Raw genomic sequence first — 136,962 nt, 5'->3', positions numbered from 1 at the left:
GGGTCACACCTGGCAATGCACAGCGGTTACTCCTGGCTCTGCACTCAGGAATTACTCCTGGCAGTGCTCAGGGGACCATATAGGATGCTGGGAACTGAACCCAGGTTGGTTGCATGCAAACGCCTTACCCGTTGTGCTATTGCTCCAGCCCCAGTTCTTTTACACTTTCAAAATCATCTGGATTCTTATATCTATTTCTGCATTTCGCTGCTTGAGATCTGGCATAAAGCCTCTGCAAAATTTTCAATGAAAATGGAAAAGCCGAAATCCAAGTAATATTAGGAAATTTATTTTGATCTCTCCCTGATAGACTTGTGAGGACCCCAAAGAAGTTCCTCTGTATACCTCACTAGTGAACATGATTTTATAAAATTTTAATGCTTAGTTGCCTTTTTTTTTTTTGGCTAGGATCAGCTTTTGAAATGAATTTTATTTCTTTAGTTTTGGGGCCACACCAGGTGGTGCTCAGGGCTTATTCCTGGCTCTGCACTCAGAGATCAGTCCTGGCATGCAAGTCAAGCACCGCCCTTGCTGTGCTATCACTCTGACCCTCCTGTGGCCAGAGAGCACTTTGCTTTGGACTGTTGAGTAATACCCATTGCCCCAACATTTGAGATGCAACACAGCTGTTTCTGGTTTGCACAGTTGTGTGTGGGAGCATCTGGTAAGATGCCTCCTGCTGGGTGCTGAAGGGAGGGTCCATCGGGGAGGGCACTGGCCTTGCATACACCTGCTCTAGTTCAATCCCTGGCATCCCATATGGGCTCCCTCCTGGCTTCTTTGCAGGCACCTGCGTGCACACTCTCCCTTTGTCCACGCCCCGATCACAGCGAGCCATGGACCAGTACAGTCTCGGCGACGAGGGGGCCCTTCCAGCAGAGCTGCACCTGCCCCCGTTCCCCGAAAGCCAGAACCTCAATTGCAGTGACCCTCTCAACCGTGACCTGGGCCCTGGTCCCCGCGACCTGCTCTACACGGGCCTGGGCGGTGTGGACCTGGACCCCAGCCTGCCGGCCCCTGAGGTGGCCAGTGAGGCTCTGGAGGACAACATGGACACCCTGTCCCTCTACTCAGGCAAGGACAGTGATCCTGCAAAGCTGCTGGAGGAGTGCACCGACCCCGAGTCTCAGGCAGCCTTGCAGGGTGAGGCGCTGGCGGGTGGCTGGGACTGGGGGTTCCCTGCCCGGGAGGCTGAACCCTGATCCTAGGGAACAGTGTTGAGAAGCCTGGGGGGATTTGAGGCTGACCCCAGCCTGCCGAGAGGCACTGTGAACATTTAGACCCATTTCTGGGCATTCCTCTGCTGAGAGTGTCCAGTTTTCCTCCCTAATTGTCATGTTCATGAGCATTTGAAAAAGGAGGCTGGTAGAGGTCAGAGTGATAGTCCAGCGGGGAGAGTGCTTATCTTGAGTGTAGCCCGCCCAGGTTCAAATTCTGGCATGCCATATGTGCATCCCATCTATAACCAGGCATGACCCTTGAGTGTAGAGACAGAAGTAACCCCTGAGCCAGGTGTGGCCCAAAAAACGAAAAAAGGAAAAGGAAAAGAATTAGGAGGATCGTGAGGGTGGGAACCCTGACCTGCACCTCCAGTCCCCAATCTCATTTTTCTTATTCAGAGCTGTCTGTTGGGATCACCTGGTCCCAGACATTCACTTATGTGAGGTGAAGTGAGGTGACAAGTGACTCCAGGTCCAAAACAGAGCTGGCGTGACATCCCCTCATTGCTTCTCTGTGTCCCATGTGGGTTTTCTGCCACCAAGAGGAGCCCAAAGAGCCCATGGAACCTCCTCTGCCAGTGTCCCCAGTCATCCGGGAAGTTCTGAGCTGTCTGTCTTGAGTCATGGCCCCCTTTCCCCTGGAGATACCATTAATGCTGGATCGACAGGAGAGCATGGTGGTAGGGCTCATGGCCTTACATGTGCCCTGCCTGGGTTCCATCCTCGGCACCTCATATGGTCCTCCCTGAGCACCCCCCATGTTTGGGGACACCACCCGCCCCAGGGCTTCCCAGCTCCCTCACCTGTTCTCAGATGGCATGGCTGGTGAAGATACCCGGACGGAACTGGGGTGTACAGACAGAGGGGTGCAGAGCTGGGTCTGCGGCGCAGGCTCCTCCTTACTGCTTTCCCACCTGACAGATTTACATGATCAGGCTGCTGCTTTCTTCTAGCACGGTGCTGCTGCAGGCCCCTCTCCTCTCGACAGTTCTTTTTTCTTTTTTCTTTTTTCTTTTCCTTTTTTTGGGGGAGCACTCATCAGTGCTCAGAGTTTACTCCCAGCTCTGTGCTCAGGAATCACTCCTGGAGCAGCCCAGGGGACCCTGTTTGGTGCTGGGGATCAACCCTGGGCCAGCTGCATGTAAGACGAGCGCCCTGCCAGATATACTATCACCACGGCTCTGTCTAGCCTCTTCTCTACAGTGTCATCACCTCCCTGTCCTGTTGTCCAGCATTTCCCCAGGAAACTCTAAGCTGCAACTACCCCCTGAGGGTGGGGGCGATTAGGGCCTTTGCCTAGGACTCCATGTCTGAGCCCCTTTTCCTGTAGGCTCTCTGCCCCTGCAGGGCACAGAGTGGGTTGGGGCCATCTGCCCAGCTCTCTTCTCTGCCATGCCAGAGCCCCAGGCGGCCCATTTTAGGATGGATGTGATGACCCAAGCTTCCTCCCTCCATCTAGACCTGGGGCTTGGCGTGCTGAAGGCCCCGAAGGAGGCTGAGGAAGGGGGCCGGGTGGCCTCGGGCAGTGCCCGGAAGGGCCGGCGGCAGCACAGCTCCCCACAGAACCCACTCCTGGACTGCAGCCTGTGTGGAAAGGTGTTCAGCAGTGCCAGCTCGCTCAGCAAACACTACCTGACGCACAGCCAGGAGAGGAAGCACGTCTGCAAGATCTGCAGCAAGGCGTTCAAGCGCCAGGACCACCTGTACGTGGGCTCACGCTGACCCGCAGCACTCCCACCCAGTGCCCCTTCTTACTGATCGCACCTCTTGCTGATCGGGCATGGCGCAGGGACATCCCGACATAGAAACTTTGGCCAAGCTTGAACCTGGTGGTGGAGACTTGGCTTTTTTATTTTCCTCCCCAACTCTTGAATTGTATTTCTCCTTTCTTTGGGGGGGGGGTCCTCCCAAGCAGTGCTCAGAAGACCTGAGGGCCCCCTGCTCTGGAAATTATTAACGCAGGGCAAGGCACTGAGGGTGCTCCAGGGATTCTCGGACAACTGGAGGCCCCGGACTGCACCCAGTGAGGCTCTGGGCCCTGTGGAGCCAGGTCGGGCGCAGCATCCCTTTCCCTCGGTACTGAGTGCCCAGGGGAACAATTGGCTTCACTTGCTCCTTCAGGAACAATGAGGCCCCTTCTGAGACCAAGAGGCTGGCAGGTGGGATTGGAGCCCCCAACCTGCACACAGTCCTTCCTAGCTGATTCCACCTGCTTCCGACTCTCCATCCAGCTGCGGGAGAGGGAACTGCCACCTATGGGCTGATGCTGAGGGCCAGCCTGAGGGGGAGGTCTGCGTCCCATCCCCCCAAAGAAGAGGGCCCAGGGGCATTGTGCACTTGTAGTTGTGTGGGTGGAAGTCGCTGGAACCAGCCCTGTGTGTCTTCATTCGTCAGAGTCACCTTTGGCTGCTTTCTAGAAACTGTTTATGTCTGCTAGGAAGTCTCTTTTGGAATTTTTTCTTTTATTTTGGTTTTGGGGTCACATCTGTCCATGTTCAGGGCTGACTCCTGACTCTGTGCTCAGGGATCACTCCTGGCAGGTTCAGGGGCCCATAAGGAGTGCTGGGGGTAGGATTCCAGTCAGCCATGTGCAAGTCAAGTGCTCTCTCACTGAACAACCTCTCTGGCAGGCCCCTCTTTTGGAATTTCTTAATTAATTTTTTGCTGTGGGGGTGCCGGACATTGACTCCTCTCTGAGTGAAAGGCCGCTCTCCCCACCCCCCACCTCTCCCCACCTTAGAATTTTCTTTTGTGCTTTCTACTTTGTTTGAGGGCCACACCCAGCAGTGCTCAGCGATAGCTCCTGGCTCTGCACTCAGGAGTTTCTCCTGATGGTGCTTGGGAGACCATATGGAATGCCAGGGATCAAATCTGAGTTAGCTGTGTGTAAGGCAAGCGCCTTACCCACTGTACTATGGGTCCAACCCCAGAATTCTTTTTTGTTCTTGGAGTTGCTGAAAGGGCATTTCTCCAGAGGCGTTTCTGAGACATTGAGAGCCCCACAAGCAGGTCTCCCCTGCTCCTTGGGGCCAGGTCCCCTGCCCGGGACCAGCCCTGCGGCCTGGTGCTCCGTGGGAACCCACTTTGGGGAGGGCCAGCCAGACTCCCTGGGGTGCCGTGTTTTGCATCCCATGGCCTGGATTGGGCTGCTAACCCCTGCCTGCTCCCCCAGGACCGGGCACATGCTCACCCATCAGAAGACCAAGCCCTTCGTGTGCATCGAGCAGGGCTGCGGCAAGAGCTACTGTGACTACCGCTCGCTGCGGCGGCACTACGAGGTCCAGCATGGCCTGTGCGTGCTCAAGGAAGCACCCCTGGATGAGGAGGCCCTGGTGGACTCCCCCCACACCCACGAGGCGGCTGGCCTGCGGCCCCTGGTGCCCCCCGAGGCCCGCTCACCCGGCTCGCTGCTGCCCAGCCGGGACCTGCTGCGCTGCATTGTCAGCAGCATTGTGCACCAGAAGATGCCATCCCCAGGCCCCGCACTGGCTGATGGTGAAGGAAGGCCAGCGGCCTGCCCCTGCCCACCCCCAACGGGGGCCCCCTGCACCCTGACAGGCACCCCCACAGCTCCCGAAGGACCCGACGAGCCCCGATCCCTGCGGAAGGAGCCTGCGGACACCCGAGCAGAGAACGGCGGCCCTGACCTGGCCGAGGCCGAGCCTGTGCCACTCCAGCTCCCATCCACCCTGGAGGCCTGGCCCGACAGCGGCCCCCTGCCCACCTGCCTGCCCCTGTTCCGAGGCCAGGCTGGCCCTTCAGGCGCACCCCCAGCTGGCCACAGCTTCCAGTGGCTACGGAACCTGCCCGGCTGCCCCAAAGGCAAAGGCAACAGCCTGTTTGTGGTGCACAAGCCACCTGCTGGGCTGGCCCGCGAGGGCCAGCAGGCTGGCCCCACGCCTTCTCCCGATGCGCCAGAGCCCCCGCCCAGCTCAGGGCCTGGCCTGGAGGAAGTAATGCCCTTCCCGCCCTCACTCCTAAAGGTGTCAGGGGAGGTGGTGGGCGACCCCCGTTACGCCGGAGGGGACGACGACAGCTGGGCAACCAAGAAGAGCAAGTTTGAGAGCGAGGCACTGGCATGGCCCAGCCCCGCGGAGCCTGGCGCGCTGCCCCCCGACGCCACCCCGCTCTTCCGCCAGCTCTTCCTCAAGTCACAGGAGCCGCTGGTGAGCCCTGAGCAGATGCAGGTGCTGCAGATGCTTGCCAAGTCCCAGCGCCTCTTCCCACATGCGCCGGGGACAGCTGGGTCCTGGCCACAGCAGTCCCCGCTCCTGCCACCTGCCGCCGCCGATGTTCTGCACACAGGGGCCGGGAACCCTGAGCCCGAGGGCTCCCCGGCCCGCCGGAAGAAAGGCCCAGCCACCTTCCCCAGGGAGGCCTCCCCGGGCAGCAGCAGACGCGATTCCAAGGGAGGTGCCAAGGCAGCTGCCACCCCGCTGCCCCTTGGGGCCGCACCTCTGGACACCCCCGGGAACCCCGACCTCTCCTCTCTGGCCAAGCAATTGCGATCCTCGAAAGGTGCCTTGGACCTGGGTGACATCTTCCCTGCTGGGGGCCCTCGGCAGGCTCCACTGAGTGGGGACGAGCCCCCCGGAGCCCAGCTGGGTGGGAAGCAGGCCCAGGCTGAGAACGGCGTAACTTCAGGGACCACCAAGGCTGAGAAGGTCCCGGCCTGCTCACGTGGTGGCTACCGGCTACTCCCGGGCAACCCCCGTGCCCAGCGCTTCTCCGGCTTCCGGAAGGAGAAGGTGAAGATGGACCTGTGCTGCGCTGCGTCCCCCAGCCAGGTGGCCATGGCCTCCTTCTCCTCGGCTGGGCCACCCGTGGATGCTCCCCGCGACTCCAAGTCCAAGCTGACCATATTCAACCGGATCCAGGTACCTGCCAGGGCCCCTGCTGGCCATGCCTGGGGTGCTCAGGTCCCTCTGCCCTCTTGTCCTCTGGCTCCTCCAGCTGCTCTGAGCCTCAGGGGCAGGTGACAGAGGTGAAGGTTCAGGGAGCCCCCCCCCCATACCCCCAGACACAGTTGCAGATCTGACCAGCCACTCTCCCAGGCCCTGTTCTCTGCTTTCTTCTCACCTCTGCTTCTTTTCGGACCAGCCCTGCTGCTGTTCTTTGGGGCACCCCCGTGTGGCGGTAGCACCTCCCTCACCCCTCTCGTGATGGTGGGGCTGCACGCCCGCGCCCAGAGTGCCTCCTGTCTCTGCACAACTCCCACTTCCTTGGTGGATTTTTGTTGGTTGGTACTTGGTGGGCCACAGTGTACCGGGGAGGGACCCTTCTCCACCCTGTGGAGCGCTTTCTGTTCTGAGTCAGTAGGGACACACACCCTCCATCCCAGGGGATATGGGCCATCCACTAGCTTCCAGCACAGTCTGTGGCTGTGCCTAAATCACCACTATTTGTGAAAATACTGTCATCACTCCAGAAAACACCCATCTCCCATAGTTGTCATCCCTCTGCTCCAGGGCCTCCTGCCCCAAGAAAAGGAACATCTGCTTGCCTGCCTAAGAGCCGCCGCCCACCTGGGCACTCCCTGACCACAGAGCCCTGTGCCATGGCCTGCTGGGCTCAGCCTATTTGTAGCTTCCAGGGCTGTCAGCCCTTTGAGGGCTGAATCCTGACACCTGTAGCAGCCCATTTTTGTATGTGTGTACATGTATGTGTTTGTGTTTGTGCATATGATGTACATGTGTGCATGTGTGTGTCTGTGCTGTATGTGTGTATGCATGTGTGTGCATGTATGCATATGTATGTGTACCTGTGTGTCTTTGTGTTTGCATGTGTGCATACAGTTTATGTGTGCATATGCATGTGTGTGCGTATATCTCTGCATGTGTGTCTGTGTGTACATGTGTTTCTATGCATGTGTGTCATTCTTTCACTATGGGCTGGCTATGATGGGCTTTGTCCCAGTCACACAGCATTGTATGTTCCATACTTTTCTGTTCCCAGTCCATCCCTTTCACATAGATTCCCAGCCCTCAGTCCCTGTCCTGTAGGTTGTGGGCATTCTTCTTTGCAGAGTCTGCCTGGAGCCCCATTTTTTCTGTCTCCTGTTTTGTATTTCGGGAGTCCTTCCAGGAAACTCTGTGTAGCAGGCATGACCTCAAGTTGTGTGCCATTGGAGGGTTTTCACCTTGGCACAATGGTCTGTTGGCTCAGGCGTGTTCTGCTCCTCAGGGCGGAAACATCTACAGGCTTCCTCACCCCATGAAAGAGGAGAACATAGCCAGTGGCTGGTGAGTGCAAAGCCCCACCTATGCCATCCGGGGTGGGGCTGAGTTTGGGGGGTGAGAGGGGTCCCTGCTTCTGGAGCCTTCCCATGCTGCTTCCACGAGCTCGAGACCCCAAGGCTTGCAGAGAGTGGCACAGATGAGCACAGGGCCTTCATGCCTTCATCGTTTCATGGGTCAGGCTAAAGCACAGGCCCGTGGTGTGGTTGGTGCTGAAGCCCTTGGGTGCAGACCCAGCTCAGTCTGTGCTTGCATCTCCCCCCAGGGGGGACGGAGCCCCCTCTTCCCCTCTTTCCTGTCACATCTCCCCGCAGTAGCCAGCAGAATGGGGCCCCTCCTGACCGGGTGGAGTCCCGGAGCACCTATGTCTGCAAGAACTGCGGCCAGATGTTTTACACTGAGAAGGGGCTGGGCAGCCACATGTGTTTCCACAGTGACCAGTGGCCATCCCCTCGGGGCAAGCAGGAGCCACAGGTAAAGGGACACAGGTGGTGGGCACTGCACTTGCAGGCTTCCAACAGGCCCAGTGTCAGTCTGAGGTGCTGGGCTATGCATCACCATTTTGGACTGGGGCAGCTGTTCTGTGTACTCCCTTAACATTGTTTCTCTTAGCTCCACCTGTTCCCTGTGTCCAGGTGTTTGGCTCAGAGTCTTGCAAGCCTCCAAGACAGGTGCTGAGACCTGAGGGAGACAGGCAGAGCCCCCCAGGAGCAAAGAAGACCTTGGATGGCCTGACGGCAGCCCCAGTGGTAACCTCTGTGTCCGTCCCTGTGGCTTCCATGAACCGGCCCCCCGGGAGCACAGCCAAGGTGGGCGCCTGTCCAACATTTGCTCCTTTCCCCCTCTTCTCACATAGACATGGTGGGCACAACCAAACTAGAGTCAGGGGAGATCCTGACTAGGGAAGCCCCCCGCCCTCCGTGATACTGCTCCCCCAGCTCAGTTTCACCCCTGGCAGGGACCACGAGGGGTAGGCAGGGCTAGCAGTGGCAGAGCAGGATGTGGGTACCCCAAGAGGGTGCCTGAAGCCCAGCCTGCAGTGATCAGGGAGGACTTCCTGGAGGACAAGGTTTGAACTGGACCATGATATTGTGGAGGAGCAAGACTCAGAGAAGAGGGAGTCAGAGTGTTCTCGCACCAAATGGCCAGTGTCTCTGCCCGTACAGGAGGCTCCCACCCAGAGGAGCCCATGCTGACCCAGGGGCAGGGAGCCAAAGGGTGGACTCCGGGTGTCCTGTTGCAGGACCTGATGTCACTGTGAGTGGAGTGTGCTTCACTCCGCACCTGTGTCCCACTCTTGGGGTGCCCCTCTGTCTCCTGCAGCTGCCCCCTCACAGTCCCCAAATCCTGCTCCTGCATCTCTCACCAGGCGTGAGGCCCCAGCTCGGAACATGGGATAGTGCACTGGACGGGCCCCCACTCCTCACCCTTTTCCCTTCTTGGGCCACCTCGACTTGACTTGACAAACTTGACTACATGGGCCACCCCCCCCCCCATGCTGCTTAACTCTCCCCTCCAGGGACAGGACAGGGAGCGGGAGGACAGAGATGGCAAGGAGAGCCCACACCGGAAGCGGAAGAAGCGCCCCCAGCCCAAGACCCTGATCATCCCCCCACCGCCCGCCCCGACGTTTGGGGAGCTGGGCACCGGGGGCTGCCACCAGAGCTGCTTGCGGTCCCCGGTGTTTCTGGTGGACCGCCTACTGAAGGGGCTGTTCCAGTGCTCCCCCTACACTCCGCCACCCATGCTCAGCCCCATCCGTGAGGGCTCAGGACTCTATTTCAACACGCTGTGCTCCATGTCCACCCAGGCCGGTCCTGACAGGCTCATCAGTGGCACGTTTGGTGAGTGGGTACTGCAGCTGCGTGGGAGTGGCCTTGCATGACCAGCCTACTCCCGTGGTTCTCCAGGACTGTGGCAGTGCAGGAGCCGCAGATTCCTGCTGCTGTCCAGTGGGATCCTGGGGCCCTTGGGGCCTGCAGCTAGTTTGGACTCTGTGCATGGGCTCCTCTGCTGTTTGGGCCTTGCCATGCTCTTCTCCCACTGAACATAAGGTGTTTCCTATGTGGTCCACAGCCCAGTAGAGACCGGTGGCTTGTTCTCTTTTGTTGCCAAGCTCCAGCTCCACCTTCCACGGAAGCCAGGTTGTCCAGCAGCCACTGGTCCCTGACTCTCTTTAAGTGGGAATGAGTTGGCCTTCATTTTAGTAAGATCCCTGCTGGAGGTCAGAGTCATGGCGGCCATTTCTGGAGTGGCCCAACTGTCGCCCAGTGTCGCCCCTAGTTTGGGATGAGAAGTGCCACCCCCACGGGTCCTCATGTGCAGTGGGTGGCTCTTCTGTCTGCTTTCCCGGCTGGTCCTGCCACGTAGCTGCCAGCGAGTTGTGTCTTATGTGTTGGAGCAGAGAGCTGTTTGTGTTTGTTCTGCTTGCTCAGAGAGCTGCCATGAGCGTTTCACTTTATTTTTTTTAAATCAAACTGGGATACTGCAAACATGATAGAACACTGCCTTCCCCTCCTGCTCCTGCTGTTTGCAGTGTCCTGGTGAAAGCCCCACCATTCTCTGAGATGCTCCGGATTTTCCTTCACCCTTTTCTCTCTAGTTTTTGAACTCCATCATTTCCACTGACAGGGCCGTGGGTTGGCTGTCCCTTTTTCTGGCCAGCTCGAACCTGCCCTTGATCCTCACCTTGATTATTGTACATTTATTTATTTATTTAGTTAGTTAGTTAGTTAGTTTTTGCACCACACCCAGCGGTGCTCAGGGAATACTCTTGGCACTGTGAATTATTCCTGGCGGTGCTCAGGGGACCATATGGGATGTTGGGGATCAAACCCAGCTGCAAGGCAAGTGCCCACCTTGCTGTACAACATTTCCACCACCACCCATTTGTTACCTTTCAATAATTAGTTGAGGGGGCACACCTGGTAGTTTCTAGGGGATTCTTTCAAATCAGTGCTCAGGGGACCCTGTGGGGGCCAAGGAATGGATCCAGGTTTCTGGTAGGCAGAGTATATAGACCAGCACTTGGCACTGTATCGCCAACCCTAAGGACTGTTACTGACCTTGTTTCTTTGATGAGAAATATTTATTATGCATTTGGTTGTTGGCATGCTGGGGGAGTGGGGTCCCTAGCTCCTTGTCGGTGCAAACATGTAGAACTTCCCTTTGACAGAGCCAGGGCCTGGGCAGGGAAAGTCACGCAGACTGTCACTGTTCTTAACACACGCCAGTCAATGTCTGTGAGTGTGGATGCTCCTGAAGATCCTGTTAACCAGGCTGGAGAGAGAACACAGTGGGGAGGGCACCTGCCTTGCATGTGGCTGTCCTGGGTTTAGTCCCCAGCACTGCAGAAGGTCTCAGGAGCCCACCAGAAGGGATCCCTGAGCACAGAGCCAGGAGGAAGCCCTGAGCATCACCAGGTGTGACCCAAACAAGGTCCTGACAAACGCTTTTCACCCACTCCACTTGTCCATCTTCCTCCACCCTTTCCAAAGTCCTGTGGCCCTCTCTGCAACAGAGCTTTTTGGGGTGACATGGTCACCCTCTCAACCATGTCTGCTCTGTGGCCTCAGGCTCCGTGTTGAACCCCGAATCCCAAAGGCTGATTCACGGACCCCACCCAGGATCCCGGGATCCCGCCTCTCTCTGGTCATGTTGACAAGCTTTTTCGGGTAATTGGTGTAAGTGCATCACACACTGTGTCTCTATGACTTCAGTCACTCAGACAAGTGTCTTCAAGGCTTCTCACCTTGAGGTGACAAGAACTTCCTGTCCCCGTGTCATGGACACATGCTCCATTCTCTCCTCTGGCTTTTAGGCTACATCATCCCTGCCTCAACCCCAGTAGCTGGTGCTGTGAGGCCATGACATGTGACCTCCGAGGAGTCCCTCTCTCCATCCCTGGGTTCCACATTTGGAAGTGGGTGTAGTGGGCTGTTGGGGGGGTTTTGCTGTGATGATTTGAGGTGCCCTCAGAGCCTGCTCTGGGCCTTGCTGGACAATGGGCAGGAGGCAGCCTCCCCTGGGCATTCTTTGTGTTTCCTAGATCAAGGGGATGGCAGCATCAGCGTCTCCGTGCTGAAGGATGATACCAAGATCAGCATTGAGCCGTGAGTGCAGCTGGCTGAGCCACCTGGGGGCCTCCACAAGCCATCTGCCTCCTTGAGACTCGGGGCAGACACAGCCTTCCAGGGAGATGTGGGGGCTGGGGCCCCCATGCTTCTAGCTGGGCCAACTCTAGTGGGGCCGTGGGGACTCAGTGCCCAGCACCCCAGGGTTCCAGGAGGAACCGGCAGCTCTCACGCACACACCCAATGTTCAAAGGCAGTGTCTGCATGGTGGGGGGCCACGTGCCAGGTACCCCATGTCCCCAACGCCAAGAAAGAAACCTGAGGCCAAAGGACATCTCATCCAGAGAGGGGCTAGTGCGAGGGTTGTGGGATGACCTGTCCCTAACTACCCCCCTGGGTATCCCCAAGGGCAGCCAGCTTTCCAGCCCCTGAACAGTGCTGTGTCCTCACGTCCTCACCTTGCACCCTGGACCAGTGCTGAGGACCCCGAGAGAGGGTCCCGAGAGAGGCCTTACAGGCCTGTGTTTGGGGGGGCCAGCAGGGTGCCAGCTGCACCTTCCTGCTGGGCCCCCTGACGTGGCTCGTGTGGTTCCCCCAGGCACATCAACATCGGCAGCCGGTTCCAGGCTGACGTACCGGAGTTGCAGGAGCGGCTGCTCGCCTGGGCAGATGAACGTGGCGCTTCTCTGGTCTGGAAGCCATGGGGAGACATGATGAACAACCCGGAGACACAGGACAGAGGTGGCTGAGCTGGGGCTCCTCCCTGCACCCTCAGGGGCCTGAGACCCAGACATGAGGGGGCAGGAAGGGCCCTGGCTGATGCCCACATCTTCTCTCTCCGACAGTGGCTGAGCTCTGCAACGTGGCCTGCTCAAGTGTGATGCCAGGAGGGGGCACCAACCTAGAGCTGGCACTGCACTGCCTACATGAGGCTCAGGGTGACGTGCAGGTGGGCCGGGCCCCAGGGGGCAGGCTGGGGGCAGGGTACAACTGACCCATAGAAGTAGCCGCGCATCCTCCGCCCCTGTGAGCTGGGAGGTCTGGGATGCTGGGGGGCAGATATCAGGACCCTCCACTGAACCAGCTCAGGGAAGGGGAGTCCAACCCAGCCCCGCACGGATCCGCTTTATTTCTCAATTTCATCCTTAACATAAAAACCCTATGTCTGGACCCAGGATATGCCACAAAGGCTGGGAGCCCAGGCTTGATCCTCAGTACTGCAAGGTCCCCTGAACTCCATCTGGGGTGACCCTGAGCCCTGATCCCAAGATGTAGTTGCCAGGCATGGCTCCCAAACCAGAAAAACCATTGGCTGCTGCCGAGTGCTGCATGACCCTCAAACGGGCTGTGACGGGCACAGACTGGGAAGCTGGTTGTGGCTCCCAGCACCCCCAGGAGATCCTGCACTGGGTGGGTGACTGCTTGGGGGCAGTGTCAGGCAGGGGCGCCAAGCACAGGGGCTGTTCCCTGCGCACCTCCTGCCAGGCCTCTTGTTGCAGGTTGCTCTGGAGACCCTCCTGCTCTCTGGCCCCCAGAAACCACGGACCCACCCCCTTGCCAACTACCGCTACACAGGTGCTTGGGGCCGGGACTTAGAGTCTCCCTGGGGAGTCCATGGCTGGGGGGACGCATATGGCTCTTGACCCAGAGCAGCCCCAAGTGCTGCATTCGGAGGGGACCATGCTGTGTGGGGGTTCAGGAAGGGGCACTGGTGAAGGACAGGGGTTCCCAGCTGGAGAGAGATCCCAGCCCTGCTTGCCCTCTTTGCTAGGTTCTGATATCTGGACCCCTGTGGAGAAGAGGCTCTTCAAGAAGGCCTTCTGTGCCCACAAGAAAGACTTTTACTTGATACACAAAACGGTAATGTGTGTGCAGGCAGGCTAGCCAGGGCAGAGCACCCCGCCTCATCGCACCCCCAGCCACACCAGTACAGAGGCCCTTCTCAGTGGACTCTGCATGCAGATGCAGAATGGGTTTAGCTCTCACCCGTGCCAGAGTGGGCTGTGCAGGCCTGAGAGAAAGCACGGGGGGGGGGTGCGGGGAATGGCACTAACCTTGGACACAGCCAACCCAGGTTTGATCACCAGCACCCCTTAGACTCCCCACCCGAGCCCTGCCAGGAGCCATCCCTGAGGAACCATTCCTGAGCACAGAGCCAGGAAGAAGCCCTGAGCCCACCAAGTATGACCAAAGAAAATTCCAGAAATTAGTAACTCATCTGCTCTTAGCTGTGCATAGCCCTGAACAGTGGAGGACTTGGTCTGTCCACTCTGCACGGAAGTGAATCCTTCTTTGTCCTCTGTGCACAGGGACACACAGCCCCTGCCCGCAGTTTCTGTGCTTTCCTCCCGGGAGTTGAGAGTGGCTGTGTTGCCACCATCACTATCTCCCCCTGCGCCTCTCCTGCAAGTCAGGCTTCACTGAAGGAGCAAAAATGGCTCAGAGAGACCTTGATGGCTCCATGACTCGGGCATCCATCCAGGGATCTTGGGCCTGAGAAGGTCTCGGGTCAGCAAAGCCTCCTACTAGCCTGCATTCTTGCACTGAGCATTGGCATTGCCCTGTGTGCTAAGTCTTCATGCCTTTTTCCTTCCTTGGGCTACACTGGGTAGTACCCAGCGGCTCTTCCTGGCTCGGTGCTTGGGGTGATCCCTCATGTGCCGGGGGGATCACATGGTACTGTGAATGGAACTGGGATCTGCTGAGCTCACGGCTTGTTCACCCCTACCCTGGCTCTTTGGAACTTAATACGTCTCTGTGGGGACCTTATTTATCTATTTATTTTGCCTTTTGGGTCACACCCGGCGATGCACAGGGGTCACTCCTGGCTCATGCACTCAGGAATTACCCCTGGCGATGCTCAGGGGACCATATGGGATGCTGGGAATCGAACCCGGGTCGGCCGCGTGCAAGGCAAATGCCCTACCTGCTGTGCTATCACTCCAGCCCCTGTGGGGACCTTATTTTATGTACCTTCTGGACAGTGCTGGGCCAGTCTGTGGTTCAAGCCTATGTAGTTCTGATGGTCCAGCATTGTGAGAGCCTGTCAGCTGGGGCGGGGGCCGCCTCTGCAGAGAGACCACTGGGGTGATTGACCTTGCAGGGCTCCCTGGCCTCCTGCGGCTCCGCCCATCGCCAGTTTCCGTTTCTTTCTGCCAGATCCAGACCAAAACTGTAGCCCAGTGTGTGGAGTATTACTACATCTGGAAAAAGATGATCAAGTTTGACTGTGGCCGAGCGCCTGGGCTGGAAAAGAGGGTCAAGAGAGAGGCAGAGGAGGCCGAGAGGACGGAGGCCAAGGTGGCAGCCCTGGACCCTGGTTCCAGGGTAGGGGTGTCCGAGGGGAAGATTGTGGGAAGACCCTCCAGCCTGTGACCCAGAGCCTGCTTCTCCTGTAAAGGGGTGTGCTCAGGGGCACCCACATTCTGTGTCGCCACCTCTGCAGGTCACATGCAGCCCTCGGGAGCGGCCTAGCCACCGCCCAACTCCAGAGTTAAAGATGAAGACCAAGAGCTACCGGCGGGACTCGATCCTCAACTCTAGCCCCAACCCGGGCCCCAAGCGGACCCCCGAACCTCCGGGGAGTGTGGAGGCCCAGGGCGTGTTCCCCTGCAGAGAGTGTGAGAGGTGCCTGCCCTGTGTCCCACCCCTGTGCCCCCCTGCTGGCTTAGGTCCTTTGGGGACTCCTCAGGCCCTGCCTGTACCCCCTACCGCTGACCTGGGTCCTGTGGGGGCTCCTTAGGCCCTGACTGCACCCCGCCTCCACCACTGACCGGGGTCCTTTCGGGGCTTCTCAGGGTGTTTGACAAAATCAAGAGCCGAAATGCGCACATGAAGCGGCACCGCCTCCAGGACCACGTGGAGCCCGTGGTGCGTGTCAAGTGGCCAGTGAAGCCTTTCCAGCTCAAGGAGGAGGAGGAGGAGGAGGAGGAGCTGGGGGCGGGCATTGGACCCCTGCAGTGGTGACCAGCAGGAGCGGGAAGTCCCCCTACGTGTCCAGGACCTCCTCTGACCATGCTCCACTCAGCCTTCAGGGCCTCAGAGCACAGTCCAGGGAGCCGTGAGTCCCTGGGGCGCCAAAGGCTCCTCTCCCTGGGGTCCTGCGCAGGGCTGGGAAGGAGCCGGTTCCATCCCGGGAGTGTTTCCATCTGAGCACCAGGCTGGGGATTTGGCTCCGTTTGTTAGGTAAGCCCAGACAGAGAATCAGTGGGAAGATGCTCCGACCAGTGGGGCCCCCTCCCGGGGTGGGGGGGTCTCTCTCTGCAGTTTTGATTCAGTCCCTAGTCTTGCGATGACTTGTACATGTTGGGTGTTTTTTTTTTTGTACGTGTCCACTTGTAAATCGTATTAAATTGGGTTCTTGAGCTGCTGTCTGCTGGATCCCTTGGCTCATCCATCCACAAGAGACTCTGCCACTAGCTGGGGACATAGAGATGGGGGGGCCAAGTCCCTGCACTGGGGCCCGCCCCTCCCCAAACCCCATACTCCATGGGAGAGCAAGGAGGTCGTCCTTGCGGGGAAAATACGCCAAAGGTGCCCCTCAAGGCTTTGGGATTGGTCAGGGAATGAGGGGCTCTTCACAAGTGGTGACTCTGCCCAAGTATCAGCAGTCGGAGGGGGGATGCCAAGAATCCGGGGTCCGCAGGACACAGCAGCTCAGCCCCAAGACAAAGGGTACTTCCCTGGCCATCCTCACCATCACCCACCTTTTGGTGGTGCCTTTTCCTTGCAAGTTCCCATTTTTTTAAGAGGGAAGAAAATCAGCAGCCATGGGCCCCTGTCGTTTCTAGAAGGATTTCTGGGAAAAATGAGAAAGGGAAGAACCTGGCTCTCCCAGCCACTTGGGTTGTGTCCATGCAGCTGCCCTGGCCCCTACTCCAGACTGGACTTCTCTACCAGGAAGAGAAGAGGAAGTAGAAATGGCTGCTGGCCAGGCAAACCTTGTGTCCAACACAAAGAGGCCGGATTCACCGAGAGTGACTCGGGGTGGGGTGGACAGCCAGGGCCGGCCTCGCTGTGGGACTCCAGTGTGGGAAAGCAGTGATGATTGTCTAGAAACAAAGGGAAAAACAAGATCCAGAGAATAGGACAGCAGGTCTTATTTACCTTACACATGGTTGACCCAGGTTTGATCCTCAGCATCCCAAAGGATCCCTCAAGCATCACCAGGAGTAAATCTGGAGTGTAGAGCCAGGAATAACCCCTGAGCATCTCTGGGTGCAGCCCCAAATCAAAACAAAACAAAACAAAAGGGGGAAAACAAGTGAGAAGAGCCAGGATGGGCAGCACTCTTGGAAGCCTGGATGTGGCCAGAAACTGTGAGGTAGGTGTTGGGGGCTGGGGCTGGGGCCGCAGAGCAGAGAAACAAAGGCAGGATAAAGCATGCATTTTTGAAATTTTGTTTATTTGGAACACACCCAATGGTATTCAGCAGTTTCTCCTAGCTTTGCACTCAGGAATCAACCCCCGGTGGGTGCAGGGGACTATGTGGGGTACTCGTGTGCAAGGGAAGTACCGTCCCTCTGGCCCCTGAGGGATGTATCCCATAGGTCAGAAGGAGGATAAGGCTGGCATTAGAGTTTCAGGGCGTGAGCAGCGGAGCAGAAGCCATTGTCTGAGGAACTGAAGAGGTTCTAGTGCTCTCCCCACTGCCACCCCACTCTGGAAGTACCACCCAAGGTGGCCTAGCATCCTGCAGCGTCAAGAAGGTGGGGGTCGAAGGGTGGCTACATAGAGGAGGAAGTGGAGTTTGCAGGGTTTTGACACTGCGGTTAGGGGAAAGGGCTGGGGCGTCTAAGTCACAATGTTCAGCCTGACCGCCCTCTTCCTCTCCTGTGCCCTTGACCAATTCACTTTCCCTGTCGGAGCCTCGGTGTTCCCGTTCTATAAGGTGGGAAATGCCTGCCCCAGCCTGGCTCCTTCTGAAGAGTTAAGGACTGAGCAAGATGCAGCACCACAAACGAGCAGCTAATGTTGATCTGCAGCATGTTCTAGCCACAACTGTGACTGTATAGGTCTGCTATGAATAGCAAGGGATGCTCAACAACCCTGTAAATGGAAGACCTTTGTGGTGTGAAGAGTGGGTATGATGTTAACCACTGCTACATAACAAATTACTCGGAGATGAACAGCTGGAAGCAGACGGAAGCTTCTCTAACAGGGCCGCCTCCACAGCCCCCAGGAACCGAAACTGCTTGAGGCAATTCAGGCCCAACCGCACCTGCTCTTGGGTTAGAACACACTGGTGACCACAAGTGGGTTGTACTTGGGTGTCAGAATGTGGGAAGAGAGTTGGGGGGAAGGTTTCTTGTGCCTCCCACCTCTCAGTCACTCCTACCCTTCCATAATGGCACTTCTACCTACAGTTCATAGTCCCTGAAACATCTGTAGCCTAATCATCTGGGTAAGGTGTTTGCCTTGCATGTGTCCGACCCGGGTTTGATTCCTCTGCCCCTCTCGGAGAGCCCGGCAAGCTACTGAGAGTATCTCTCCTGCACAGCAGAGCCTGGCAAGCTCCCCGTAGTGTATTCGATATGCCAAAAACAGTAACAAGTCTCACAATGGAGATGTTACTGGTGCCCACTCGAGAAAATCGATGAGCAATGGGATGACAGTGATACAGTGAATCATCTGGGTGGATCCCATCCACCAGCACTTCCAATTTGTTTTCTGGTCTTTCACTACAGAATTTCATAATAGGAATCAGTGAGGCTCAGGTTCCCACCGGAACCTGGATCTTCAAAAAGTAGTTTTATTCAGTAAATAGTTTAGGGCGTTGGGGATAGAGTGATAGTACTGTGGGTAGGGTGTTTGCCTTGCACACAGCTGACCTGGGTTTGATACCCATTGTTCGATATGAGCTCACTAGGATAACTCCTGAATGCAGAGCCAGGAGTAACCCCTGAGTATTGCCTGGTGTGGCCCCAAAACAAAACCAAAAATAGTTTGGAAGTTTACAGAAAATGTGGAGAGGTGATGCAGAGTTCCCTAAACACACCCAGGTCCCCTGTAATCCACTTAGATTAGTATGGCACTTTCCTTACCACAAATGAACTATTAGTGATACATTATTAATAACTAGAGCCCATACTTTATTCAGGCTTCCTTGGTTTTAATGGCATGTATCTCTATTCCAGGACTTCCCACCAACACTTCTTCGCATTTGTCATTTTTCCTTAGGCTTTCCTTGGCTCACTGTTGACAGTTTTTCAGGCTTTCACTGTTGTTGATGACCTTAGCACTTTGGAGGAGGCATTTGGAGAAAGTCCCTCCCCTGGGATGTGTTTAGACTTGGAGGAAGCCCACATAGATGAAGTGCCATTTTCATCAAACGTTCCTGAAGATACCAACAGTGCCTGTGCCCTGCTGATGGGAACCACAGTGACTAGCTGGTAGCATTCTGTTTCTCTGCTGTGGACTTAGGCCCCTACCTCCTGCCCTCAGAAGGAAGTCACCAGTGCATAGTCCACATGGAGAAGTCATGCTCCACCCTGAGAGAGCAGTGCAGATTATTAGAGTTTTGTACAGAATACTCTACCCCACTTAACTGCCCGATCGTTTATATCATTGAGGCTCGTGGATTTCTTCCACACTCGATTATAAATCAATATTTTGTTGCTAAAAGCAGTGACAGTTTTGGTCACTGGGAGTTGTTTCTTTGACATCGCATCGTGTGTATGTTGGGGGCTGTGAGACAAGCGCACCAGCCTTTCTGGTATGAATCATGTTCCATAATTTCCTACCTAGTTTTAGAACTAGTCATATATCCAAGGAGACTGGCTTATTTCACTGGAGAGTGTTGTTCAAAACCAAGATCTGGCCACTAGGCATGCCTAAGCCTAAAATAAAAGGTTTAAAGTGTGTATGGCTGGGACCAGAGCAATAGCACAGCGGGGAGGGCGTTTGCCTTGCACGCGACCGACCCGGGTTCGATCCCCGGCATCCCATATGGTCCCCCAAGCACTGCCAGGAGTAATTCCTGAGTGCAAAGCCAGGAGTAACCCCTGAGCATCGCTGAGTGTGACCCAAAAAGCAAAAATAAATAAATAAAAATAAAGTGTGTATGGCAGGGGAGGACTGAACTACACCTGGCTATGTTCTGGGGACCCCATGTGGCACCAGGAGCAAGAAGGGGTCGGCTGCGTGCAAATCAAGGGTCTTAACCTTGGCTATCTCTCTTGCCCCCTAAAACCCTGAATTTTTAACACGCCCCAGCTCCAATTATTATTTTAATGAAATCGAAGTTTGAAAACGTCTTAGTTCAGTATTCTCTCCAGTTTCAAGTACTTCACTGGTTTTCCGGAACCAATTTCACCGTGGTCGGCAGAGGGCGCAAGAAAAAGCAGCTCGGTTTCCTTTCCATTTCCTAAGCCAACCGAAGGAGCGTCACCAGCTCTGAAGGGGCGTGGAGGCGGGAACCAGACTGCGCAAGAACTGTCAAACCCAGGCGTGGGTGGGGAACCTCTTCCGGCAGAGGCGTCTGGGATGTCACGTGACGATCCGCGGTCAGCTGACTAGTGCCCAATTTTCGCAGGAGGGACGGGCTAACCGGTGGTCATCGATAATAGGTGGAAGCTGCTCTAGCCGCAGAGCCCTCTGGGGCGGGTCCTTTGACAGAAAGGGCGATGATAGGCTTAGCCACATCACGTGGTGGCCGCAGGGTTCACCCGGAAGAGAGCAAGGAGGTCATCGAGGAAGAATGCGCTTGCGCAGAGGCTTCGAGTCGGGGATTGGCAGCCGTGCGTCACGGGATGACGCGCCCGCGGCCGAAGGGGCTGGGCCCAGCGGGCCGCGGGCCGGGAGATGAGGTCGCTGGTTGGCTGGCGTGAGTCACGTGGTACTGCCGACAGGCGACGCGCGCCGGGGCGACGTCAACGCAGCTCGCTGAGCTCCACCGACCTGTGTACCGCGGCGGTGCCGCGGCTGAGTCTCCGAGGGCCGGGCGGGCGGTTTGCCAGGGGTTTTAGCGACACCATGGACAACTCCGGGAAGGAGGCGGAGGCGGTGGCGCTGCTGGCCGAGGCCGAGCGCAAGGTGAAGAACTCGCAGTCCTTTTTCTCGGGCCTCTTCGGGTAAGGACGGCGGCCGGGGGTCGTCGGGGGCCGGGGCCGAGAGAACGAAGGAGTCGCGGCGTGAGGCGGCCGGGCCGGGACGTGAGGGGGCGGCTCCGGGCTGATGTGACGGGGCCTCAGGCGGCGGGCGCCCGAGCTGAAGCGGGCTGAAGAACGAAGAAGCTGGGCCGGGCCAGCGACCGGCTCGAGAGGCCGTTGGGAACCGGGTCCTGGCCCCGAGGGCACTGCTCAGGGCGCCCACCTTTGAGAGCGAGGTGCGGGGAGAAGGGCTGCTGGGGGACGTGAGAAGAACCGGCGGGCGGCGGGGAAGGCAGGGGCGGGGCGGGAGGAGCGGGGAGCTGGGGTGCAGGGAAGGGGGCTCGAGCTGCCGCGCGCCTCGGAGGAATGTGCCCGCATCGACATGGATCGAGGGATGTGCCTGGACTGAGGCTGGAGCCGAGAGGTCCTCAGCGGGAAGGGCTGGTGGGGCCTGGGGGCTTTGCAGGGCGGGGGGATAGTGCTGGGAGGGTGGGTCCAGGTGGGGAGACGCACGGGAGGTGTGCGCGGGCTTAGGAGAGCCGCGGGGCTTGGACCCCAGAGACCGGGCAGTAGAGAACCTGGAGCCAGCCCCCGGCCAGCTCCCACTCGATGGGAGCCCCGCAGAGACGGCGGGGGCCGAGGGCGAAGGCAGATGCCTCCGGTGCGAGCGGGCGTGGCCCCGGTGTTTGTTGAGGTTGGGTAATGTTTACTGAAGAGCTTGAACTGCCCTGCGGCACGGGATGATAGTGGTCCTGGGTGTGCTGGAGGGATGGGGGGTCGTGTTTCAGTCTCCAAGGAGAACTGCAAGCGCAGGGGCCTGGGGATGGGCAGGAAGCCCCCTTCCCCACTGTCGCCTTCCCGAGTAGCTTTGGGCGTCTGGTCTGGTGGAACCCGGGCTCGGCGGGAGTTGCCTAGTCAGCCCTGGTTTGGGGGGAAGCTGGATTCTTGCCAGACAGCAGCAGAGCAGAGCAGGGGAATGTTCTGTGGCCTTTCTGAGCTCTTGTGAGTGGGGCGACAGGCCCAAGGCCCTTAGGTTGCCAGGTAAAGGGGGAGTGGTGGGGCTGGTGTCACACAGCGGGGGGTATTGCACCAGGATGAGGGTCCTGAGACTTGGAGCCGGCAGCTTCCTACAGGGAGTTAGAACATAAAGTTAGGACAAGCCAAAATGGGAGGCAAAGCCCAGCCCAGAGCACCTATGAGAAGAGATTTGGATTTGAGAGGGTATGTTGGAGGGTGTCAGAAATTTGGGAGCCCTGATTTGGTCACATGGGCTGCTGTATGAGCAGACTGTAGACCAGGTGACTTTTAAATGACCAACGTTTTCTTCTTGTAGTTTGGATGTGAACCCCTAGATCACAATGCTGTGGGGCCTGTTTCTGCCGAGACCCTGTTCCTTGTGCCCTTGGGTCTTCTTGCTGTGTTGTCACCTGAGCAGTACTCTCCTGCCTACCCACTGCGCCCTGGCCTGACCTGACACCTTCCCCCTTGGAATTTATGGTTTCAGTCTGCATTGGGGGTGCTGGGGAGACTTAACTCCGGCAGGGCCTGTCCTGCAGGGTTCTCTGGGTTTCTGTTTGCCTTTATTTCACAATGGCTTGCTTTTGATGTTTGCTTTTTGAGGCAGCATTTTGGGCCACAACTGGAGATACTCCCTGGCTGTTCCTGACTCAGTGCTCAGGGGTGACCCCTGGTGGTGCTTGGGGGACCACATGTGGAACTGGGGTTTGAACTGGGGTTTGTGGAGCGCATGGGAAGTACCTCAGCCCCCTTACTGTCTGTTAAATGCCATTTTGTGTCTGTTTAAATCATCCTTTTTGCCCTTCTGCACTGTGATGGTGGTGGCTTGTCACGGTGTTCTTGCACACATGCACTTACACACACACAGGCATGAGGTTTGCACTTCTTCCTCTCTCCATTTTTTTTTTTTTTTTTGCTTCTTGGGTCACACCCAGCTATGCTCAGGGGTTACTCCTGGCTTTTGCACTCAGGAATTACTACTGGCAGTGCTCGGGGGATCATATGGGATGCTGGGAATCGAACCCGGGACAGCCGCTTGCAAGGTAAACACCCTACCCGCTGTGCTACAACTCCAGCCCCATCTCTCTCCATTTTTTATTGGAGGGGGCAGACCTGATGGTGCTCAGGGCTTACTCCTGCCGGACTCAGGGAACCCTATTGGGTGCCAGGGATCAAACCAAGGTTGGCCATGTGTAAGGCATATCCCCAGGTTCTGGTTGGACACTCTTGGAGGTTGCACTTTCTGTCTGCGGTGCTCAAAGTTTTATTTCATTTCACTGTGACCAGAAGTCATGGATCACAGGCCCTCACTGCTGCCTGAGGCACTGGAAACTTGAACTTGGGACCATGTATTTGCAAGGAGGGGCTCTGAACCTCTGCACTTGTCCCCCATTTGGAAAGGGCTGTCACAGCTCTGATGGAGAGGAACAACAGTGCTCTCACCCACGTCTTACAAGACCCCAGGCCGTGAGCAGCCTATGGGGCGAAGGGAGATTCAGACCCTGACCTCTCTGACCTCACAGCACTTTTATTGCCCCAAGAGGTTCTCCTGGGGGCCAGGGAAGTGGCTCAATGGGAAAGCACATGCCATGCAACCAGGAGACCCAGGTTCAAACCCTGGTTATCGGTGGGGATAGTTTCTCCTCGAAGTATGGGCCTGTTTCTGGCCTTTTAAGAAGGATATTGGCAAACTTGGGGCACCCCACTTGGTCCCTCTCCCGGGCAGGCTCTGAAAACAGTGGAAAGAAAGAGCAGGCCCTGGGCCTCAGTCCTGTCCTAGAGTTGTGCGAGAGGTGCGGGCTGGGGAGAGTGGGGCAGGCCAGGATGGACGGGCCAGGAAGGGGGTGGCGCTGGCATCCCCTTGACCTGCAGGGGACTGACCACAGGGAGTAGTGCCCTAGGTTTTTCCCTCTAAGCTGTCCCCCTCTGGGACTGCCACCTCCCTCTCTGTGGCTCCCAGTTTCTGGCACTTGATGCTAGAGGGAGACCAGCTGGCTGCAGCTGCAAGATGCAGCTTCCCACTCCTCAACTCCCCAACCTGTGCTCAGCACCTGATGGGTGCTGCCCGGTAAGGCTGAGAGGGGAGACCAGTGCGGGGAAGAGAAGCCAGAGCATTTCTTCCTTTCTGCCCAATTCCCAAACGAAAAGTGCTTTCCTCTAACCCTTGGCCTGTAACAGGACTTTCTTCCTCCCCAGTGCTCCTCTAGGGAAGCGTAAAGACAGATGAAAGCCACATGAGAAGTGGGAGAACTACGAGCGTGCATGTGGGCTCAGCCTCCCCGCAGGCACCCATGGCTGGAGTTGAGGGCAGCCCAGCACATACCTCAGTGGCTTGGACCTGAGCACCCCTCAGAGGTGGGAAGGATATGACCCCGGGTACGCCTCCTGACTTTGCTGCTGGACACAACCCCCTTCCTCCTCCCTCAAAGTTCCAACATCCTTGGGCCCAGGGGTGGAATAGGGTGTTCACTGGGGAGCCCCTCTCTGAGCAGTCTGAAGGGCTCAGGCCCGGAAATGTCACAGCTGGAGTGCTAGGTGGGGGAACAGGGCCCTGGTGGCACTTCACTCCTCCAGAATGCCCAGACCTGAAAGCAGATGAACATGCCTGGAACCCACCCTGCTCCAGGCTGGGTGTCATTGTCATCATCACCGTCACAGCTCCCAGGTGGCACTCACTGCCCCTGGCCGAGAAGGAAACAAGCCTCCGGGCTATGGGCCAGGCCAAAGCAGGCCTCTCAGGGTGCAGGGAGCAGGGGTGTAGGCTGTGCTGCTTCCTGCCAGGGTGAGTTTGGGGGAGCTTCCTCCTCTCTGAGCAGGCTTGAAATTCCAGGGACAGGTGGATGGAGCCTTAGAGCCATCAGAGGGGACATGGTCCACCCACTTTCCCCCACAGACTCACATGTTCTTTCACTCTAACAATGTACCGTCACACACAGTCTTCTTACTCTCATACACATAATTCCACTTGCACAGCCACACACACACTCACACACACTTTCACACTCATGTCTCTGCACAGCCAGGGCAGGGCCTCTGGTCAGGAAAATCCCGTGGGTGATGGGGGGACCCAGACGGACAGGAAAGTACCTACAGTGGTGTCATTCTACCCCCCCCACCCCCCCGCTGCCCTTTGATGTCCCTGGGGGCTGTAGGTGGGGTGGGGAGACGGGAAGGAAGCAGGGCCCGGGCCTGGAGGGCATCTGGTGGTCCTGGCACCTCGTGCATTATTCCATCTGGCTGTTGTTGGAGGTTTGGTGGCAGCGCCTGCAGACCTGACCCTGCTGCCTGAATTACCAGCAGCTCTGAGCCAGCCCCAGCCCAGCTGCCTCTGCCCAGCATGGGATGGCCCAGCAGCTGTCACCACACTGCCACCCTTTCACTTCCCAAGAGACCCACCTGGCCAGCTTTTCTGGATTTGGGGCGGGGGGAGAATAGGGGTGGGAGGGTGCTGCTTTTGGATGGGGGCTGGCAGCTGGCCTGACGGGATGATGCTCCTGAGTGGAGGTGGAGAGCATCTCTCCATGCTTTGCCCACTGCCCATTGCTCCCCCCATCCTCTACGTTCTCCTTGGTCATCCCTCATCAAACTGAGCTCAGCTTACACCTGAGAGCAACTTCCCTGACCCTTCAGAGAACCTTTCTTTCCCCAAGCCCCAGGGCTGAATCTCCTCACAAGATTTCTGTAGCTAGGGCCTGGCAGCCTCTGATGGTCGCTGTGTTCACCTGGTGTGTCACCTGCATTGGTGTTTGTGTGATGCTCCAGGGGCTGCCCTGTACCCTGCAGGCAGGAAGTAAGGGCAGGCCCAGATTGCTGAGCAGCTGCTCAGTGGATTTCCCCTCACTGTTGGTATCACACCTGGGCTTTGCCCAGGGTCCCAGCATGTCCACCTGGGCCTCTCGACACCCCAACCCAGGGGTGCCCCTCTGCCTATGGGCACTGAGGGCCTTTTCCAGCAGTAGCAGGAATGTCTCTGCTGTGGGGAGAGTGGGCGCACCTGTGATTGCCATCTGAAAGCACCAGCCCCCTACCCTCATGTCTGAATATTCGGGAGATCTCCCTGCAGCCAGCCCACTGCCAACTCACTTGGTAGTGCAAACCCTTCCATCCTCAAGGCGGTAGGGACCTGGCAATTGAGTACAGGAGGGGCTCATTCCTCTCTCGGGGGACAGCAGAATCGGGAGGTAGGTTTGAACTTTGTATGGAAGAACCTCCCCAGATGCGCCCCAGCACCACATATGGTCCCCAAGCACCACCAGGAGCCAGCTGTGGTTCCCAAATCCTCAACAAATCAAATGGAGCATTTCCTGTCTTACTCGGGACCCTTGACTAAGAACCCTGGATCCCACCTGCACCCCAAGCAGTCCCGGAGGTAAGGGTTTGGGGAGAACATGACTCTACCTAGGGAGGTTCAGGATGACACGTCAGGCCAAGGCAGGCTCCAGAACAGCCCTAGATGCCTCACTGCATTCCTGGGGATACACTCAACCAGGAGACGCTGGGGTGAGTGTAGAGGGTGATGGTCTGTGGGGCATCTGCTGAGGAAGGTGAGACACTGTGTGGACGCCTGAGAGGGGCCTGTTCTCCTGGTTATAGGGCCCCTGGAGGTGGGGTAGGCTACAGGGGCTCAGCAGGTGGAGCCAGCCTGGCTTAATGGAAATGGAAGGACAGGCTGTGGTGGGGCCACACTGACCAGCATCTCCTGACTCTAAGCGCAATGGAAGCAGTGCTCTTCCCCCCACCCCCAGGGCGGGGCAGCTCAGGGGCCACACCTGGGGCTTCTCTGGTGGTGCTTTGGAAGATCATGTGGTGCAAGGGGCCGAGCCTAGGCCAAAGTGCACACGCCACTTTACCGGCCTCTTCCTGCTCTTTACTGTTTCACTGTTTGTTTTTTGAACTCTATCCAGTAGTGCTCAGGGATAACTCCTGGTTCTGCACTCGGGGATCTTTCCTGGTGGGGTTCAGGACCATCTGGGGTTCCAGGTCAGCTGCATGCAAGGCAGGTGCCCGCCCCGCTGCACTAGCTCTCCAGCCCATCCCTGGCCCTGCTTTCTGGAGCTTCACCTGAAGGGGTGCTCAGGGGCTACTTCTGGCATCTGCTCAGGGCCGTGCATGGGGAATCACTCCATGGTGCTCAGGAGACCATGGGCTCAAAACCGGGCTCCTCCATGCATAGCCTGTGCTCTGCCATGCTCTCCTATTGAGATGATGCTCTCACAGGCACCCTCCAGCTGCATCATTGTGTTTGAGGAGGTGGCTGTCTTCGAATGATGCTGTGCTGAGTAGCCTTGTGCAGCATCCCTGAGTTTTGCTGGGAGGTAGGCGGAGACCGCCGTAGCCGTGCCCACAGCACTGGGGCCACACACAGCAGTATTTAGTCCCAGGGTGTGCCCAGGGCTTGCGGGGTCAGGACACAGCCCTGCAATGCCTGCTATGTATACTGACCCCTCAGGCCCCCTAATGGCATTTTCAGGATTCAGTTGCTAGAAGAATAATTCATTGCTGGAACACAGTCCAAGCATAGATCATTTTTTTTAATAGTTTATTTTTAATTAGTGAGTCAACGTGAGGGTACAGTTACAGATTTATACATTTTTGTGCTCATGTTTCCCCCATGCAAAGTTTGATAACCCATCCCTTCACCAGTGCCCATTCTCCACCACCAGTAAACACAACATCCGTCCCACCCTCCCCAGTCCCGTCTCCCCCCACCCCACACTGCCACTATGGCAGGGTATTCCCTTTTGTTCTCTCTCTCTGATTAGGTGTTGTGGTTTGCAATAAAGGTGTTGAGTGGCCATTGTGTTCAATCTCTAGTCTACATTCAGCCCGCATCACCCTTCCCCCACCTGACCTCCGACCACATTTTACTTGGTGTTCCCTCCCCTGAGTTGTCCAGAATGAGAGACCAGCCTCCAAGCCATGGAGACAACCTCCTGGTACTTATTTCTACTATTCTTGGGTGTTAGTCTTATAGTCTATTATTCTATATTCCACAGATGAGTGCAATCTTTCTATGTCTGTCTCTCTCTTTCTGACTCATTTCACTTAGCATGATACTTTCCATGCTGATCCACTTATATGCAAACGTCATGACCTCATTTTTTCTAACAGCTGCATAGTATTCCATTGTATAGATGTACCAGAGTTTCTTCAACCAGTCATCTGTTCTAGGGCACTCGGGTTTTTTCCAGATTCTGGCTATTGTAAACAGTGCTGCGATGAACATATAAGCGCAGATGTCATTTCGACTATACTTTTTGGCTTTTCTGGGATATATTCCCAGCAGTGGTATTGCTGGGTCAAATGGGAGCTCAACCTCTAGTTTTTTGAGAATCGTCCATATTGTTTTCCAAAAGGGCTGAACCAGTCGGCATTCCCACCAGCAGTGTAGAAGGGTCCCTTTCTCCCCACATCCTCTCCAACAGCAGTTGCTTTTGTTCTTTTGGATGTGTGCTAGTCTCTGTGGTGTGAGGTGGTATCTCGTGGTTGTTTTGATCTGCATCTCTCTGATGATTAGTGATGTAGAGCACTTTTTCATGTGCCTTTTGGCCATTCGTATCTCTTCCTTGGTAAAGTTTCTGTTCATTTCTTTGCCCCATTTTTTGATGGGGTTGGATGTTTTCTTTTTGTAGAGTTCAACCAGTGCTTTATATACCATTGATATCAACCCCTTAAAGCGTAGATCATTTACTTGTGATCTACATACATGCTCATCTTTGATAAAATCCACAGGTGAAGAATACCAAGACAGGGCCAGAGTGCTGACCCACCAGGCTAAGCGCAAGCAGGAGGGCAGGGCTGGGCGCCAGAACTGCTTATTCCCCCCAAGTACCCCAGGATAGTCACCGAGCACTGCCAAATCGTGGTCTAGAAGCAGCAAATGAATTCAGATGGGCCCGAAGTGATAGTACAGCATCCCATATGGTTCCCCAAGCCCCAGCATGAGTGACCCCTGAGCACCGCTAATGTGACCCCCCCAAATTAATATAGCTGGAATGAAGAGCCCCCATATCTTTATATGAAAATTACACACACACACACACACACTTGCTTTGGAGGTAATGGTAATGATTTTTGGGTGTATTCCCCAGAAATATTCTCTTTTTGTTAATCTGTACATTTCTGTCTTTCCCAAGCATCTTTTTTCTTTTCCCTTATTTTAGAAACAAATGGAAGCTTTTTTTTTTTTTTTTTTTTTGCTTTTTGGGTCACACCCAGCAATGCTCAGGGGTTACTCCTGGCTTTGCACTCAGGAATTACTCCTGGCGGTGCTTGGGGGACCATATGGGATGCCGGGGATCAAACCCGGGTCGGCCGCGTGCAAGGCAAATGCCCTACCCGCTGTGCTATCGCTCCGGCCCCACAAATGGAAGCATTTTTATTTTAGAGGCCATCACACTCAGCAATACTCAGGTGCTGCTCGTGGTGCCATTCTTGGGGATGCACATGGTGCCAAGAATCAAACCGGGGACTCTCAAATGCAAAGCCTGTGCCCCTGACCTTTCAGTGCTTACCAGCCTGAAAATAGGGACACTTCAAATCTGCCTTTAAAAATAGCTGCTCTGGGGCCAGAACAATGGCTCAGCAGGTGGCACACTTGCCTTACATGTGGCTGACCCAGGTGACCTGGATTCAATCTACAGCATCCCATGTGGTCCCCTAAGGACTGCCAGGAGTGATCCCTGAGTGCAGAGCCAGGAGTAATCTCTGAGCATTTCCAGATGTGACCTCACAAAAAAAAAAATAAATAAAAATAGTCACTCTTGGGATTGGAGCAATAGTACAAGGGTCCTTGCCTTGCATGTGGCTGACCTGGGTTCAGTTTCCAGCACCACATATAGTTCCCTGAACCCTGATAAGTGAGTGTGATCTCTGTGTGCAAAGTCCAGATTAATCCTTGAACACCGCCAGGTGTGGATCCCCCCAAAAAAGTGATTTCTTGAGTATGGAGATATTGTGTTGGGTGGAGGAGACTTGCCTTGCATGCAACTGACCCTGCAAGGCACAAAAGGCCCACTGCCAGGAATCAGTCCCAAACACTGAGCCAGGAATCCCCTGAGCACCGCTGGGTGTGGCCCCCAACACTCCTCCCCCCCCAATAATAAGAATCATTTGCGGACACTGTGCGAGGTGGGTGCGCATGGAGACACTATGGCTTCCAGTGCTGGGGGAAGCTTGGCTGGCCCCTGCGCCAGAGCAGGAATGGAGTTTAGTGGATGCCAGAGGAGGACAAGAACTATGGCTTCTGCTGAAGCCCTGGAGTCTTGGCAGACAAGCCACGGGGGCTTCAACTGCGGGAGCCCTGGGTCTGCCCAGTCCCTGTGGGGTTGGGAGGTGCAACATGCAGGGCACAGAGGCATTAGGACACGGAGGCACCGGCATCTCTGCTGTCTCTGGGGAAGCCAGGGTCAGTGAACCTGATGGGAAGTGCAGGAGGTGTGAGAGGCAGGCCATCTTGGAGGGGCCCCTTCCCCAGTGCCCAGCCAAGGCTCCAGTGGCCTCCTATCTTGTTGTAGATAGGTGCCACCAGCCTCCAGGATGTGGGCTTCCCAGGGGACCTTGGGGCAGGGATGTAGCAGCTCTCTCTTGGACCCAGGCTGTCTGGCCTTATCTTCTTTCCTTTCCCCCCACCAGGGGCTCATCCAAAATAGAGGAAGCATGCGAGATCTATGCCCGTGCAGCCAACATGTTCAAGATGGCCAAGAACTGGAGTGGTACGTGTGCACCCCTGCCACCCAGGCCCCACTGCCCTCTCCTGTGTCTACTCCCACTGTGCCCAGGCCGTGCTGTCTTCTCCTACATCCACTTCCTCCACCCAATCCCTGCTGCCCTCTCCTGCGTGCACTCCCACCATGCCTCGTCCCTGCTGCCCTCTCCTGTCCCATGACACAAGGTGGTAGGTAGGTCTTGGGCCAGTGGGTTGAAGGCCCTTGTGTGCTATTCCCGTTGCCACCACACTATAGATCTCCCCATGACTGTCCCCAAGATTTAGAGGCTGCCACTCAGTGTGCCCCTTCTCAGAGACACAGTTACTCTGTGCTGGACCAGAGCAGTAGAATGGTGGGGAGGGTTTTTGCTTTGCATGCAGTCAGCTCAGGTTAGTCCCCAGCACTCCCTCTGGTCCCCTGAGTTCTGCCAGGGTGATCCCCGCCAAGTGTGACCCAAAAGGTGGATAAAAAGGAAAAAAGAACAATCTGTCACTTGTTTCAGAGCCACGGGTGGCTGTCTTGGGTCTCCCCTTGGGAGGAAAGGGGAATAGAATGGGGGGATGGGTGGGGTATGTGTGCGAGGAGACAGTGCTCAGTGGGGTGCAGGACACAGTGCCTTCAGACTGCCCCTGCTGCCCTCCCCCACACTACCTGTGCCCACCATCTGCACCTGTGCCTTTGACCTGTGCACCTGTGCCCCCTCCTCCATATCTGTGCCCACCATCTGTTCACTTGTGCACCCCCGCCCATGTGTCTGTTATCCCTGTCCCCTCTTCTTCCTGGGTGGGAAGCTGGGTGGGGGGAGCACAGCGAATACCCCATGGTGAGCAGCAGTCACATCACTAACGAGTGATGAGAGAATATGGACAGAGGTGAGATGGGACACTGAGGAGGCGCTTCGAGAGTTCAGGAAGAAAGAAACCAGAGCGAGGGGAGGGGTAGGGAGAGTGTTGCTAAGGAGGCGGCTCCAGCACCTTTACTGCCCTCCCTATGATTCCTCGGTCATAGGGAGGGAGGGTAGGTGGGTGGGGGCTGCTAGGAGCTGTTGGCATGAGGCCTTGGCTCCGTGCACTCTTCCTGCACCTTGGGCTTTCCATGGAGACCACCAGTAGCCTCAACATGACTCCCTGGGACAGTGACTTCCCCTCGGGGACAGTGGGCACCCCCCACCCTACCTCCTGGCGCAGGAGGGCTCTGCCTCTGCCGCCTGGAGTCTCTCTGAGCTGGGCCTGTTTTCCTGTTGCAGCCGCTGGCAACGCTTTCTGCCAGGCAGCCCAGCTGCACCTGCAGCTGCAGAGCAAGCATGACGCGGCCACCTGCTTCGTGGATGCAGGCAACGCCTTCAAGAAAGCAGACCCCCAAGGTGAGTGCCACCCTCCCCACGTCGTGTCCTCAGGTGACCTCCGGTCCGCCTGGCACTGCTTCCCTGTGGCAGACACGTGAAGGCCCAGAGGGGGCGCCAAGGAGCGGAGCTGATTGCCACAGCCCAGGCTCGCCTCCCCTGCTCCCTGGCGCCTGCCTGCAGCGGATCCCCCCCCCCTCCAGAGCCCGAGCATTTGGGAGTGGGTGAGTGGGTGTCATTTCAGACCCCGACATGCATCGGGGAGAGGAAAATCTGTTCTGTTGTCAGAATTAACCCATGGGGGGGCGGGGAGGGCTCCCAGCGTCGGCAGGTGGGAGCTGCTGCCGACAGAACAGCGGAAGTACCCTAACCTGGCTCCCCTGTTGCCCCCCGACCCCATGGCAGGTTAGGGGGCTGGGGTGCAGCTGCTGGAGAACCAGTTCTTGAGTGAGAGCAGGCTCGGCCTAATTCATGGTCCAGGTCCCAGCCTGTGGCATTCCTGCAGCCGTGTCTGACCGAGGCATTTGCATCTTGGCGCCAGACAGGCTGCTCACTGGTCCTCTAGCCAGCCGAGGCATTTTCTAAAAACGACCCTTTCTGCCCACCCGCTCGCCTCAGAAGCGAGCAGACGGGAAGAGATGTGGCTGGAGGAAGTCACGGTGCGCCAACCTGCCCACGTACTCGCGGGAAGAATGAGCCCCAGCCCTGGTCTAGATGAGGGTCTCTGGACTGGGTGGCCAGTCTCTGTCCCCAGACCTACCCAGCTGCTGGTGCTACAGACACTGGCCCAGGGGGCTTCTTCCACCTCAGCTTCCCCCAGGGATGGTGTGTGTCCCTCACGACACCCCTTCCCTCCCTGGGAAACCTATTAGCCAGAGACCTGCCCAGGCAGTTATGGGGTTCAATGTCTTCTCATTTCCGAAGCAGAGGCAATGCCACGCTGGGCCCTGGGTCCCTGCACTGGCTCTAACTAAACCAGCCCACATGTCCTCTGACTCACCCCACATGGCCTGGGGTATGGTCACGGCCTGGCCTTGCCTGCAGTAGAGGCCCAGGGCAGTGGGGGCAGAGATTGGAGGTAGGGGTCCCCTGGTGTAGAGGAGAGCTCCCTTTAGGCAGACCCAAGTAGGGAGGTGCGGAGAGGCTCCTGGGCACGATGCTGCTGTGGGGCGGGCGGGCTGTACCCCTGTGACCTCAGGCAGCCTGTCCGTCCTCTTTAAGGCTCCCAATTCTGGTCCCGTGGGACCATCTGCAGGTAACACAAAGCACAGCTGTGCCTAGTGGGGCTCCTGGCATTGGGAACACAATTCTGGGCAGCCCAGGGCTCCCCCGCCATGCCCCTTGGCCATCTGCCCAATCTTCTCTGGGGCCTCTCTGGTCACCTCACCTGCCTCAAAGGCTCCATCTGCATCAGCGCCATCTGTGGAAGTCCTGGTGGGGGAAGAGGGGCAGTGCTCTCCCCTCAACTGACCGGCAGAACTGCCAGTGCCAGCAGGGGCGGAAGGAAAGGATTTGCTTCTTGTCATCACCTGCCCGTGAGGGATCACCCCAGCTGGAGGGGGCTGCCCAGAGCTGCCAGCCTGGCCCTGCTCTCAGGCCCTTCCTGCTTGCGCCTGTAGGCAGTGGCACCTCTCCTGGCTACCCTCACCTCTGTGGTGTCATTCCACTCAGACAGGAGGTGTCTCCTCACCCTTTCACCTTCTTTGTGGGTTTCTCAGATCAGCCATGGGGGAGGCAGGTGTCCTGGGGGAGGGCACGCTAGGGAGGTGACTGGACCCCAAGTTGGGGCAGCACCCTCTGCCCAGCACCCCTCTGGGATGAATCATCCCAGGCATGCCAGCTCTGCTCTGCCCAGCCCAGCCAGGTCCTAATGGCCAGAGAGAAGCCGTGGCAAACAGCTGGTAGCTTGTTTTCAGGCAACTGGCAGCCTTCCACTTCCCTGGCCCGCTGCCCTGTAGAGCAGGTGTGAGGGCACTGTACCCCCACTTGGAGGTGTGGGGGCTACCTGGCTGGCAACCCTCCAGCTCAGACATGGAGCTGCTGCCTCCCCCCCGCCCCCGCCCCCAATATTCTCAGAGCAGAGGAGCTCTAACAGGAGGGCCGGGATGGACTCCTGTTTGCCCCTCATGCCTGTTCTAGGTGACCAGGCCCAGCTGGCACCTGACTTCCAGAATGTTCCATTCCAAGTGTGTGACCCTTGCTCCCCCGCAGGCTGACAGTGACTCACCTGGGTGTTCTCCCCACTCCTCCCCTACTGCTTCTCATGCCTCCTGGCAGCCTTCACACCCAGACTGAGTTTAGGGAGCCCTCTGAGCATTTGGGGGGGTAACCAGAGGCCTTTCAGAATCAGACAAGCTATAGACTTTATACAGGTTTTGCACTTACATTAGTTCGGGGACTTGTGGACTCCCTGACTTTTTGTTCACTGTCTCTGGAGCAATACTGACAAGAGTGGACACTAGGCCCTGTGCCCACTGACAGACCTGGGCTAGGCCAGGAGCCTTGGGGCGCCCTGAGCTGGGAGTGAGCCTCGCCTCTGCCCAGGCCCTGTGCTTTTCTTCTCCAACGTTCCTCCACCACCCCCCACCCCCCCTTAGGCAGCATTAAAATTATTCCGCCCCACAGCTCATCTCTGGCTGCTGGAAAGTGCCTCCCACTCATGTTTCTCTCTTCTCCAAATAACTTGTCAAAAAAAAAAAAAAAAAGCCATCCCCAAATTTAAAATCTTGCAAGAGATAGTACAACAAAGTCAGCCCAGCTCTGCTCAGGTCCCATCCATTGAGCTTGGGTGCTGGGGTCCCTATGCCGGGTCGGGGGGGGTTGCTCTGCCTTCTGTAGAGATGGTGCAGGGGAGACAGGACATCCTGGAGGGCAAACCCATGGCCAGTTGAGGGGCCCTCAGCTCCCCCCTTCCTCTGAGCTGGGCAGGTGCAGTTGGAAGAAAACAAGGGGCTCTCGTGAAGTTCCACAGTTCTGGGGAGGCCAAGGCCTCGTGGCGCACCTTAAGGACAGGCAGGTGTCCCCACACTACGTTCCTGCAGTACCGTGCCACCACCCCACTCCCTTCTCTCCCCAGAGGCCATTAATTGCCTGATGCGCGCCATCGAGATCTACACGGACATGGTGAGGGTCTGCCCCGGCCTCCCCTCCAGGTCTGTCTGATGAGGGCTGTGTGGGCACCCAGGGTGGTGGTGACTCACCAGACGCCACCCTATTCGTCCCCGCTCCTCTGTGTGGTCAGGGAGTGGAGGCATGCAGGGTGGTCCCAGGGAACAGGCTCCCCTTCATGGATGCAGATGTAGCATGGAGGTTTGCTCTTGCAGCATGTGGGAAGATCCCTGAGGTCACCACGCTCCCAGCAGCAGTGACGACGTGACTTGTCGGTCACTTGGGCCCAGCGGCATTGCTGAAGCCACGCTCAGCTGGGCTGGCCTTGCCTGCAGGCCTGACCAGGCCCTGACTGTGGGGGGGGGGGGTGTCTGTCCCTCATCCTGGTGTCCCTGAGAGGGGCTGATTGTAGCTGGGATCCAGAACCTCAGCCAAAAACACCCCGGCTCTCCTCGCCTTCAGCTCCCTTCCTAGCCCTGGTTACACCTCCCCTAGGAGTTCACCAGCCCAGGGGGTCGGGTGGGCCACCTGGGATGCCACTGGTGACAGGCAGCCCTGTGCCCCGACCCCACCCCCAGGGTCGGTTCACCATCGCGGCCAAGCACCACATCTCCATCGCTGAGATCTATGAGACGGAGCTGGTGGACATCGAGAAGGTGAGTCCAGGCAGATAGGGGCTGTGGCACCAGAGGACGGGCAGAGGAGTGGCCAGCAACTGACCAATAACCCCTTTGTCCACACAGGCCATAGCCCACTATGAACAGTCAGCAGATTACTACAAAGGCGAGGAGTCCAACAGGTACCATGCCTGTCCCCTCACCCATCCCCTGCCCACCCCAACCCCCCACCTCCGCCCACCTCCCTGCCTTCTGCACCCCCCTCAGCTCAGCCAACAAGTGTCTACTGAAGGTGGCAGGGTATGCGGCCCAGCTGGAGCAGTACCAGAAGGCCATCGACATCTACGAGCAGGTGGGTGTGGGGCTCCTCCCCTCCCACCCCTCCCCTGCCTCTCCACTCTCTCACCCTGGGCTCTGCAGCCCTCCACACCCCAGCATCACAGCTGCCAAGTCGGGGTGGGATGAATCGCTGGAGCGTGAGGTGGCAGAGGCAGCTTGGGGACCTGCTTGAAGGGTCCCAGAAAGCGGGCCCCTCCCTAACAGGCTGGAGTGTGGGAGCAGGGTTCGGGCCCCCACGCTGTGGGGAGGGAGGCCCAGGACCTCCTGGTGGGCTCCGCCTGGCCCGGAGTGAGGCAGCAGCTGGCCTGGGGGAGAGTGGGGCGGTGCCGCCTCTTGTGTTCCCGCTGCGTCCGCCCTCTGCCCGCCAGCCTGGCAGAGGGGGGGCTCTCCTGCCTCACTCATCCTCTGCTCACTTCTCTGGGTCTCCTCCCTGGCCTCTGTGCCTGGGGGGTTCCTGGCCACATGCCTTCATAGCCCAGCCCTCTTCCCGCCAGCCCTGCGCTCACGTGCCTTTTCCATGTGTCCAGGTGGGGACCAACGCCATGGATAGCCCCCTGCTCAAGTATAGCGCCAAGGACTACTTCTTCAAGGCTGCCCTCTGCCACTTCTGCATTGACATGCTCAACGCCAAGGTGCGCTCTGCAAGGGCTGGGACGCCCTGCACTGTCCCCCCACCCCAGCTCACTCTGCCCTTGGGGCCTGCCATCCTCCCATCTCAGGGAGTCCCTGGATCTTTATGAGGGATGGTCTGGTATCCCCTGAAGACCCAGCTGTCACTGTTCCTCTGTCTCCTTCAGAAGGGGGAACCCCGACATAGAAACCCCCAGCCCTCCACCCCAGTTGTCCATTTTTGTAGCCAGCATAGCACAGGCCTTGCCCAGCTCCGGGGAGATGCTCCCTGGAGTGGCCACTGGAGGGGTCTGAGTGTGACCCTGCTTCTTCCCCTCCCTGCTCAGCTGGCAGTGCAGAAGTATGAGGAGCTGTTCCCTGCCTTCTCCGACTCCCGGGAGTGCAAGCTGACCAAGGTGAGTGGCCGTGGAGCCTGTCCCCAAGATTTGGACATGCTCACTGGTAGCTTCCCCTCTGCGCCTGGGTCCATGTTTTTAGAAGTGACAAGGAGGGCACAGCAGTGAGGGGGATCCAGGTGGGTGGGGAGACTGAAAGATGGCATGCTCTCCACGTGGGGTCCCCCTCCCCCATCTGCCCAAACCCACAGGTGTGTGCCTGGCACCCCCAGAGCCCCCTGGATCCCACTTCCCATTTCTTTGCAGAAACTGTTGGAAGCCCACGAGGAGCAAAATGTGGATAGCTACACCGAGGCAGTGAGTGCACCTCCTTGGGATACTCTCCACCCAGCCCTGAATTTCTTTCCCCAGCATCCCAGATTCTCCAGGGTGCCCAGAGAAGCACAGAGGGTCTGTCCTGGCATCCACACAGAGCAGCACTCACCTCACCTTTGTACACATGTCCTGGGGCACACTTGAGGACCTTGCTTGGGTGTAGAAGGGGTATAGCACATGGGGAGAGTCCTGGTGGCCCCTCAGTGATAATACCCCAGAGCCCTTATTCGTCCTTCCCTGGGCAGCGCCTGCCCCAGGCTTTCTGGCCTCCCCCTACCCTCACCACACAAGGACCAGTTTGCCCACACCCTCGGGGCCTTTTTGCCGGGCCTCAGGGAGGCCTGCTTGGGCAGCTTGCGGGCTGCCATCGGCATCAGGTCAGCATTCCCGTGCACGTGCAGGTGAAGGAGTATGATTCCATCTCACGACTGGACCAGTGGCTTACCACCATGCTGCTGCGCATCAAGAAGACCATCCAGGGTGACGATGAGGACCTGCGCTAGCCGCCTCTGCCTACGGGCCGGACATGCGCCTCCCTTCCTGCTGTGCCCTCTGCCCCACCGACTTATTTAAGCCCCCAGAGGTGCCCTTGTCCACCGGAAAGCCAGAATCCATGGCACAGACCTGTTTGCTGGGGGCACTGCCAGGTGCTGGAGTCCGCAGCTGGCCCCACGCCTGGACCGCTGAGGCACTGCTTGACCTTCCCTGGCCCCAGCTCAGCCTAGCACATGTAGCTGAGACCTGCCCTCACAGCAGGGGGTGGACTCCTGCTCCCTGAGGCCGCACCTTTTCCAGGAAACCTCAGGCCGCAAGGCCCAGGCTTGCCCCTACCCCTGCCCCTCCATCTGCTTTCCCTGTGCTTCAGGGTTTGAGGTGGGAGCTGCAGCTGGCCCAGGAAAGGAAATAAACATCACCACTTCAGCATGAGTCTCTTTGTCTTTACCTCTGCAACCTCTGTCCCCCAGCCCTTTACACTGGCCTTCCAAACCCCCTTGGGCTGTGGCCACACTCTGGAAATGGCAGGCAGGCAGCATCTGGCCAGGAGACTTGGAGGGTACTGCAGGGCAGATGTGGGAGATGGAGAGATGGAGGGGGGTGGTAGTCCCAGGGCAGGTGTGAGGGAGCTGCAGTGTGGCATCGTCAGACCCAGGTATCAGACTTGCTCTGGGTCCTTGGGGACTGGCACTAGGCAAGAGGAAGTGCTCCTGGGAGGAGCCCCTACATCTCATGCTCGCCCCACGCCCATGGTGCCTGCAGGCAGGGCTATGTCACTGCATCTGCAGAGTGGACTGGGAAGGCACTAAGGTAGAAGAGACAACAGAGGTCATTGGCAAGAACCACTTGCCTCAAGGCTGGCAGCAGCCCCACATGACAAGAAGGGCACGGAGGGGCAGTAATACAGAGGGAGGGATTCCCTGGAGCCAAGGACAGGCTTCTCAGGAACTTACTGGACCGAGTTGGCCACACCCTGCCCTGCTCCTCTGTCCCCATCAACCTCTGCCACTGCACCCATTGATTGCTCGTGTCTGCTGCTTCTCATTCCCACTCCTGAGACCTGCCACTGGCCACCGATGTCTGCCTTGGCACAGAAAGGCAAAAAGTGTGTGATAAGCTGCCTCTACTGTTGTGATCTAAAAAATTTTAACCCCAGGTATCTTCCAAAATCTGGAGCCAGGTTTAAAAGTCCAGGCTGGAGGAGTACAGCGCTGCCTCAATTCATCTGTCTGTGAACTTGTCAGACATGGACATGGGGGAGTCGCAGGCTGAAAAGAACATTGAGAAGAGGCATTCTGTTCATCAAACAAGCATTTAAGCACCTACTGTGTACGTGCTGCTCCAGCCTTGGGGAATACAGCCTGGTTAGACCCTGCCCTTCAGTCGCTTACCCACCTTGAAACAGATTTTTAACACAGTTAATTCCTTCATCAGGCATCATCCAGAGATCCAGTGACATGTATGCACATAAACACACACCACCACTCTCCATTTACGACCTAAACCAGAAACACTGGTGTCTCCCCACATGCCAAGGGTTTTCCTAAGCCTTAATTTTAAACTGGGAGAAGGGGCTGGGGAGAGAGCACAGTGGGAGGGTGCTTACCTTGCACACAACCTAATCAGGTTCTATCTCCAGCACCCCATATGGTCCCCCAGTGCCACTAGGAGTGATCCCTGAGGGCAGTCAGACACTGCTGGCTGTGACAAACTTTTTTAAAATTGAAAAGCACACAAAGGCCTCACTGTACTAGGATAGATCTTTTCTACTTGAGTAAAAAGAGCGGATTTCACTCTTTCGACAGTGACCTTTAAAAGGTGAATTTGGGGGATGGAGCGATAGCACATCGAAGGTAGGGCGTTTGCCTTGCACGCGACCAACCCGAGATCGATTCCTAGTATCCCATATGGTCCCCTGAGCACCGCCAGGAGTAAATCCTGAGTGCATGAGCCAGAAGTAACCCCTGTGCATCTCCCGGTGAGACCCAAAAAGCCAAATATATATATATATATATATATATATATATATATATATATATATATATATATTAAGGCGAATTTGTTTGGACTTCAATATTAACCCGCTTCTTACTCCCCGTGTGTTGTTCACCCAGTCCTTTACCTCCTGGTGCCTCAATTTATCTATAAAAATTTCTCCAGTGGAGCACCAATCTCCACCTGCGCAGGAGTTAGGAATAAATGGAGAGTCGTGAAGGCTATGTAAAGTTTTGTGATTCTGATTATTCTACATTCCACACCACCTACCTAGGGGTAGGCACCAGGCACCTCCGATTTACTGCAGCAGCCACCTCCTGAGTCCTGGAAGACCCCAGAGGAGCGCACGGTGCGTTCGGGCAAAGTGGCCTCGGAAGCCCGCCCGGGTGCCATCTTGGAAAAGGGCAGAGGCGGCGGCCTTCCTGCGTCATCAATCCGCGCGGCCGACTGGCACTCCGGCGTCCAAAGTCGCTTCTGGAGCGACAGGGTGGGCCGTGGCCCACGCCTGTAGGGGTGAGCGGTGGCGGGGCATCATGGGGGAGGCCGTGGTGCCCTCTGAGCCCTGCCCGCTGCGCGAGGACAGCTTCACACGCTTCTCGTCGCAGAGCAACGTGTATGGACTGGCGGGCGGCGCGGGCGGGCGCGGGGAACTGCTGGCCGCCACCCTTAAAGGCAAGGTGCTGGGCTTCCGCTACCAAGACCTCCGACAGAAAATCCGGCCAGTGGCCAAGGAGCTGCAGTTCAACTACATTCCCGGTGCGTGGCGCCCTGGGGCCAGGGGGCCTGGAATGTGTTGAAAAGGCTTCTGAGGCTCGCTGAGTCTGCTCAGCCTTGATGGGAGCCTGGGTAATGGAAGAGGTGATCCGAGGTGGTCCGAGGACAGGGATCGTAGGGGCCAGGGAAGGGGTTGGTGTAAGGAGACTTCGGACAGGGAGGTCAGAATCCCTGTACTGTGATGGTCTTAATTTCGACTCCCGCGATCCCTGAGGTCATGTTAGAGGCTGGGGACCTTGATTAGTGTATTGATGAGTGGCCCTAAAACGTGGACTTGAACTGTCTCCTCCAGTGGATGCCGAGATTGTCTCCATCGACACCTTCAACAAGTCACCCCCAAAACGGGGTCTGGTTGTGGGGATCACCTTCATCAAGGTACCCACAACCTCTTCCACTTGCCCAGCCCTATCTGATACGTGCATGTGCGGTGCCTCCTGCAGACCTTGACCCCCTTGCTTTTTCTACTTGCTGCTGAGGCCACTTTCCTCCCTCAGGATTCAGGGGACAAGGGTAGTCCCTTCCTTAATATTTACTGTGACTACGAGCCTGGTTCCGAGTACAACCTGGATTCCATTGCCCGTAAGTGTGGCCTGGATGGGAAGAAGGGGGATCAGGAGGGCAAGTGTCTGGCCTGTGAGATCGCCAGGTCAATATGCCCATGTTTGCCCTTCAGAGAGCTGCCTGAACTTGGAGCTGCAGTTCACCCCTTTCCAGCTGTGCCATGCAGAGTAAGTAGGGGCAGGAGGGATGGGACAGGGAGTCAGATATGACCACAGACCTGCCCACCATCCAATTCTGTTTTGTCTTTTAGCTCTTTATAACTCTTTACAGTGGTCCAGTGGCCGCTGGCCAGGCTTGGCTGATGGGCTACCATCGTGTTATCCTTGAACATCTGGATTCCTAAGAGCTAGAACTCCTGGCTCTCATGGTCTAGATTTAGCTCTGCCAAAATCTAGAAACATTCCACTTTTTCAGGCTTGTGAAATCAGAGATTTCAAGGAAATAGGGTATAAGAGCTGAGATTCCATAAGGATAAAGTCCTCACATTCCTCTATCAAGGAGATCCAGTGCAGACCATCTAGATTCCCAAAGTATATAGATTCCATTCTAGAACACCTGCACAGGTCAGCTATTAGGGCAAGAACCCAGAGGATAGTCTACATGAATGGGTGTGGCTGTGTTCCAATAATACTTTATTTACAAAAGCAAGCAATGGGTTGCATTTGGCTGCTGCTTGTAGTTTGGCAATTGCCAGCTCTAGCAGCAAGAGTTCTAGAAGTTGATATCATATCTAGGACGTGACTGTTTGACCATTCCGAGTCTGAATAGCCAAGAGACCAACTTCTCAAAGTTCTAGTTCTTTCAGAGACCAAAAAAACCCACAAACTTTCAGAATACTGAAGTTCCAGAGTAAAGAGATTCTAGACTTCTGAGGCTTATGACATAACAACCAGAGTGAAGTTTCTGCAAACAAGAGCTCTGGAAGGTTCTCATATCAGCCGCTCTGAAATTGGAAAGTTCTACAAGGCTGCAATTCTAGAGTTCTCGGGGACTAATTTCTGCATTCTGGGTTTCCTGTCCTGGCCCCCATCACTTGGGTTTCTGGAGCCCAGATTCTTTAGGATTCTGATGGGCAAGTGTATCTGCAGGAGGAAGGTTTTATAGCATATGTACTCATAATGCCCCCACTCAGGTTCTAGATTTCTCTGCCTTCAGGGTCCAGGTCGGGGATCAGCTGGAGACCGTGTTTCTCCTGAGTGGGAATGACCCAGCCATTCATCTCTACAAGGAGGTAAAGTGGGGCGATGGGGAGGTGTTTAACTGGGCTCCCCACAAACTGCCTGCTAAGTGTAAGCCTGGGCGGGGTGCCGGGGTCTTGGTTCCTCCCAGAATGAGGGACTGCATCAGTTTGAGGAACAGCCAGTGGAAAACCTCTTCCCGGAACTCACGAACCTGACCAGTAGGTAAGCGAGCCCCTGAAAGAGGCAGGGTCCAGGGCAGCCAGCCTCTGTGGAAACCAAATGGCGGGAATGCCTTGAGAATGGGAGCAATGGAAGGGGGTGTCGAGAGAACCTTAGAAAAATGGAGTCGTGACAGGGATTTGAGGTCTCAGTGGTGGTCCCAGAGAACACAAGAAGTGGAGTCAGGACTTGGGAATTGATCCCCATAGAAATGGACAGAGGAGGGGCTGGAGCAATAGCACAGCGGGTAGGGCGTTTGCCTTGCACGCGGCCGACCCGGGTTCAATTCCCAGCATCCCATATGGTCCCCTGAGCACCGCCAGGAGTAATTCCTGAGTGCAGAGCCAGGAGTAACCCCTGTGCATCGCCAGGTGTGACCCAAAAAGCAAAAAAAAAAAAAAAAAAAAAAAAAAGAAATGGACAGAAGAGCACCTCAGAGAAATGAGGTCCCGGGGGCCCAAGCTAAAAAGAGGGGTCACCAGTGTCCCTTCGGAAGCAGAAGAGTGGGGCTCTAAGATTTTTCCTTGCCTCTTTGACCCCCTGCCTGTCTGCTCACCCACCAGCGTCCTCTGGCTTGATGTGCATAACCTACCCGGCACCTCGCGGAGGCTGTCAGCCCTCGGCTGCCAGAGCGGCTATGTCCGTGTGGCCCACGTGGACCAGCAGAGTCATGGTAGGGGCAGAGTCCTGGGGAGGGGGGCGGGATTGTGGCGAGGGCGGCGTTGTGGGGGCGGGGCCATGTGGACCAGCAGAGTTGGTGAGGAGTCGGTGAGAAGTGAGGGGTCTTGCCGGGGCTAGGCAGGCTGGGGCAGAGGACAGCATCCGGAATCCCTGCTCTCCACGCAGAGGTTTTGCACACCTGGACGGTCCAGCAGGACGGCCCCATCTCCCGTGTGATCATCTTCAGCCTCTCGGCCCCCAAGGGTGAGTGGGTGCAAGCTCCCCCACTACTGTGTGGGCCCCTTCCCAGAGCACTCGGCCTCCAGCATGCCCCTGCCCGCCCCTGCCTGCCACCCCTTGGCCCTGGAGCTAGACTTCTGCCTTTCTCTCAAGCACCAAGGCCACACGCCATCAGCCCTGCACCCTCATGCACTCTCAGTCCTCCTCGCTTTGTTTGGCCACGCTCCAAGGCCAGGCTTCTCCGCCCCTCGGGGTCCTGCCCCAGCCCCCCACCAGTTGGCCAGGGCTGTGCCATGACCCCTGACCCCCGAGCCTACTCTCCAGTCCCTCCCTTGACCTTAGACGTTTCTGCTGCCCCTCAACCTCTGTCTCTCCTACGCCTATCTAACCACCCTCTCCAGGGCCTCCTGTCATTCTCTGTCAAGCTTCCAACCCTCCTCCTGAACCACACAGCTCGGGCCTCTCCTCGCTTCCCCCAGCGTTCCACCCACTCTGGGGTGGGCCCCTCACCTCTGTCCACATGCCCTCCCTAGAGACTCAGGAAGAGCCACAGCAAGACGAGTACAGCGTGCTGGTGGCCAGCATGTTGGAACCGGCGGTGGTGTACCGGTGAGGGGCCCCGGGGGTCTCAGCAGAAAGCCCCTGGCACCAGGTGGTTCTGGGCTGGGCAGGCCCCAGATGTCAACGTTTGGCTGTAGGGGGTGGGGGGTGGCTGTGTACGAGGGTAGAAGAACCCGGAGCCTGTAGGGAACGGTTGGGGGCTGGAGGTCCACTCTCCCTGGTGGACAGGTGGACAGGCGGGCTGGCAGGTGGCAGAGCTAGTCGGAGGTGCTTGCTGATTGCCCCAGGGTAAAGACCCCCATCACCTGGGATCTCAAGCTGCCCACACAATGCCTACGGATTCAACAGCTCCCTGGGTCGGCCCTGGGAGCCGGCGCCAGCCAGCAGGAAGAAGTCCACGCTGGACCCACTTTCTTTCAGCCCATGGGGACAGTGTCTGGCAGAACTGTGGGGCTGGGGTCCAGACTAGGGAGGAAAGTTTGGCCCTGGGAAGTGGAGGATTTGCGTTCCTGGTGGAGAATGCTGATTGGAGGTGGGAGTGTGTGGGTGGGGGCGTGTCAAGGCCTGACCAGATGCGGGAGGCCAGAGTACAGATGTGCATTGGACCCTCACCCTGGCCCCCTGCTGCCTTCTGGACCCTCAGGGACCTATTGAACCGGGGCCTGGAGGACCAGCTGCTTCTGCCCGGCAGCGACCAGTTTGACAGTGTCCTCTGTGGCCTGGTCACTGACGTGGACCTGGACGGGCGCCCAGAAGTCCTGGTAGCCACCTATGGTCAGGTGAGTTGGGAGGGAGGAAGGGACAGGGGCTGACCCCTCCCCACCTTGGCAGGCCACGCCCACGGGACCCGTGAGTTGCCCCTTGCAGCCCTGCTCATCTCTGCAGGCCACGCCCCACGTGGCCACGCCTCCGCCTCGTGACTCCTCCCCTCCCCCTTCCGTTCCCCAGGAGCTGCTGTGTTACAAATACTGGGGTCCCGAGTCCGGGCTCCCCAAGGCCGAGCAGGGCTTCCGCCTACTGTGGCGACGTGGCTTTCCCAGCCCACTCCTCGCGCTGGCCCACACCGACCTGACGGGGGACGGGCTGCAGGAGCTGGCCGTGGTCTCCCTGAAGGGCCTGCACGTGCTGCAGGTAGGGGGCGCGTGGGGGTGGGCGGGTGATCTGGGACCCCGGACTGGACAGGCAGGGTCTCACCTGCTCTGCAGAGGCGCTTCCAGCCGCCCGGATACCTGTCTCAGGAGAAGGGGCAGAGGGCAGAGGGGCATCCCCGCTGGGGACGGGGACACTCTCCATGTGCCTCCCTTGTTGTTCCTGGATGCTAGTCCTTCAGGCCACCCTCAGTGAACCTGGACCTGGACCCCCTGCCGTCCTCCCCTATGAATGCGCTCTCTCTCTCTCTCTCTCTCTCTCTCTCTCTCTCTCTCTCTCTCTCTCTCTCTCTCTCTCTCTCTCTCTCTCTTCTCTCTCTCTCTCTCTCTCTCTCTCCCTCTCTCTCTCTCTCTCTCTCTCACACACACACACACACACACATTTAGCTGTTCTTAGAAGTTTCTTCTGGCTTTGTGTTCAGGGATCACTCCTGGCAGGGCTTGGGGACCAAGTGGGGTTCTAGGGATGGAACTTGGGAGGCGGTGTGTAAAGTCAGCACCCTCCCCACTGTACTATCTCTCCTGGCCCTCAGCTACTCCTTTTTATGAGGGCAATCTGAGCTATGGGGTACTCCAGCCTGGCCCTGCTTGGCGCCTCCAGGGGACTTTCCTTGGCTGCTTCTCCAGACTGCCAGCCTGTCCTCTGTCTCCCGCCACCCCCGTGTGGTCCACTCTTGGCCTCCCTCGGACCACCCTCACGTCACATCACCCGGCCCAGCCCTCCTGACGAGATCCTTTGCCTTCCACTCGGGGTCTCCTGTTCCACCCCTAAAGCGCTCCCCTGCCCTGCCCCATGGCCACTGCCCTCTGGGGGATCTCACCACACCCCTCTTGTCTCTTTCTCACCCCCACAGCACAGCTTGACCCAGGCCTCCGAGCTGGTCCTGCGTCGGCTCCGACAGGAAGTCGAGCAGCGGAGACGGCCACCACAGCAGCGGGGGGACCAGGAGGGCTCAGGGTCTGCAGGGAGCTCGGCCCCCTGAGCGGGGATCCTTCCTTGGAGGTTCTACGTCTGCCCCATGAAGGAGGAACATGTTTCCCAGACACCCTGCGCCCCACTCTGACACATGCCACTGAGCCTTCTGTGAAAATGTTGTGACCTCCTTGGCCGCCCCCCTTCCACTCCCAAGGAGAATAGTTTGGAGGAACTAAACTCAGCTCTCTGTCCCCTCTTTGTCCCGCCAGCTTTGGGGGTGGGTGATAATTCTGCTGCGTGCGTCCAGAACAGGCAGGAGAGGAGCCAGAGAGGGAGAATCGAAGGGTAAACCCAGAACCCCAAAGGGGTGGAAGATTGGTGTACGGCCTCGGAGAAACCCACAGCCTGTCCTGATTCCATAGGAGCACTTCCAGGAGGAAGCCCTGAGCACCACCAGTATGGCCCAACCCCCCTCCCCCATCTCCCTCCCAGAAAAAGGAAAAGGCAGAGGAAGCTATATCTCAAAGTCTAGAATGTGAGAGAAGGACTAAAGTTAGGCCCAGCAAACTGGGCCATTGGGCTGAACACTGGCGTTGCAGGCAGGAGGCCCCAGCTCCAGACCCTGTACTACAGAGCCAGTACCCTGAGCATCCTTGCAAGGGACACCCTCCCGTCCCCCAGCTCCCCAGCACCACTGGGTGTGTGGCCCCAAAACAACCAAACAGAAATAAGCAGAGAGATAGTACAGTAGGAGGGTGTCTGCCTAGCACATGACCGATTTGGGTTTGCTCCCCGGGCATCCCTTCTGGTCCCCTGAGCCCTGCCGGTGTGGCCCAGAGTCAAAAATAAAGGACCTATAGGAAGGACCAGAAAGCACTGGAGGAAAGGCCTGGCCGGGGGCACGGGGTTGTGGCCCAGAGACCAGAGGCAGGTTAGAGCCAGCTGTGTGGGGGATGCTGGCTCCTCTCCAGAGTGGCCCGTGAGAACAGGAAGTAACTAACTGGGTCCAGCCCCCGGCAAGGATTTGCTGGAGAGACCGCACTGGAGAGGACAGAGGTCAGCCAGAGTCCTAAAGCCCTGGTGGTTGGAGGTGAGGCTGGGGCCACCCACCCCTGGCTCTCAGGATTGCCCACTAGTGGCCCGTGGCCCAGTGGCCAGCAGGGGGAGGAGACAGCCCTATCTCTGAGCCACTTTTGGAGGCAGTTGGGGATGACGACAGACCTCCCCTCCCCCCAGGGCGGCCAGGAATAGAATCCAGGTCAGGAGGGGTGAGGAGTCAATTCCTGAACAGGATCCAGGCTGGCGGGAGGCTGTGACTGGCTTCCTGGGGGAGCAGGGTGGGCGACCTGATCCTGCCCCCGCACCTCGATCTGCCTTCCCGCTGGGAGATCTACCTGGAAGACGGACTTCCACGGACGAAGAGGCCAGCACCCACCCCTCCTGACCCTGGGCCGCCCCCAGACTGGGCCGCCTGATGGAGGGGAGCCCTCTGGTCTGTGGGGAGCTGGTTCCCCTGGTGCATTTCAGGGGGGCCACCGACTCCTTTTGGGGGCTGAGCCCACAGCCATCCTGCAGCCCGGGCCTCAGTCTCCCCATCTGTATAAGGGGAGGGTGACGGGTTGGTGAGGGGAGTAAACTGGCAACATGTGTCAGCAGCTGATGAAAAAGCTTCGCGGTGCCTGGCCCTTGGAAGTGGCAGCGTGAATGCAGCCCTTGTTATTATTATTAATGGGCGCCTCTGTGGTTGTTTCTGGCTGGTTTTCTGAGCTGAGGGCTGCAGGCACCAACTAGGGGTTTGGCTCTGATTCCCCACACTTTCCAGCGCGCACACATGCGCGCTCACACACACACACACACACACACACACACACACACACAGAGTGCCTGTCTGAGCCTGTGACTATTTGTGGCTGTTTTTTGTGTCTTTTGGCCCTTATAGGGACCAGCGCCCTGGCGGTGGGGGGGCGGGGGTGCCGGAGCGACGCACGTGCTTGCCCATGTGTGCAGAGGGTGCCTCTGTTGGAGCCCTGCAGCCCCCAGCCCCCCAAACACGCGTGCACACCGCACACGCGTGCAGCCGCTGTCCCGCGTCGGTGGTGCTGAAGCAGTGTGGGGGGAGCGCTGGAGACCTCCCCCCACCCACCTCCGCTGTCCCTCCTGGTCCAGGGCCCTCCCCTGCTGCTCCCGCCCCGCTGCCTCCCCTTGCTCCGCCTCCTCCTCCCCCCTCTCCCGACTCCTCCTCCTCCTCCTCCCTTGCGCCCTCCAGCCCCTCCTCTCCCCAACTCCCCCTCCCCTATGCCCTCCCCCCTCCTCCTCTCCTCTCCCTCTCCCTCCCCTCTTCTCCGACTCCCTCTCAGTCTCTGGTTTCTCTCTCTCTCTCTCTCTCTCTCTCTCTCTCTCTCTCTCTCTCTCTCTCTCTCTCTCTCTCTCTCTCTCTCTCTCTCTCTCTCTCTCTGTCGGGCGGAGTCGCCCACCACTGCCAGCCCTTACCGGGGAACCAGCTCCAGGCTGCAGCTGCAGGTAAGAGCCCCCCAATTTCCCCAGGTGAGCTGTGCTGGTGGGGGGCCAGGACCGGGCACCACTGCTCCCTTTGAGTTGGGTTATGGGAGGTGGGGGTAGGCCCCTCCCATGGGGGGCACCACCAGCTGCCAACATCCCCCGCTGCTCTCCCGCTTGGGGGCGAGGGGATGGGAAAGGGGGCTGCCCCCTCCCCTCTCTCCACCCCCGCCTTCCTGTCTGGGGATCTGGTCTGGCTTCCTGTCTGGGGGTCTCTGTGCTGACTATCTCTCCGGAGGTTTCTGGGGGCCCTCTCTGCCCTCCTCCCACACCTCCCCTGGGGCTTCATGTTCCTGGGGCTGCCTTTCGCTCCCTGTCATCTGTCTCGGAGATCTGGTCCCTTTCCTCTGCCTCTCCCTGGAAGCTGCCACTTAACTCTCCTCCTACACACCTTTGTCCCCGCCCCTGGCAGGGAGACCTGCCCCCCCTACACTGGACTCCCCCAAACTCCTCTCCCCTGCTCTGCCCCCTCCCCATGCTCTGGGCTGACCTCTCCACTGAGCTCTGACAGCACCTGCCCTGCACTCCCTCCCGGCCCTCCTGTTCCTTTGAGTCATTCATTCTGGCTCTTTAGGGGTACAGCCCTGCTCGGTCCCTGCACAGCCAGCCTGGACCTCTCTGGAGTAGGGTGCAGCATCCCAAGCTTCTCCATCTGCCTGGCAGGACCTCCTGGAGGTCCCTGCACAGGATACCTCCTTCCTTCCTGAGCACCCCCGGAAGCTGGTGGGAGTGACAGGGGAGTCAGGGTCCCTGGAGCCCAAGCAGGGTGGGGTCCCCAATACCCACATGGCCTCCCAGATGGGCTGGAGCATGCCCTCGCTGGAGTTGGCATCTTTGTTTCTGTCCACTGGAGCCAGGCCCTTCCCCTTCCTGGCCTCAGTTTCCCCACTGAGACTTGTGGCTGTGTGTGTGTGTGTGCGTGCGTGTGTGTGCACCTCCAGGGCCAGAATGCTGTGGTAGGGAAGGTCAGGCAGGAAGTCAGCCTTACCCTACCCGTCCCCAGAGTGCAAGCAGCACCTCACATGTGCACAAGGAGGGGGGCCCACCTAGCATGACATCAGGCTCCCCCTCAATCTTGTACTTTCTCCTTGTCCCCCAGACCAACATCTGAAAAGGGGGTTTCTCTGCCCTACCCAGCGAACTGCCTGCTGCCTCCTGGGGGACTCGCAGCAACGCCTCCACCAGGTCGCTCAGGCCCTGGACTGCTAGGCAGATTAGGTTTCGGGGCCCCAGCAGCAGCCGGCCGGCGGGAGTGCGCGGATGGAGCCAGCTGTCTGCAGTGACAGGGCTCAGAACTATGTGTGGAATAAAAAAAAAGAACTCCCGAGTGTTCCAGGAACAAATATTTACCCGGCGCTTCCTCTCCCCGACCCTCCTCCTGACCCGCCTCTGAGGCTGGGACCCAAATTTCTCCCAAGAACTGCCAGACATTGGCCCCAGCCCCTTCACCCCCCACCTCCCATTTTCCTGGTTGGGGACAGATGGCTGAACTGGACAGGAGACCTCCAAAGGGAGGGAGGGAGGTGAGGATGAATTCTGGAGCCACTAGTGGCCCCGACACACCCAGAATGCTGGGGAGATGGGAGAGTCGAGAGAGCAGGCTGGCATCCTGATGGGTTCGTAATTATGCCTAAGCCATTGATGATTAGGGGGCTTCTAATTAGACTATCATTAGGGATTCTGAAGGGACTAATTGTGCAGTGGCCCTTTAAGAATCACCCCTCTCCAAGTGCCCCCTACAACACAAACATACATGTATGCACACATATATGCATACATATAGGTACACACATATACAGACCCACACACTTCTCAGGAAAGTTCTGCCAAAATTCTGCCAAGATCCCTCCCGCCATGAGCCAGTACCCAACACCCAGGCTATGACTCTGCTGGGTGTGTGGGAGGGGAGACCCCGGGTGAGATTGCCCCCCCACACACACACAGCTCCTGCTCCAGGGAAACGGAAGTTACAGGAGGAACCCTGCTGTGGCCCAGGAAGGTGGGCTCGGGGCGGGGGGTGCTGCATATGCCTCCAGCCTGTCTCTTTTCCTTTTTTTCCTTTTTATAGGTTTCAGGTTTTGTGCAAGGGGGAGGGTTCTGGGTCCCCCATGCACTGTGAAATGCAGGCAGGGACTTCCCAGAGAGGGAGGGTGGGTCTGAATCTGGTGGTTAGGGCCAGGGATGCCCCCAATGGGTGCTGGAAGGCGTGGATTGGTGGGGGAAGAATGTTCAGGAACAGCCAGGAAAGAATGTGGGGGAGGCCTCAGGGAGGAGGCCGGGAGGGTTCTGAGTCGGGTTGAAAGAATCCAAATTCCTGATGAGAGGCACTCAGGCAGGACAGAAATAGCCCCTCAGACCCAGGCCCAGAAGTGGCAGGGGAGGGTTGACTCCCCGCCCAACACGCACACACTGAACACATGCCCAGCAGAGCTCACCCACACAACACCCCCCTATAGGTGGGCGTGAGACCCCTCCACAGGCAGCCACTGGGTGAGGTGGGGGAACCAGTACAATGACCCAGTGGCCACGTTCCTTGATCTTTTGCACCCCCACCCACTCCCTGTCCATCTTGATGCCTTGACCCTGGTTTTCTGTGCAGCTGCAAACTTTAGTGCTGTATAGTATTCCACTGATCATTGCTGCCATCATCTGCTTTAAATTTTTTTTTTTATTAGTGAAACACCATGTGGTACAGTTGTAGACTTACAAACTTTCGTGCTTGCATTTCAGTTATAACAATGATCAAGTACTCATCCCTCCACCAGTGCCAATTCTCCACCACCACTAATCCCAGTATCCCTCCCACTACCCCCATCCCATCCACCACCACCCCACCCTGCCTCTGTGGCAGGGCATTCCCTTTTGCTCTCTCTCCTTTTGAGTGTTGTGGTTTGCAATTGAGGTTCCGAGTCTCTACAGCAAATCATCAGCCGAACGAGATTCCATGAAGTCATCACATATTGCCATCATCTGCTTCTGCAGCCACAGCGGGGTCTGTTGAGTGGGGAGAGTATCCTCCTGTGTGTATGACTGCTGGGATGCTCGAGCCACTTCTCCCAGTCACGACCTTGCAAAGCCAAATTGCTGAGTTGGTGGGATGGGGTGTAGGGAATCTTGGAAGTGTTGAGTTCCATTTCCCTTCCCAGGAGCACCACACCTGCCCCTGTGTCTGTCTCTCCGTGTCTCCCCAGTACCCCTTCCCTCATGCAGGTTTCCTCCCCCCTCCGCAGGCCCCCACCACCCTCCATGGCGCCCCTGGCCTTGGTGGGGTTTGGGCTTCTCCTGGGGACTCCCCTGTGCTGGGGGGCAGCCACCCCGACCCCCTCCCTGCTACCGCCCCCGACCAATGAGAGCGACACAAGCACGGAGGGGTGCCAGGGATCCAACCGCTGCCAGCCGGGAGTCCTGCTGCCCGTGTGGGAGCCAGATGACCCCTCACTGGGCGACAAGGCCGCGCGGGCCGTGGTCTACTTTGTGGCTATGGTCTATATGTTCCTGGGCGTGTCCATCATCGCCGACCGCTTCATGGCGTCCATCGAGGTCATCACGTCCAAGGAGAAGGAGATCACCATCACCAAGGCCAACGGGGAGACGAGCGTGGGCACGGTGCGCATCTGGAACGAGACGGTGTCCAACCTCACGCTCATGGCCCTGGGCTCATCAGCACCCGAGATCCTGCTGTCGGTCATCGAGGTCTGCGGCCACAACTTCCAGGCGGGCGAGCTGGGCCCCGGCACCATCGTGGGCAGCGCTGCCTTCAATATGTTCGTGGTCATCGCTGTGTGCATCTATGTCATCCCAGCCGGCGAGAGCCGCAAGATCAAGCACCTGCGTGTCTTCTTCGTCACGGCCTCCTGGAGCATCTTTGCCTACGTGTGGCTTTATCTCATCCTCGCCGTCTTCTCCCCAGGGGTGGTCCAGGTGAGCATGGACTGGGTGCCAATTTCCGCTGCCAAATCCGGAGGGGTGTTGGCGCCTCGGGGTTGGGAGTATGGATTCGTGCAGCCTCAGAGAGACCCTCCCCCAGGTTGGAGGGCTGCCTGGCGATTCGTGCAGCCTCAGAGAGGCCCTCCCCCAGGTTGGAGGGCTGCCTGGCGATTCGTGCAGCCTCAGAGAGGCCCGCCCCCAGGTTGGAGGGCTGCCTGGCGATTCGTGCAGCCTCAGAGAGGCCCGCCCCCAGGTTGGAGGGCTGCCTGGCGATTCGTGCAGCCTCAGAGAGGCCCGCCCCCAGGTTGGAGGGCTGCCTGGCGATTCGTGCAGCCTCAGAGAGGCCCGCCCCCAGGTTGGAGGGCTGCCTGGCGATTCGCGCAGCAGCAGAGAGGCCCGCCTCCAGGTTGGAGGGCTGCCTGGTGGAGGTTCCTGGCAGGCCTAGGGAGCCATGCTGGAGACCTGCGAGAGCCTCAACCATGTCTAATGGTGCTACTAGCCCTGGAAAATTCTCCCCTACCCGGAGAGCAGTGGGATTTTATTGCACGACCTATCCATCCAGAAAGGGTGTCCTGGAATGCCCTGAGTCCCTGTCACCTGAGGAACGAGTGCGTGCTGTGGTGGCACCCACTCGAATCAGGTGATGGGATGGTCCCAGGCCTCTCCTCCATCTCCCCTCCCTGCCTTCTGCATAATTTAGTCCCGCCTCTGCGGTGAGATCTCCCCATTTGAATAATTCACGCCACACTTGCCCAATCCCGCCTGTTTTCCGACAGTGCTAATTGGATTGGGGGACTCAGTGCCATTTGCCTAATTTCTCCTCCCTGCTCTGGCTGAAAGCCAGCTGTGTCCAAATCTCCATACTGTGGCTGCGAATTGTTCGCACACCTCCTCCCTTATTCATAACTGATTTCTGAGGTGAGGGTAATTTCTGCAATTTCAGAATAGCTTAGAGGCACGTTGCCCCCTGCCCAAGGCCAGTGCCCTGCAAAGCCAGCTTTGCAACAGTGGGAAAAATCCAGAGCCACAGCTGGATCCTGTATCCCCACACTCCCAGCCTCTGTGACCTCTTATCCACCCAATGTCTTCAAAAGGCTGTCTGGAAAACCTTTGCCAAACTTCTCTCCCACAGCTCCGGACTGCTGCCTCCACTGGCATAATTTATTTGTGGGCCTGGCCTAATTCGTTCACCAGCATGTGTAATTTGTTTGAAGCTGCCCAAGATTTATTTACACGTTTATGATGAAGTTGTACCTGTCAGATTTTACCAATGACAGTTTCTCTCCAGGAAGGATTGACAATCAAAGGTGGACAAATTCTCAGTCAATGATTTATTTCTTGGGCCGGGGTTGGGGACACAGCCGGCGGTGCTCAGGGCTTACCCCTGGCTCTGAATTCAGGAATCACTTCTGGTGGACTTGGGGGACCATATAGGGTGCCAGAGATCAAACTCAGATCGACCTGGTGCAAGGTAAGCATCCTGTGCTGCACTGTCACTCCAGCCCCTTAACATGACTCTTTTCCAGGTATACTGTCAGGTATTGGAGACAGTCTGCATCCAGGCTGTGAGCAAACTGGGCCTCTACTCTGTAGAATTTGCACTAGGAGTGATCATGCTTATTTCCGGTCTTGTGAATTTCCTCCGAGGAGGGAACCAACAATGCTTGGTACTTCAGCTGCTTACACTCATTCCTGAGAATATCCTTTTCTTTTGAGCCTCTGGGCTACACCCTACAGTGCTCTGGAGTGACTCCTAGGGTGCTCGAGGATCATGCAGTGCTAAAAGTCCAGCTTGAGGCTCCCTTGTGCTAAGCCTGTGCTCCAGTCCATTTGAGCCACAGCCCCTATTTTATGGGCAAAAAGTGGGGCCAGGGATTCTGCTTTAGGACCAAGACTGACCGGAGAGGTAGCATGGGACACAGACATTCATCAGGATGAGTCTAACCCTCCTTTCTGTGCTCTACCAGTGAGTCACATCTACAGTTCTCAAACTTGTACCTTTTTTTGTTTGTTTTTAAGATTCACCATCTTGTTCCCAAGGCCACAACAGCCTAAGGAAAGAGAGACGGGCTGGGCTGTACCCACTGAAGGTGGTGGGACGGGAGTTAGAAGTGGACAAGTAGACATCCCAGGTTTGGGGGATGGGTGGGGGAAAAGGGGGTGCAGGAGAAGTCTCTGCCCTGGGCCCGCAGGATGGATGTTTGCTTGGTACTGTTTGAAGGTGCCTGTGTTTCTGGGACTTGGGCAACATGACAAAAGTGGGTGGATGGAAAGCTGAACAAGGAGACCAGGAGAAAGGGTCGGAGGCAGAGAGCTGTGAAATATCCACAGAGAGAGATGGGGACTCACAAGAGAAACAAGAAGTTGGGGCTGCAGTAGAGCAGAGAGGGCTCTTGCCTTGCACACAGCCGACCTGGTTTCGATACCCGGCAGTATTTCCTTAGGAGTATTTCCTTAGCATCGCCGGATGTGACCTCAAAACTAAAAGAAAAAAAAAAGAAAGAAAGAAGGAGAGGGTCCGGAGAAATAGTACAGACGGTGGGGCACTTGCGGCTGACCCAGGTTCAATCCCTACCATCCCAGTGGTCAGTCCCATGAGCCTCACCCGAAGTGATCTCTGAATGCAGAGCCAAGAGTGGGATTAGGTACCGCCAGGTGTGACCCAAAACCCCCCAGAAAACAACCCACGGAGGCAGGGAGACTGAGGCAGCGAGGAGAGCAAAGAAGGCGGAAAGACAAAAAAAAACAACAAAACCTGTCACCGAGAGAGAGGAGACATAGGGAAAGGGGAAGGAGAGACGGGAGAGATGCAGGGGGAGGAGACGTAGAGACACCGACGGACTGGACAGACGGAGAGTGGGGCAGACCTGCGGGCGCGTCCGGGGGAGAGCGGGAAGGCGTGCGGGGACGGGGCGGGCTGGCGCGCCCCCTGGCGGCGCGGCGGTCCTGACGGCGCGGCCACCCCGCAGGTGTGGGAGGCGCTGCTGACGCTCGTCTTCTTCCCGGTGTGCGTGGTGTTCGCCTGGATGGCCGACAAGCGGCTGCTCTTCTACAAGTACGTGTACAAGCGCTACCGCACCGACCCGCGCAGCGGCATCATCATCGGCGCAGAGGGGGATCCGCCCAAGAGCATTGAGCTGGACGGCACGTTCGTGGGCGCCGAAGTGCCAGGCGACGTCGGGGCCCTGGGCCCGAGCCCCGCCGAGGCCCGCGAACTGGACGCCAGCCGTCGCGAGGTCATCCAGATCCTCAAGGACCTCAAGCAGAAGCACCCGGACAAGGACCTGGAGCAGCTGGTGGGCATCGCCAACTACTACGCCCTGCTGCACCAGCAAAAGAGCCGCGCCTTCTACCGCATCCAGGCCACGCGCCTCATGACGGGCGCTGGCAACGTGCTGCGCCGCCACGCGGCCGACGCCTCGCGCCGGGCCAGCCCCTCCGACGACGCAGGCGAAGACGAAGACGACGGCGCCAGCCACATCTACTTCGAGCCCAGCCTCTACCATTGCCTGGAGAACTGTGGCTCCGTGCTGCTGTCTGTGGCCTGCCATGGCGGCGAGGGCAACAGCACCTTCTACGTGGACTACCGCACCGAGGACGGGTCGGCCAAGGCTGGCTCGGACTATGAGTACAGGTGGGTGTCCTAGTGCTCCTCAGCCAGCGGACGCTGTGTGCAGGCTTTTTACAGCTCCTAGATTCTGCCACCCAGAGCTCACCCAGAGCTATGCTATTCATTCAGTCAAAATTCAGTCATTCATCCATTTATGCACCCATCCATCCATCCTTCCACCCACTTGTCTACCCGTCATCTACCCATCCATCCATTGGTCCATCTACTCACCCACTCATCCATTCATCCAATCACCTCACCTACTATCCATCTGCCTGCCCACCCATCCCTCCATCCATCCACCCACCCAACCATTCATCTACCCATCCATCCACCTGCCCGCCCACCCATCTATCCATTCACCTCCTATGCATTCACCCACCCACCAACTACTCACCCAGCCATCCATTCATACACCCACCCATCCGTCCATCCAACCACCCACCCCTCCATCCATCCACACATCTATCTACCCACTGACGCATCACTCCATTCACCCATCTATCCATCCATTCACCCACCCAACATCATCCATTCATTCACCCATCCACCCACCCGCCCATTCATCCATCCATCCATCCACCTACACATTCATCCGTCCATCCATCCACCCACACATTCATCCATCCATCTACCCATCCACCTATTCATCTATCCACCCATTCATCCATCTACTCATCTATCCATTATCTACCATCCATTTATCCATCATTACCCATCCCATCCCTTCCATCCACCAATGCATCCATCCACCCACTCACTCATTGATCCATTATACATCCACCCATTCATCCATCCTTCTATTTAAGCTTGCTTCATGTCAGTCACAATTCTTGACATCTGACACCAAGTGCCAATTAAGACAGGTGCCGACTGCCACTGCCCACATGTTCCTCACCTGCTTGTGAGTTCTTGTGCAGGATGCCACACCATTCTCCTAATTAGAGCCCCAGATTGTGTACTATTAACTAGACATAGGAAGTACCTAACCCACACGCACCATGTACCCTGCTTCAGTCATGCATCACTTACTGACATTTTGATCAGTATTGGAATGAATGCTCTATAGGACAGTGATCCCAATAGACTGCACCATCTAGTCTAGGTGTGCAGTTGGTTGTCGGGCTGTGATGCTCATACAACAAAAGCACCAACTGCTGGATTCCTCAGAGCAAATACATGTCTTTAGGCAATGCATAACTATATTAAGTAAAAATGGATTCTGAACCCCTACGAATGCCTGTTGTCTAGGGGTGAAGAGGAAAGCCATGGTCCCTATCCTCAAGTTGCCATGAAGTGAGAAACTGTTAAACATAGAGCAGCAAGCAATGGTTAAGTGCTATGTGGAAGAGTTAAGATGATAAGAGAAGTGACACTGCCCACAGCATCCTCAGGCCTCTGGTTTCACTATAAAGCAAACCACCTTCTGCTTCCTTGAACCTCATGTCCCCTGCACACACACCTGACCCTTCACTGAGAAGACCTGTGACCTCTCCTCTGGATGCAACAATTCCCACCTGCTGGGTCCCAGTTGCTTTTTTAGGAGTTTAGAAGAACATTTTTAAAAAGTAACTTCCAGGCCGGAATAAGTACAGTGGGTAGGGTATTTGCCTTTCACACAGCTGACCTGAATTTGATCCCCAGCCTTCCATATCAAGCACTGCCAAGAGTAATTTCCATGTGCAGAGCCAGGAGTAACCTCTGAGCATCACTGGGTGTGGCCTACAAACCAAAAAACAACAATGAAAAAGAAAAATAACTTGCTTGTCCTCATCTGGCCCATTTTTTAGGGGGCTAAGCATGGGTGGGGCTGGGAACGGGACCCCATTTAGCAGTGCTCAGGTACTATCTGTGGCACTGTGCTCAGAGGTGACCCCTGGTGGTACTCAGAAGACCATATGTAGTGCCAGAATAGAACAGAAACAGCAGCATACAAAGCAAAATGCCTTATCCTTCGTACTATCTCTCTAGCTTCTGGAATTTTCATTTTAATGACACTCCCCTCCCCCCAGAGGGCTAATACACATGTGAAGGTTGAGAAGGGTGACTGTGGTAGAACATTCTAGTTCTCTCTTAGTTCTGGGCTGTGAAAACCTTCTCCCAGTCCCCATGGTTCCCTCCAGTGAAAGGGGCCAGCTGTCTTGTTGTGCTTCTACCTCACTTTTCCCTGGAAGTCCCGTTTGACTCATGTTTAGAGGCATTTAACACCTCGTCATCCTCAAAATTGTGCGTTCTCCTGTGATGATACCCCTCTTCCTGGAAGCCCTCGGGGACTCGCCCATCCCATCATAATCTCTTCACTCTTCTTCCCCGGTTGCAGCGAAGGGACACTGGTGTTCAAGCCCGGAGAGACACAGAAGGAGCTGCGCATTGGTATCATCGACGATGACATCTTCGAGGAGGATGAGCACTTCTTCGTGCGGCTGCTGAACCTGCGCGTGGGCGACGCACAGGGCATGTTCGAGCCCGACGGCGGTGGGCGGCCCAAGGGCCGGCTGGTGTCGCCGCTGCTGGCCACCGTCACCATCCTGGACGACGACCACGCGGGCATCTTCTCCTTCCAGGACCGCCTGCTGCACGTGAGCGAGTGCATGGGCACCGTGGATGTGCGCGTCGTGCGCAGCTCGGGCGCGCGCGGCACCGTGCGCCTGCCCTACCGCACGGTGGACGGCACTGCGCGCGGCGGCGGCGTTCACTACGAGGACGCGTGCGGAGAGCTCGAGTTCGGCGACGACGAGACCATGTGAGCGAGCGCATGCGGGGCGGCTGGATGACTGATATCTGGAGCGTGTGGTTGGCGATGGGCGGGGCGTGAACAGGGGGCGGGGCGTGAAAGGCGGAAGGCGTGCCCTGACCCGGCGGGCGGGGCCCTGCGTCCTGGGCGGGGATTTGGGGCGTGGTCTCAGATAGTGGCGCCCGCTGTAGTGGGCGTGTTCTGGGGACTTTGTGGGCGGGGTCGGTGCTGTGGGCGGAGTCTCGGAAACTGGGCGGCAGTCTCAGAAACGGGGTGAGGTGGGGCCCAGAGTCATTGGAGGGTCTGGGAAACCGGGCGGAGCCTTCGTGGTGGGGCCCGGTGTTGTGGGTGGGGTCTGAAAACTGGGCGGAGCCTCTGTGGGTGGGGCCCGGTGTTATGGGCGGGGTCTGGAAACTGGGCGGAGCCACTGTGGGTGGGACCGACCCTGGTGTTTTGGGCGGGGTCCCAGGTGCTTGCTCCTGAGTGGGGGTGGAGTGGGGAGTCAGTTCTTGTATACCGGGTGCGGGGCTGGGTGGTATGGCGCCTCCCCGAGAAATGGAGAGAATTGGAGAGAGGGAACCTGGTTCAGAGACGGCCAGAAGGGGCAGGAGCGATAATACAGCGGGTAGGGTTCTTGCTTTGCATCCGGACGACCTAGTTTCGGTGCCCCCCTCACCTCATACGGTCCCTGAGCCCGCCAGAAGTGATCCTGGGGCACAGATCAGGTTTGTGGCGGGAAGATGAGCGGGGCTTACTTGGGGAAAGGCAGGTGGGGGGCCCCAGAAAAAAGGGCCAGATGAGGAGAGAGGGGAGAGGAGACAGACATGAGACTGGAGGGCTTCATTGAAAGATGATCTTGTGGCCTGCAGGGTTGCGGTGAAGATGCGAGGGCGTCTGTGGAGATGGAGGGATGCGGAAAGGCAGTGTCTACCGCAATGTGGGTGAGGGGGCCAGGAAACGAGGTCCGCGGGAGGAACCTTATAAGATGGGGTGTGAAGGGGGAAGCTGTCCGGGAGTGGGGAAGGGTCATGACCTAGGTTGCAGGGAAAATGGGGTGGGGGGATAGGCAAAGAATGAGGAACATAGGCGAGACTTTGGGAAAGAGCTTGCTGGGGCCAGGACCTGGGAGGCGGGGCACTGGGGTAACTGGGGGGTGGGGTCCGCTGAGCTGGATTTCCACAGATACACCTTTAAACTCAGACATAGCCAACACAAACACACTGGCACAGAAAGACACCCCGCCCCCCCCCGCCCGGTCCAGGAAGTGTGGAGTCAGCGCTGTTCCCGGCCACAGACGCCAGGCCACCCCCTCGCGCACCTGCCCGGTCCCCCTCACCAGCCCCCGCCCCTGGCACCAAGCGCGCCTGCAGCCTCACTGCCCCCAGCCGCCTGCCAAGGCCGCAGAAGGCGGCGCCCCCGCTCCGCCTGCTCCCGCCGCCCCCGCAGCCCCGTCTGTCTCCCTCCTCCCGCCGCCCACGGTGCTCCCGCCGTGCAGCGCCCCCGCCTGCCGCAGCCTCGGGCCAGCGTCTCCCCATGCGCCCCGGCTCTCCTCTCTGAGCTCGCTCGCTCCCTGCCCCCCTCCCCGCGCGCCGTCTCCCCACTCCGCACCCCACTTCCAAATTTCAAACCCTCCACCACCACCACCTGGCTCACATCCTGGATTATATAGCCCCCCTCCTTTTCTTTTCCCTCTCAGGGGTATTCTCGCATGCCTCAGAGGCAGGGGTCAATGAGAATGTGAGGTTCTTCTGCTTGTTCTTCTCTTCTGTAGTTTAGTCCACTTCCCGCCTTCTTACACACACACAGACACAGACACAGACACAGACACAGACACACACACACACACACACACACACACACCCCACTTCCTTTCCCCGGGTTTCCCCAATCCGGGACACCCTGTGGCCCCCGCCCCCGCCCCCGCCCAGTTTTCCAGCTGTGGCTTCAGAAAACAAAAAGAAAAAAACCAAGAGGCTAATTAGCGTTTAGGGAAACACATCCACTCCTCTGACAGACAGGTGATAATTAGAGGTGCAGCCTGGATGGAGGGGCGACCCCAGCAGGATCAACACAGATGGTGGGGAGCCATCCAGAGTTGGGGAGACAATGAGGTGCCGGGACGAGGGAGAGGAAAGGAAAAGGGAAGGAATGGGGGAAAGGAAGGAAAGAGAGAAGAGGGGCCAGAGAGAGGGTACAGGGGTTAAGGCAACTACCTTGCACCCAGGTTGGACCCCCCAGCACCACATAGAGTCCCCTCAAGCCTGCTGGGAGTGATACCTGAGCACAGAGCTAAATCCTAAGCACCGCTGAGTGTGGCCTCCCAAAAAAAGGAAAATAAAAGAATGTAGGAGTGGAAGGAAGAGAGTAAAGGAAGGAGAAAATGGAAAGAGGGAAGGAAGGGAAGGGGATGAGAGAGGGGGGCCTGGAAGATAGTACAGGGGGTAGGGCGAATGCCTGGCATGTGGCCAGCCTGGGTTCGATCCCCAGCATCCCATATGGTCCCCTGAGCAATGCCAGGAGTGGTCCCTGAACACAGAGTCAGAAGTAAACTCTGAGCACCACTTGGGTGTGGCTCAAAAACAAACAAAAAGGGAACTAAAACAGGAAGTGGGAAACTGAGGCAGAGGGTGTAGAGAGACAGGGGTGCATCACTCACTCTGAGAATCAAGGAAGGAGACATTCCCCCACACCCACCCCAGATGGGGGGGGCGGGGGGGGGATTGGGACAGCAAGTGATGGTGGGGTCAGAGAGCTAGGTCTGAAACCAGAAGACCCAGTGCTCTCAGCCGGACCTTCGGTTGTCCCCTGGTGCCATCTGTCCTGGGCCCCTGAGGGCATCAGTGCCCAGTGCCTGGGAGAGTGAGGGTGGGCAGAGGCTGCCCATGTCAGGGTGTGTGTGTGGAGGTGGGGGGGAAGGGACACTGTCTGAGCCCCCACCTTCCTGGTTTCAGCACCCTGGACAGATCCACGGGTGGGTTACTACTTTACCCACCCAGGAAAGATAGAAACACCCACACCCAGGGTGCTGAGGAAGAGCAGGGTGTTTTGGGGTGGGGTGGGGTGCCTGGCCTTGATGTTCAGACTCATCTGCTCAGAGACTCATCCACATTTTCTAGATAAGTGTTTGTTTTGGTCATTTCTTTCCCCCTTTTATTTGGGAGCAGGGGTGTGGTTCTTCCAAGCAGTGCCTAGGAAGCCCCTGCGGCCTCATATCAGGGGCGGGGGAGGGGGTGTCCTTGGCCTACCAGGCTGGTGACCTTCTGCAGGTCCTGAAGATTCATGTGGGTCCAGTTCTTTGGTATCAGGGACCCCTGGTTTACCCTGGCAATGGCTCTGGAGCTGCACCCAGTGATTCACGAGGAACATGTGGTGCCAGCTTGGATGCATGCCAGGCAACCACCTTAACCCCTGTACTATCCCCTGGCCCCCTGAGGGCTTACTCCTGCTCTGCACTCAGAGGCCACCCCTGGTGATACGCGGGGGACCCTACGGGATGCCAGTGATCAACCCTGGGTCAGCCATGTTCAAGGCAAATGCCCTCCACGTTGTCCTATCTCTCAGGCCCATTTTATTTTCTTCAAGTGGAGTTTTTATTCGGGGCACTACCACTGGTGCTCGGGGGTTACTCTCAGCTCAGTGCTCAGGGATTGCTCGGGGTGGTGCTGAGGGGACCATGCAATGCTAGGGATCCAACAGGATTCCCTGTGTGCAAAGTCTGTGCTCCAGCCCTTGGAGCGGTCCCTGGGGCCCCTCCGGGTTGTTTTATTTGATGGACACTTGAGAGAGATGAGGACAGGGTGGGAAGAACCCAAAGACAGGCGGGCGGGGTCCAGCCCCAGACAGGTGGAGTCCGAGAAGTGAAGACATGTGGGCTGGGGGTAAAGAGGGCAGAGAGGCCGCCGAGGCTGAAGAGAACAACGGCAACGTGGGCGGCTCTAAAACAGACGTCTGAAAAGAGCAAGATGCCATGCCCATGAAAGGCGGCTGGGTGGGCTGCCATGGGGCAGGGGCAGAGGGGCTGCAGGCTCTGGGTGAGGGGCCAGCGGGCTGCTGGCCAGCCCCCCCCACCCCCGCGCCCACACTCCTCCCAGTTGTCGGCTGCAGTGGGGAGCGACGGGGTGCTATGGCAGGTGGGCGCGGGTGCCATGCCTGGTGGTGCTTCCCGTGTCTGCTGAGTGTGGGCTGCGGGTTTGTGTTTCTGGGCGCTGGGGCCAGTGCCTCCCACAGCTGAAAGTGCTGCTGGTGGAGAGCCCAGCGCGCCTCCAGGCTCTGGGGCCTGTGCGATGCTGCGGGAAGCAGGAAGGTTCCAGTGTTCGGCCCTTCCTGCTCCACCCCCGCTGTTACCATGGCAGCAGAGTGGCTGGGAAAATCACTTAGCCCTGGTGCACGGCCCCAGTGGGGTCCTGACCCAGGGCAGGAAGCCGCGGAGGGTTCTCTGCCGCGGGCAGCTGAAAGATCCTAGTTAGCACGGTTGCTTGGCTGATGCAGGGCAGGATGGATTTCCGTATTTGGGGGTATTGAGCCACACCCCAGAGTGTCAGGAGCTGCTCCTGGCTCTGTGCTCAGGGATCACTCTTGGTAGTGTTTGGGAGCCATTTGTGGTGTGGGGATTGAACTGGGGTCGTCCGGGTGCATCGACAGCACCTTCCCCTTTGCACTTTATCTCCAGGGATTCCCATATTAAAGGTCATAGCTGCAAGGCCCTGGGGTCCATCCCCAGCCCTGCATGTCCTCCCGAGGTCTCCCCCAAAGATGGAGCTGGCCTCAATGAACTGGGGTCAACTAGGGGCAAAGCACTGGAGTGAGCTGGGAAGAGTGCCAGTGCAAAGGCCCTGAAGCAGGAGTGGGCCTGGTGTGATCAGGCAATGGCAGGGGCAGAGTAGATGGAGGAAGAGGGGGATGGAGTAGGGGACTGTGGGAGAATGAGGGTGAGGTGCAGGGATGGGGTTGTCTTGTAGACCAGTTCTGGGAAACTTGGGAGCAGAGACGGCTCCGTCTCAGCCATGTTTCATTGGGATCCCTTGGGTTGCAGTAGAGAGGAGGGTGTGTGGGTGCAGTAGCTGAAGCCTGGTTTGTGAGGCAGGCCTGGGCGTGGGAGATGATGGGGGGCGCAGGGAGGCAGCGAGGGGTGAAGTCAACTCCCCTCTCGTCCTTCCTGAGTCACATCGCTCCCCTTCACCCCCTGCTCCCTCTGCGGGGCAGCAGGGACTTGTTTGGGATGCGGGTCATGCTTCTCCTGAGGGGTCCTGGGGGGCCGTGGAGTATTACACTGCGGGGCTGGAAGGGGGCACTGTAGGCAGCCCACCACTGGCTCCATGAGGGGCCCTCATGCCAGGCTCCCCCCTCCCTCCCACCACAGGAAAACTCTGCAGGTGAAGATAGTTGATGATGAGGAGTATGAGAAGAAAGATAATTTCTTCATCGAGCTGGGCCAGCCACAGTGGCTTAAGCGAGGGATTTCAGGTGAGGTGTGATGGGAGGAGTGAGTGGTGGGGGTGGAAGTGGAGGAGATCCCTGGATTCCTTCCTTCAGACTTATGAAAATGAACGATGCAGGAAAATAAACTGACTCTTCTCTCTCTCTCTCTCTCTCTCTCTCTGCCCTTCTAGCCCTGCTCCTCAACCAAGGTGAGTGGTGGTAGCTACCTCCAGGCTCAGATGGCAGTGGGGTGGTACTCAGTAACTCAATAGGATGGATCTGAGGGACCAGAGATATAGTACAGTGAATGGGGAACTTGTTTCGCACACGGCCAACCCCGGTTTGATCCCTGGCATCCTAGATGGTTCCCAAGTTCTACCAGGAGTGATCCTTGAACACACCAGGGTATGGCCTAGAAAAAAAATATGGGGGTTGGAGGTTAGGGGATTGGTGGTAGGTTGGAGGTAAGGGGAAGGGTTGGTGGTAGGTTGGAGGTAAGAGGAAGACAGAGCAGGGATTGGTAAGGGCCAGAGTTCACATCAGAGTTATAGGCCAGTTCAGTTTGGGGTTACAGTTGGAGACTCAGAGCTTAAAGTTGTGTCTTGTTTGTAGATAGATTCAGGGGCTGGGGCTGGAAAGATAGGATTTAGGTGCTTATCTTGCATAGAGTCACCCCCAGCTTATTCCCAGCACCATATCTGGTCCCCTGAGCACAGAGCCAGGAGTCAGCCCTGAGCACCACTGAGTGTGGCCCAGAACAAAATTTAGAGGTCTGTGACGGGGCTAATGGGAATCAGATTTGGGCTGGCCTGGCAGGGAGTGAGGTTGAGGATCAGGATTAGGGCTGAGTCGAGGTCAGTGTGCTTCTGGGTGTGTGGTGAGGGAGATGAGATTTGAACACTAAGACTGAGGTTAGGGCTTGAGGTGAATTTGAGGGACTGTGGTTTAGTCAGGGTTGGGGGTTAAGATTGGGGTGAGGGGAGGATCAGGGCTCAGGGGCTTGGAGAGAGTGATGGAATGGTTTTGGGGTTCAGACCAGGACCGAATGGGGATGCCTAGGATTCAAGTCACACTATGGATTTTGGGTTTTTGGGAGGCCACACCCAGCAGTACTCAGGGTTCACTCCTGGCAGGCTTGGGGGTTTCTACAGGGTGCTGGGGGTTGATTCTGGGTCAGCTGCATGCAAGGCAAGCACCCTCCTGCAGTTCTGTCACTCCAGCCTCAGACTAAGGATTGTCTTAGGATAAGTAAGAGAAGGCACTGCAAGAAGGTGGCTAAGGGGCTGGAGCAATAGCACAGCGGGGAGGGTATTTGCCTTGCATGCGGCCAACCCAGGTTTGAATCCCAGCATCCCATATGGTCCCCCAAGCACCACAAGGAGTAATTCCTGAGGAATTCCTGAGTGCATGAGCCAGGAGTAACCCTGTGCAACACTGGGTGTGACCCAAAAAGAAAACAAAAAGAAGAAAAAAATAAAAAGAAGGCGGCTAAATCAAACATAATGAATTTCATGATGGGGCAGTTTTCCAGGGACTTTTCCTGGTTAGTGAATGGGGGTAACATGGGGCGTGTGTGTTGACTCACTTTAGGGAGGTAAAAAGGCTCAAAGCATACGTTGGTGGATCCAGACCCAAGAATTATTCCAAAGTTGAGGGTCACCATCTTTCCTGACTACCTCAAATACCCTCACTGATATTTTCAGAGCCCCAATGTAGAGGGGGGAGCCACCTCCAGCCCCCTCCACTCAGGCATAAGGATGAGGACCATGCTTGGATGCTTTACCCAGGGTTCAGGGACATCAGTTCAGTTTGTTGTTCATTTGTTTGAGTACCAGGGATATAGTTCAGGGATTCAGCACTTACCTTGCAGCCTCTGTTGCTAGTTCAAACTCCCATGGATTGCATAGAGTTCCCCAAGCACAAACAGTGGTTGCTTCTGAGCAACAAAGTGAGGAGTAGCTCCTGAACACCTACGGGTGTCTCTTCCCACCTCCTCCCCCAAAAAACAAACCTTGGTGGCTGGAGTGATAGCACAGCAGGTAGGGCGTTTGCCTTGCACCCGACTGACCCAGGTTCGATTCCCAGCATCCATTACCCCAGCATCCATTACCCCCAAGCACCACCAGGAGTAATTCCTGAGTGCATGAGCCAGGAGTAACCCCTGTGCATTGCCAGGTGTGACCCAAAAAGAAAAAAAAAACTCTTAAAACTTTCCTAGCCAGTGCGATAGTATAGCGGGGAGGGCATTTGCCTTGCATGCAGCTGAACCAGATTTGATCCCCAGCACCTATGTAGTCCCCTGAGCCAAGCAAGGAGTGATCCCTGACTACAGAGCCAGGAGTCATCCCTGAGCACCACTGGGTGTGATCCCAAACCAACAACAAAACACTCTCCTAGCTTTCCTATGAGGTGAGAACAGATAACAGTCCTGGGTTATACGGGAACGCAATGAGGTTATGAAGGGCTTCAGTCCAGGGGCCAGAGTCTGGGGGCAGGGATGGGGTAGAGCTAAGGTTGAGGAAAATGATGCTCAGTTTAGGGGAGATGGTGGGCACGGGAGCTTTGCTACAGGGGGCTGCCTCCAGGCGCTGTGTCTGGAAGCAGTAAGTAGGGACTGGGAACTCTAATCCGCTTCCCTCGAGTTTTGACACACTTCCCTCATGCTGCAGTGGACGGAGACCGGAAGCTGACGGCTGAGGAGGAGGAGGCCCGACGGATCGCTGAGATGGGCAAACCTGTCCTGGGAGAGAACAGCCGCCTGGAGGTCATCATCGAGGAGTCGTACGATTTCAAGGTGCTTTTTTGGTTCTGGGGCCCCAACTTTAAGGGGCATCTTAGCCCCTGAAATGTTTTCCTCGGGGGAGATAGAGTCCAGAAGTGGGGGGATCAGGAGGGTCCCGGGTTTGGGGGTCACTCGGTGCTGGGAATCCCTCAGCACCATGGACAGCGACCCTCCGCTCTAGAACCGAGCCTGTGCCCCCCTTTCCCGCCTAAGGAAGGGATCTGGGTCTGGAAGGTGCAACCCTCCCACCTGTTTGGATCTGCCCTGGTCACAGGCAATGGTGTCCTCACTTTCCTCTTGTCCCCAGAACACGGTAGACAAGCTCATCAAGAAAACTAACTTGGCATTGGTGATTGGGACCCATTCATGGCGGGAGCAGTTTTTGGAAGCGATTACGGTGAGCGCAGGTAAGTGGGGAGGGAAGAGGGGTTGGGGGGGCAGGGGACAACAATAGATGCAGAGAGATCCAGAGGGACTCAGAGGGGGACCTGGCAAAGGGAGAGACATGCCTGACTGGACAGAGGCAGAGAGGGAGAGGATGGAAAGAGGAAAGGGAAAGAGGGGGGCAGAGAAACAGAAAGAGACAGAGACACGTGGGTGCAGACAAGGGAGAGGAGACAGGCTCTTGGGAGAGAGGTTCAGAACAGAGAGAAAGCAGCAGGTTTAGATGTGAACACACAGGAAATTTGAGAGGGGCAGCGGGAGGGGGCAGGTGGACGGGCTGGGGGTAGGAACAGAGGGCTGAAAAGGACAGAGGATCTGGGTGCTCTCCTGGGGTGAGGGTGGACAGTGGGGACTGGTGGAATAATAGCACAGAGCTGGCTCCTCTGTTGCCATGGAGACTGCCACCAGGACACTCAGCCCTCCCCACCTGAGCCTCTTCCACCCTTTCGGGTCTCAGGCTGGTCAACGCTGCCCCCCTGTGGCGTGAAACACAATGACAACCAGGAGAATGTTAAGCAAGCAGCTGGGGGAAACAGGCTCAGAGCAAAGGCAAGTCTGGCCGGAAGTATCAAGAGTATCCAGAAAGGGCCAAGGTGGCACCTTTGTCCCTAACACAGCATCAGATTTTCCATGAGGAGCCTAGCCATCATTCTCTGACATTCCTCAAGGGGGTTGTGGTTGGAAAGCAAGGTGTGATCCACCAGAATGGGGGCGTGGGGGAGGGCGCAGCTCTGGAGAGGCCAGCCAGTGCAATGCGGACTAGAGATGAAGTGGCATTTCCATCTGAGACAGCATCTGCCCTGCATCTGTTGCTCCACACTTGGCCCCATAGAAGACACTGATGAGGACAGAGGTAAGAGCTTGACCAAAGTCACAGTTCCATGGAGGAGGTATTGCTGTTCCCCAAGAGTGACAGTCCTGGGGCTGGAGTGATTGCATAGCGAGTAGGGCGTTTGCCTTGTACGCAGCCAACTCGGGTTTGACTCCCAGCATCCCATCTGGTCCTCTGAGCACCGCCAGGAGTAATTCCTGAGTGCAGAGCTAGGAGTAACCCCTGTGCATCACCAGGTGTGATCCAAAAAGAAAAATAAAAGTGACAGTCCAGAGTGAGCAAGAAAGAGAGCCCAGGACAGGCTGCTAGAAACCAGGCATGGAGACTCACCCAGTCTGGAAGTCATGGAGGGCTTCCTGTAGGAAGGGGCTTCTCAGTGGAAGACACAGAGGAGGAAGCCAGGGGGAGGGAGAAGACAGGAGGCTTGGAAGGAGGTGGGGGGAGGCAGGGAACAGACCACACCTGGTTTCACATATGAGTTTGCTTTCTAAGCACCAGTGTAGCACTTGTTACCCCTTTCTCTTTTTTGTATTTAAAATTTTTATTTTGGTTTTGTAGGGGTCATACCCATTGGTGCTCAGGACTCACGCCTGAGCTCAGGGGACCATGAGGGTTGATTGGGATCAAACTCAGGTCAGCCACATGCAAGGCAGGCATCTTACCCACTACACTATTATCTCTCCTGCCCTCAAAAGTGAATATTTTTATTTCAAGGACAGAAACGGATTGCCTCCAGGGATTCGGAGACAGAGACTAATGTTAACAATCTATAGCTCGCCCCAGCTGCAAAGGATTCTGGGAAAGCAGGCATCTTCAATTTATTTATTCATTGGCTTTTGGGTCACACCCGGCGATGCTCTGGAGTTACTCCTGGCTCTACACTCAGGAATTATTCCTGCCCTATGGGATGCTATGGGTCGAACCTGGATCTCCCACATACAAGGCAAATGCCCTCCCCACTGAACTATCATTCTGGCCCCAAGCAGGCATCTTTTAGATGAGCCTCTGGCTACTGTTGGTGGCCATGTATCAGATGAAGTGAGTGTTTCTAGCGGCAGACAGCTGTCAGTTATTGTAAAGCCTTCTGGGAAAAGGAATTTTTTTAAACCTAGGAAATAGCAGCAAGGGATCCTGGGAGTTTGATATTTTTGTTTTTTTTGTTTTTTTTGTTTTTTGCTTTTTGGGTCACACCTGGCGATGCACAGGGGTTACTCCTGGTTCTACACTCAGGAATTACTCCTGGCAGTGCTCAGGGGACCATATGGGATGCTGGGATTCGAACCCGGGTCGGCCGCGTGCAAGGCAAACGCCCTACCCGCTGTGCTATCGCTCCAGCCCCAGGAGTTTGATAGATATTTTTGCTGGATGCCTCTGACTTCAAGGGGTTTTAGGAAGATGATACTTTTTAGTTCTTTCTTTTGTTTATTTATGTATTCATTGACTTCTGGGTCACACCCTGCAATGCTTAGATCCTGGCTCTGCACTCAGGGATCACTCCTAGTGGTGCTGGGAGGACCATATAGGATGCCAGACATTGAACCCATGTTGGGAATATACAAGGCAAACACCGTCCCCACTATACTATTGCTCCATCCGTATTTATTTTTGTTATCCCCCATCCCCCAAGATGTTTTGTTATTCCTGGCTCTGCACTCAGGAATTACTCAGGCATGGGTTACCATATGGGATGCCTCCAGGATATGCTGTTTGGGGGTCATCCTCCACAGTGCTCAGGGACTACTCTGGCTCACTGCCCAGCAATTGCTCCCAGCAGTGGCTAGTTGAGGGACCATGTGGTTCCAGGACCATGTGGTTCCAGGACCAGCCAGGACCCTCTGCATGCAAAGAATGCACTGTAGCACTGTAGCACTGTTGTCCCGTTGTTCATCGATTTGCTTGAGCAGACACCAGTAACGTCTCCATTGTGAGACTTGTTACTGTCTAGCATATCGAACACGCCGTGGGTAGCTTGCCAGACTCTGACGTGCAGGCAGGATACTCTCGGTAGCTTGCCAGGGTCTCTGAAAGGGACGGAGGAATCAAACCTGGGTCGGCCGCATGCAAGGAAAATTACCTACCCACTGTGCTATCGCTCCAGCAAAGCATGTGTGTTGTAATCCATTGTGGGCTCTCTAGCCCCAAAGGTGAACACTTCCAGTGGGGGCTGGCCACGCTCCGAGTTGCCAGGCCTTCTGGGAAAACAGGAGTTTGCAGGGGATGGGTCATCTGGGAGTGAAGGGAATAGGGGTGCTGCTGGCCAGTGAGCCCCAGCTGGGTCCTGTGCCCACAGGGGACGAGGAGGAGGAGGAGGACGGGACCCGGGAGGAGCGGCTGCCATCCTGCTTTGACTACGTCATGCACTTCCTGACGGTGTTCTGGAAGGTTCTGTTCGCCTGTGTGCCCCCCACTGAGTACTGCCACGGTTGGGCCTGCTTCGGCGTCTGCATTCTGGTCATCGGCCTGCTCACAGCCCTCATCGGGGACCTCGCATCCCACTTTGGCTGCACTGTGGGTCTCAAGGACTCTGTCAATGCTGTGGTCTTCGTGGCTCTGGGCACCTCTATCCCTGGTAAATTCCCTGGGAAGTTGGACTGGGGGTCCCTGCTCATAGAAGCCAGACAGATGTGCTGAGGGAAGGAAGATATCCAGTGGGGGCAGAAAGGGGCTAGAGCCATAGCACAGCAAGGAAGGCACTGGGCACTCACTTTGCACGTGGCTGCTCCAGTTTTGATCCCCGGCATCCCATAGGGCACCTTGAGCACCACCAGGCATGATTCCTGAGTGCAAAGCCAGGATTCATCCCTGAAGACTGCCTTGGTGTGAACACACGCGCGCACGCACACACACACACACACACACACACATAAGGTAGTGAAGGGTTGGAGATCTAATACAGCAGGTATGGCCTTTACCTTACATATGGCCAAACCAGGTTCAATTCCCGCAACACATTTTGCCTCCCTGAGCCCCACCAGGAGTGATCCCAGAGCGCAGAGCCAGGACTCAACCCTGAGCACCTCCCGTAAGCCTAATAATAACATCATCAGGGGCCAGAGTGATGGTACAGCAGGTAGGACACTTGCCTTACACATGGCTGAGCTGGTTTGATCCCTGGCATCCCATAGCATCCCCTAAGCACCTCCAGGAGTAATTCCTGAGTGCAAAGCCAGGAGTAAACCCTGAGCATCACATCACCCGGTGTGACCCAAAAACAAATAACAAAAAAGTCAAAAAAGTAAGGCAGTGTAGTCTGGTTAAGCCCATAGGGCGGGTCCCTGAGAGATGGGGAGGGTCATTATGGACACTAAGCAGGGTTGCGGGGGTGCTGGAGAGTCAAGGGCCAAAGACATAGTACAGGGTGGTTGTTTTTGGATTTGGGGGAAGGTTTTTGTTTGTTTGTTTTGCTTTTGGGCCACACTCGGAGATGCTCAGTGGGTACTCCCAGCTCTACACTCAGGAAAGAGTCCAGGTGGTTTTCAGGGGATCATATGGGATGTCAAGATTCGAACCCATAACATCCACGTGAAAGGCAAATGCCCTTCTCTACTGTCGCTTGGGCCCCATAGTACAAGGAATTCAGGTGCTTTCCTTACAAATAGCTGACCCGGTTCTGTCCCAGCACCACATAGTTCCAGGGTACTGCCAAGGGTCACTACTGAGCACCGGGAGCATGGTCCAGTCCTACCCTACGTCTGTCAGGCCGGGGCAGGTGGGCAATTGTGGTGTGGCTGCGCCCTCCCCCGCCGCAGAGCCCTGACACCTGGCCACCATCCCACTCCCCCCCCCCCGCCCCCATGTCTTGTCTCTGCAGACACGTTCGCCAGCAAGGTGGCTGCTCTGCAGGACCAGTGCGCAGACGCGTCCATCGGCAATGTGACGGGTTCCAACGCGGTGAACGTGTTCCTGGGCCTGGGCGTGGCCTGGTCGGTGGCCGCCGTGTACTGGGCAGTGCAGGGCCAGCCCTTCCAGGTGCGCACCGGCACACTGGCCTTCTCGGTCACGCTCTTCACCGTCTTCGCCTTCGTGGGCATTGCGGTGCTGCTGTACCGGCGTCGGCCGCACATCGGCGGTGAGCTGGGCGGCCCGCGCGGGCCCAAGCTGGCCACCACGGCGCTCTTCCTGGGCCTCTGGTTTCTCTACATCCTCTTCGCCAGCCTGGAGGCCTACTGCCACATCCGAGGCTTCTAGGGCGCCCCCCCCTCGCCATGGACTCGGCCTCAGAGGGGCCGCCTTTCGGGGACCTGGCCCCCCCACCCGCACCCCAGTCCTCTGCCCTCTCTTCCCAACAGCAACCGCCCGCGTTTTTCCCAAGCTTGACCCCTGACAATCTCCCGCTGACTTTTCTGGGGAAATCTATACCTCGAAGACCCCCCAGGAACCCTCGGAGGCTCTTCCAGCTTTTCTCCCTTGACACTTTTCTCCCATCCCACTCTCCACTCTCCTTTTTTAATTTTTTACTTTTAATTTATTTATCTATTTATTTTGCGGGTGTGGAGGATCACACATGCAAGGCATTGAGCTCTAACTGCTGAGCCACATCCCAGGCCCTCTTTTAAGACCCTTTCTGGGGAGAGGAACCCCCTCCTCCTCCTCCCCCTTTCAGAACTCAGCCATCTCTGAGGGCCAGAGGGGCACTTCCAGGAGGTTGATCTCCCCCCTCGGCTGTCCCAGATCTCTGCCTTTCCTCCCAGACTCAGGGACCTGGGATGGGGCTGGAGAAGGGGCCGGGGGCACACCTCCTGATTTCTCCGCTCAGGTCCTTGGGATGACTCATCTTGAGGCTTGGAGAAGGGAGGGGAGAAGTTTGGGGTTCCAGAGCTGGAGGAGGTACAATTCGAACCTGCGACTTCTCACATTCCAGCGCCCCCCACTTGCCCCCACTACCTCTGAGAGCCAGCCATGCCTTGGAGGAGGAGGGCCTCTGTGTGTGTATATAGTGTGTTTGGGGTGGGGGGAGTGGGGGAGGGTGCATGTCTTGGGGCAAAGGGGTGACCGACTTTCCTTTTAAGAGGGCAGCAGACTCCCCAAGCCATGAGAATCGACTCTGGGGAGGGGCCAGGGAGACCAGCCCATCTCCCGCGACAATCTAGAAGGTTCATTATGCCCTCAGTGCCAGCCAATCCGGCAGGACCCTCGAAGAGGAGACCGAGGGTCCCAGAGGACCAATGCTACAAGCCAGCAAATGCTGCCACATCTCTGCCTGATGGGGAGCAGGGGGGTGGGGTGGGAGGGAGGGACTGGGGGTCAGGGGGGTTTGGGTGGACATTTTTAACTTAGGCTGCCACCCGTCTGTCGGTCGGCAGCCCGTATTTTCTTACTGTTGTTGTTTCCCGCCCAAAGGACACGTGGGGTGTGGGAAGTGCCGTCCATTTCTGGGGACCCCGTGGATGCTCCTGCAACCCCCATAACACTCTGCTTCCCTCACATTTGTAGCGTCCTACCATCCTGTTGTACATTGGCCCCAACATCCTAGCCCTGTGACCCCCTTTCTCTACTCCTTTCTCCACTCCGAGCTCATCAGCTCCAGCCGTTGTCTCTCTCTTCTCTGTGATTTCTGTAAAAGTTGCCATAAAACTTGGAAATTCTGCCTGAAAAACAGCCTTCCCGCAGGAAGTTGGGATTCAAGGAGAATCATAAAGGGTGGGTCTCTTGGGGCTGAGCCACAGCATGGCGGGTAGGGCGTTTGCCTTGCATGCGGCCGACCCAGGTTCAATTCCCAGCATCCCATATGGTCCCCTGAGCACCGCCAGGGGTAATTCCTGAGTGCAGAGCCAGGAATAACCCCTGAGCATTGCCGGGGGTGACTCAAAAATCAAAAAAAAAAAAGAGGGTGTGTCTCTGAAAGCTTGGGCATCTGTGAAAATAGAGCCAGTCATTCTCAGGGCACACCCACAATCACGGATCACGGTGGCCTTCTTGGCCACCCCCCACATGCCACTGAGTCACTTTCCTGGCTACGTTCCCACCTGGAGCTACGCATGGCTGGGAAATACCCTTAGCCATGCCCCTGCTAGTCACGCGCAGTCTTTCCTGGCCTTGCCCAGCAATTTCAGAAGAAACGTTTGGCCACGCCCCTTGTATCTCCTGGTCACGCCCCCATTCCGTTCTTTTCGGGAAGGCCTGCAAGGGGCCAATGGCAGCGTGGGGGGGTGCAACGGGGGTGTGGGGGGGGGTGGAGAATTTCCTGCACGGACAGTGGGGTCTTTTGGGCGTGGGAATGACGTCTGCGGATAAGTGGGAAGAGCAGGGTCAGGGAATGGTCCGGATTCAGAGTCATTCAGAGGCTGCTGAGGATCTTGCCTTTCCCACCCGCGACCCGGAGATGCCCACCGGACACCGGGAACTCAGGGAAGGGAGGTTTGGGGAAAATCAGTATGTGGTGTCACCGTACTACAGGGGAGATGGCCTTGGTCTGGGACAGTGGGTCAGCAGGTGGGAGCTTGTGGCTGGAGGGGAGGTGGGCAACCAGGAGACTGGGGCATGTGGGCCAGAGAAATTTCCAGAATGAGAGCATGAGCCACAGGCCCAAGGCCGTGGAGAGAAGCGGGATCCCCCACTGGAATTAAGTGTTGAGGAGCGCTGCGTGACGGGGCAGAGAGGGAAAAAGGCGGGTGTGCTGGGAGGAGGCAGCCATGGACAAGCAAATTATCCCACTAGAGAAAAGAATGTTGGAGAACATGGATCTGAAGAGAGGGGGTGGTGGGAAGTCACTGGAAGTCACAGGAGGCTAAGGTATCAGGGCAACGGGACAAGCTCCAGAGGACAGTGAATGTGGTAGCTGCAGGGAGCACGCAGTAGGGCGCCCCCATGCCACCCACCAGCCCCTCAAACCCTTCCCCTTACTTCATGGTCAGGAAACAGTCTCAGGAGACCAGGCAACCTGCCTAAGACAGTGGAGAGGACAAGGTCCAGGGTACAGAGGGGGACCAGGACACCCCCATCTTACCAGGAATCACCACTGCCAGGGTGTGGAGGCAGAGAACTATGCGTGGGAGCAGGGAGATGAGGCCGGATCTTGAGGTACAAAGGGGTAAGCAGCAGGTGTCCCTGGATCCCTCCCCAGACCTGACCTTTGCTGTGTTCTGTCTGTTTGTGGGTTAGACCCAGCCATGCTTGAGGGCTCCTCCCAGCTCTGTGCTCACGGCTCATTCTCAGCAGTGCCCAGGGACCAGGTGGTGCAAGGGACAGGACCCAGTCTCCTCCATGCAAAGCCTGAACTCAGCCCAACATGCTCTCTCTGCTGTGAACCTCACCTGAAGTCTTACCCGGATGGGGAACGCCCCTCAGAGTCTGGTGGCAGAGATCAGAGTCCTTTGTCCAAGGGAGGAGGTCATTTACAGATGTGCATCCCAGTCTCACTCTCACCCTAGTATTGGGGGCGATCATAAGGGACAGAGCGGCCTTTTCCCGGAGAGTTTCATGAAAGAACACGTGTTAGAACAATTCCTGGATAATTCTAGAAACCAGAAAGAGCTCAGCCCAGGCTGGAGCAATAGCACAGGGGTAGGGCATTTGCCTTGCACGAGGCTGACCTGGGTTTAATTCCCAGCATCCCACATGGTCCCCTGAGCACCGCCAGGGGTAATTCCTGAGTGCAGAGCCAGGAGTAACTCCTGAGCATCCCGGGTGTGACCCAAAAAGAAGAGCTCAGCCCGAGGAAAGCAGCATATTTCCCCGCTTACTCCCAGGTGCGGGTTTCCAACTGCCCTACAGCCTTAGCCACATCCTCCTCTTTAGAGCAGCACCAGAGGACAGAGAAAAGCTCCCGGGAACCTGCTGAGTTGTGGCCAAATCACAAAAACCAGGGAGGAGTGGGAGTGGGGGGTGCAGCTGGGGACACAGAGCATTTGCTGCATATACTGGGGGGTCTTTCGGGTGTGGAATGACAGCTTTGGGTAAGTAGAAAGAGCTGGGTCAGCAAATGATCTGAATTGAGAGTGGATTCAGAGGCTGCTGAGGACCTGCCTTGCCCCACCCGATGAGATGATCCCTTTCCCCACCAATCCCTAGTGCTCTGGGACAAACCTGCTCCCGCTTGTATTCTCTACCTCCAGCCCCACCCACTTTTTTTTTCTTTTTGGGTCACACTCAGAAATGCTCAGGGGTTACTCCTGGCTCTGCACTCAGAAATTACTCCTGGTGGTGCTCAGGGGAGCATATGGGATTCCGAAGATCAAACTCAAGTTGGTTCCGTGCAAGGCAAAAGCCCTACCCACTGTACTATTTCTCCAACCCTAATTTTTGGGGGGAGGGGGTTATATCCTATGGTACTCAATTTAGCCCTGCCTCTGCACTCAGGTATTATTCCTGGCCGGACAGGTGGACCCTAGGGGGCGCCGGAATTGAACCAGGCTGGCTGTGTGCAAAACAAGCCCTAAGCGGTCTCCTGGTATACTAGCTCTCCAGTCCCTTGATTTGCTTTCTGTGTTTTTTGGGGTAGTCTCCCAAGTAATGCCCAGGAGGCTCCCAGGGCCCCTCCTGCCCAACAAGGCTGGTGGCTCAATGTGAGGGTATGAGAATCTGATGCCACTCAGACTCTGCCATGCCAGGAACCATCAGAATCACCCCAGAGTTTCTGGGGGGGGTGTCTCTGGGCTGCACCCCTCCAAACTCAGGTCACCCATACTGTACCGGGGATCACATACTTTGCTGTTATCCCGACCCCTTTACTATATCCCTGACCACTGTTACCTTGATTTTATTTCGTTATTTTATTTTTTGTTTTTTGAGCCACACCCCATCTCACGGCTGACTCCTGGCTTTGCGCTCTGGGATCAATCTTGGCTGACTCGGGGGACCATATGTGGTGCCAGAGATCCAACCCAGATCAGTCGTGTGCAAGGCAAGTGTACTCTACTATCATTCCAACCCCTCCCCTTGATTTAGACTTTTGGGCTCTACACTCACCATGAGAGAATACAAACAAGTGCGTGATCAGGGTGGTATTACGGGGGGGGGGGGGAAGGTGCTTGCCTTGAATGCCACCAGCCCTGCTTCAATTCCTGATGCTGTATAGTCTTGGAAGCACACCTGGGAGTGATCCCTGAGCACAGAGCCAGAAATAGCCTTTGAGCACTGCAGGATGTGGCCCAATCCCGTCCCCCCACCAGTGTGCTATTTTAAACTGAGGATTGATTCCAGCAACTTCACAAAAGATAATATGGAGAAGCTTCTGATTCCGACTGATATTTCCTTGGAGCTACTCCTCCTCCTCCTCCTCCTCCTCCTCCTCCTCCTCCTCTTCCTCCTCCTCCTCCTCCTCCTCCTCTTTCTCCTCCTTTCTCCTCCTCCTCCTCCTCCTCCTTTCTCCTCCTCCTCCTTCTCCTCTCCTGCTTCTACTTCTCCTCCTCCCCCTCCTCCTCCTCCTCCCTCTCTTCCTCCTTCTCCTCCTCCCCCTTCCTCTCTTCCTCCTATTTCTCCTCCTCTCCCTCCTCCTCCCCCTCCCTCTCTTTCTCCTCCTTCTCCTCCTCCCCCTCCTCTTCCTCCTCCTCCTCTTTCTCCTTCTCCTGCTCCTCCTCCTCCTCCTCATCTGGCTCTGTGCTCAGGGCTTAATCCTGATACTCCTGATTCTGTGCCCAGTAGGTCGAATGCAAGGCGATCTCCTTATCCCTTGTATTATCTCTTGCACCCAAAAGCTCAGCTTCTCAACTGTCAGGCAAACAGGCGGTAGACGGGTCTCTATTTCTGGCTATGCACTGCGTTCCCCTTGCGCCCAGGGCTGACATTCTAGCCTTGAGAGTCTCACATCCCCCAGGGAGAACCCAGGAGCCTCGCTTTCCCAGCGTCCTTTGCAATTTGATTGCACACGTGACACAGTTCCCACCAATCAGGTTCCCGTAACACCCCCCCATCCGGCAGCTTGAATTCCGAAGAGCCGCCAGCTGGGCCCAAGAGGGCTCCAGATGGGATCTGATTAGCTAGCCAGAATGGAGTGACAGCCACCTTCTGACCTGGGTAGACATCCGTGGGTGCAAGAAGGAGTGCAGCCTCAGAAGTGGTGGGGATGCTGGGAGGGTGGGGGCAGCTTTGTGGGTGGGTCCGGGCTGCAGGACCCGCGGACAGAGGCGGCGGGGGGTGGGGGGGCCCTAGAGCTCAGCTGGGAGATAATTTCAGTTGGGAGGGTGCTTTGGAGGGTTCTCTCTCTCTCTGGAAACTTGGATTAATGCCTGGTTTTCCGGGTGACCCAAGGCTTCCAGAAGGACCCCCCACATCCTTTCACAGTGAGGTCCATATGGCGGCAGTAGGACACGCACTTTGCACGCGCACAACCCTGCCTTTCACCCCCAGCACTGCAGCATCCGGGGTGATCCTAGAGGGTAGGGGACTGGCGCTGGCTTGCATTGGGCTTGGAACTAGATGAACAAATACATCTCCAGGTTCATTCAACTGAGTGTGGAGGGTGTTTGTTACAGTAGCAGTGCCCAGACCTGCAAAAGAGCTTGTTTCTGGCCCCACCAGAACCTGAAAATGTTCCTTCCTGTATGAGTAGGTTAAAGATCTTTCTTTCTTGGGCCCCACCCAAAGGTGCTTAGGGCTTACTCATGGCCCTGTGCTCAGGGATCCCTCCTGGTGTCTGGGCACCCTATGGGATCCTGGGGATCGAACCTGGGTCGGCTGCATGCAAGGCAAGTGCCCTTCCTGCAGTCGTATCTCTCCGGCCTCCAGGTTAAAGATCTTGAGATGGGCTATTACCTGCATGAATGCAGTCACATTCTATTTCCCAGAGAAACAGTATGTATGTGGGGAGAGAGAGGAAGGAGAAGAAGGAGAAGATGGGCAGAAAGATTGCAGATGCTGGCCAGGAAGCTTGTAGCAGCTCCTAGAGGTGGCGAGAGGCCAGAGGTGAGGAACAGAATTTGCCCAGAGCCTACAGCTGGGAGCCTACAGCCAACTCCTGCGTCAGGCCCAGTTTGAACTTTGGGTTTCCTGAGCTGTGAGAGTATCCAGGGTTCAGTGCAAGTTCTCGGTTTGTGTTGCGTAACCACAGCGCCCCTGCCGCCCTGGACAAGGCAACAGCTTGCAGGCTCACACACGGCTCCAGACTTCTGTGGCTGGCTGTGCTGTTAGTGCTTCTGTTACAAGTGTGACAAGAGGGCAGAGCCATAGCATAGTGGGGAGGACATTTTCCTTGCACACAGCTGGATCCAGATTTGATCCCTGGCATCCCATATGGCCCCTGTGCATCATAACTGCCTGAGTAGTCCCCAAGCACTGGCAGATGTGCTGTTCCCAAAAGTTTTCACTGTGACCACGTTTTCCGTGATCCCCACATTCAGAGATGTCACTAGCTAGGATTCAAGCAGTCTTTGCCCCAACCACACAGACGCTGGTGAGAGGCCTCAGCTCAGAGCTAGAAGGAAGGATAGAAGGAGGGGAGCAGGGCATCAAGGCTGGGGGGGACGGGATCAGAGGGACATGGAGACAGACTGAGAGACAGAACTTGAGCGACGGGCATCATCCCAGGAGACAAAGGTAGAGGGAGAAACGCAGGAGTCAGAGATGCACAGACACGATGTGAGGAGCAGAGAGCGAGAAAGAAAGTGGGGGAGAGGAGGAGGAGGAGGAGGAGGAGGAGGAGGAGGTGCAGAGAGCAGGTAAGGCGGTGAAGCAGAAGAGAAAGGCGGGGGCGTGGACACACTCTGACCCGCCCCTCCCGGGCCTAGCCCCGCCCCCGCCGGGCGCGGGCCAATGGTGCATCTGCGCGGCGGGGGCGGGCGGCGGGGACATAGGAGCGGCTGGTGTGGTGTCACCAGCTCGGGTGATGGATGGCCCCGGCCTGCGAGGCCCAGCAAGATAAATGTTTCCTGCTCCTGGAGCAGGGCCAGGCGGGTGGAGGTGGGGGTGGGAAGTGGGGGGATTCGGGGCGATGTCTCTGTGCGAGACATGAGGCCGTGGGGGTGGGGGAGCTAAGAGAAAAACCCGGAAACCCGGAGACCAGTGACTCGGACAGGGGAGCACAGAGAGGCAGCCAGCTGCAGAGGGGGAGAGGGGTGGGCACACAAAGGCAAGAGCTGGGGGTCCCCAGAGAGAGAGAGAGGGAGAGAGACAGAGAGAAAGAGAAAGAGACAGAGAGAGAAGAGAGCAGTGGAGGAAGGAGAGACCAAGAAGGAGAAATCTTGCAGAGAAAAACATCCCACCTCTAAACAGACACACACAGACCCCCCACCCCCACCCCGCTGAGAGAGAGACAAGGCGTCCTGGGTATAGACAAGGGACAGAGGCAAGATGGAACAGGAGAGAGAAGAGACAGAGCTGGAAGGAGGGGAAACTGAGGCAGAGTGCGTGGGACACCCACCCCTCCAGCGTGTGCACAGCCTGGGGGGTCACTGCCCGGGGTGTGGGCAGGGGAAAGCTGGTTTGTGGGGACTGGTGGCCAAGACAGGGAGCCTGGGCAGGCGGTTCTGAAGGCATGGCTAGGGGTCACACCCTGTGTGTGTGTGTGTGTGTGTGTGTGTGTGTGAGAGAGAGAGAGAGAGAGAGAGAGAGAGAGAGAGAGAGAGTGAGCAGAGGGAGACCCTCCCTTCACCCCCAATCCCTGCCTTCACTCTAATTTTTCTCCCACATATGCTTCCCCTCCCCAAACCTCTCTCTCTTTAGTTAAGATTGATGCCCAGGAGTCCAGGCCCCTCCTCCTTGATTGGGGGGGGGGGTCCTTCCTGGCTCTGAGCTCTAGAAGAAAATGCTCAGTCTCTGAGCACCACCCCCTCTCTCCCTCCCTCCTCCAACTCCACCCCCTTTCCTTCTCCCCATCTTTCTCCCAGTCACACCCCCTCATTACACTCCTGTACACCCCCCCACGGCCTGGCACCCTATTTTTTAGTATCAGCTTGGGTATGGGGGGGCTGAGCCTCCCACCCCCATAGGCCAGACAAAGCCATAACCTAGACCTTGGGTCCCCTGCTCTGAGCCTCTGAGGGGGGGTCCACAGAGGGTGGTGTGTGTGTGTGTTTGTATAGGGGTGTCCACAGAGGGCAGTGTGTATGGAGGGGGTCCACAGAGGGCCTGTGTGTCTGTGTAGGGGGGGGGTGTCCACAGAAGAGCTTGGCATCTTTAATTAAAAAGTGATTTAAATTAATTTTCTGCTCCAAAACCCCTATCTAGGGGGGTGGGGATCCTCTGGCAGTGATTAAAGTGGGGGGTGGTGGTGGCAGGGACGTCCCCTCCATCTTCCTTAAAGGGCCAGTGTTGCTGAGATCATTTGGTGGGGCAGTTAACTGGCCCCCAGAGCGCAGGCACCCTGGATCCAGATCTAGCTGCTTCCTCATCACCCCAAGCACACTGCCCACCGGAAGGTGGCGAGACAGGATCAGAGAGGGCAGAGGGTGGAGCGGGGTGATTTTGTTCAGTGTTCCAGGGCTGGCAGGTGATTAAGATTGATGCCCAGAAGTCCAAGCCCTTCCTCCATGAGTAGCAGGAGTTAGTGCTGATTATGGGGTGTTTATGGCTGTCTAAACTATGCCTTTAGGGAGCCCAGCAGATCCTTCCCCCCCCACCTCTCTCTCACTCTCTCTGTCTCCCCTCCCCCCTCCTCCTTCCTCTCTGCGATTCTGTCCGCTCAGCTCTCAGATCTGTCCCTCTGTCTCTGTCTCTGTCTCTGTCTCTGTCTCTGTCTCTCTCTCTCTCTCTCTCTCTCTCTCTCTCTCTCTCTGGGGGTCTCTGTCCCTCCATTCTCTGGATTTGAGGTTTTTATTTTTATTATTATTATTTTTGCTTTTTGGGTTACACCTGGCAATGCACAGGGGTTACTCCTGGTTCTGCACTCAGGAATCACCCCTGGCGGTGCTCAGAGGACCATATGGGATGCTGGGACTCAAACCTGGGTCGGCCTCATGCAAGGCAAGCGCCCTACCGGCTGTGCTATCACTCCAGCCCCACCTGGCTCTGAGGTTTTGGTGTCGTGCTTATGTGTGCACATGTGGTATATATGTGCACACAGGTGTATTGGTAATGATGCATATATGTGCATGTGTGTGGTATGTGCCTGTGTATGTGTGTGCATGCATGCCTGTGTGTCTGTGCCTATGTGAACATGTGGTGTATGTCTGTGTGTGCACAGAGTGTGTGCATGCATGTCTGCATGTCTGTGTGGGGGGGGAAATACATGTAAGGCTGCACTTTCCCCCTAACCCACCTGCCTGCCCTGTCCCCCAAGTCTCTGCCTCCTGTCTCAGATGTGCTTTCTCTTTGATGCCACCCTCTGTGGTCAAGGCTCATGACTTTGGAGAGTCAAGTAGCCAAGTGTGAGAGCAGAATGAAAATTCTGGCGTCTCTAGGGAAAATCACCCCAGCACCAAGCCCACTGAGCCCAGCAACTGACATTCCCAGGCCTCCTGCTAGCCACTCACTGACTCCGCCGCACCACACACACACACACACACACACACACACACACACACACACACTGCATATATGCAACTCTGAGAACACCAGCAGAGATCTCAGCAGTAGTGAGTGGATCCCAAACACCTCTCCTGTCCCCAGGCCCCTCCTGGGCCTACTGACTTCCTGCTTCTCCAGCACAGCTGCACGTTTCTTTCTGCCCCAGGGCCTTTGTATCTGCAGTCCCCTCCTCAAACGATCACCCCCATATCAACATGACTAGCTCCCTCATATTCAGGTACCTTCTGGGAAGTCACCTTCCCTGAGATATCCCTGCTCTGTCTCAGAGTTCATGTCATGTCATCTAGTCCAGGCCATAGCCCTGGACTCCTTGTCTCCTTGTTTTCTACTTAAACCTTCCTTCCTCCCTTCCACTCCCTCCCCCAACTTTCTTTTTTGGCCACACCTGGTGATGCTCAGGGTTACTCCTGGCTCTGCACCCTAGTCACTCCTAGAGGAGCTCAGAGCACTATGTGAGATGCTGGGGCTGGGACCAACCCCCGTCACCTCTTGCAAAGCAAGCGCCTTGCCTGCTGTACTGTCTCTCCGGCTGACATTTATTTCTTATCTCTCCTCCACCCCCTCCACCTAGCATGGTTGTCCCATAGGGTCCAGAAGTCTGTCCCTAGTCCCCTGCTGTATATCAGAACCCCAACTAGCACAGGGTATGCGCACACACACGCCTGCAAACAGTGCCCGAATCCGTGTGGAGTCTCATGTATAGGCGAGCATCGCCACACCCATCCCTGATCCCACTGTACATGTGCATTTGCATTGCCCATATCTTCGTCTCGGGAAGCCTGCTGTGAGTCCTGCACATGCCCTACATGCCAGTCTTCTGGAACACCCGTCGCCCCAAGTCAGCCCAACCTCCCTGAGAGCCGGGGAGGGGGGTCAGGGGAAGAATCTCTGGCGAGGCAGGAGGGACAGTGCTCCCTCCAGACAGACACACACCTGCATGCACGTGAAGACACCAGAGCCCTGAGGCCCAAAGACTATGCAAACTCAGACAGACAGACAGACAGAACCCTCACCATAGTCAGAGCCAGACCTGATAGCCACAGTCACACTCACAGCCATTCACAACCCACACAGACACACAGTGGCACACACAGATGTACAACACACAGACACACACAGACACACACGCACGCACGCACACACGCACTCACGCACAGGCCATAGCCCTGGACTCCTTGTCTCCCCAGGGGAGGACAGGGCGAGGGCCAGTGTGTGGGACCCCGGGCAGGGTGAGATGGGGGCGCGGGGGACCCGGAGCCCAGCGGCGGGCGGGGCGGGGAGCTGCGGGGCGGGGCGGGGTGCGGGGCGGGGCTCCCCGCCGTCCCCCGCTCCAGCATCTCCGCGGTGCAACTTCCGGATGTAAGAGCGGCGCCTGCCAGCCGGCAGCGGAGGGAGCGAGCAGAGAAGAGGCCGGGCCCCCCGCACCCCGCGCCTCCCGCGCCCCGCGCCCCGCGCTCCCCGCGCGCTCTTGGTTGGTCTCAGGCTGGTCCGACTTCCCCCGGACCCCCGGGAGGGGGCTCTGGTGACCCTCTCCGCCTCCTCTCACCCTCCCTGCAGGCATGCGCCCCTCGCCGTGACCCCCCCGCGGGGGGAGGAGGCTTGGGGGTCCATGCTCGGAGACCCCCGGCTGCCCGGCGCCTGCCACTGAGGGCGGTGGGGGTGGGGGGCCGGGCCCCCAGCCTCCTGCCCCACCCCCTCGGCACCGCGGGCCCTGGGGGGCCACTGCCCCCGGCTGCGCGCTCCCGGCGGGCCGGGCCCCGGAAGGACCCCGGAGCTGCGGCCGGCATCAGCCCATGGCCCGGAGGGTAGGTCTGGCGGGGACCCCGGCGCCCCAGCCGGTCTTCTCGGCCCGGTGCTCAGCTCCGCCTCTCGGCGCCCCGCGCCCTCTGCTCCAGCTTTCTGTGTCCGCGCCCTGTCCCTCCGCCTCTGTCCCCGGGTCCCCCCTCTCTGTCCCCATTTCTCTCCTCTGTCGCCAGGTCTCTCCCTTCTGTCCCCGGGTCCCCCCTCTCTGTCCCCGGGTCCCCCCTCTCTGTCCCGGGGTCTCCCCGCTCTGTCCCCGGGTCTCTCCCCTCTGTCCCCGGATCTCCCCTCTCTGTCCTCAGGTACCCTCTCTCTTTCTCTGGGTACCCCCTCTGTCCCTGTGTGCTCCCTCCGTATTCCCAGTCCCCCCCTCTCTGCCCCTGTGTCCCCCCTGTCTGTCCCCAAGCCCCCTTCTGTCCTGGCTTACCCCTCTCATTCCCCAGTCCCCCTCCGCCCCCTCCCCACTCTGTCCTGCCCCAGCCTTTCTCCCCAATCTATGATCTACTTTTGTTCCTTCTGAAGGGAGAGGTGGGGACCGAGGGACGGGAACCTTTGGAGAGAGGGTCTACCCAGGCTAGGGCTTCAGGGTCTATAGGCCTGTGGGGGAGAGATGGAGGTGAGGAGGTGCAGGCAAAGCGGCCCCTGCCGCAGGATGGGGTCCAGACTGTGTCCAGTGGGCAGCCGTGGGCTAAGTTGACAGAAGTGAGGGTGGCACAGGAGTCGCAGCCTCTGCGCCCCCCACCCCAGTTTTCTCATGTAGGGAGGGGGGTGTCATGGGGCCTTTGAAGGCCCCAGCACCCTGGTACGTGACTCCCGAGGCAAGAGCACCCACAAAACTGCACAGGGCCTCTGTCCCAAGGTCTGTGAGATGGTATAGGCGAGGCTTCCGTCTGTCCGTCTGTCCATCCCGTGGAGGTTCCCACTACTCCACCTGGGCTTCACCCATTCATTCATTTGTTCCTGCGCACCCTGTGTGCTCTCCTTCCCGTCTAGGCGGTGTTTGGTTCTGTGTGTGTGTGTGTGTGTGTGTGTGTGTGTGTGTGAGAGAGATGTGTGTATGTGTGTGAGTATGTGTGTGTGAGATGTGTGTATGTGTGTGTATGTGTGTGATGTGTGTGTGTGTGTACACATGGGGTGTATGAGTAGGAGGCCCTTGCCGAGTGGGGTATGACAGGTTGTAAAGACTCAGACACGTGTTTTTGACAGCTGTGAAATGAAGTCAAAGTTTTGGAGCTGAGATGTGAGCATTTGTGTACAGGCAATTCAGCTCTTCAGGGGATGAGCTCAGGAGTGAGAATCTCTCTCTCCCCCCTCCCTCTCTCTGCCTCTCCTCCCTCTTCCTCTCTCTCTCCTCTCGCTTGCTCTGCCTATTCTTTATTCCTTTGCCTTTCCTCCATCTACTCCCCAAACCTCCCTTCCTCCACCCCAAATCTCTCTTTATTGTTCCGATCCCCCACACACTCACTGTGACCGGCTAGTAACTCTGGACGCCCCCATTACCCCAACCCCCGAGATCTGAGACCACAGTGGGCCTCTCCTCTCTGGACCCTCCCCACAGAGATGGGAAACGCTGACAGATACAGGGGTGCAGGAGAAAATCACAGGACATGACCTTTGTCCCCCAGGCAGCCTGGACAGAGGGAACCTGGGGGTTTGGGAAGGTCCAGGTGCATTCCTGGGGAGCGGGTTTGGCATATCTGATCCTCAACCGAATGTCTGGGTCCCTCCCTCCCCAGTATGATGAACTGCCTCAATACCCAGGCATTGTGGACGGCACCTCAGCCCTGGCCAGCTTTTCGGAGGCTGCACTCTCGGCACCCAGGGGCCCCGGCCCCTACGGCCCCCGCCGGCCGCCCCCAGCCCCCAGCTTGGACACCGACAGCTTGAAGAGGGAGAAAGATGAGATTTATGGGTGAGTGAAGGCGCCCCCACCCCTGTGTCCAGTCTGGACTTCTTTCTCTCTGTGTCTCTTTCACCTCCTCTCTCTTGTCTCCATCACTTTTGTGGTTTTGTTTTGTTTTGTTTTTTTGGGTCACACCTGGCGATGCACCGGGATTACTCCTGGCTTTGCACTCAGGAATTACCCCTGGTGGTGCTCAGGGGACCATATGGGATGCTGGGAATCAAACCCGGGTCGGCCGCGTGCAAGGCAAACGCCCTACCCGCTGTGCTATCGCTCCGGCCCCTTGTCTCCATCACTTTTGGGGGATTCCCAAGCAGTGCTTTGGAGGGGCGGGGCTACAGGACCATGTGCTGGGATCCTTAGTTAATCGGGCCGGGCAGTTTGGTGCTCAGGTGAGGGTTGTGGTGTGACGTCAGCCCAGATGTGGCGTGTTCCCAGGGACCAAACTCCTGCATGCCGGGTCGGGTCAGCCACTGACACCCATGGCTGTCTCCAGCCCCCTCTATTTCCATTTCTTCTCTCTGGCTCCCCTATCTCCCTCCCAGCCTCACCCATGCCCCCATCCTTCCTTCGAGAGCTTGCTCTGCTCCTGTTCCCCACAGACACCCCCTCTTCCCGCTGCTGGCCCTGGTCTTTGAGAAGTGTGAACTGGCCACGTGCTCACCCCGTGATGGGGCCAGTGCTGGGCTGGGCACACCTCTGGGCAGCGATGTCTGCTCCTCCGACTCCTTCAACGAGGACATTGCAGCCTTTGCCAAGCAGGTATGTGCCACCCCCCACCCACCCTGCTGGGCCAAGGGAGGCCCCCGGCCAGGGCAGGCGGGAGCCTGCATGTGCCTTCCTGCCTGTGTCCCCCAGGTCCGCTCTGAGCGACCCCTCTTCTCCTCCAACCCGGAGCTGGACAATCTGGTGAGACCTAATTCCTCGAAACGCCCCCCACACACCCCTTGTTAGGGGCCTGAGCCAGACCACCTCCCCACAATAGGAATGTCGGTAAAGTGAGGGTCACCCTTGAGTGGAACGTGTGGTAGAGCCAGGCGCTGGAGTTGGCCACTTCCATAGCAGCCGGGCAGAGAAAAGTTACGTCTGCGCCCTCCTGGGGGGCTCCCAACTGTGCAAAAACATCACCCAGACCTGCAAGGACCTGGACCCCTAGCCCGTCTGCGGGGCTGCCCGGGGCCCTCCGTGCGTGGCCTTCCGTGTCTACACAGCACACACGGATGAAAGCGCTGCAGCATAGACCGAGTTTGAGAAGGAGGACTGGGGGCCTGGTTTTAGATCCCACTGGGCTTCATGTGACAGGGCAAAGGGTCACCCAGGACCCCTCAGTGAAGGGATAGTGGGGAGCACTTGAGCCCCAGAGAGTCAGGCACTTGGAACGATGATGTGGGCACAATCCTAACACTCACTCTCGAGCAGTGTGGGGACTGGGCGGCCATGGAGATGACCAAAGGACTGGTGGGAGAGGGAGAAGGGACTGGCCTCGCCTTTCCCTGGAGCTCCCGCCTCCCAGGCTTCCCCATTGGCCGAGCTCTGTTGCAAAGGCTTCTGGGAAATGTAGTTTTCAAGGCATGGGTGGGATAGTTTTTTGTTTTGTTTTGTTTTTTAAAACCCGATGAGGTTCCTTGCTGGGATTTGGCGCTTTTCTTTCTCTCCCGCTTCTTGTTTCTCCTTTGTCTCTCACTCCAACACGCTTGCTTCCCTTCTTTCTGCCTCTCTCCTCTCCGTTTCCGTCTTTGCGCTCCTCTTCTCCGGCCTCCCCTCCTGCTCAGATGATCCAGGCCATCCAGGTACTCCGGTTCCACCTGCTGGAGCTGGAGAAGGTGAGTGCTGCCCGCCCGCCCACCCTCCCCGCAGGCGCTCCCAGCTGCCCCCGCCCTGCGCACCCGGTCCTGGTCCCCCGGGTGGCCCCCCCAGTACCCCGGTGCCCCCCCAGGTCCACGACCTGTGCGACAACTTCTGTCACCGCTACATCACCTGCCTCAAGGGGAAGATGCCCATCGACCTGGCCATCGAGGACCGGGACGTCGGTGGCTGCAGGGAGGATCTGGAGGAGTACCCGGCCCCCTGCCCCAGCCTCCCAGAACAGGTGGGCTCCCAGTGGAGGCATCCTGGCGCCTGACCTAGGACACACACCAGTTCTACAACCGCCCCACCAGCCACCGTGGGAGACAGCACCCCTGCGTTTACCCACACAGACACACGCACACATACCCACATTTCCCCGCTCACACACACATCCACCTCTGCCTGGCTGTGCGCTCAGACCCGAGCCCTGCCCAGACACGAGGAATCTGGGGACTGCGGGTGTGGTGTCGTGGGCAGTACAGACAGGCCCCCGTGGGAGGGCCTGGGGTGGCTGGGAGGCTTAGCTGCCCATAGTGGCCGCAGGGTTTCCTTCTCCTTTGGTTTTGATTGCGGGGAGCCAGATGGGGGTGTAGGGCACAGACACTCTGGCTAGGCAAACCCCCGGTGCTCCCTTCTCGCCTGACTGATCAATCACCTGGGCTGCACGGGGCTGGGGTGTGAATGCATCTGGGCCCAAAGAGGAATGTGTCCAATCAGACCTGGCAACAAGTACCCACTACAGGGTCCTCAGGTGTCCCGGGTCTGTCCCCAGAGCGGTGGCTGCAGTGTGTGTTGGGGGGGTCACTCGAGGAAGGGCTCAGGGCACCATGTGGGGTGAGTTGGGGTTGTTGGGGTTGAGTTGGGGTTGACTACGTGCAAGACCTGACCCCGGCTATGCACTGTCACTTCTTCTGTGTGGGATTCAGACCGTGGCACCCGGACGCCACGGTCCTGTCTGTGGTCCTCAACCTGTGCTAATGGAAAGGTTTTCTTTGCCTGTCAAGTTTCTTGCAGTCTCACTTGGCAGTGAAATCTGACCTGAACTATGGAGGGAACTATTTATAGTCTTTACTTCTTTCACTTAGTTACATATTCATCCACTTGGCGGCAGAAATGTTAATGAGCCCAGTGCCAGGGCTGTACCCCCGCTGGGGATGTGTGGTGTGTGTACTGTGGGGTTCGCTCCGGGCAGAGCGAGGAAATTCTGAGACCTGGAACACCGCAGCCCTCTCCACAGTTCCCCTCGCCCCCCAACCCCCTGCTAAGGGTTTAGCTAAAAGGCGAGAGAGCTCAGCTTTTGTAAGCCATAGTTCTGTGACTTTATAGAAATAGACTCTGCCTGCCACATTCTTGGGAGCCAAAGCGGGGAGCAGGACTCTCTCATCCTTGATTTAAAAAAGGAGACATGGAGGCAAAGTGATTTTTTCGAGATCACAGAGCCAGGACGGAGCTCGAGATGGTCCATACAGGACCGTCCCCATCTTGGGAGTAGCTGATGCCCAACATTTGTTTTCCAGAATAACACATGGATCAGAGACCAGGAAGACAGCGGGTCTGCACATTTGGGGACCCCGGGCCCCTCCAGCGGGGGCCTGGCTTCTCAAAGTGGGGACAATTCCAGTGACCAAGGTGAGAAACAAGGCAGGTGGGAAGGGGAAGGCAAAGGAGGACAGGCAGGAGGGGTGCCCAGGGGGAAGGATGGAGTAGGATGGGGAATATCTTGCACATGCGACCTGGCCTCGCTGGTCCAGCCTGTTCTCACCCCCACCAGGAGATGGGCTGGATGCCAGCGTGGCCTCCCCCAGTTCTGGGGGTGAGGATGAGGACGCAGACCAGGAGCGGCGGCGGAACAAGAAAAGGGGGATCTTCCCCAAGGTGGCCACCAACATCATGAGGGCGTGGCTATTCCAGCATCTTTCGGTGAGAACCCGGGTCTGGCTGAGGCGTCTGCAGATGGGAGCCGCGGGGAGTCTAAGGGCAAATCTCCAGCAGGTGGCGCTGTTGAGAGCACCATGGCGGATACACCCCCTCACCCCACCCCCACCCCAGTGGCAGGTGCTGGTGAGGATTCTTTTGTTTTGTCTTCAGTTTTTTATTATTTTTTGGTCTTCTTTTGTTTGTTTTGGGGCCACACCCGGTGGTGATCAGGGGTTACTCCTGGCTCTGCCCTCAAGTATCACTCCTGGCAGTGCTTGGAGAACCCTATGGGATGCCGGGGATCAAATCCGGGTCGGCTGCGTGCAAGGCAAACACCCTCTCTGCTGTACTATTTCCCCAGCCCCTCAATTTTTTTTCTTATAACACCATGATTTACTAAATTTTTCATAATACAGTTGTTTCCGGCATTAAATGTGTCAGCCCCACTGGTTCTTTTCATTTGAAGGCCATATCCAGCCATGCTCAGGGCCTGCTCTCAATTCAGTGCTCAGGGGGCCATGCAGTGCTGGAGATGGAGCCCGGGAATCCTGCATGCAAAGCTGTGTTTGCCTCTTTGAGCCTTGCTGGCAGTTCTTGAGGCCTTTGTTCTTTTCCCCATCCACACCCTCCAGCCAGCCCAACACCCCTGGAATAAAAGGGATCTCTTTTGGGGAGGTCCACACACCAGCAATGCTCAGGGGATACTCAGTGCCTGGAAGCCATTAGGTGTTGGTGACAGAACCCTGCCAAAGCTTGTGTTCCAGCAGAAGGACTGTTAGTGTTTCCATGTCACGGGGGAGGAGACAGGCTAATAGTGTCCCAGCTAGACATGGGCTCAGATGGGTGGGCTGGCCTTGAGCACAGCGCCACACTACTGCACCCAGAGCTGGAGTCAGAGGCGGCAAAATGTGGAGAGGAATCAAGGACTGGCATAAGGGCAGGAGAGACAGCACAGCTGGTAGGGTGCTTGCTTTGCATGTGGCTGACCTGGATTCAACTCTTGGCATCTCATCTGGCCCCCGGACCCCCTGCCAGGAGTGATCTTTGAGCACCGGGCCAGGATTGATTGAGCTGTGAGCATCAATGCATGTGGCCCCACAACAACGATAATAATAATTAAGAGTGAGATAGATGAAGAGGAGGGAGGGAGAGAGAGCAGTAGATCACAGAGAGAAAAACGGAGCATGGGGAGACCAGGGCAAGGACACCCGGGAGGGGATGGAGCTGGGCTTGCCCCCTCCAAGCTGCCTTGCTAGTGGCGAACCCCCAGGGGGCCGGTCAATCAGCCTAGAAGTAGCCTGCATGGAGGTTCCCTAGGAGTGGAGAAGCTTCTGTCCACTGCCCGGCAGCCTGGGCTCTGCCTCCTGGGGCTGCGGGGTCAGGCCTTGGGGCTCCGGTGCCCCAGGAAGGCAAGGTGAGTCTTGCTGGTGGCCGCAGCACCCGTACCCGTCGGAGGAACAGAAGAAGCAGCTGGCCCAGGACACGGGACTCACCATCCTGCAAGTGAACAACTGGTGAGCGGCGGGCGGGGCGGGACGGGGCGGGCGCTGTCCGCGGTGCTGAAGGAGGCGGGGCGGGTGCCGTGGCCGCGCCCCCCCTTCTCCCCCGCGAGCTCTGCACCTCCGCGGATGCCCCGCCGCCTCTCTCCAGCCCCCCTCTCCCCTTTCCACATCCTCCTGCTTCCGCGACCCTTCCTCAGGTTCATCAACGCCCGGAGACGCATCGTGCAACCCATGATCGATCAGTCCAACCGCACAGGCAAGGACCGACGGTGGGGGGAAGAGAGGCGAGCCTAGGGTCCCCTGGATGCCCAGCCTGCACCCCTCAACCCTCCCTCCCCCTACCTCGCAGGGCAGGGTGCCGGCTTCAGCCCTGAGGGCCAGCCCATGGGGGGCTACACGGAGACTCAGCCCCACGTGCCGGTCAGGCAGCCTGGTAAGACTCCGCCCTGTGAAGCCACGTCCCCAGCCTGCCAGGCCACGCCCCCTGGGAGTGCATCTCACTTGGGCCAGGCCCTGCTCCCCCGACCAGAGGACCCCTCTTTCTCTTAAAGACTGGAACTTGGGGGGCTGGAGTGATAGCACGCGGGGAGGGCGTTTGCCTTGCATGCGGCTGACCCGGGTTCGATTCCCAGAATCCCATATGGTCCCCTGAGCACTGCTAGGGGTAGTTCCTGAGTGCAAAGCCAGGAGTAACCCCTGTGCATCGCCGGGTGTGACCCAAAAAGAATAAATAAATAAATAAATAAATACTGGAACTTGGGGCCCGAGCGATAGTACAGCAGGGAGGGCACCTGCCTTGCACGTGGCTGACCTGCGTTCCATATGGTCTCCTAAGCACCCCCGAAGTGATCCCTGACTGCAGGGCCAGGAATGAACTCTAAGCACCGCTGGGTGTTGTCTCCCGAAAAAGACACTTGAGTCTGTCCTGATATGGGGCCCCCAAGTGAAAAAAAAGGGGCCAACCAGACCTATGGGAATACGAGGTGTCTGGCAAGGACCCACTGATCTTCATCTTCCAGGATCCATGGGGATGAGTCTGAACTTGGAAGGGGAGTGGCATTACCTGTAGAGGCTGGATTCAGGACACGTGTGAGTGACCACGGCCTGGGGGTGCAGGTGGGGTGCTGTGACTCTCAAACCTTGCTCAGCCCAGAGTGGGCTCCCCAGAGCTGGGTCAGCCTTGGCCCCTGAACTGAGGGTTCCCCGAGGCTTGGTGGGGAGGTTGTCCATTCGCCTTTCCAGCCCTCACTGTCTCTCCATCCAGCCATTCGTCCATGTGTCATTCCTTTTGTGGATTGCCCGGCCCCCACCCCTGCCCTTCCTACCATGTCTCCACCCACTCGCATCTCCTGCACGGGCATTGTCCTCTGCCATATTGACCCATCCAGTCACATTCCCCTCCATGCACCACTTTTGCAGGTGGGGTTCCCCAGCATTGCTCAGGACAGCTGAAAACTGCAGGGTGACTCTTGGCCAGCCTGGTCAGAGGTTCCATGCCAGGGCCCCGGGATGCTGGGATGCTCGGGCCCTGCAGTGCTGGGGGCCCCTCGGCTGCCTTGGATGTGCTGAGGTTCTCCAGGACTGCACCTCGCAGTGCTCAGGGGGACCAGGTGGTGCCAGGAATTGAACCTCAGTTGGACTCAGCTTAGGCATGTACCCTGACCTCTGTACTATCTCCTGATCCCTCCAAAAAATAAGGAGGGATTTTTTGGGGGATTGCCACAGCCAACGAAGCTCAGGGCTTATCCTGGCTCTGCACTCAGGAATTACTCCTGGTGGTGTCCAGGGGACCCTATGGGATGCGGGGATCAAACTGGCAAGGCAAACGCCCTACCCACTCTACTATCCCTCTGACTGCCCTCATCTACTTATTTACCTGCCTACCTGTGTCTGCTTGCGTACATTTATCTTTTATCCTTCCCCTCATCATTCATCATCCTTCCTTTCATCCATCCACCCTTCCCGAGCACTTTTCTGCCCTTCTGTCTCCGGCTTGTATTTTTCTGACATGGCCTTTCTCAGCCTTCCCCTCACCGGTCTTGTCCTCTGTCCCATACCACCAGCCTCCTTCTTTTTCTCCATCCCTTTGTTTTGGGGGGTAGAGACTTCCCAGCCATGCTTAGGAGCCTGGGACCACTCCCGGAGATGCTCAGCCTGGGGCTCTGCACCTGCCAGTTGGATGCTTGGGGCTAACCAAGAGCCCCTTACAGAGATGCTCGCTCGGGCCAGCGGAGTTGAGGACCACGAGGGACAGCCACAGCCCATGGTGCTAAGGATCAGACTAGGGACCGGAGAGAGTCCAGCTGGGAGGGCGTTTGCCTTGCACGTGGCCAGCCTGAGTTCAATCCCTGGCATCCCATAGAGTTCCCCAAGCACCGCCAGGAATAATTCCTGAGCACAGAGCCAGGAGTAACCCCTGAGCATTGTCAGGTGTTACCCAAAAGGCAAACAAAAATAAAAACAGAAACAAACCCAAAAGACCCTCAGACTTTGCATGCAGCCCAGACAGGCGCTCCAGCCCTTTGAGCCACCTCCCCATCCTCCCATCCCTGTATGTCTCCATGGTCCCTTCCCTCCCCACCCGCTGACTGGCCTCTCCTGTTCTCCGCAGACCCCATCTTCTGGACTCTGACCACCATGCTTCTTCTTGGACCACATCCCCACCTGGCCTCTGGCCTCCAGGACCCGCCTCTGGAGGCTCCTGCTACTCAATGCCTACCTCCCTGGGGCCCTGCCTGGACCTGAGGGTACAGAGTGCCCACAGGGGCGGGCCTCTCAAGGACAAAAACCTGTGCCCCACTTCTGCCCTCACCCCTGAAGATGCCAGGAAAGATGCTGAGCCTGGGTCTCCAGGAAGTTGGTGATGGGACCCCCCTCCCCCCACTGCCTGAACAGAGATGGGATCAGGGCTGGACCAAGGCTGCCAGGAAGGAGGGTCCCGGCATTGGGAGAAAGGTCCTTCGTCCTTCCCGCCGCTTCCCTCCGCTCTCCCTACCTCCCGTCTTGGATGGCTTCTATCTTTTTTTTTTAAAGTGATAAAGTCTTAGAACTACCGTGTCTCCCCAGCCTGATCCATTCAAGCTCCAGCGTTGCTCATGGCCGTCAAAGCTGGTTTTCAGGGACTCCTGGCCACTCCCAACGTGTATCAGTCATCGGTCAACAGCTGCTGAGAGAGTCAGCCTGGAGACCGTGGCTGGACATGCCCAGGACCCTTTCACTCTCTCTGTTCTCACACTACTCTGTTTGTGGTTTGTTTGGAGGTCACACCTGTGGCGCTTGGGGGCCTCCCCCCAGCTCGGGGCTCGGGGAATCGTTCCCATTGGTCCTCAGGGAGATGCCAGGGTGCTGCGGATGGAGCCGAGGAGCCCCGCAGCTTGCAAAGCCCTCACTCGGCCTCCCGCGCCTGCTCTCTGGACTTGAGGCTGGTATTTTATTTTACTGTTTTGGGGCCACACCCAGGTATGTTTGGGGCTTACTCCTGGCTCTGCATTTCGGAATCACTCCTGGATTGTGCCTGGGGTAAGGCTCGGGGATGCCAGGATTGAACCCGGTTGGTTGCGCGAAAGGCAAACGCCGTACCCCGCTGGACTAGCGCTCTGGCCCTGCGCTGGTATTTTCAGCCCAGTTCAACTGGGCAGCGTGCACACTAAAATGGTTTTATCGGGGCTGGAGTGATAGCACAACGGGTAGGGAGTTTGCCTTGCACAGGGCCGACCCGGGTTCCATTCCCAGCATCCCATATGGTCCCCTGAGCACTGCAAGGAGTAATTCCTGAGTGCAAAGCCAAGAGTAACTCCTGTGCATTGCCAGGTGTGACCCAAAAAGCAAAAAATAAAAATAAATAAAAGGTTTATCCTGAGTGCCTGGGTCCTGGAAGACCGGATGAAGGGTTTGCATGCACAACGTCAGCTGCTCGTGAAGTCAGAGTGGATTGTCCAGTTGGAGCTGCTGGTTGTAGGTCCCTCCCTAATGTCTGGATCTCTCTTTTCTTGGGACGTCCCTCGTCCTGTCCTTTCACAGTCCTGGTCCAGAGTTTGACTCCTGTGCTGTCCACCTGGCCCTGTAACTCCCAGTGCCTGATGGCTTCTGGGCTTGAGGTCTGGGCTAGATTCTGGGAGCCCCTGGTCAGGGTTTGCTGCTCCTATAATGTCACTGGGGCTCTCAAGGCCTGTAGCCCAGCAACTCCCTTGGCCACTTGCCGTATGGGTGACAACATCACTTCCTGCCTTCTACCAGGACCAGTGAGGAATCGAGGAAGTTGCTTGGCTGGGGGCTCCCTTTTATTTCTCATTATCGCCTCCCCCCACACATCCTATTATCTGTTTGACTAGTAACCTTTTCTGCCGGTTACATTTATTTATTTATCTTGGAGAGGTGATTTGGGGGCCACACCTGGCAGTGCTCAGGGCTTGCTCCTGGCTCTGTGCTCAGGCATCACTCCCAGCAGTGCTCGGGGACCTAATGGCGGACTGGGATCAAACGTGATTGACTGGGGCTGGAACAGTAGTACAGCGGGTAAGGTGCTTGCCTTGCATGCAGCCAACCCGGATTGGATCCCCGGCATTTCATATGGTCCCCTAAGCACAGCCAGGAGTAAATCCTGAGTGCACAGCCAGGAGTAAGTCCTGAGCATTGCTGGGTGTGGCAAAAAAAACAAAAACAAAAACCACCAAAGATGGGGCTGACTGCTGGCAAGGCAAGGGCCTTACTGGGAGGTGAGAATTAAGGGACCATTTAAACTAACTTTCCTACCTGGTGCCCGTCGCTCCCCGCTCCCACTCTGTCAAGGCCACGCAGTGGCTTCTGCAGGGCTGTCTCTCGGGCTCTGTGGACCACACGGGCTCAGGGTTCCCCTTCTGAGGACCCACTGGAGCAGAGGACACAGAAGTGACCAGCTGGCCCCCTAGGAGGTTGTCCACCTCCCTGCAGCTGTCTGGCCCACCCTGGTCCCAGCACTGCCCAGATCCAGGGGAGGAGAGATCAGTTTCAGCCCTGAAGCAATAGGGGCAGACCCAGAGCCTTGCAGGGGACAAAGAGGGGGCCAGAGAGGGGACCCCCAACCTGAGGCTCTCCCGTCCTCTTTTTCCATCTGCCCAGGAGCAAAGCCTGCCCGCTCCTAGCACCTTCACCAAATATAGTCCCCACAGGAATGAAAAGAAGGGGCCGGAGGAACAGTACAGTTGGGAGGGTGTTTGTCTTGCAAGCAGCCAACCCAGCTTTGGTCCCTGGCACCCCTTCGGGTTCCCCTGAACACCACCAAAAGTAATTCCTGCGTGCAGAGCCAGGAGTAACCCCTGAACACACACATGTGACAGTCACACACACACACACACACACACACACACTGACAGTGTGTACTGACAGCCACACATGCTGACACACAGTTAACACACACACACTGAATCACACACATGCTGACACAGTCACACACATGCTGACAGTTACTCAGAAGCAAACCAAAAAAGAAAACACCAAAGATTTGCAGGCTGAGATTTGGTGCCAGCAGTGCTGGCCTGAGAGGCTGCAGGAGTCCAGGGCACCCTGCTGAGAAGCGAAGAGGACCAAGGGGAGGTGGGCTGGGAGTGCCTGGCACCTCTCTCCTCGCCCCCCCTCCACCCAATTCCTCTAATGAGACCTTTGGATGTGCCGCCCATTACTTTGGAGGAGGGGAGTGGGAGGAAGGGAGCAGGGGAGAGGTTGCTCAGAACTAAAATTTCCTCCCCACTCCTGGGGTGAGCAGTGAGTGAGCCCCAAGTTCAGGGTCACCTGCACAGTAGCTAGGTATTGCTGAGGGGGGTCATTGTCAGGGAGGGGTGGCTTGGGGGGTTCAGTGTGTGTGTTGGCATGGCTGTCAGTACACACTGTCAGTGTGTGTGTGACTGTCACATGTATGTCAGTGTGTGTCAGCATAAGTGTGTCAGCGTGACTATGTCAGTGTGTGTCTATATATGTCGGTGTGTCAGTGTGTGTGACTGTGTTTGTGTGTAACTGTCACATGTGTGTTACTGTCAACGTGTGTGACTGTGTCAGCACATGTGTGATTCAGTGTGTGTGTTGTGTGTCAGCATGTGTGACTGTGAATTCTGTGTCTGTGTATGTGACTGTCAGCGTGTGTGACTGTGTCAATGTGCATGTAACTTGTCAGTGTATGTGTGACTGTGTGTCAACATGTGATTGTCACGGTATGTGTGACTGTCAGCGTGTGTGACTATCAGCATGTGACTGTATCAGTGTGTGACTGTCAGCATGTGTATGACTACGTGTCAGCATGTGTATCTATATGTCAGTATGTTTGTGTGGCTGTGTCATTGTGTCAGTGTCAGTGCATGTGTGTGACCATGTGTCAGCATGTGTGTGACCATGTGTGCACACACCTGTATTGTGCCTGGGTGGCCCTGCATGTGCCCCTGAGTCCAGGGCCAAGGATGCCCCAAGCAGAGGCTGGTGTTCACTGTGCCCAGGCAGAGGTGGTGTGTCTGTACTTGCCTCACGGCGCTGTGTGGGCATTCTTGCAGGCGCTGGGCTCTTCAGTGTTGGCCAGTGAGTGGAGGCAGGCACAGTAGGGGACAGCATATTCTTTTTTTTTTCTTTTTGGGTCACTGTAGCATTGTTGTCCCGTTCATCGATTTGCTCGAGCGGGCACCAGTAACGTCTCCATTGTGAGACTTGTTGTTACTGTTTTTGGCATATTGAATACTCCACGGGTAGCTTGCCAGGCTCTGCTGTGCGGTTGGGATACTCTCAGTAGCTTTCCAGGCTCTCCGAGAGGGGCGGAGGAATCGAACCCGGGTTGGCCACGTGCAAGGCAAATGCCCTACCCGCTGTGCTATCGCTCCAGTCACTGTAAGTTTCAATAAAAGGACGGTGGGTCTGAAAGGCACAACTCCAGCGTTCCGTGCTGAGAGCCGCCTCCCAAGGCTGGATGATGGGCGAAGGATGGGCGGGGGAACTGGCGGAACAGGAACTGGGCCCCGGGCTGGTTGGCAGTGGGTTTATTCTTCTCTCCTCCCCAGCGCTGTCCAATCTCTCCCTCTGCCACACAGTCGTAGTTGTTTTGGTCGCAGTCCCAGTGAGAGTTCCATCATCCGAGTCTCACAGACCTCAAAGTCTCCAAAGTCTCAGCTCCCCTCCTCGTCCTCAACGTCCAGTCTTCACTCTCTCCTTCTCAGCATCTCCTTCCCAGAGTCCAGTCTACCTCCTATGAGCCCCTCTGCCAGCCACACGTTGTCTTCCAGTCACAAGTTTTTGTCACCAGTCTCACGTCTTTTTTCCTACCCCCACCAGCCCCTTACAGCATAGTTTATAGAAATCATGTCAGGTGGGGACACAAAGGTGGGGTGAACATTATCATAACAACAAAAAGAGGTAAAGGCCACTCCTTCAGGAGATTAACTCAAGGACAAAATCTCATCTCAGGAGATTACTCCAGATTACTAGGAGATGCGAGCACGGGCGGGATTCCAACCAGGGTGTGTTGCTTTCTTTTTTCCTCAGCTAGTAATTCATTTAAACAGTTATAGTAAACTTACTTTTTACAATATTTCTAGCAATATTGCAGAGAGTCTCTTGCTCGTGCACCTGGCTGTCTTCCTCAGAGTCCCTCGGAGGAGGTGGGCTCCAGCTTCCCTCCCCGCCCCGAGCAGAGCTCCCATGGCCGAAGACCTCTGGAGCCTAGCCAAGGTCATGCTCAAGGCCCCTCTCCACACGTTCGGACGAGCCTTACGCGTGAAGGTACTGGCAGAGGAACCCAGGTGTGTAGGACCCAGTGCTGAGACCTCCAAGCCTGCTCGGATCAGGACTGGGCCTCCTCCGCCCAGATTTCCCATTCTCCAGTAGCTAGGCCATCACACCCAGGGACTGCCCCTGGCGCAGTGTAATCCCACCAACGGCCAACATCCAGAGACTTAAAACTAAGCTCCCTCTGGGAGAAACTGGCAAGCTACCGAGGAGAGTGCCTCGCAAACTCCCCATGGTGTATTCATATGCCAAAACCAGTAACAATGCTGGGTCTCATTCCCCTGACCCTGAAAGAACCTCCAATGCGGCACCATTGGAAAGGACGAATAAAGAGAGGCTTCTAAAATCTCAGGGCTAGGACAAATGGAGACGTTACTGAGACTGCTCGAGAAATTCGACGATCAACGGGATGATGATGGATGAGCAATATCATTTTGCATGAGCATAGTAAGAGAAATATCAAGCTTAAAATTTGGGTCTTCCTGGGGACATCTCACTATATATTCCAGACCACAGTCCTCAGGCCAGGTTAGTCTTCCTAACCCCAGCAGGGTCCTTATTCAGTTACCTCTTTTGGGTCATGACAGAGTTTGTCCATGATTGTGCTCTTAACTTATAGTTAAGTATTATGGCGCTTGGCCTGGCCCATTTCCATGCCAGGGTAGCTCATAGCTTGTCCTGAGTCCATCCAGTCCCTTGTTGGGACCCTGCTCTTGGAGTGCTAGGAACTAAGTTGCTAAGGGCAGCTGAGACTTGTGTCGAGTAAATACGAATGCCCCGGAATAAATATTATTTTGGAGTCAATTAACTCTCATGTTACATAGGATCAACCGTCTTCCTGTCTCTATACAAAAGACATTGCTAAATAAACCATACAAATGACATAAAGGAAAGAGAAAAGCAGTTTAGGATTATCAGTGCCTGGTGGAATTGGGTGTGCCTCAGTTGCACTGTTGTGGGTAATAAACCTGAAGCTCCCTGTGGGAGCAGCATGAACAACCCAGTGTTATCCAACAGGTCACACCCAGTGAGGCTCAGGAACTGCTCCTGGCTCTGCACTCAGGAATTACTCCTGGTGGTGCCTGGGGATCACGAAATGCCGGGGATCGAGCCTGGCTCAGCCGTGTGCAAGGCAAACGCTCTCCCTGCTGTACTATGATGACTCTAGGCCCTTTCCCAGAACAAATTGCTGTTGCTTCCACTGTTCTCCCACAAGAGGGCGCCCCCTGATCCACCTGAAGCCAATCTGGGGAAAGCGGACGCTGCAGGTGGTGCGGCACGCAGGCAGTGGGGATGGGTGGAGGAGGCCAAGTGGGGCTTTCCTTGGCTGTGGGGAAGGGAAAGGAAGTTTCACACACAGAGAATTGTGCCACAGAGGTGGAGAGACTGTGGAAGGGGAGGGTGCTCACTTGCACGCAGGGATGAGGTTCGGTTCATGGCACTACATAGAGCCCTCCAACTCCCTCCAGGAGGAATCCCTGAGCACAAAATCAGGAGTAAATCCTGAGCACCTGTGGTGTGACCCAGTCCCCAACCGATCCAACCACCTCTCCCCTCAAAAAGAGAATTGTGGTTCAGAGCATGTGACTCAAAAGCTAGACTGCTGTGCAGCCTCAGACAAGGTTACTCAACCTCTCTGTGCCTCTACTGGAAGACTGCAGAGCATGTCAGTTTTGCTGGTTCGTTTTCAGAAGAGAGTGAGCCTGTGGAAGTCAAGCAGGCAGCCAGGCCCTGAGCAAGTTCGGTGTCGGGGCCTATGCACCAGAGTGTGCCCAGGGACTCTGGCCGCGAGGGGGAGGCGGGGATGGAGAGGGGAGGGGGCTGCAGCCCCCGCACCTGCTTTACTTCTTTCTCCGTGCCCTCCCTTTCCTCTTCCGGGCACCTCTGGATTCCTCATCCTCCCACAGGCAGAGAAATCGACTTTATTTTTAATTTGTTGTTGTTGTTGTTCTTTTTGTGCCACACCTTGTGATGGCCAGGGGTTACTCCTGGCTCTACACTCGGCTGACTCCTGGCAGTGCTCAGGGGACTCTAGGGGTTGCCAGGGATAGAATCCGGGTTGGGCACGTGCCAGGCAAGGGCCCCTGAGAAATACGACTTTAAATACAAACCACAGGCCCAGGGAAGTGGCTGGCGGGGCCCAAGTTCAGGCTCTGCAGCCGGAGGCCCAGACTTGAGCACTGTTGCTGTATATTCCCCTGAGCACTGCCAGGAGCTCCCCTGAGCACTGCTGGGGGTGGCCCCCAAACCAGAAAATGCTTTTCAGGGGTCCTATCGGCGATACTCAGGGTTTATCCACGGCTCTGTGCTCTGTGCGCTCCTGGTGGAGGCGCCTGTGGGATGCCGGGGAGTGAGCCCAGGTCAGCTGTGTGCGAGGCAGGCGCCCCACTGCCATGCTGCTTGGGCCCCTGCTCTGGGTCCTGGGTCCTTCCATGGAGAGGAAACGGGGGACCAAGAGGAGAGGAAGGGGCTGGCCCCTGGGGGCAGTCTTGAGGCAGGTCACCTCCTGTGTGTCCTTTATACATATCAACCGAGTGCTGGTCGCTGACGTTAGCCCCACGCCAAGGCTAAGTCAAACCAGGAGCAGCCTTGGGCCTCTTGCAAGTGGGGTGCAAGGGGGAGGGTCCGCCAGCGCCGAGGGCTGGCGCCGGGGGCTGGGGGGTGCGGGTGCTGAGCCCCAGGGCTGCTGGCAGCTGGGACATGTGTGCTGCCGCCGCCCTCGGAGCTTCCACATGGAAAGCCGACCAGAGACGAGTGGGAGGTGCCCACTCCCATCAGAGGTGGCCAGGGGGGCTCAGGGCAGTCTGGAGAGGGACCAAGGCTGAGGCGAGAGCGTGGACTCTAACCGGCCTCGGGGGGCAGTGGGCACGAACCTGTGTGGGCTGGAGAAACCTGGGTGTGGGGGCACGATTCCAGAGAGTCAAGCTGGGGCTTCTCGGCTGAAGGACCCCAGCAGACAGACAGAAGGACAACTGTGCAGTAGGGGCGCACAGGCGAGAAGAGGTTTATTGGGTTACTGGGAATGGGGAGGAGGCGCCTACCACGCACGCAGCCAACCCAAGCTTAACCCCTGGCACTGCAGAGGGTGCCCTGAGCCCTGCCAGAAGTGACCCTTGGGCACTGCTGGGTATGACCCCCAAAATAAAAATTACGGAAAAATTAAAAAAAAAACAAACAAACACAGGGCCAGAGTGACAGGACAGCGGGGAGAGTGTTTGCTTTGCGTGTTGCTGACCCAGGTTCAATCCCCGGCACCCCATAGGGTTCCCCAAACACCGCCAATGGTGATCCCTGAGTGCAGAGCCAGGAGTAACCCCTGGGCATTGCCAGGTACACAAAAAGGCAAAAAATCTCAGAATCACTGAGAAGTGGACTGTGGGTCTGGACTAGGGCCAGGGGGTAGGGCTCAGTCAAGTGGAGGGGTCGAGGGGTGCAGAGGGGGGAGGGTGTGGCTGGAGGTGGGGGTGCGGGGGTAGCAGGGCCCCAGTCAGGCTGTCGGGGAAGGGACCCCCTGGGCCACAGTGAGGTGTGGCGGGGCTGCCTCCGACTTGTGGCAGGGACTCTGTCAGGAGCGGCTGAGCAGGGCCACCAGGGGCCCACGGGGGTGGGGGCCCCCAGGAGTGGGAGCCCCCAGCCTGAACCCACACTGTGGCGCTGGGAGGGCGGGAGCAGCGGGTCCCGTGGCCTCAGTCCGGCCCCGGGCTCTGGCTCACAGATGCTGCCGGCGGTGCCGCAGGAGCTCGGTGGGCGTGAACATGAAGTGCTGCCCACACTGCGTGCAGTGGTAGGGCCTCTGCAGGGCAGACACCTTTGGTGGGGGCTCAGGGGCCACATCCTCATCCCCTAAGGGAGAGCAGAGGGAGACTGTGAGGGAAGCATTCCTGCGCCTGGCACCACCCACGCCCCGGCATAGTGGGACCCTGCAATTCTCCCCGGCTTAAAAGCCTTGCCTCCTCCAGGAAGCCTTCCTTCCTTCTCTCTCTCTCTCTCTCTCTCTCTCTCTCTCACACACACACACACACACACACACACACACACACACACCCCACACACCCCTTACCTCCTCCAGGAAGCCTTCCTTCTCACACACACACACACACACACACACACACACACACACCCCTCACCTCCTCCAGGAAGCCTTCCTTCTCACACACACACACACACACACACACACACACACACACACACACACACACACACACACACACACACAGAGCATGGCTTGACTCTGCCCTGGGGGATGAGTGAGAAAGACCGCAGAAGCCCATGGCCTTTGCATGGGGTCTGGGTGACCCGAAGGCCATCTCTCCCGTAAGCTGGGGTGCTGGGTGCTGCCGGCCGTGCCTCTCGTGATGAGGGACAGAGGCCGAGAGAGGTGAGAAGGGGACAGCGGGCCAGAGTGTGGGCTGGGACTCGTAGGGCTCTGCCGTGGCAGGGCCGGCTCCAGGCCCTGGGACAGAATGGCCTGGACGGGCAGAGGGATGCGGGGTCTGTGCGCAGACAGTGGGGGCGTTACCTGGGGCGCTGCCCGGGGCCGCAGGGCAGCTGTTCTCGTGGGCCATGCGCTCCAGGGGCGTGAAGGGCATGTGCAGGGCGCAGTGCGGGCAGGTCCAGAAGGTGCGGAGACAGTCGCTGTACAGGTCTCTGTCGCTCTGCAGCGGGCGGGGGGAGTCAGGCCGGCCCCGCCCCGCCCCGCGCCCACCCACAGCCCAGCACCCTCCCCAGGACCCTGCAGGGCGTGGGGGGATAGGCCAGCCCCTCTGAAGCTGCGGCCTGAGTGGGAGTGCGGCCGGTGGGAGGGGAGGGGACCCCCGAAAGCTCATCTGCAGGGGCCCTGCTCACCGCGAGGCAGTTGTAGGTGAGGAAATCAGTGACCGCGTAGCCCCCTTTGGTGGGGTGTGGAGATGAGGGGGAGCTGCCAAAGAGGCCAGGGAGACTCGGGGTGGCTGTGACAGTCTGGGGCCCCACGTAGAGGTTCTGGGTTTCCAGCCCTGTGAGCCGCCGGAGGCTGTAGGGAACCTGAGGGAGGAGACCGGAAGTGGGAGAAAGATGAGGGAGGAGTCTCAGAGCACCTGGAGCCAACTGGGCCTGAAGGCCACCCTGCAGTTCAGGGACACTGGTTGCTGGCGTCAGCCAAACCCAACCTGGTTTAGACTCTCAGGCCAGAGGCTGGTCTGACACCTGCCCTGACGCCCATCTGCCCTGCCAGGGGCCCTCCCAGGACCCAACCTCACCCATCTCCCCTGCCAGGGGCCCTCCTGGGACCCCGCCCTACCTTGGAGGCTGTGAACTGCAGCAGCTCCCTGCTCAGAGCCGCCACCTCCTTGCGGTTTTCCAGGGCTGCCGCCTCCTCCTCCTCGTCCTCCTCGTCCTCCTCCTCATGCCGCCGCCATCCCCGGGCCTGGCGGGCCAGCTGCCGGTCTAGTGCCCTCTCCCAGCGGGCCCGGATCCGCAGTGAGGCTGCCAGGAGCTGGACAGCACTGTCCGTGTCTGCGAGCTGTAGCTCCAGCCAGCCGTCAGCCACCAGGCGGGAGCAATCACCGTTGGTGTCCAGGGAGGAGCTGAACAGCAGGAGAGACTGGGACGAGGGGACAGTGGGCGTGAGCGACATGGAGCCCAGCTGAGACCCTACCCCATGTTCCTCCATCCAACTGTCCGTCTACCCACCTCCACCATCTGTCCACCCCCATCTGTCCATCCACTCACTTCCATCCCTCTGTCCACCCTATGTCTGTCCCTCCACCTGCCCATCCGCCCCTCTGTCCCCCACCAGCTCCCACAGACACCTGCCGCTTATCACCCTTGAACCAGACACTTCTGGGCCTGGAGCCTCAGGTGACAAGATGGGTCCTGCCATGAGGCTGATAAGGGTTAACGGAGATGCTCTAGATGGTTCTGAAGGCGGGAGCCTCCCCATAGCCCTGACGCACTGCTCCCTGCCCCCTGATTTGCTCCGTCCCTTCCTTTCAGCTTTTGGGACAGCTTCACTGTGGGGAGCGTAGAGGCCAGGCTGGTCCAGGCTGAGAAGCTGCCCCATCACCGTCTAGGGGGCTGGGGTCCGGCAGGGGAGCCCCAAGGGTTCCTCCCAAGCCTCCATGCCAAGGTCATAGCAGGGCTCCTGCCAGGGCACAGGGGCTTGGGCTCCGGCATGTGACCTGCCCCAACCCCAGCCAGCATTACCCCACAGCGAGCACCACAGGCTGAATCTGGGGTCTAGAAGCACGGGGGCACATGCCACACACATCACATATATGCACACATCACACACACACCATATGCACACACACGCATACACACAACACATGCACATATACACATACATGTCATATGCAAACACATGTACCCATGCACACACATATGCATACCACATTACATGCACATATACACATACATGCCACACGCAAACACATGTACCACATACACACATATACATATGCACCACATGCACATATACACACATACATGCTACACACAAACACATGTACCACATGCACACACATACACATATACACATGTACCACATGCACATATACACATACATGCTACACACAAACACATGTACCACATGCATACACACATGCATATACATGTGCCATATGCACACATATGCACATACATTCCACACATGCACATACACACATGTGCCACATGTACATACACCATATGCACACACACATATATATATGCACACTGGGATACATACTATACACACATGCATATACATACTACACATGCCTCACACATACACATATACACACTAATCTGAGCACTGAGCATACACACAAATCACACACACCGTACACACCCATACCACATAGCAGTCAGCCCTGCCAACTGTGCAAGGTCCCACTCCTGCCCACCAGCCCGGCCCACCTGTAGCGCGGGTACTCGGACACAGCTGACCAGGTACGGCTTGGTGGTCTCCAGCAGGGAGACGAAGGCGAGGAGCTGGTGGCGGCTGCTCATCCGGCCCCTGTCGTCTGCGGGTCAGGGAGAGGTGCAGCGGCTGAGGGAGGCCCGGACTCACCCTGCCAGCGCAGGGCCCCGAGCACAGCCTGAGTCACCCGACCCCCGAGCTGGGAGTGCTAATCCGCTGGCAGAAGAGATGTCTGTGGCCCCTGGGTGATGTTAGGGGGCCCGGGCCATCTGGGGGGTGGCTCCCACAGCCAGTCCGGCCGGGCTCACCCTACCTTGGCGCCCCTCGGCTGCAGCCTCTGGCTCCTGGGGATGCAGCACCTCGGGGCTGTTGGTGAAGACGCAGGTGGGGTGGAGCACGGTGCCTTGCTTGGCGCGTGTGTGGAAGATCTGGGGACAAAGGCGGCCATGACAGAGCGGCACCTCCCTCCCAGTCACAGCTCAGAGCCTCCTCCTCCAGGATGTTCTCCTGGGCCCCTCAGGCGGGGTCAAATTCCCTTCCAGAACCCTGAGCCAGTGGGCTCCATCATCCAGTCCAAATGGGGACGGTCTGTCCCCTCACCGGACACTGGGCCACACCAGGGCAGGGCCATCCCTGCTGGTAACTGAGAAGCCCAGAGGGCTTGACAGGGGATGGCGCACCTGGTCCGAGTCCTTCCGGCTGCTGTTGAGGGGGTCGGGGATGGCGAGCTGGGGGTAGAGGCCGCGGGCCAGCACCAGCTTCAGCAGGGCCAGCTGGTCCCGACTCAGGTCCTGTGCTGAGCGGGCGGCCGCCTGCAGCTGCTCCAGGCTGTGCCGGAGCTTGAACTTCACGTCCTGGGGAAGGGAGGAATAGCTGCTTCCTGGGGGCTCAGAGATCCCAGTGACTGGCCCTTAGGTGAGGACAGGTCCATCCCAGTCGCCCACCTGGATGTCCACGCTGTCACCGGTTTCCCCAGCAGCCTTGCGATCAGGTTCTTCATCGCTGGAGCCGCCGTCCAGACCCTCATCCAGCCGCAGGACCTTGCGCCGGCGTCCCCCACCCACGTCATGCTGCCGCTTCAGCTGGTACAGAGCCCGGCGTTCCCTGCGAGCCTGCAGCCGGCTGTAGCTGTCCCCCTGCTCTGGTGCCCTGGCCCCCGCCAGCAGCCCGTGGTCCTCCAATAGCTCCTGGGGGACAGGGGTGCAGATCAAGTGAGGGACAAGATCAAGTGAGGGACAAAGGGACAAAGGTGGCAGGGGGCGAGGAGGGGACTCTGGCTACCCACTAGCCTTAATTTCCCTTCTGAGCCAGTTTCCTCCTGTGGAAATCGGAGCCTGGGGGACCCCGATCGGGGCTGAGGGGCCTTGTGACCTCACTGGCCTCTGCAGGGGGTCCATCTGACAGGGCAAGGGTCCCATTCCCATGGGCTGCTGCATGGCTCTGGGTCTGCTCTGACCTGCACTGCCCTCAGGGATGCGGGGGACCTCGGACAGCACCAGGGGTAACGGGTAAACCAGTGAAAAGGGCCAGGTCGGCACAGAAGAGTGACCATAATCCCAGGAAGTGGGGAACAGGAGCTGGATAGACTCTCCAGGGCCCGCCCAGACCTCCCTATGGCCCCGCCCTCTCCCAATGCCCCGCCTCCTGTGACCCCGCCCCAGGTGGCCCCGCCCCCTCCTGCTGGCCATGCTTGTTCCGGATGATGCCACCCACTCCCCAAGGGCCACACTCAGTCCCACGTGGCCCCGCCCACGCCCCTCACCCTGAACTGACGCCGCAGATTGGCCATCTCGTACAGCCTGTGCTCCTCTATGCCCCGGCGGCGGCACCACTTGCGGGAGTTGCTGCCCTGTTCTGATTTCACCTGGACAGGGGGATGAATGCACACGAGCCAGAGTGATGAGGTCTTGTCACGTCGGAGCCCAGGGGAGGGCAGAGGCCCAGCAGAGGCCAAACGAGGGCCACTCAGAAGATACAAGGGAGCTGGGACATCTGCCCTCTTCCTCCTCCCAGGATCTGGCTCCACTGCCCCCTCCTACAGAAAGCCCTCCTAGACCCAGGAACTGAGTCAGGTATTTCCACTAAGTGCTTAGCCCCTTGCACTCCCATGGCTCCCATCTGTGTGATGTCCCATCTGTGTGATGTCCCGCAAGGGGCGAACCTCCTCCCCTGCCTGGGACAGGTACGGGGTCACTACTGGACCCCCAAGCCCTGTCTAGGGCAGGGCAGGCTGAATCAGGGAAGAGGGGATGGACACGGGGCCCAGGAGCCTGCCCTCTGCCTGTGCAAGGCCTCAAGCCCGCAGGAATGGGCGGAGGCACAGAGGCCCCGAGCCTGCAGAGGGCTAGTGTTCTGGTATGCGTGGGGAAGACAAAAAGGGGGCGGGGGCGGGGCCACGTGCGACAGGCTGTGGGCTGGCCCGCGCCCAGTACTCACCTGCACCCATGCGTTGAAGACATTGAAGAGCGTGAACGGGTCTCCCTGGTCACTCTCCAGGCTCCGCCGGGTCCCCGCACACTCGGGGTTGCTCTGGGCGTTGCGCGGGAAGGGCGACTGCACGCTGAGAGCAGCGGCGATGGTGAGCACGGGCTCCGCCAGGCTGAACAGCGAGCCCAGGATGAGCATCTTCCCTGCGGGCCGCGGACAATGAGTCAGACGCGCCCCCAGCCCTGGCCTCCAGCTTTCTTGCCCAAGGGGCCTTGGGAAACAGGTGGACAGAGGCCAGCCCTCTGTTGTGCTTCCAGGCAGCGGGGCACAAGCCCTGCTGAGGGAGTGGTCAGTTCTGTTTTGTCCGATGCTGACTCCCAAGTACAGAGAGCCCAGAGAAACAGAACCTGAGCAAGAGGAGGTGGGCCAGAGTGGAAAGGGGAGGGGCCATAACAGAAATGGACAAATGGACGGGGCAATGAGGGGTGGGCCAGAGTGGAAAGGGGAGGGGCCATAACGGAAATGGGTAGCACGATAAGGGGCGGAGCCAAAGCATAAATGGGCGGTGCTGGGGCAGGCCACACCGGGAGGGGAGGGGCCAGTGCAGGAAGAGGCGGTGTTGGGGCAGGAAGAAGAGGGGCCAGGAAGAAAGTGGTGGCCACTAGGTCAGTCGGGTTGCCTTCAGGGGGAACTTTACCAATGACAACATCCACAGGCAGCTGGGCCAGCAGGGACCCGATGGGGGTGAGGGCCTCTGAGCTGTCCAGGGCACCCTGGTCCCGGAGGTAGAGTATGGCTGTTTCCAGGCTAGCAGCTGGCGGGGGCTCAATGAAAGGGAAGGTCCGGGGGTCCCCCACACTCATGCTCTTCATCTGCAATGAGAAGCAACCCCCCAGCAATGGGGCATTCATGAGCCACTGTGGAACGAGCTGGGGTCGCCAGCTCATGCACTTCAAGCCCGCTGGTTAACAGGCAGAGATGGAGCCACTGCCTGTCCGTCCATCTGCCCATTAGTCTGTCTGCCTGCCCACCCCATTCCCCCCAGGCCCTGGTGGGATCACAGCGCACCCATCTCTTTCTCAGTGCCTGCTCTACCAACTGAAGGACGAGCAGCGCCCTGGGCTGGTCCCAAGACAATCCCGAGCACCCCAGGGTGCAGCCCTGGCAGCCCCCAAGCACTGCAGGGCCTGAGCCACTGCCACATCCGGTTCTTGGGATATTGCACAGAACTGTTGGTCCTGTTGGCCACCAATTGCCAGGAGGGGCCCCAGATCCCCTGATCACCACTTGGAAGGCCCCAAAAGAGGCACCCGAGATGGTCTGGGACAGTGGATAAAGGCCAGGCGCTCCGGGCAGCTTGGTGACCCTGAGAGCAGAGAAGACACAGGCAGTCCTGGGGCTCAGCCATTCTCACTGAGTAAGGCGACCAGTCGGCCTGGCCTGACCAGAAGTGTCCCTCTGACCATTAGCCCACCAAGCTGGGTTATGTCTGCAAGGCTTGTTCAGGACCTTTATGTTAAGGGCTGGGGGCAGGCATGCCACGCCCCTGATGCCTGGAGTCACAGTGCACATGTGACCTGGCTGAGCCTAGACAGAACAGGAGGTCAGGTGGGGGACTTCTGGGAAAGCGTCCCCAGGGCCTTAAAAACCAGAGTTACAGGTGGCTGGGAGACAGCTCGGGACAGGGTGGTGCCTTGCCCAGAGTCGCTGGGTTCAATCTCCAGCACTGACAGAAACAACAAAAGAGAAACCGGGGTAGGGCTAGAGCGACTGTAGAGCAGGTTGAGCTCTCGCCTTGCACATGGCCAGCCCAGGGTTTGATCCCCAGCATCCCATATGGTCCCCCAAGCCTTGCCAGGAGTAATTCCTGAGCGTTGAGCTGGGAGTAAGCCCTGAGCACTGCTGGGTGTGGCCTCAAAACAAACGAAGGAGAGGGTGAGGGCGAGAAAGAAAGTATCAGGCTAGGGATGATTTCGTGGTAGAGCAGAACCAGCACCCCATGATGTGCCAAGTGTGGTTCCCAGCCACACTGAGGTTAGGAATGTGGTATCTGGCCCTCCACAGCCGAGTGTGCCACCATGGTCACCAGCAAGCCACATAGGGAAGGGAAAGAGGAAATGCTGGCTCAAAAAAAGCCAGCGGGGACAGGGAGGCAGGACGGGGTTAGCATATGCCTGACCCCGTTCTATCCCCAACACGTGAGACCCTGCTGGGCACTGCCCAGGGGTGGCTGAGAACTGTCAGCCCCTAGCCCCTGTGACTACCGCTTGGGAACCCCCGCCCCCACCAGAAAGAATTTGCAAAACAGAACAATTGTACAGGGCCAGAGAGATGCCCCATGGGCTGGAGCACGCGCTTGGCATGCAGGAGCCACCACTGAGCACTGAGCTGGGAGCATTCCAAGCACCACTGGGGGTGGCCCCAAATAAAAACACTAAATACAATAAAACGCATGCTGGTCATTCTGTTAGTGGGTCATCTGTCGCAGCTGCCAAACCAAGGACACTGACTCTTGAGGTTCAAACCACTGCATCAAGTATATTGAGAATTTTGTTGTAGGAATTTCTTTTTTTTGGGGGGGGGTTGGGGCCTCACCCAGAGGTGTTCAGGAGTCACTCCCAGTGGCACGGGGGTCATGTGGCACTGGGGATTGAACCCAGAGCCTTACTCATGCAGAACCTGTGAGCTGGCCTTTGGCCAGTTCCCCAGTCCCAAGAAGCACCAGGTTTTGGGAGGTTTTTTTTGGGGGGGGGCTGGGACATACCTGGAGTGCTCAGGGGTCACTCCAGATAGTATTCCAGGGATTCATGTGGTGCCAGGACTGAAACCTGGGTCAGCGTGTGCAAGGTGAGTGCCTTACCCACTGCACCATCTCTCCAGCCCCTAGGAAACCCCAAGGGTTTTTTTGTTTGGGCCACACCCAGCAGTGCCTTAGAGGCTGCTCCTGGCTCAGTGCTCAGGGGTAACTCCCAGAAGTACTCAGGGGAGCATGTGGTAGCAGGGATCAAACCAGGATCTTGACCATCGCTGCACATGCCACGCATACACCATGCTATGTGCCTTCCCTCCTGCTCTCAGTTTTACTGTTTTTCTGTTATCTTTGTTTTTGGGCCACACCCAGCGATGCTCAGGGGTTTCTCCTGGCTCTGTTTTTAGCAATTACTCCTGGCAGTGCTCAGGGAGCCCTAAAGGATGCTGGGGGTCGAACCTGGGCTGGCTGTGTGCAAGGCAAAACTCGCTCCCTGCTGTCCTGTCGCTCTGGGCCGAGAAACCCCAGTTTCAAGTGTACATCTCAGCGGGTGGTCGACCGAGAGCATTCTGACTGAGGGTCCTGGGGAACATTCTCCAATCTGTGTGAGACCTGACCACAGGGGCCAGCCTGCTCTTGCCTTTCCTGGCCGTAACACATGGGGTGCAGCCGCCCGCACCCCCGGCCCTGTCCCCCAGGAGATACAATCCTCCCTGCCGTGTGTCACCTGTAGCACCAACGCGTCCAGGGCGACCCTCCGAATCTCCGGGACAGGGTAGGGGGCGAAGGCATCGTAGTCGGACTCGGCATAGAGCCGGAAGCAGACGCCGGGCCCGGTGCGGCCGGCTCGGCCCTTGCGCTGCTCGGCGCTGGCCTGGCTGATCCAGAACTCCTGCAGCCGCTGCAGCTTGGCTTGCGCGTCGTAGCTCATTTCCTTCACCTTCCCTGGGGGACAGAGGGCAGAGGGAAGGGGAGCGGGCTCGCCCGGAGGGCCCTGGGCCTGACCCCAACCGCACGCTCTCGCAGTCCCTCCTTTGTTTGGTGTGTTGCTAACATACACAGTTAAGTGGCTGCTCCAGGCCAGGCCTGCGACCAGGCACAGAGGGCACAGCAGCAAGACAAGGGTCCCTGGTCCCCAGCACCCATCACTGTATCCCCTGTACCCTAAGAGCCACCGGTTTGCCTGCTGCAGTGCTCTGAGATGGGCGGCACCCAGGACTCCACAGGACTCACTGGTCTGTGTGACACTGAGCACTTTACTCAGATTCCATTAGAGCACGTGAGTGGTGGAATGTTCCTGCACCGTGACCTGACAGTCAAGGGTATCTGGGCTGATGCCAATGTCTGAGCTCCAGGGGGCCTTGGCACTCAGAGAGGGGGGCCGAGGGAGGCCTCCCCAGAGAGGAGACTTTTCTTTTTCTCTTTTTTTTTTGGGGGGGACCCACACCCAGCAATGCTCAGGTGTTCTTGGTTTTGTTTTTTTTTTTTTTTTGCTTTTTGGGTCACACCCGGTGATACACAGGGGTTACTCCTGGCTCTGCACTCAGGAATTACCCCTGGCAGTGCTCAGGGGACCATATGGGATGCTGGGAATCAAACCTAGGTTGGCCGCGTGCAAGGCAAACACCCTACCCACTGTGCTATCGCTCCAGCCCATCAGGTGTTATTCTTGGCTCTGCACTCAGAAATCACTCCTCACAGTGCTCAGGGGAAGATATGGGATGCTGGGGATCGAACCTGGGTTGGCTGTGTGCAAAGCCAAGCCCCTCCCTGCTGTACTATTGCTCTGGCCCCTCAGTGGGGAGACTTTTATGCAAGGCCTGGATGGAGGAGAAGGAATAGGGTGCAGAGCTAGCTGGGGAAAGGCAGCCTCAGCAGAGACAAGTACGTGCAAAGGCCCTGCAGCAGGGCACCCTGGAGTGTCTGAGAAAGGCTGAGGTGTGGCCACAGCTTAGAGCTCTGAATGGAGCCCACAATCTGCTCCAGCCTGGGGGCTGGCGGGGGAGCCCTCACAACATGCATTCATCTCAAACCCCGTGCTATTGGCTGGGACCCGGGCTCTTACCAGAATCCACCACGAAGCGGATGCCGTCAATGGTAACGGAGGTCTCAGCAATGTTGGTGGACAAGATGCACTTCCGGACTCCAGGAGGCGCCACGTCAAATACCTGGGGGTAGGTGAGCAGGCACTGAGGACCCCTGCTTGCCTCTCTTCCTTTGAACTCTGCTTCTCCAGGAACGCGGAGGGCGGGGAGAAGGGTTTGGGCACCACCCGGCTGCTCAGGGATCACGGGACCCTACGTGGGTGTCTGGGGGCTAAGTACGTGCCTCCCAGACCATGTGACACCCACACGAGGGAAACTGCTGTGCCTCAGGGATCCTCTGGTGCCTGGGACACGAGCCCCCCAGATCCCCCCAGAGCACTGACAACCAGGCAGCCTGCTGCTGACCTGCCTCCCCCCAGGAGCTGCCCCTGGGGCACTGGGCAGCACAGCCTGCCTGCAGCCCCCATCCCCAGCCACCCCCCACGCTACCTTATCCTGGTCAGCAACAGACAGGGCACTGTGCAGGGGCAGCACCACCCAGCGCTGCGTGCTGGCCGCATACACCTGCGCAGCCTCCAGCACGGCGCTGATCTCGGCCATCCCGCTGAGGAACACCAGCAGGTCCCCGCGCTCCTCGGCCGGGTACTTGTGGTCGATGGCCTCCAGCACCCGCAGGAAGGGCCGCGGGTCCAGCTTCTCCGGCTTGGATGTGGCCCCGGCCGCCTCCGTCTCCGGTGGCTGGTATACGACCTGTGAGAGGACAGTGCCCTGTCGCTGCGGCCCAGTCCTGCACGGAAGGGACGGGCACCACGTGGATGGGGGCGGGATGTCACAGAAAGATGGCAGCGCGGCACCGGGGGGCTTCCAGGTGCTGGGATGAGGACTTTCTCTCTTTTGTGGGTGCACCCGGCTGGGCCTGGCACCTACTCCCAGCTCAGTGCTCGTGGGATCCTGTGCTACCAGGGATCAAGCCCACATGCCGAGTGTGTGAGAAACGAAGGGGCAGGGAGATGATTCAGTGACTAGGGAGATGCCTGGCATGTCTGGGGGGCGGGGGGCAGAGGTCAAATCTCAGTACCCTGAGCCCCCCACCACCCGCCATCACATCAGCACAAATGAGGCAATTACTGCTGACAGCAACTCCCGGATCCACTGAGCACTGCTGGGGAGAATGCTCCTGCACCCCTCTCCCCCCGACAAGGGGAAGAGCAGGCAGCCTTCATGGAAAAGACAAGAAACAGGGGCTGGGGGGCAGAAGAGAGGACAGAGGAAGGAAGGGCGCTGGCCTTGCACACAGCTGGCCGGGGTTTGATCTCCCACATGGCACAGGGTCCCCCGAGCCCCGCCAGGAGCAGCCTCGGCGCCAGCAGATATGACCTCCAAGTCCGAGGAGGGAGAAGAGACGAAAGCCCGCGAGGGGGCAGCACTGACCGTGATGGGAAAGAGCCGCCCGGGCACCTGCAGCACCGGGGCCCCGCCGAAGTACGTGGAGAAGAGAGCCGTGTTGATGGTGGCGGACATGAGCACCACCTTGAGGTCGGGTCGCCGAGGCAGCAGGCCCCGGAGCACCCCCAGCAGGAAGTCGCTGTGCAGCTGCCGCTCGTGCACCTCGTCCACAATCAGGACCTGGTACTGGGGCAGGCCTGGCTCGCGCTGGATCTGCCTCAGCAACAGCCCCACCGTCAGGAACACGATCTTGGTGGCAGCCGAGCGCGTGCTCTCGAAGCGAATCTGGTAGCCAACCTGCAGGGCCATGGGGAGGGGAGTGTGGGCCTGAGAGGGTGCCCCGGCAAGGCCCCGAGGCCCCGCGCGCGTGTGCGACTCCCATCAACGGTGGGAGGGAAGAAGGCACATTGGGTTCGGGCCGGACCACCGTGCACCAAGAGCCCATCCCTACCTGCTCTCCCAAGGACGAATCCCATGGGCTGGCGCTGAGCTGCAGAACCAGACCCACACCCAGCAGTGTTCAAGGCTGACTCCTGCAGGGCTCAGGGACCATACAGGGTGCGGGGGACTGCACTCAGGTCGGCCATATGCAAGGCAAGTGCCCTCCCCACTGTACTATCACTGAGCCCTTCGATAACTTTTTTTTGCTTTTGGAGTTATACTCAGCAATGTTCAGGGGTTATTACCCCTGGCTCTGCACTCAGAAATTACTCCTGGCAGATGCTTGGGGGTTCATAAGGGGTGCCAGGGATCAAACTTGGGCCCACTACATGCAAGGCAAATGCCCTCCCCACTGTACTATCACTCCAGCCCCCACTTCAGTAACTTTTAAGTGGGAGAGTAAGGATCAGCATCCTATAACCCCTTGTTTGACTGTTAATGAGTGCCCTCTTAAGAGAAAAAGTGAGCGGGGCTGGAGCGATAGCACAGCGGGGATGGCGTTTGCCTTGCACGCGGCCGACCCAGGTTCGATTCCCAGCATCCCATATGGTCCCCCGAGCACCGCCAGGAATAATTCCTGAGTGCAGAGCCAGGAGTAACCCCTGTGCACCGCCAAGTGTGATCCAAAAAAGCAAAAAAAAAAAAAAAAAAGAAGAAGAGTGAGGGACCAGAGCGATAGTACAGTGGGGAGGGTGTTTGCCTTGCATACAGCCAAGCCAGGCTCAATCCCCAGTATTCCATGTGGTCTTCCAAGCATGGTCAGGAGTGATTCCTGAGTGCAGAGCACTGCTGGGTATGGCCCAAAAAGAAAAAAGGATTGAGAGACTGGAGTGATGGTACAGTGGGTGGGGCGTCTGCCTGACACGTGGCCAGTCTAGGTTCAATCCCAGACACCCAAGGTGGTCCCCCAAGCAACATTAGAAGTGGTCCCCTGAGCACAGAGCCAAAAGAAAGCCCTGAGCACCACCAAGTGGGCCCCACTAACAAAATACAAAGAATTCAAGTCCAGAAAGACAGCTCACCGGGCTGAGTGCGATCCACGTTGGACCCCCGGGTTCCATCCCCAGCACCACAGGGTCCCGAGCTGGGAATAAACCCAAGCACAGAGCCACGAGCAGTCCCCTCCCCCAGCCAAAGAGAAGAGAGGGCTGATGAGCCTTTAGGACATTTGCAGTTATTTGCTGTGAGTGACGTTTGTCCCCTGAACCGCCTCTGAGCCAGCCTGTAGAGAAATTTCTATAACAGTGGTCGCTGGGTTGGAGGGCAAGCCTGGGTGACAGGGGCGAGCGGGGCGCTGTCCACTCACCTGGGCGCCGTACTGACTCAGGCTCTCAAAGCCAACGCGCTTGGCCAGTGAGATGCAGGCGATGCGCCGGGGCTGGGTGCAGGCCACGTGGCTGAAGCCTGCAGCCAGCAGGTACTGGGGCACCTGCGTGGACTTGCCACAGCCTGTGTCACCGGCCACCACCACCACCTGGTGCTCCTTCAGCATCTGCAGGAGGCGCTGCCCGTACTGGGCAATGGGCAGGGCCGCCCGTTCCCGCTGCAGTTTGGCCAGCCGCCCAAACGCCTGCTTCTGCCCGAAGTCCAGGTAGTGGGCGAGGGCGCGGCGAAACTCAGACACCCGCTCTGGGGGTAGCTGGCCGCCGGGCCCCCGAGAGCCCCGGGTGTCGGGACCCAGCACGGAGAGGTTGATGCGGTAGCGAGCGTCATAGGTGCGGGGCAGGTCCGCGAATGCCGGGGCCTTGGATGTGGCCCGTCCGTGGTCCTGCTCCTCCCGGCGGGCTGTCCGGAGACTGTGAAATCTCTGCAGGTGCTCAAAGAAGGTCCAGAACTTCTGGCACTCCTCGGAGCCCTGGCGGATATAGTCCCCCTCCCCGAAGAAGGCCTCCTCGAAGAGCCGGCGCGTCTCCGGGCAGGTCCAGTCCCAGCTCTGGCGGGCTGCCTCCTCCCGGGGGGCGCGGTGCCGGGCTCGGGGCTCCCCGCTCTCCCTGGCTCTGGGAGGAGGCATGCTGAGGGCAGCTCACCACGCCAGCCCCGTGCTCATCCTGGTCTGGGGGCTTTCACGCACCCCCCCACACCAGAGTCTGCACCAGGGACCAACCACCTTCTCCAAGAGCTGAGGGTCCTCGATGCCGAGGGCACAGGACCACCCCAGGGAACGGCAGAGTCAAGCAACTGGGCGGCAGAGGGGGCCAGAGCTGGTGACACGGAGGGATCTCACGACTCCTGGACTGGTGTCTGCGGGTCACACAGGCTCATTCTCAGTCGGCAGGCCCTGAGTGTTCAGAAGGGAAGCATGAAGGCATTCATGTGTCATGGTAAACACAGGCCACGTAATAGGCTGGGGGAGGTGCACGAGACCCCAGGCCCTCCCAAGCGGCCACCAGCTCAGGCGACAGGCATTTTATCGGGCTTTGACCCCCACTGCAGTCGGGTCATGAGGAGCTGAGGCACGTGAGAAGACAAGAGGCGTTAGGACACCAGGAAGCCGGGAATTACTTCCCCTGTGAAGCCGTTCTGTTCCCCCGGGAGGTATAGTCCTGCCTGCTTTATTTTTTTTTTTTTTTTTTTTTTTTTTTTGCTTTTTTGGGTCACACCCAGCGATGCTCAGGGGTTACTCCCGGCTTTGCACTCAGGAATTACTCCTGGCGGTGCTGGGGGGACCATATGGGATGCCGGGGATCGAACCCGGGTCGGCCGTGTGCAAGGCAAATGCCCTACCCGCTGTGCTATCGCTCCGGCCCCCCTGCCTGCTTTATTGTGGGGCCACACTCGGCTGTGTTCAGGGACCTCTCCTAGCTGGGCTCAGGGAACCACAGAGGGTGACAGGCAGAGCCGGCAACGCCTTCCCCACTGTCCTACTGCTCCAGCCTCTACCTCTTTTCTGGAAACAGTGCCCACCTTTGAGGGTGGTGCTTCCCAGTCCTCCACAGAGTTCTGCCCACCTTTGTCCCTCATGGCTCGAAAAAGGACAAAGGTCTAGCAAATCACCACTCTTCCTTGAACACATGTGACCAAGGCCAGACAGTGAGCAGCTGCCCCTGTAACTGCCCCATAGGGCCACTTTTGTCTTCTGGGTCACACCCAGCAGTGCTCAGGGCGGACTCCTGGCTCTGCACTCAGGGGTCACTCCTAGCGGGGCTTGGGGAACTATTTGGGGTGCCGGGGATCAAACCCGGGTCAGCTGTGCGCAAGGCAAGTGCCCTGCCCACTGTCCATGAGTTGAATCCTTATTATTTGAATTTAATCTTTAATTATTAATAATCTTTAATTATCTGGGGGACAGGAAGTGGGTCACACCTAGAGGTGCTCAGGGCTGACTCCTGGTTCTGTGCTCAGGGGGACCATAAGCAGTGCCAGGTTTTCCCACTGGGGCCAGCCACTTGCAAAGGCAGCACCTCCCCTCATCCTGTCCCTCTGATCTGTCAGTCCCCCTTCCTCTTCTACTCTGTATCTGACACTCCATTTCTCTTCTGTTTTCCCAAGTTGACCATTTTGGGGTTTTTTTTTTTTTTTTTTTGGCTTTTTGCATCACACCTGGCAATGCACAGGGGTTACTCCTGGCTCTGCACTCAGGAATTAACTCCTGGCGGTGCTCAGGGGACCATATGGGATGCTGGGGATCGAACCCAGGTCAGCTGCGTGCAAGGCAAACGCCCTACCCGCTATGCTGTCGCTCCAACCCCTCAACTTGACCATTTTCTCTTTGAATCTTTGCTCACTCTCCAACTCACTTCCCTCCCCGTCTCTTCCTCCATGCCGACTCTTCCTCTAGGTGAGATTCAGCAACCACGGACCACGGTCCCTGGCCGACTCACGCGGGGTCTGCGTGTTTGAGGCACAAGCTGGCTCTGCTGACACCCCAAGGTGCTGCTATTGTCAACATCTCCACCCCTTTTTTTAAGTAAAGCCATACCAACAGGGCTGGGGAGGTTCTGGAGGGGAGACAGTGGGTCCTGGCCCTGCTTTTTACTTTTTTTGCCATAGACCCACAGGTACTGGGGGACTAGGTGGCTTCCCCACTCCAGCAAAGTATAAGCCACAGCACAATGCAGGTGCTCCATGGTTTGGTGCTCCAGTTCCTCCTGACAGTGCTCAGCAAGCATCCAGGCCAATCCCTGGCAGTGTTCTGGGGGGCCATAGGGCACGGAGATGCTCATCTGCCTTCCCTGCCCGTCACACCCTCACCTTACTGAGTGCAGGTAAAGGGAGCAGCACAGGGCAGAACAATGCAAATATTGGGATTCAGGCTCCATTTAGTCCCTTTTTCCTTGTTTTTTTGAGGGCAACTGGAACCATACCTTGCAGTGCTTGGGGGGCCATGCAAGGTATGTGGGGGGTGGAGTGGGGGGCAAGTGAAGAATGTTTTCTATTCCCCTGTTCCTTCCTTTTAACGGCATCTAGTTTATTTTCGTTAATGTTTTTTGGAGGGGCACATTTTAGTTAATGTTTTTTTTTGCGGGGTACAACCAGCAGTGGTCAGGGGTTACTCCTGGCTCTGCTCTCCCTCATTTCCCTGTGTTTACGGGAGACTGGGACTGGGATGGGTTTGAGACTACACCCTCCTGGCAATGCTAAAGGGGCCAGGGAGTGCAGGGATCAAACCAGAATCACTGTGCGTGATGCAGGCGCCTCTATCCCCCCATCCTCCATCCTACTTCCCTGGCCCCCTTTTCCCATGCTTTGAAATATGCATTTTTAGCGATCAGGCTCCCCCCTTCCGTATTCAAAAGAGACCCTGGGCTTCTCAGCCGTTTGCTCTATTCGCGCAGCTCTGTCGCTGCCTCCGATCTCCCCCCAGCCCCCATTCAGGGCTGCTTGCTCCTGCCCCGTGCCCGGCCCGGCCTCGCCGACTCCCCGAACCCCGCTCTCTCTCCCGAGGGTCGTGTTCCGCCACTTCTCTCCTCTACGATGCGGCCCCCGGCCCCGAATTCAGCGGGGGGTCTCTGCACCCCTGCACCTCCCCAGTCCCAGCTGTGACCACGCGTCTCCCGCTCTCCGCGCGCCCGAACCCCATCAGCCTCCGGCTCTCGGACTCTTTAATAAAACTGTTTCCCTCCTCGCATTCCCTCGAAGTTTCTCGAAGCTCGGCCCCGGGAGGTCCCCGCACCCCGTCCCTCTCCGAGCAGGCAGCGGCCGCCACGGCGCCCCGCCTCCCCTCACCTCGCGAACTGCGGCCCACATCCACTTCCGGTCCGTGGCGCCCCTTCCTAGGCCTGAAGTGCCTCTGCGCCTGCGCACGCCAACGTCAGGCCCGCCTCCCCCCGCCGTTGAGCCAATAGACAGGCCCATAGTGCGCCTGCGCACTGATCACACTTGGGCATCTTTCTAGCTTTTGGAGGCGCTTTTGATGACGCTGCGCCCTCTGGGGGCCGGTGGAGGCGCTGCGAAGAAAACTTGGACTTCCTATCTCTTGCGAAGGGGACCATAGAGTCCCGAGTGCCACCAGGAATGATTCCTCAGTGTAGAGCCAGGAGTTAAACTGAGCATCACCGGATGTGGCCCCCAAATAAAGACAAAATGTTGGATCTGGAGCCATAGTACAGTGGGTAGGGCGTTTGCCTTGCACGCGGGCGACCTGGCTTAGATCCCCGGCATCCCATATGGTCCCGACTACTTCCAGGAGTAATTCCTGAGTGCAGAGCCAGTGGTAACTCTGAGCATTGTCGGGTGTGACCCAAAAAGTTTTTAACAAATTGTTATAGGAGGGGGCTGGAGCGATAGCACAGCGGGTAGGGCGTTTGCCTTGCACGTGGCCGACCCTGGTTCGAATCCCAGCATCCCATACGGTCCTCTGAGCACCGCCAGGGGTCATACCTGAGTGCAGAGCCAGGAGTAACCCCTGTGCATCGCCAGGTGTGGCCCAAAAAGCAAAAAAAAAAAAAAAAAAATTGTTATAGGAACTGGAGCTGGGGCACTTGCCTTGCACAAGGCCAACCCGACTTGATCCCCAGCACCATATAGGGGCCTCAGAAACCGCCGGGAACGATGGCTGAATACAGATCCAGGGGTAAACCCTGAGCACCGCCAAGTGTGGCCCAAAAATCAAACAGGAAAAAATAAAGAAAAGCTAGGTGTACCCATTTTTCAGATGAAGAAACACAAGTACAGGGTAAAAAAGGAACTTATGAAAGATTCAGCTAAGGAAGGAACAGCTGTCTCATGATCCACTAGAACCCCTTTCCGGAAGGCGGGGCCCTAGAAAATCATCAGAGGAGCTGAGATTTGACATCATGGAAAGATCACGCAATCTGCAATTGCCCAAGTAACCAAGTCTGCAGTTTGAGCCAAATGAATCTCTCCGTCTCCTCCTTCAGGAAATGGGAATCCCAGGGTGGAGAAGCAACAGGGGTGCTGGGTGGGGGCGTGCAGAACAAGGGCGGGTTTTCATGGGGGGGTCACAGCAGCCTGTCTCTGTGTTCTCTGCAGACTTCTTGCGGGTTTCTCAGAGCTCCTGCTGGTAGTGACGCAACAGGAAAAGCAGAGGGGAAGTTGGGTCGCGCCCCTTCCCAGCCTCCGTCACTCAGGCTCTCAGAAACCACATCATTTTCCTGGTGTTTGCGGGTACGCGTGTTCATCATGTCTTTGGTGTTCTGCTCTCAGATAATTTTCTTTTTCTTATTATGTAAATGCCTTTATTTAAACTAATTCACTGCTACCAGATTACATCACTTTTAAGAATTAGATTAACACGGGGGCTCGGCTCCGGCCGGCCGGGTTTTCGGACCGGGTGCCCATGTCTCTGCAGAGCCGGTGGATGTGGATGTGGAATGAGCGGGAACCAGAGACAGCTTTTGGAATTTCTGTATAAAGTCCAGAATTTTCCCTGGACTTTATACAGAAATCCAAAACCGCACGGACGCTGCTGCGTCCGCACGACTTAACATTTATAATTGTCAGCAATATGAAACGGTTCCTTTTGAACAGGTCTGACTTGGGGGGGGAAACTCCAAATAATAACAGTAAGTTTTTGTTGAAATATTGAAGGTTTTTAATGTAGCAGCCAGCTCTCTGGACTGTGAACTAAGCAAACTAATTATCAAATGTAGTAGGTCTGTCTCTCTTGCTTGGAAACTCTAACAACTATAGTGAGTTTTGTGTTGAATTATGGAATGTAATCAAGGTAAAGAAAAAATGAAGTGAAATTCATTAGTTATACAGTAGGGGGTAGGGGGTGGGGGCGGGGGTATACTGGGGTTTCTGGTGGTGGAATATGGGCACTGGTGAAGGGATGGGTGTTTGAATATTGTATAACTGACATATAAACCTGCGAACTTTGTAACTTTCCACATGGTGATTTAATAAAAAGTTTAAAAAAAAGAATTAGATTAACACTATGATCTTGAATACTACAGCAAACAGCGTGACAAAAGCGAGAGTACGTTAAGTTCTACATATGTATTTTTATACCTTAGTGACCACATCTCCTTGTTTCAGGTGTAAAATTAGAAAATGTATTGTACACTTAGCACACCTGTCCTACTGTATCCTAAGTTCTGAACCCACTCTCTCCTCAAAAGCATCGTACTCCAAAGCTTTTTAAATCTACAGAGAGAGTTTGATGGTACAGGCTTCAAAACAAATAAGCATATAATGACCGAGCATCTTTAAGACAAAATATGTCCATTGTTTACAGCTTGGGTGTGAGAGGGAAGATGCAACTTCACGGTTCATTTTTCCTCTACCTAGATGTGTTTTTTTCCTTACTTGATCGCCCCTTTAAAAAAGTAGCAAAATCAGCAGTCTTATTTAATGTAATCAAAATATTCTTAAATGTACAAAAAAGTATCATGTAGAAAGAATACTGTAAAAAGATACTGATTTTAAGAATAAAACAATATGAAAAGCTTCTATTACATTCTGCACAGCCAGTTACTTTCGCAAAAAGTTTCAGTAAAGTCTTGAACAAAGGATACTTATATCGAAATACCCTCTGGCCACAGTTTTCAATAAGACCTAGCCTATTGGAAAGCAAAATTATTGTCTAATAGTATTCATATCCAATCATCTAAGTAAGTCCTAAGAGGTGGATACTCTACGAGGGGGAGAGATAACATCAAAATAGCATACAGCAAGGGGAGGTGCCAAGGACAGCAATCTATGGAGGGGAGATACACAATTTATTTGGCTACGAGCACTTTTTAGGCAGGTGTGTATGACCAATGCAACTTGGACTATGGGAAAGAGATGCTTTTCTGAGAATTCTTCCCCTTCCCCAGGCTCTCATGATGAGCTAGTCTGCTTAATAAAACTCAAAGTCCTTTTACACGCTGTTGCCGGCACGTACCACTGTTGGGGCTCAAGCTTGTATGTGGTTTACTTAATACGAATCACAAGGCAGCATCAACGTGGGAAATGACCAAGAGTGCTGAAGACAGGAGCACGTCACCTGGCAATAGCTGACTTACTAACCATGCACCTGGGAGCAAGGCTGCTTTTATTCACTTGGGTTGTTTTACACTCTCTTCATCCCCCTGCCCATCAAGCATGCAAACACAGTCATGACCATCTTGGGCTTTACTTCCACCAGGTCTTCAGGGAGAGCATAGACCCTGGCTCCAATTCTTCTAGCCATTGACACGGCATACTTGGCGTTATTGTGCTTGTCATCTTCTGTTAGACTGCTGCTTTTAATAAGGTCATAGTTTATGCAACCTGGCTGGATGGCATCAATTAAATCCACAACTGCCAAACTGGAGCTGATTGTCTTGTCCTTAAAACTCTGAATGGAAGTTGACTTTCCAGCTTCATTCAACGTTCTGTTCACCCAATTTACAATGATGTCATCATTAGCTTTCTGACCATCTCCAAGGTCTTCCAGGACATTCCTCTCAGGTAATTTTCTTTGTAGATTTTTTTTTATTAAATCACCATGTGAAAATTATAAAGCTTTCAGGCTTAAGTCTCAGTCATACAATGATCAAACACCCATCCCTTCACCAGTGCACATGTTCCACCACCAAGAACCCCAGTATACCTCCCATCCTACTCCCAATCCCTGACCCCCTGCCTGTGTAGCTGATATTTTTCACTTTACTTTCTCTTTACCTTTCTTACATCAATATTTCAACAGAAAACTCACTATTATTATTTGGAACTTTTCCCCCAACAATCAGACCTGCCAAAAAGCATCATTTGAGAGTAAAGAAATAAAGGACAAGGATAGTGGGAGTCAAAGAAAGCTTTGTTTTAAAAAATGTCCACACGGGGCTGCAGCGATAGCACAGCGGGTAGGGCATTTGCCTTGCATGCGGCCGACCCGGGTTCGAATCCCAGAATCCCAAATGGTCCCCTGAGCACCACCAGGAGTGATTCCTGAGTGCAGAGCCAGGAGTGACCCCTGTGCATCGCCAGGTGTGACCCAAAAAGCAAAAAAAAAATGTCCACACTATATCTACTACTCACAATTTGTTTTGACATATTTTTCTTGATATTATATGAGCATCTTTCCATACGAATGGATATTTGCCTATGAATAAATGAATAAATGAAAAAAAGCATCATTTGATAATTTGTTTTGCATCGCTGAGAATGAAGAGCATGTGACGTTGTGCGCAGCCGCAACAGCAGCCGCACAGCTTTGAATTTCTGGTATTTTAGTAATTAAGTCCAGAGAGATTTCTGCCAGAAATCACATCATTGCAAGCTTGTACCTCTCTTTAGTGGGCCTTACAAGATGGTGGTCACCACGCTGCCGCAAGGGAAAGCAAAGGCTGAGAGAGAAAAACCTTTCTCCTCCCAGGGTGGCATGGGGCCGTGGCTTAGTTCACAGTCTAGAGGCATTCCTGTAAGAAGATGCTGGATGCCGAAAGTAGTTAGTTGGCCTCCGGAATCATGGGCGTTCAGAAACCGTATATACTTTTTTCATTTTTTTGTAGGGGGAAGTCACACCCAGCTATGCTCAAAGGCTACTCCTGGTTCTGTACTCAGTGATCACTCCTGGTGGTGCTAGGGGACCATGTGGGATGCCAGGAATGGAAGCTTGGTTGACCGTATGCAAGGCCAATGCCCTACCACTATACAATCTCTCTGGCCCTCTCAGATGATTTTGATCATTAGGCACACACTGGCTGTGACACTCAGACCCCTCAGACTGGACAGAGGGGACAGGGCTGAGGTGCTTGCCTTGCCACAGCCCATGCAGGTTCCATCCCAGCACCCTATATGGTCTCCCAGGCACCACCAGGAGGGAACCTTGAGCACAGAGCCAGGAGTAGCTCCTAAGCATCACTAGGTGTGACTCAAAAAATGCCTGAGCCCTCCAAATAAAACAACATTCAGGTCTCGGCAACAGAACATATGTGCGAGGTTCTATATCCGATCCCTGGCACTAACCACTAAAAAAAAAAGATAAAGTAGGGGCCAGAGCGATGATACAGTGAGTAGAGCATTTGCTTTGCACGCCATGGACCAGGATTTGATCCCAGGCATCCTTTATGGTCCCCACCGAGGACCACCAGGAGCAATTCCTGAGTGCAGAGACAGGAGTAACCCCTGAACATCATCAGGTATGACCCAAAAAAGCAAGAAAAAATAAAGTAATTTTAGAGATTGGAGAGAAGGATTGATAAGCTTCCAACACATGATTTGCAAAAAGGAACCTCTCGGGACAAGTTCAGGCAACTCTGGGAGTAGCCCTCCAAAACAAATAAATTTGAAGAAAGAGGGCAGGAGAGATAGTACAGTGGGGAAGGCACTTGCCTTGCCCGTCTGAGTCTGGTTCCTTCCCAGACACCTGAGCCCTGCCAGGAGTGATGCTTGAGCCAGCAATAAGTCCTGAGGACCACCAGATGTGAACCCCGCCCCCCAGGAAACAAACAAAAAGAAATAAAATAATGAGTAACAAAGTCAGATAAATAATAAAAATGGAAGGAAAAATGATAGAGTGGGTGCTTGCCTTACATGCAGCCACCCCCTGGCCCCAAATGGATCCCCAAAACTGCTAAAGGGAACTGAGTACCACCAAGTGAGACCCAAACCTAACCCACAAAAAGAGGGAAAGAAAAAGTGAGTCTTTAAGAGCTAGACCTCCAGAGTGTCACCATAGGCTGTGTGGTCTCAGGGCTGGGAGAGGGGGGTCATCCTCCACCCCATGTCCCCCACACCCTGTATCCCAGCTTCTTCATTAGTTAAAAGAGCACAGTCGGGCCCTGTCTGAGCACTTTGAGAATCCCACACAGGAGCAGAACTCCGAGCTCTGAGCTCTGAGCACAGCCAGGCAGGGTGGCTGCAACTGGTCCAGCCGTGCTCGGACCACTGTCTCCTCTTCAGCTTCACCCTCTTGGCTCCTGCCGGCAACTGAGATCCACGACATCCCAGCCCACAAGTGACTCAACTGCTCCAAAATCTTTCCCTTTGTTTTTCTTATTAATTAATCAATTAATTAATTAATTAATTGGTTTGGGCTGGAGCGATAGCACAGCGGGTAGGGCGTTTGCCTTGCATGTGGCCGACCTGGGTTTGGTTCTTCCGTCCCTCCTGGAGAGCCTGGCAAGCTACCGAGAATATCTTGCCTGCACGGCAGAGCCTGGCAAGCTCCCCGTGGCGTATTCAATATGCCAAAAACAGTAACAACAAGTCTCACGATGGAGATGTTATTGGTGCCCACTCGAGCAAATCGATGGACAATGGGATGACAGTGCTATAGTGCTATTTATTTATTTATTTATTTATTTATTTATTTATTTATTTATTTTTGGCATTTTGGGTCACATCCAGCACTGCTCAAAAGTTACTCCAGACTCTGCACTCAGGAATCACTCCTAGAAGTGCTCAGAGGACCTTATAGGATGTCAGGGATCAAATTATTAGGGTCCGGTGTCCATAATATCCCCCTCTCCGAATCTGCACAAAGAGTTCAGCCAGTAATGCAACACACAAGCGGAGTTTATTAAGCCAGCTAGCTGGGGCCAAGCTTCTAGGCACGCAGGCCCAAGCAAGACCCCAAACAAGGGAAAAGCCGCAAATTTTATAGTCAGTGCTTACATCTGCTTACATCCCAATCCACACGTATGAATTTTAACAAAAGCATGAGCAAAAATGTAAGTTTCATGATTCATTCGTGATTCAGAAGAAAACATAATTTCAAGTAGTACAAACAAGCAGTTCCAGATAGGTGATCTAGACATGTTTTCAGAACATTCTGGCAGCTACCCACCCTGCTTGTGTCTGGGTGGCTTCTATAGACAGTGAATAGCGATTATGAAACTATTGGCTAGTTTTCAGCCCAAATGACCTTCCCTCACAGATGGCTGTAGGGAGAAGAAGGGGTTTTAAGAAAAACAAAAAGGTTTAAGTAAAACAGGCATGATGGAGTCACTCCTGTCCCTTTCCGTGTCCAACAGAACCTGGGTCAGCCATGTGCAAGGCAAGTGCCCTCCCTGCTGTATTATTGCTCTAGCCCCTCCCTTTGCTTTTTTTTTCTGCTTTTTGGGTCACACCCGGCGATGCACTGGGGTTACTCCTGGCTCTGCACTCAGGAATTACTCCTGGCGGTGCTCAGGGGACCATATTGGATGCTGGGAATTGAACCCGGGTCAATCGAGTGCAAGGCAAACACCCTACTCGCTGTGCTATTGCTCCAGCCCCTCCCTTTGCTTTTTTATTTTTATTTATTTATCTGCTTTAGTTTGGGAGCAACCCCCGGTGGTTGTCAGGAGCTACTCCCAACTCAGGAGTCACTTCAAGCTACTGCTCTGCACTTCCTACGTCAACTCTGCATCTTTTATTTGACTTGGGTTTGGGGGTCACACCCATAAGTGCTCAGGACTGACTCCTGGCTCAGCACTCAGTGGTCGCTCCTGGGAGGCTTGGGGGACCATATGCGGTGCTGTGGGGTTGAACCCAGCTCAGTTGCAGGCAATGGAAGTGCCCTCCCCACTAACAATCTCTCTTGTCTTTTTTTCATTTGATTGTTTGTAACTGGGCCACAGCCATACTCAGGGATTACTCCTGGCTCTGCACTAGGAATCACTCTTGACGGGCTTGAAGGGCCATACGGGATGCCTTGGATTGAACCCGGGTTGGCCTTGTGCAAGGCAAGCACCCTCCCCGCAGTTCTATCATTCTGGCCCCAAAGCAAGATTTTTTGGGGGCTTTTTGGGGCACACCCAGTGATGCTCAGGGGTCACTCCTGGCTCTGCTCAGGAATCATTCCTGGCGGTGCTTGGGGGACCATATGGGATATAGGGGATGGAACCCTAGACAGCCATGGGCAAGACAACTGCCCTCCCTGCTGTACTATTGCTCTGACCCCAGCAAGACCTTTTTTGTTTTGTTTTGTTTTTGGGTCACACCCGGCAATGCACAGGGGTTACTCCTGGCTCTGCACTCAGGAATTACTCCTGGCGGTGCTCAGGGGAACATATGGGATGCTGGGATTTGAACCCGAGTTGGCCGTGTGCAAGGCAAACGCCCTACCTGGTGTGCTATCACTCCAGCCCCCCAGCAAGACCATTTTTATTGAACGAAACTTACTTTGAGGGGCTGGAGCGATAGTACAGCGGGTAGGGTGTTTGCCTTGCACGAGGCTACCCCAGGTTCGATTCCCAGCATCCCATATGGTCCCCTGAGCACTGCCAGGAGTGATTCCTGAGTGCAGATCCAGAAGTAACCCTTGTGCATCGCCGGGTGTGACCCAAAAAGAAAAAAAAACTTACTTTGAAAGATTCAAGGTGGGACAAGAGGTGGGAGAGAGAAAGAATGTGTTTAAGAGAGAATTCTGGCTTCTTCAGAGTGAAAAAGCAGCAAAAGAAACCTGGAGACAAGTGGTGAGATATGTGTTCAAGGGAGAACAGAGGTTTGAAGTGTGAGTCTCTAGCTTCTAATCTTTTACTTGCTTATTTTTGGTTGGCGGGGCCACACCAACAGTGCTCAGGGCTTTCTCCTGGCTCCTGGAGGACTCAAGGGACTATTGGGATGCCGGGGTGATGGGGGGACCAGGAATTGAGCCCTGGTGAGGGGGGGCGCAGGAATTGAACCTGGGATTGTGCAAAGCAAATATCCTTCTTGCTGTGCTATCGCTCCAGCCTTTAATTTTTTTTTTCTTTTTGGGTCACATCTGGTGACGCACAGGGGTTCTCCTGGCTGTGCACTCAGGAATTACTCCTGGCGGTGCTCAGGGGACCATATGGGATGCTGGGAATTGAACCCAGGTTGGCCACGTTTTGCAAGGCAAACGCCCTACCCGCTGTACTTGTTAGGGTCCAGTGTCGATATTTTCCCCTCCCAATCCGCACAAAGAGCTCAGCCAGTAATGCAATAAACAAGCAGAGTTTATTAGCCAGCTAGCTGGGATCAAGCTTCTAGGCACGCAGGCCCAAGCAAGACCCCAAACAAGGGAAAAGCCGCAAATTTTATAGTCAGTGCTTACATCTGCTTACATCCCAATCCACACGTATGAATTTTAACAAAAGCATGAGCAAAAATGTAAGTTTCATGACTCAGAAGAAAACATACTTTCAAATAGTACAAACAAGCAGTTCCAGATAGGTGATCTAGACATGTTTTCAGAACATTCTGGCAGCTACCCACCCTGCTTGTATCTGGGTGGCTTCTATAGACAGTGAATAGTGGTTATGAAACTATTTACCAAAGCAGAGTTCTCAGCCCAAATGACCTTCCCTCACAGATGGCTGTGGTGGGGAGAAGCAGGAGTTTTAAGAAAATCAAAAAGGTTTAAGTAAAACAGGACGTGGAGCAGAAACCAGGCATGATGGAGTCACTCCTGCCCCGCTCCGTGTCCAACTCTCCCCCCTTTTCTGTTTCAACTGGGGAATTATCCTCAGCCACAGGCTCATTAGTATTGTTGTCCGAAAACCATAGCTGTGCTGTATTTATTCTGTCCTTAACAAAGACCACTAACTTGTTCGGGTGCAAGGGGTCGATGGTCAGGAACAAAAGCAGGGGTACTAGGGGTCCCAGGTGGGATGGGATCAGGGTTAACAAGTTGACTTTCCCAGTTCCCTTTCTATTACAAGGTATCTGTAGCACAATCTTTACCGTTAAACACAGTTCAGGAGTACTGGAATTAGCAAGGTAGGAGGGAACAAGCAAGGGGTTATGTACAAGCAAGCCAAGTATTGTTGGGTCCCGGTGTAGGGGCTTTTCTAGCTTACCTGTGGTATAGATGCTGGGAGGCCACGCTATAGTTCTGGTTACAATAGGTTCGGTAGGTCCCTGATCAAACACACATCCCAGCATGGGTCATAACTGGCAAAGATCAAGGTTAATGTTACCTGTCTCAATATCAAAAACTACCCAGTGCCAAAACCGGGGCAGGTAAGGTGCTCGCTCTACAACTTTCACTACAAGCATACAGAAACAGAATAACCCGAGCCCTTCCCATGGTTCCTTTAAATCACTTTCATCAGCCTTATCTTGAGGGGGTCGTCTCCCGTGGTCTGGACATGTCACTGGTTGTTCTGGTCGTTCTATCTCCAAAGGAGAGGCAGCGTTTTGATTCCATCCTCTTTCAGAGCAGCTGGTATGTTCAGGATCACGGTGTGAGGACGTCTCCACCGAGGTTTGAGGGTGGCAGTCTTATGTCACCTGATTCAAACCAGATCTCCCAATGCATACCAATGAGGAGTTCACTCTAGCACTGTGCTCCAAGCCCCCATGGAGCTGGGCCTTTATACCTATAAAGGCTAGTAATAACCGGAGAAGAGAAAGATCATACATTCTGGCCTACACTCCCATTTCAAGGCTAAGTTGGAGCAGTGGAAGTTGACCCAAAAGAATTTCAAAGGGAACAGAGTTCCTGCGTTAATGGGGTTCACACTCACAATAGGGCAATTGGGATTTTCAAGGCAGGAGGGGCTTCCTTAATCTATCTATCTACATCATATTCCCCTAGAGATTTCACCACCTTGAATCCTTAAAGGGAAAATGATTGAAGTTCCGTCTTCTGGAGCTGCTTCCTGCTGACACAGGGACGCTGACCCTGCCTGCACAAGGGGTGAAATCTCAGCTATCTTAGTTTTTAGTGAGCCCCAGGCAATGAATTTGAAAAATCACATCAGTTAGGCTAAGGAATGCTACTTGGAAATGACCAAACCTTGGGGGCAGAAGAACAAATGACAAATGCTCAAGTGCTCAGGGTACAAGAACCAATTATTAATGATATAGGAGGCAGAGTTCTGAGTTACTTACTTCTTACTGCCCTGTTCATCCCTTCAATATTTCACTCTATTAGTCTAGGGGTCTGTAACGTTCAACTTCTTTTTGGAATTCAATGCCCATTCTTCCTTTTCTGCAGGGTGTTCTGGCTTAGAGGAGATATTCTGTAACGGGCTATTAATCCCATGATAAAACAAGAATTAAGAGCTGTTATGTACTAAGAATGAATATTTAGAACCAGTTTAGATGTCCACTCTCAGTTCTTTAGTCAATTGACAGGTTGGGGGGAAGCAATTGATACTTTAAGCTGAAGTTCCCCCACTTTGTTTGTTTTTTTTTTTTGCTTTTTTTGGGTCACACCCAGTGATACACAGGGGTTACTCCTGGCTCTGCACTCAGTAATGCACTCTGCATTACTTCTGGCAGTGCTCGGGGGACCATATGGGATGCTGGGGATCGAACCCTGGTCGGACGCATGCAAGGCAAACACCCTACCCGCTCTGCTATCACTCCAGCCCCCAGAAGTTCCCCCACTTTGGTAAAGCTCTGGCTTCTGCTTTTCTGGCCAGACCGGTGACAGCATGTACAACATTGAGTAACTTTATGGACTAGACAGCTTACTTATTAAATTACCCAATTATTCAGTCACCTTTGTATAACTAGAATCTGATTCTCACAAAAGAGGCAAATTACAGAAACATGGTTTTCTCTCCTCCTCCAATTTGCCAGACAGCTTAACAAATCTGGCTTGTTGTTTTGCATAAGCACAGCAATATTGGAGAACAATCCATTTGGGGTACCCCGTTATTTACTGAGAAGTACTAGGGACTGGTCAAAGACAGAGCAGGAGACACACCAATAATGGCATTCAATGTTTTAACTCACATCAGGGCTACCCCAGGCTCGGCCATAAGATGTGAAGATCAGGTCCCACTATGAACTAAAGGTAGAGCCTTCAGTTTGAACGGGATGTGGCCTCAGGCCTCTCGCCCTCCATAGGAGTGTTCTGGCAGTCAGGAGTCCATCCCATCCCTTCTTCAGGGCCGGGATTCCTGGCCTCCTACTTTTGACACTGAGGGCAAGCAAGGCCCAGACTGAGTCAGTCATTGCAGATTTCCAGCTTCCTCATTTTCCATGGCACAACGATGTCCAGCCCTTTCTGGAGAGCTGGCCTGCCTTTGAGGTCTCCCTGAAGTTAGTAGAGTACTTGAAACAATAACTGTTCAATTCCCGCTCCTGTCATTTAGACCAATCTCCTGATTCCCTCTGGAAGAGGGCTTTTAGGGTCCCATAGCTGGTTTTCCTGTCTGCACCAGGGGTAGACCCTATTGCAGAGAGGAAAGACTCTTGTCTGGATTTATGCAAACATAATACCTTAATGTTTCATGGTACTGAGGAGAGAAAAGCAAACATCTCCCTTACTCACAATAAGATCTACCCATTTACTATGGGTCCTAGTCAAATGAAGCATTATGTTCTGTAGAGATAGGGTGTACAGTTTAACAACATCAAATCTAAGTTATTTAGTCCCAAATTGAAAGTCTTGATTTCAATTATCTAAGAGCACTGTGACAGGAGTCTTATACTAGAACAATTATGCAGATAATTTAAGGAGTTTCTCCTAACAGGATAGTTTGATTACAGTTTTCTTTCTTAAAACACAACCTCGGGGCTGGAGCAGTAGCACAGCGGGGAGGGCGCTTGCCTTGCACGTGGCCGACCCAGGCTGACCCAGGTTTGATTTCCAGCATCCCATATGGTCCCCTGAGCACCACCAGGGGTAATTCCTGAGTGCAGAGCCAGGAGTAACCCCTGTGCATCGCTGGGTGTTACCCAAAAAGCAAAACAACAAAAAAAAAAGCAAACAAAAAAAACACAACCTCAAACCTACACACATATTTCTTCACATACTCAAGCCTTCTATACATTCCTTTACGTTCATTCTGTCCTGTTACTCAAAATTAGTTTCACTTTAACAGGATTTCTTTTCTTTTTTCCCACTAACGGTATCTCCATCCATCATCCTTTTTACTTAAAATACACATTTATATTCCTTCCTTATTGTCATGTCTCTCTGGTTTTAACCTTATTTTTATTGAGCTTAATATAGTTTGATCTACCAGGAAATTTGGAAGCAAGTTGCTAATTATTATTTCAATTACCATGACTAAGCTGTACTCTGCAGTATTCTTTTAAAAGCATTATATCAGTCCCATAGATGTTCAAAAGGTTCATAATTAAAGATCTTATAACATAGATTCTGAATTCTAGTTAAAATACTCACAAGCTCTACAATAAGAAAACATCCAACCCCATCAGAAAATGGGGTAAAGAAATGAACAGAAACTTTCCCAAGGAAGAGATACGAATGGCCAAAAGGCATATGGAAAAGTGCTCTACATCACTAATCATCAGGGAGATGCAGATCAAAACAACCATGAGATACCACCTCACACCACAGAGACTAGCACACATCCAAAAGAACAAAAGCAACCGCTGTTGGAGAAGATGTGGTGAGAAAGGGACCCTTCTACACTGCTGGTGGGAATGCCAACTGGTTCAGCCCTTTTGGAAAACAATATGGATGCTTCTCAAAAAATTAGAAATTGAGCTTCCATTTGACCCAGCAATATCATTGCTGGGAATATATCCCAGAGAAGCAAAAAAGTATAGTTGAAATGATATCTGCACTTATATGTTCATCGCAGCTCTGTTTACAATAGCCAGAATCTGGAAAAAAAACGAGTGCCCTAGAACAGATGACTGGCTAAAGAAGCACTGGTACATCTATACAATGGAATACTATGCAACTGTTAGAAAAAAATGAAGTCATGAACTTTGCATATAAGTGGATCAACATGGAAAGTATCATGCTAAGTGAAATGAGTCAGAAAGAGAGAGACAGACATAGAAAGATTGCACACATTTGTGGAATATAAAATAACAGAGTGGGAGACTAGCACCCAAGAATAGTAGAAATAAGTACCATATGGTTGACTCCATGGCTTGGAAGCTGGCCTCACATTCTGGGGAGAGGGCAGCTCAGATAGAGAAGGAAACACCAAGTAAAATGTGGTTGGAGGTCACGCAGGGGGATGGTGATGCGTGCTGAAAGTAGACTAGAGACTTAACACAATGGCCACTCAACACCCCTATTGCAAACCACAACACCCAATTGGAGAGAGAGAACAAAAGGAAATACCCTGCCACAGAGGGAGGGTGGGGTGGGGGAAGATGGGATTGGGGGTGGGAGGGATGCTGGGTTTATTGGTGGTGGAGAATGGGCCCTGGTGAAGGGATGGGTTTTTGAACATTGTATGAGGGAAACACAATCACGAAAATTTATAAATCTGTAACTGTACCCTCACGGTGATTTACTAATTAAAAAATAAATAATTTTTTAAAAATAAATAAATAAAATAAAATACTCACAAGATTCATATGTTTAATTTACCTACATATTCCCTCAATCTTTACCCACTTCATCACTTCCAGTGGACTGCATTTTGTATTTTATTTTCTTTTAAATGACTCTAACCTCAATTTTTATTTTCTTTCCAATACACAACTCAAATAGTCACATATGCAATTTAAGCTTGTATTTTTAAACAATCCTTGAAATCACAAAAATATAGATAAAAGGAACAAAAATTTAAATTATCTATATTTTTCTTAGTACGGAGGTCAAATATTCCTTTTCATAATTCTTGAGACAAAATTCTTCTGCCAGAATTTTTTTTGTTTGTTTGTTTTTTGCTTTTTGGGTCACACCTGGCAATGCACAGGGGTTACTCCTGGCTCTGCACTCAGAAATTATCCATATGGGATGCTGGGAATCGAACCTGGGTCGGCTGCGTGTAAGGCAAATGCTCTACCCGCTGTGCTATTGCTCCAGCCCCTGCCAGAATGTTTTAAACCTTAAATTCCTTTTTGCCATAAATACATATTTTTTCTGGATATTCCCAATTCAAAAGCATTCAAAACTTTTAGCACTTAGATATTAACTTCCTAACTTCAAGACTGGAATCAGCATAATATTGTGATATGTCACCATTCTTAGCTCTTACTTGCCTTGGCTGAGAAGGGGGAGGGGTTGGAAGCAGCTGCCTCTGTTCAGCTGCAAGGTCACTAAAGCCAGAAGGGTAATTTTTAGCCACTTAAATTCACTTGGTTTTTAAAAATGACTTTTTTTCCCTTCAGCAAGAAGACCTAATGCTGGTCTGAAATTCCAGCAAAAAAAGCCTAATATCTTTAAACTCTGATAGGATAAAAGTTTTGCAAACAATTTTATAACTTTAGAAACTCACATTTTAAATCTATTCTTTTTTTTTTTTTTTTTTTTTTTTTTTTTTTTTTTTTTTGCTTTTTGGGTCACATCTGGCGATGCACAGGGGTTACTCCTGGCTCTGCACTCAGGAATCACTCCTGGTGATGCTCAGGGGACCATATGGGATTCTGGGAATCGAACTTGGGTCAGCCGCGTGCAAGGCAAACACCCTACCCAGTGTGCTATCGATCCAGCCCCTTAAACCCATTACTCTTTAAACTTGTTTTAAGTACCACAATAATTTCTACTCATATTTTGATAATACAGTACAAATACAAACAAAAATATACATTAACACACTAGCATAAGAAAACCCTTAAACCATCATCTTGTTGTGAAGCATAGGAAAACCTTCTGTGGCTTAATTTTCAAAGTCCTTAATTATCTCAAATCATAAGATTTTTTTTTTACACCAGATACTTTAACAATTTCACAGTTCAAGTATGCTTTTTAGACACAGAAGGAGACCATTGGTACTCACCAAACTTTTAAATAGCAGCATAAGGAAACACTTGAAAACATAAGAAAACTTTGTTGTGATGGCCTCTATACCTCCAGTATTAAACTAAATAACCTAATTTTATCTCTGTACTGTTTAACCATGCAGGGGTCTCTCAACCAGTTCCTACCAGACCAGGATGTAAGGGCCACGTGTCCTCCCGGTCCCGGAAAGAAAATTTTACCTTTCACTTTTCAGAATGGTCCTCAGATCAAAAATACCTTTTGCTGCCAGCTAATGTTGAAAGCCGGCCATTCCACAGAACAGAGTTATCAGTTTACCTCTCTTCACCTCTACCCAGAGGTTGCTGCCCCTGGACCTGAAATCACCGAAATGGTCAGTCACAAGGGTTGACTGATTCTGATTCATGACTTGTTGATGAATTAAGGGGCCAAAGACATAAAGACTCACTAGAAGCAGGACAAACAGACAATACAAAAATATGACAGTCAGACAACAGACACACAACAGCTATAAAAAACTTCCTAACAATGCACGCTTCAGGTTCAGATTCAGACACCCCGAAAGTTTCCTTTCCGAAAGGCACCTACTGTTCTCAGGGCATTTCAGGAGTAGTGGGGACGTCTCCCACACTACCGACCAGCGACCTTCCAGCGTGTCCACCTAGGTCCTCTGCCAGTCTCCAGATTGGGCCCTTCTGCTAGTTCCTGCCAGGCCAGTTTTCTATGTAAAAAAGAGCCGGCACAGGGGCTGGAGCGATAGCACAGCGGGTAGGGCATTTGCCTTGCACACGGCAGACCCAGGTTTGATCTCCAG

At 56.1% G+C, this 136,962-nt stretch overlaps 6 protein-coding genes and 1 non-coding gene across 13 annotated transcripts in view; 5 read left to right on the top strand and 2 right to left on the bottom strand.

Moving 5' to 3' along the window:
- ZNF541 (zinc finger protein 541) overlaps positions 1–15,647 on the top strand; it is an 18,232-nt gene extending 2,585 nt beyond the window's left edge. Inside the window, exons 2-16 of the mRNA XM_004607700.2 lie at positions 787–1,143; positions 2,680–2,923; positions 4,393–6,097; positions 7,404–7,462; positions 7,771–7,930; positions 8,092–8,265; positions 8,976–9,300; positions 11,505–11,568; positions 12,128–12,270; positions 12,375–12,478; positions 13,029–13,104; positions 13,301–13,389; positions 14,689–14,829; positions 14,975–15,156; positions 15,327–15,647. Of these exons, the coding sequence (XP_004607757.2) occupies positions 837–1,143; positions 2,680–2,923; positions 4,393–6,097; positions 7,404–7,462; positions 7,771–7,930; positions 8,092–8,265; positions 8,976–9,300; positions 11,505–11,568; positions 12,128–12,270; positions 12,375–12,478; positions 13,029–13,104; positions 13,301–13,389; positions 14,689–14,829; positions 14,975–15,156; positions 15,327–15,495 (3,942 nt within the window). The 5' untranslated portion in view covers positions 787–836 and the 3' untranslated portion in view covers positions 15,496–15,647. The remainder of the gene's footprint in view (positions 1–786; positions 1,144–2,679; positions 2,924–4,392; positions 6,098–7,403; positions 7,463–7,770; positions 7,931–8,091; positions 8,266–8,975; positions 9,301–11,504; positions 11,569–12,127; positions 12,271–12,374; positions 12,479–13,028; positions 13,105–13,300; positions 13,390–14,688; positions 14,830–14,974; positions 15,157–15,326) is intronic.
- Positions 15,648–20,378: 4,731 nt separating this feature from the next.
- Positions 20,379–38,010, top strand: NAPA (NSF attachment protein alpha). Of its 2 annotated transcripts, XM_004607701.2 has the most exons (11): positions 20,379–20,600; positions 30,270–30,349; positions 31,590–31,706; positions 34,762–34,808; positions 35,372–35,449; positions 35,537–35,592; positions 35,678–35,762; positions 36,277–36,381; positions 36,706–36,774; positions 37,021–37,071; positions 37,491–38,010. In XM_004607701.2, the coding sequence occupies exons 1-11, from the start codon at positions 20,503–20,505 to the stop codon at positions 37,590–37,592; spliced, it is 888 nt and encodes a 295-aa protein (XP_004607758.1). In that variant the 5' UTR covers positions 20,379–20,502; the 3' UTR covers positions 37,593–38,010. The 2 variants fall into 2 exon arrangements, with proteins under 2 accessions (XP_004607758.1, XP_055002162.1); XM_055146187.1 differs by lacking the exons at positions 20,379–20,600; positions 30,270–30,349; positions 34,762–34,808 and having other exon boundaries at positions 31,647–31,706.
- Positions 38,011–40,018: 2,008 nt separating this feature from the next.
- KPTN (kaptin, actin binding protein) lies at positions 40,019–46,313 on the top strand. Its single transcript, XM_004607795.2, has 12 exons — positions 40,019–40,335; positions 40,646–40,728; positions 40,848–40,932; positions 41,027–41,081; positions 42,070–42,145; positions 42,244–42,317; positions 42,878–42,987; positions 43,161–43,238; positions 43,748–43,823; positions 44,419–44,554; positions 44,724–44,906; positions 45,778–46,313. The coding sequence occupies exons 1-12, from the start codon at positions 40,113–40,115 to the stop codon at positions 45,904–45,906; spliced, it is 1,308 nt and encodes a 435-aa protein (XP_004607852.2). The 5' UTR covers positions 40,019–40,112; the 3' UTR covers positions 45,907–46,313.
- Positions 46,314–48,209: 1,896 nt separating this feature from the next.
- SLC8A2 (solute carrier family 8 member A2) lies at positions 48,210–73,738 on the top strand. The gene is made up of 10 exons (XM_004607702.2): positions 48,210–48,359; positions 51,626–52,316; positions 55,292–55,956; positions 58,253–58,675; positions 64,026–64,129; positions 64,276–64,293; positions 66,754–66,878; positions 67,174–67,273; positions 70,433–70,711; positions 71,954–73,738. The coding sequence occupies exons 2-10, from the start codon at positions 51,642–51,644 to the stop codon at positions 72,328–72,330; spliced, it is 2,766 nt and encodes a 921-aa protein (XP_004607759.1). The 5' UTR covers positions 48,210–48,359; positions 51,626–51,641; the 3' UTR covers positions 72,331–73,738.
- On the bottom strand, positions 51,289–51,356 carry LOC129406879 (small nucleolar RNA SNORD30). Its single transcript, XR_008631304.1, has one exon. It is a non-coding gene; the product is annotated as a small nucleolar RNA SNORD30 (small nucleolar RNA).
- A 10,047-nt stretch (positions 73,739–83,785) lies between the features above and the next one.
- On the top strand, positions 83,786–94,564 carry MEIS3 (Meis homeobox 3). Of its 4 annotated transcripts, none has more exons than XM_055146116.1 (13): positions 83,786–84,347; positions 86,079–86,254; positions 86,791–87,007; positions 87,104–87,154; positions 88,018–88,068; positions 88,233–88,334; positions 89,611–89,722; positions 89,865–90,013; positions 91,448–91,524; positions 91,710–91,768; positions 91,862–91,945; positions 92,532–92,601; positions 94,124–94,564. In XM_055146116.1, the coding sequence occupies exons 1-12, from the start codon at positions 84,336–84,338 to the stop codon at positions 92,579–92,581; spliced, it is 1,140 nt and encodes a 379-aa protein (XP_055002091.1). In that variant the 5' UTR covers positions 83,786–84,335; the 3' UTR covers positions 92,582–92,601; positions 94,124–94,564. The 4 variants fall into 4 exon arrangements, with proteins under 4 accessions (XP_055002091.1, XP_055002090.1, XP_004607762.1 ...); XM_055146115.1 differs by having other exon boundaries at positions 83,787–84,347; positions 88,182–88,334; XM_004607705.2 differs by having other exon boundaries at positions 83,791–84,347; positions 86,848–87,007.
- A 7,673-nt stretch (positions 94,565–102,237) lies between these two features.
- On the bottom strand, positions 102,238–120,470 carry DHX34 (DExH-box helicase 34). 3 transcript variants are annotated; one of them, XM_055146023.1, is made up of 17 exons: positions 120,404–120,470; positions 116,544–117,515; positions 114,782–115,093; positions 113,840–114,100; positions 113,371–113,473; positions 112,033–112,250; positions 109,254–109,428; positions 108,566–108,759; positions 107,892–107,993; positions 107,074–107,316; positions 106,810–106,983; positions 106,443–106,557; positions 106,126–106,232; positions 104,528–104,830; positions 104,095–104,271; positions 103,769–103,904; positions 102,238–103,092 (listed from the first exon to the last, which is right to left on the bottom strand). In XM_055146023.1, exons 2-17 carry the CDS (start codon positions 117,246–117,248, stop codon positions 102,959–102,961), a joined length of 3,459 nt encoding a protein of 1,152 aa, XP_055001998.1. In that variant the 5' UTR covers positions 117,249–117,515; positions 120,404–120,470; the 3' UTR covers positions 102,238–102,958. The 3 variants fall into 3 exon arrangements, with proteins under 3 accessions (XP_055001998.1, XP_055001999.1, XP_055002000.1); XM_055146024.1 differs by having other exon boundaries at positions 116,544–117,685; positions 120,404–120,447; XM_055146025.1 differs by lacking the exon at positions 120,404–120,470 and adding an exon at positions 120,277–120,292.
- Between the last annotated feature and the right edge of the window lie 16,492 nt (positions 120,471–136,962).

Source organism: Sorex araneus, chromosome 8, assembly GCF_027595985.1.
Source record: "Sorex araneus isolate mSorAra2 chromosome 8, mSorAra2.pri, whole genome shotgun sequence".
NCBI lineage: Eukaryota > Metazoa > Chordata > Mammalia > Eulipotyphla > Soricidae > Sorex > Sorex araneus.
The sequence above is the reverse complement of the archived record's forward strand: the minus strand, read 5'-3'. Positions and strand labels throughout refer to the sequence as shown.

Bases quoted from the DNA above. Each gene is read 5' to 3' on its own strand.
- NAPA (XM_004607701.2), top strand. From the start codon at position 20,503: ATGGACAACTCCGGGAAGGAGGCGGAGGCGGTGGCGCTGCTGGCCGAG. The intron at 30,350-31,589 runs GTACGTGTGCAC...TTCCTGTTGCAG, and splicing joins GATGGCCAAGAACTGGAGTG to CCGCTGGCAACGCTTTCTGC. The intron at 37,072-37,490 runs GTGAGTGCACCT...GTGCACGTGCAG, and splicing joins TGGATAGCTACACCGAGGCA to GTGAAGGAGTATGATTCCAT.
- KPTN (XM_004607795.2), top strand. From the start codon at position 40,113: ATGGGGGAGGCCGTGGTGCCCTCTGAGCCCTGCCCGCTGCGCGAGGAC. The intron at 41,082-42,069 runs GTAAGTAGGGGC...CTCTGCCTTCAG, and splicing joins TTCCAGCTGTGCCATGCAGA to GGTCCAGGTCGGGGATCAGC. The intron at 42,988-43,160 runs GTAGGGGCAGAG...CTCTCCACGCAG, and splicing joins CGTGGACCAGCAGAGTCATG to AGGTTTTGCACACCTGGACG.
- SLC8A2 (XM_004607702.2), top strand. From the start codon at position 51,642: ATGGCGCCCCTGGCCTTGGTGGGGTTTGGGCTTCTCCTGGGGACTCCC. The intron at 52,317-55,291 runs GTGAGCATGGAC...GCCACCCCGCAG, and splicing joins TCTCCCCAGGGGTGGTCCAG to GTGTGGGAGGCGCTGCTGAC. The intron at 55,957-58,252 runs GTGGGTGTCCTA...CCCCGGTTGCAG, and splicing joins GGCTCGGACTATGAGTACAG to CGAAGGGACACTGGTGTTCA.
- MEIS3 (XM_055146115.1), top strand. The intron at 89,723-89,864 runs GTGAGAAACAAG...CACCCCCACCAG, and splicing joins GGACAATTCCAGTGACCAAG to GAGATGGGCTGGATGCCAGC. The intron at 91,769-91,861 runs GCAAGGACCGAC...CCTACCTCGCAG, and splicing joins CGATCAGTCCAACCGCACAG to GGCAGGGTGCCGGCTTCAGC.
- DHX34 (XM_055146023.1), bottom strand. From the start codon at position 117,248: ATGCCTCCTCCCAGAGCCAGGGAGAGCGGGGAGCCCCGAGCCCGGCAC. The intron at 109,429-112,032 runs GTGACACACGGC...TTCTCATTGCAG, and splicing joins TGGACGCGTTGGTGCTACAG to ATGAAGAGCATGAGTGTGGG. The intron at 107,317-107,891 runs GTGAGGGGCGTG...CCTGTCCCCCAG, and splicing joins ATCTGCGGCGTCAGTTCAGG to GAGCTATTGGAGGACCACGG.